We start from the raw sequence: 144,179 nt of genomic DNA on the forward strand, positions 1-144,179 counted from the left end.
TCTCTAAGGAAAAAATATTACTAGCTTTTGTCTATAATACCGTCATCTCATTTTTACAAAGATTTCAGTTCTGAACCTCCTTTCTGTCTGTGAGATAGAGTCCGAGATATGTTGAAATGAGATTGTTAAGAGCCGAGACTGTAGAATTTTCTCTGGCCATCCGAGTCACTCAGAAAGCCCCAAGCACTCTCTTTTTCCATGTATTATAATAAAACAAATTATTCTGGTGTCACAGACCTTGAATACATACTAACCTTGATAAGCACTTACATCTAAACAAAAAGGGAATCAATTTGCATTTTCCTTTCTACTGGCTAACATAATGCTTCATTTTACAGTCGCCATTAAGGGTTATTGCTATCTTTACATACCACATTAGGCAGTGTGTGTCTATTGTTCATGCATAGTTCCATCAGAATGTTTCAGGTTGAAGGCATTTTTACAATGATGTGGCTTTTGTCCTGTCCCAATGCTATTATCTTGAGTGTGTTTATCCCAACAGGTCTCTTCAAAACTGGAAAACTGTCCCCTGTGAGAACATGTCAGTGATCACCTTCCTTCACAATCAGAATTAACAAAGCTCACACTACTGTATATAAAATAGATAACTAAAAAGGGCCTACTGTATAGCACAGGGAACTCTATTCATTATTCTTTAATAACCTATATGGGAAGAGAATCTGAAAAACAATGAATATATGTATATAAACAACTGATCTACTTTGCTGTACACCTGAAATTAAAGCAAATTTGTAAAGCAACTATACTCCAATAAAAATTAAAAAAAAAAAGAATTAACCATATTTAAAGTCTCACCAAGCCTCAGTGAGCATGCACACACACACACACACACACACACACAAATACACACACAGCTTACCTGGATGGGCAGATAGATCAAGCTGCAAATATTCTTGGACTGACCTTAATGAATTGAAAACTACATAGACTCAAGAAACTCTTTGAAGGAATCATAGCATTCTAAAGCATCTGAAACTTCCAACCATGCCATCCCTGGCCTTTGAATTAGCATTTTCTCCTCTGATCTATGGCCTCTTAATTTTCTGGAGAAGAGGAAATAAACCACAGGCATTCATGAAACAAGCGTCCGTGTATGGGAAGCATACTCCTGCTGGAAACCACAAATAGTTGAGTTAGAATAATTGAGAAATGGCCACTGGCAGGTAGGGTAACACAATTATTATAGATGTAACCTTTGGGGAAGTAAAAGCCGAAAATCTTAACTGAGAAAGATAGATGCACTCCATGAAAAAGAATGATCACCAAAGACCCATTTCACAATGAGAAAGCATATAAGTAGTGGTTGCAGAACACTATTCCAACAATGACAAATAGCTTGGTCAGAGATCAAAAATTAAAGCATAAAATATTGATATTTTAAAATTGAGCTTTCATAATAAAAAACATCAAAGAACCATTTTCTCTTGGTATGTTTGGCAATCATATTTTAATGTATATTCAGCTATTACTTATTTTATATTAGTCCTGTAACTTTTTCCTGCCCTGATTCCATTTCAAATCAAGAAAGTATAGGTCTGGAATATTTTACCATTGTGAGAAGTCTGAATGAATCTTGGATGTCCAATTCCTAATATTTTTATTACTGAATAATCATATTGCGCAATGAAGAAACTAGATTCTAAGATTCTAACCGACAGGTAAAGTATCTTTAAATTTTGTTCAGGGCCTTGCGTGAAGTAGTTAATGATGATGGAAGAGATACCGATAAATAAAACTAACAGAAGCTCTGGCAGAACTATTGATCCCTGAAATATATGGGCATCTTCTAAGGAGTTTAAAATACAATAGCATTCCACTCAGAAACTACTCCTTTATGTGTAGATCCAGTGAAAGGAAAAAAAAAAATACACATATTTATAAAACAAGGACTCTGTGACAGGATCTACAGTAAGCTCTGGGGAAGGAGAAGGGAAGGAGACTTTGCACCTGCTCTGTAGAATTTTCCAGCCCAGAATAGAGTCTGACAAGAAAGCAATCAAAACGCACATAACGTGGTAAGTGCTTGATTTCCCCATGCAAGACTAAAAATCATTTCCACATCACCCTTGCCTTAATCTTCATGATTATCCTATGAACCAGGTGGTAATTATCATCTCAGTTCACACTGGGACATTCAGAGACATTGGGAGATGACCTAGAGTTAGGTAGGAGGTCTAGGCGTGGACCTCAGTTTCCCCACTCCTAGCGGCAGGGAGTGGTGGTGATTTTCCACAGTGTTTCTACGAGAGTGTTGAGCCTGTGGCTATGTCTAAGTTCCTCCCACGAGAATGTAAAGTCCTGGCGAAGCTGCTTAATTTCACTTCCGCTGGCTAATTCACCTCTCAGCTCCACACCAGGTTGGGAATGCCCATCAAAAGGTTGGCAGATACCATAAAGGCAAATTCAAAGAATCTGAAGATCAGGCACTGTCATTCAGAAGCTCTCCACATCCTCAGCCCATCCTCTTATTATAGAGCCAAATCCAAGTTTACTAAAGAAGTTGGGGAAACAAGAACTCTGATAAAAAAGGGAGTGATTTTTTTTTTTTTCAGAAATAAAAATACTCTTATGATGACTGGAAGCTCCACCTAAAAGATTTTAAAATAAATTTTAAAACCAATAAAAAATTATTTAGGGGTAAATATTTGTATTATTCAAAGACTTTCTCCCTATGAAAGGGTTCCCTGAAGATTTCCCCTTAATGGTGTACTCCCTTGGTGTTTCTTAAACGGTATTCACAGACCATTAACTACTCGCAAAAAAGCGGGTAGAGAAAAAACTGCCAAAGTATGAGAATCTCTTATTGATTATCCAAAATTAAGACGAGGCTCCCTGAGAGATGGAATTTGGTCTACCAGAAGGGAATTTTCACAATGAATTTCGGAATAAATCCCTGATGGCAAGATTTCTTCCTTGAATGCAAACAGAACTCAGATTTTAAGAACATTATTTTTAATGCTAAAGTATTTGGGGATAAAAATATTAAAACTTATCAAACTATTACCAGAGTATTGATAATTAGGTGATTTTTACATTTTTTAAAAATTCAATAAATAACATTATAATTAAAATCCAAGTGCACAAAGTTTTGCCACATTTCTGCTTGATCCCTTAGCATTGACTTGGAGAAGTAATAGATAAAACGCACACATTTTTTTTTAATATTCCTGACCTAAATTATTCAAACACTTTTCAGAAATATCTTTCTGACCCAAGTTAGCATCACCACAAAGACCTTCTTACAGAAACTTCCCAAGAAGTGGGCATGAACATTTTAAAAGCCTTCCTAATATTAGTTGAAAATGGTACTTCTTTTTATTTATTTTAAAAGAGTTTGATTGCAAATTAAGTTGAACTTATTTTTTATTTTAATTAGTAATTTGTATTTTCTGCTGTAAACTATCTGTAAACTATTTGTATTTTCTGCTATTAACAGATAGTTTACATTGTAGTATGTTCCTATTGAGTCTCAGTAATTTCTTATTGATTTGTGTGAGTTCTTCACATATCAAGGGTGACAGTTCCTTTCATACTGGTTACAAACAATTCCTTCAGTTAGATGTGTGCACTTTTATTTCATTTGTGAAATTTGTAACATGTGCTTTTGACTTTTTTCACCAATTTTTACCTATAAAATGTTTTCTCCATAAATTACATAAAGAAGCTATTTATATTTTCATCTGTTGTTTTCAATGTTTTTTCTATTGTTTCCAAAATTTTTCTTTTTAGATGTTTTTACCAGTGGATGAGTCAGGCTGCTCTCCTAATCTCTTTGAAACTGTCTTTAGCTTCATAATGCGGAAATTATAATAACTATTTTGTAAAATTTGGGGAATTCTGTGAAGTGGTATTTGAAAGCTCTTTTTTGTCCTCAGAAGCTGACAAAACTGAAATTTCAACAGGATTTATTATTATGGCTGATTATAATCTGACGTGCCAAAAAGTTCCAACAATCTTGACCAAGCAAAGCAAAACAAAGTGCATCTTTCATAGCTTTAAACAACACAGAAGTCAGGATGCTTTGGCCAGATGTAAAATAATTAAACTTCATACGAGCATCTTTGAACCAAATCTTATGATGACTTTTTTACCCTTTTTTTCCCTTGTTTAATTTTTTTTCCCTCTTTAAAAATCATCTCCAAGTAACGTGCAAGAAGAGATTGCCCTACCCCCTTGCCTCACTGCCCGGTTTAATATGGCTTGGACTGTCTTCTCATATCCCCAGCTCCTATATGAATCATTTTCAGCACTGAGTTCTGATCATTATATACAAGGTCACTTTTTAATTAGAACAATATAGTAAAACATATGCTCGCAAGATAAATGAGGTACAAAGCTAGCTGTGCTACAGTGAACCCTTTTATTGGAAAGCCCTTAAAAATAATAAGCGTCATGTATAGTCCAGGGGCCTTTGCAACATATTTCAGTACAGCAAAGTGCCTGCCATAGTGAATGAATACCCTGTTATAGGGAACAATCATTTGGCAGCATAGGTTATTTTAATGGACACATCACTTTAAACGAAGCCTTCGCCATCTGTTCTGCCCTCTAATTACAGATGCAAAAGGAACATAATTCACAATTGCATCATAAAAAAGTAAGATATAAGTGATTTAAATGCATGTGGATCTTCCTTATTCAATGCAGTACGCAGCTGTTATGTTGTTTTCATGTTTCAAACACAAATGAGGATAGAAATCGTTCTTCTCTGATGGAGTGAATTCCCTGATACAGGACATTTTGGGGTGTGAATAAATGCAAAAGTGTTTCCTCTTCCAGCACCTTCCTATCACATGAGAGACAAGGCTCTTCTGTAATGCATTCTGTGTTCTGTTACCATGTGTGATGGAGGGCATGTTTGTGTTAAAATCTAATTTTCGGTTGATTCTTATTAGGCTTTCTCATCTCAATGACTGCTCAAGTACTTGTACTTTAGTGATAACCAAATGGTTGGCTGTAGGTTGATGTGTTATAACAAAGAAATCTTCCTTTAGAGTAAGATGAGGACATGGTTACCCCAGTAAGCACATTGGTATATCTTACACAAATCCATTTTGATTTTTCAAGACCAACTCTTTGGAGTTACAAGCAGAAAGATGGAGCTCCTTCCCTTTTCCCTAATTTTTCAAAAATACTTCAAAACTCTCTCATGAATTCACAAGTTAAGGATTACTTATTTGGGGAAGGATATTTTAACATACAACTTGAAGGTGAATTTAATGCCCTATTGTAAAACTTCCAGTGTAATTTAGTGCTGACACAATCACAGTGAATCCAGAATATAATTTTGTTTTCTAAAGACAAAATTTGTTAAATTCATCCTAGATATGCTCAATTTGTTTTCAAACAATGAAGCTGGATAGTCAAATGAAATGTTAATAAGGTAAAATATTTCATTCTTAGAACTAATTGCTGGGGGAATGGTGCTAAAAAATGGAATTGATTGGTGAAGAGTGCAAACAGCTTAAAAAGCTAAGAACAATATTTAAAATCCATGCTGTAACCCTGGGAATGACAAGAAAAATGTCCCCTGCAAAAGTTTATACTTCAGAATCTCTGTGGTTCTACAAGGAATGAGATGCAGTTCCATAGTCACTGCTAATAAACAGGTACTTTGAAGGTGTTAAGTCATTTAAAAATCCACCTTCCCCCCAAAATAAAGTTTGCATTTCTAACTTATCTAATAACTATTTTTTACAGATCAAACAATATTTAGATAATCTGAATATAAACACTGCAATTATTGTATTCAAATTCATGTCCATTGCATTGGTGATGCCATCCAACCATCTCATCCTCTGTCGTCCACTTCTCTTTTTTTACATCCTCTTTTATAGGTTATTACAAGATATTGAGTGTATTTACCTGTGCTATACAGTAGGCCCTTATTCATTCAGTTCAGTTCAGTTTAGTTGCTCAGTCAAGTCCAACTCTGAGACCCCTGGCTGCAGCAAGGCAGGCTTCCCTGTTCATCACCAAATCCCAGAGCTTACTCAAACTCATGTCCATTCAGTCAGTGACCCTATCTGACCATCTCATCCTCTGTCGTCCTCTTCACCTCCTGCCTGCGATCTTTCCCAGCATCAGGGTCTTTTCAAATGAGTCAGTTCTTCATATCAGGTGGCCAAAGTATTGGAGCTTCAGCTTCAGCATCAGCCCTTCCAATGAATATTCAGGACAGATTTCCTTTAGGATGGACTGGTTGGATCTCTTTGCTGTCCAAGGGACTCTCAAGAGTCTTCTCCAGCACCACAGTCCAAAAGCATCAATACTTCGGTGCTCAGCTTTCTTTATGGTCCAACACTCACATCACAATGCTCACATGACTACTGGAAAAACTATAGCTTTGACTAGATGGACCTTTGTCAGAAAAGTAACGTCTCTGTTTTTTAATATGCTGTCTAGGTTGGTCATAGCTTTCCTTCCAAGGAGCAAGTGTCTTTTAATTTCGTGGCTGTAGTCAACATCTGCAGTGATTTTGGAGCCCCTCAAAATAAAATCTGTTACTGTTTCCATTGTTTCCCCATCTATTTGCCATGAAGTGATGGGACCGGATCCCATGATCTTCATTTTTTGAATGTTGAGTTTTAAGCCAACTTTTTCACTCTCCTCTTCCACTTTCATCAAGAGTTTCTTTAGTTTCTCTTCATTTTCTGCCATAAGGGTGATGTCATCTGCATATATATGAGGTTATTGATATTTCTCCCAACAATCTTGATCCCAGCTTGTGTTCCACCAAGTCTGACGTTTCATATAGTGTACTCTGCATAGAAGTTAAATAAGCAGGGTGACAATATACAGCCTTGACGTATTCGTTCCCAATTTGGAACCAGTCAGTTGTTCCATATCTGGCTCTAACTGTTGTTTCTTGACCAGCATACAGATTTCCCAGGAGGCAGGTCAGGTGGTCTGGTACTACCATCTCTTTAAGAATTTTTCATAGTTTGTTGTGATCCACACTGTCAAAGGCTTTAGCATAGTCAATGAAGCAGAAGTGGATGTTTTTCTGAAATTCTCTTGCTTTTTCAATGATCCAACAGATGTTGGCCATTTGATTTCTGGTTACTCTGCCTTTTCTAAATCCAGCTGGAACATCTGGAAGTATTCAGTTTACATACTGTTGAAGCCTAGCTTGGAGAATTTTGAGCATTATTTTGCTAGTCTGTGACATGCGTGCAATTGTGCAGTAGTATGAGCATTCTTTGGCATTGCCTTTCTTTGGGATTGGAATGAAAACTGACCTTTTCTAGTCTTCTGGCCTCTGCTGAGTTTCCAAATTTGCTGGCATCTTGAGTTCAGCACTTTCACAGCATCATCTTTTAGGATCTGAAATAGCTCAACTGGAATTCCATCACCTCCACTAGCTTTGTTCGCAGTCATGCTTCCTAAGGCCCACTTGACTTCACATTCCTGGATGTCTGGCTCTAGGTGAGTGATCACACTATCATGGTTATCTGTGTCATGAAGATCTTTTTTGTATAGTTCTTCTGTGTATTCTTTTCACCTCTTCTTAATATCTTCTGTTTCTGTTAGGTCCATACCATTTCCGTTCTTTATTGAGTCCATGTTTGCATGAAATATTCTCTTGGTATCTCTAATTTTCTTGAAGAGATCTCTAATCTTTCCCATTCTATTGTTTTCCTCTGTTTCTTTGCATTGATCACTGAGGAAGGCTTTCTTATCTCTCCTTGCTATTCTTTGGAACTCTGCATTCAGATAGATATATCTTTCCTTTTCCCCTTGTATGGCCGCATCAGACAAACATTTTGCCTTTGCATTTCTTTTTCTTGGGAATGGTTTTGATCACCATATCCTGTACAGTGTTATGAACCACTATAGTGTGTATATTTTACTCACAAATTCCTAATTTAATTAAATTTTTATGATGAATGATGGACTAGGAAAACTTCTGTTACCTGTCACACTGATTTTTAATTCTTTGTAAACTTCAAAGTATTTTTAGGATTTTTTAAACTATCGCTTGAGAGGAGGTGAGTGGGGGAAATTTGGAAGGTAAAAATAATCTTTTAAACATTTTTACTTTTCTCTGTTAACAAGCTATGTGGACGTATATTATAATTGCAGGTTATATACTAAGTAATTCTGTAACTGTAGAACATTAGGATAGATCAGATATAAAAAACAACAAATTCGGTGTTAGCAACCCATATGTTCAGACATACATTTAAATTTTCTCTTTATTTTTTACATTATTTTTATGGTAGCCAATAATTTAACTAGTAATAAATGTGAATTTCAGGGAAGTCAAGCTGAAAGGAATTGTGTCCTTGATAATAGTGTCTACATCTAAAACCGTTTACATTATTTTTATTTCAGATGATATCAGAAAAGAAAGTCAAATTAATATTTCTGAACATGAAACTTTCTGGACAAGACTGTTTGCAATAGACATCATTCAACAGATCACTTCTTTTATTTAAATATGTATTAGTTGCCCTTGGAAAGGACAAATGAATCACCAGCAAAATAGATCTTACCTTAAATCTATTTTTCAGTTAAATTACAAATAGTTTCTTTTTTTGCATAATTTTCAGTTGCATTTAGTTTAAAGGATGTGTGATTTGTTTAACAAAAAAATTGTCTGGTCGACCATAAATTCAGCTTCATTTTAGAAATTTCAAAGCTATAAGTTGCTAGTAAACTTTAAAATGAACTTAAACATAAATGTATTTATTTGTTGAATGGCCTGTAAGTGAATCCATTTGGGGATGAAGGATGCTGCTGCTGCTGCTGCTGCTGCTGCTAAGTCACTTCAGTCATGTCCGACTCTTTGCGACCCCATGGACTGCAGCCTACCAGGCTCCTCCATCCATGGGATTTTCCAGGCAAGAGTACTGGAGTGGGGTGCCATTGCCTTCTCCATGAAGGACGCTAATAAGGGTCAACTTGGAGGTGAGAGTATGTAGGGAGTCACAGATAATTTCATTAAGCAGAAGACACTGCAGCTCACCCTCCCACAGAAGAAAGTCATATGTGATACATGAGAAGCAATGATTCTTAGTTGTATATTAATAAAGTACAACAAAGTCTTTGCTCTGGGAAAATTACCTGAGTCTGGTATTGTAAGTCCTTTACTAAGATCACTCAGCCCAACATAGTATCACATTAATACTAGAACCATGGTTGTAATTTTGGTCACTGAGAGTCAATGACATTTACAGATGAGTGGCGATGATGGATGATGCTGATGATGGTGACACTGATGATGAGGATGGTGGTGATGAAGACGATGAAGCTGATAACAGCGTTGAAGATAATACTGCTGATGATGATGATGACATGTAACAAATATGAAATGACTATGTGTTAAACTCTTTTCTTTTCTAATTAACTTTTTGTTACATTTAATCCTCTCAACAACCCTGTGAGAAAGTCACTGGAACATTAGAAAGGACATACTACCAGAATGAGAAGCTCTAGGGAACGTCACTCGTTCTGTGAAAAGTCTTTAGTAACTGATATTGGCCCATGGGAAGGACTGATGCTGAAGCTGAAGCTCCAATACTTTGGCCACCTGATGCAAAGAGCCAACCCAATGGGAAAAATCCTGACGCTGGGAAAGATTGAGGGCAGGAGGAGAAGGGGGCAGCAGAGGATGAGATGGTTGGATGGCCTAACTGACTCAATGGACATGAGTTTGAGCAAACTCTGGGAGACAGTGAAGGACAGGGAAACCTGCTGTGCTGCAGTCCATGGAGTCACAAAGGGTCAGACACAACTCAGCACCTGAACAACAACATTGGCTCACTTATGCTAGCCTTAATTCCTTATGTTGTAAATCCATTCTTACTTGCAAAAATTTGATTAAGGTGATTGAAGGAAAACTGATTCAAAAGTATTCTGTCTTGAAATTAATCAAAAATTTAAATGCCATTGCTATTTAATCTATATAGGCATATACACAGTATATACACTAAGTAATTTATTTCTCCAAAATCAAAATAAATGATTAAATCAGTATATATATCTAGAAATAGTGAGAAAACAAAACAACAATAAAAAAAGACCCTGAAATGCAGCATCTCTGTGCTCAAGACAACAAAAGGTAATTAAGCATCTATCAACATACAGCTGCTATATGAAAAACACTGGGTTAGATGCTGTGGAGAAAACAAAGAGAATTAATATCTGTCCTAAGGAGTGATTCAGATTTTATTTTTTTGTGCTCCAAAATCACTGCTGATGGTGATTGTAGCCATGAAATTAAAAGACGCTTACTCCTTGGAAGGAAGGTTATGGCCAACCTAGACAGCATATTTAAAAGCAGAGACATTACTTTGCCAACAAAAGTCCATCTAGTCAAGGCTATGGTTTTTCCAGTGGTCATGTATGGATGTTGAGAGTTGGATGGTGAAGAAAGCTGAGCGCCGCAGAATTGATGCTTTTGAACTGTGGTGTTGGAGAAGACTCTTAAGAGTCCCCTGGACTGCAAGAAGATCCAATCAATCCGTCCTAAAGGAGATCAATCCTGGGTGTTCATTGGAAAGACTGATGTTGAAGCTGAAACTCCAATACTTTGGCCACCTCATGCTAAGAGTTGATTCATTGGAAAAGACCCTAATGCTGGGTAGGATTAGGGGCAGGAGGAGAAGGGGACGACAGAGGATGAGGTGGTTGGATGGTATCACTAACTCGATGGACATGGGTTTGGGTAGACTCCAGGAGTTGGTGATGGACAGAGAGGCCTGGTGTGCTGCAATTCATGGGGTCGCAAAGAATCGGACACGACTGAGCAACTGAACTGAACTGAAGGAGTGACCCATCCAATAAGGAGTGCAGAGATGAACTCATAGAACTACAACAATATTAGACTGAAAGATGGAGCATTTCTAATTAATTACATGGAAAATGCCAAATCACTTTCTTCTTCCTTTAAACCTCCTTCATAACGTTTAGTTAAACTGGACAGGAGTCATCTCTCCTGCCAGGCTTTCATAATCCTTTATCATTTTTTTAAGACTTGTTCTTCATGGGACTGAGCCTGTTTGCACCTCTGTTTTCACATCTGTGAAATGGAATACTGAGTAACAGCCTCATAGGGTTATTGTCAGCACTGTCATCTTTCTCAGTCCTGTGGAAAAGGACATTTATTGTCAATGACAATAAATGATTCGAATATTTCCTAGCACATGAGAGTGTCACCATCTTATTATTACCACCGACCTCTCTACTGAATTTCCTGACCAGATTTGTAAACTTCATACCATCTTGTTCACAATTCAAACAGCTTCTAGAAAGCTACAATAGGTATTTTATGTGTTTTCTCAAATGAGAATAATGAAGTATATGATAAAGACTAATGGTGCAATTGGTACCCAGAGGGTACTTGTTCACTCACCTCTAGAGAAATCAAGGCAGACTTGCTGAAGAATGTGAGCTGAAAGGTACAAGGGAACAAAAACTATCTCCTTCTAGGTAGAAAACTAGATTGAGGCACAAATCACTTTAACATACATAGAAGAGAGGTGGCTGGAATGGAGGAGTGCATTAGGTAAACGATGAAAAAAAACTCACTTCGGGTGTTACTGCAGTAATTTAGCAATGAATATCTGAGAGCCTCAACTAAACAGGGCCACAGAAATAGGATAGAATCAGGATGTAGAAGCAAGAAGACTCAGTAGGAGCAAATCGCTGCTGGTACATAGGGAGCAAGAGGAAAAGAGAAGGAAAAAAAAATCAGAGATGCAGCTACATTTCTGAGTTTGGATAACAAAAGCAATGATAGTTATAGAAATGGGAAAATGAAAGAGAAAGCAGAGCCTGCTTTTCTAAGGGGAGACTGGAAGTGAGTTTAACATAGGTGGAGTTTGAGGTTCACAGGTCATCAAATTGGACATGTTTACTAAGTCTGTCAAATGAGGTTGAATCACTGAGGGGAAAGCAAAGTTAGAGGGTTAGAAACAACAATTAACCCTTTAATGCAAGTGACCCATGTCCTTGTAAGTTCAGTATCAAGATGCTGATACCTATCAAGATAGGTATTCACAGGCTCTTAACAGAATTCCCTTGGGCCAACATTAAGGAGAAGAGGGACAAAACCAAGGCAGCCATTCTTTTTCCTTTTTAAAATTTTTTTATTGGAGTATAATTGCTTTACAATGTTGTGTTAGTTTCTGCTGTACAGCAAAGTGAATCAGCTATATGAATACATATATCCCCTCTTTTTTTGGATTTCCTTCCCATCTAGGTCACCAGAGAGCACTGAATAGATTTTCCAGTGCTATACAGTCAGTTCTCATTATCTGTCTTATGCATAGTAGTGTATACATGTCAATCCCAAACTCCCAACCCAACCCATCCCTCCTTTCCCCATTTGGTGTCCATATCTTTGTTCTCTACATCTGTGTCTCTATTTCTGCTTTGCAAATAAGATCATCTGTACTATTTTTCTAGATTCCATGCATATGAGTTAATATGTAATATTTGCTTTGCTCTTTATGACTTACTTCACCCTGTTCATATTTCCTTGGCCTTGATTCTACAAGGATACAGGGTATGGGACCTGCACTGTGCTTTGCACAGAGAGAGTTCTCTTTCTTTTCCTTGAAGCCACAGTCTAGCTCGAGGAGACAAAGTTAGTGAGAGACAAAGTAGGCCTTCTGGCTCAGCCCAGCTCCCAGTACACACACCCGAGGGAGGAGGTAGCCCACAGCTTGTATCAGCATAAACACAAATGGGCTGAAATAGACCTTTTACCTAAAATAAATGTCAAATAGTATGCAAATAAAAATATATTTTTGTCAGAAAGACCTTGGACAAGGCAGAACACAAATGTTTATTTAAAAGAATTTTTAAACTCTGATTCAGACTAGGGAAGCCAGGCCAGTCGTTGAATCCCATGGGACCACCACATGCGAGGGTCTCCACCCAGCAAGTCTGCTTTTAATGGTGTGTTTACAAAACCACGTGTCCTCAACCAAAACTAAGAAAAACTCCCACAACATATCAATTCCAAGTGCATGACCCAGGTCTAAATAAAGAAGAGAGGAAATGCTTGGTCATGTATATACATCAAATTCATGGATCTTCCCAGTTGTGATACCAACAATAACTAAAATTGAGATTATATTTTTCAATGTTCACTTATTTGTTTAAACATGCTTATTTCCCATAATTACAGTGGGGAAAAAATACAGTCCACTGTTAGAATAGAAGGGACAAGCAAGAAAGAACGAAAACAATCACACAGATATGTGTAGTTTGTCCATCTTACAGATAAGAAAACTGAGGGAGGTGAAATGAGTGTCCAAGTTCAGTGAAGAGACCATAGATTGGACCAGATTAGACTAGAACGGAAGCCTTCCAAGCACCCAATTCATGAGCTTTCCCCACAAAGTTGTTGCCTCTCAGGAAGAAGAGACTCAGAAGAAAACATTAAGAGATATTCCCTACCCTAGGGTTTGACAGATAACCTCTAATGGAAAGTTCCTTCTGTGTTTTGAGTCAAGAGATAGAAATAAAATGGATAGCACAGGGAAAAAGGAGAGTCAAGGCTAATCACTTTGCTGCTTTTGAGAAGATCTGCTTAGAATGTTCAATCTCTATTTCAGAATTTTGGCAATGAAAACCTGTGAAACAATGTACTCTCTGGAAAAGAATGCCCTAGAAGAGGCAAAAACAGACACAGAAAATGAAACAAATTTCCCAGTAGTTCACATCTCATCATCCCATGAAAATCCCCTAGACATTACCTACACTTTTCTTTCCTATAACTACAAACTAGGTTTCTCTTTGCTTCTGTTCAGCTTTTTTATTTTTTTCCTGCTATAAGGAGGCTTAGCACTTCATATCTGAGAGTTGCCAAATGATGTTCTATGCAGAATGTCAGTTTGGGAGTCCGGAGGGTTAAGGATGAAGAGACCCCAGAGGAATATCCAAGAGCCCAGAGAAATGACGCTCCAATGGCTCTGGGAAGAGGAAGGGGGCATTAGGCAGAAGCAGAGAGACAAAATTATGCTCACCTTGCAGTTTTCCCCATAAACCATCTCTGAGATACGAAAATAGAAGTGTCGCTCTGAGATAACTTGTAGGTTTCTGGAAACAATCAAGGCTCTATTGAAGTGTAAGTGAACATGACTAGATCCTGGAAATAATGAATTTAGGAATTCTAGAAGTGAAAACAAAAGGCAGTGAATGAAATCCACCTCCTTCAAGACATAATGCTTTTATCAAGAAGTCAAAATTATTGCTGGACTTTCCAGGTGCCTCAGTGCTAAAGAATCTGCCTGCCAATGCAGGAGACTCAGGTTTAATCCCTAGGTCAGGAATATCCCCTGGAAGAGGAAATGGCAACCCACTCCAGTATTCTGGCTGGGGAATCCCATGACAGAGGAGTTTGGTGTGCTATGGTCCGTGGGATCGCAAAAGAGTCAGACACAACTGAACACACATGCACAAAATTATTGCCAAATAATTGTTCAAAGGTGGATTAAGTTCAAAACAGATATTCTAAGTTCATGACATGTATCAGCTACAGGACTCCCTTAAAAAGGAGGTTAAATGAATGTGAATGGAAGCTAGTCAATATGTCCTCTATTTTCAAGAAACTTGTTTCTCAACTTGTAACTATTAGTTTTTAGAGTAAATATGTTTACTTAAAGGATTCATAGAAAGGAGCTAATCTCAGTTTCCCATCAATGTGATCTCTTTACATCTTAGCCTCAAGCAGTGTTCTCTAAAATGAAATTATAGCACAGTTTTAGAGAACACAGTTCTTGAAATAACTTGGATAAAGGATATATTCTCAAATGATGCCAAGTGGCATTGTCAATAGAAGGAGGCTCTAAACTGAGAAACTTTGAAAAGGCAATGGGAAGGGAAGGGAAGCTAGATTTTATAAACCAGCCAATGTGTGATTGATCTGAGTTCCACTGTTAGGGTTTAAATGGAACTCCCCTCTGGCATTCACATCCTAACTGTAATCTTTCTTCAGCTTGAACATGGAACCTGTAGGGATTTGAGCTGCCACACCCTTCTCTCTGTGCACATAAAATATTTTGGAGAGCTCTTTAGAACCGGTCTGCTCTGAGACTCTTAAGTCCACTCTGAAGACAAGAGGTTTAACTTGAGATGGATGCTTGTCATCGAGGATGGCTCATAAATCATCATCTGATGAGCCTCTTTAGAGGGTGAAAAGACATCTGAAACAGCATCCTGCATTCATAAGGTCTAGAGAGACACCCAGGAAGAGTGATCATCTCTAAGCAGTTGAACTTGGTCATAAGCCATCAAGAGCTTCCCTGGTGGCTCAGTCAGTAAAAAATCTGCCTGCAATGTGAGAGACCTGGGTTTGATCCCTGGGTTGGGAAGATCCCTTGGAGAAGGGCTTGGCAACCCACTCCAGTATTCTTGCCTGGAGAATCCCCATGGACAGAGGAGCCTGGTGGGCTGCAGTCCACGGAGCCACAAAGAGTCGGACACGACTGAGCAACTAAGCACAGCACACAAGCCTTCAAATCCAAATGGGTTCGGTGTTCTGGATTTCAAATCCCCTCTCTTCTAACACAGATAAAAATAATACAAAACAGTTTATCTCTGCTGCTGCAAATAAAATAAATAAAATGCATCAAGTAAAAACTAATGATGAAGAAAATGATAAAAAAACCTAGCGATTGCAACAATCAAATCCCAACAAATCATACAGCTGTGTCCCTGCCTTCAGCACATATGATTCTTAAATGATTGCATTCAACTTATGTGCTTGCTCTAAAGTTTTATTGCCAAAATGTTCCCAGAAAAGTATTGTGCTGTCTGGTCTTGTGATAATCAGAGATACCAATGTGAGCTGCTGCTTTTTTTTTTTAATCTTTTGGATAATATCAACGTACATTGTTTTCAGTCTTGCTTCCTTCATTTGTTTTTTCCCCTCTAGGACCATTCCTGGGGATCCCAAGAGAATGAAAGAAACCACTGTGACCAAGCTGGAATGCATGAAAACCATACCACCTCCTCACAGAGGACAAGGAACAGATCCCACAACTCTGTACTTGCTCCTGTCTTCTCCCCTTCCCTCCAGCTACATGTCCACTCTGCACCCTCATTGCTACCCAGTCCAACTCTACCCTAGCTCCCTGGCCAAAGGGAAGATGGCTATATCTTCTGGGGCCATGATGTGCGGCCTGAGAGGAAGTGTTGTCTTTGGGGAAATAGCAAGATTGGGTGACTACCTTAAAGTCAATACTATTTATCTTCACCTCTTGTCCTGTGGGCTGACAAAGGGGCACCACTGTTAGGCCCAACCCCCCTGCACAGCTGCAATAGAAAGAAGGCAGGGACTTGTACTTTCAAGTGTCAGACCCTTTGTGCCTGACTACTAGTTTATGAGGCTGATGTCAAGCATGGCAGTCAATGAAGTCTTTGTCCTAGGTGTACAGGGCAGGACAGTGGAAAAACTGCCCTCTCTTATATCCCAGGCTCATCCATCTTCCCCTCACCCTGGTTCTCAACTTCTCTGTCTCTTGAGCCGACAGAGAGAGGATCCCTCCTGGGTTAATGTACTGGAAAATTGCTCTGCATGTTTATGAGGGGGTCCCTTCCAAATGAAAGAAAAAAGGAAAGGGAAAAAAAACGGGGAAGAAGAGTCGTTTTTTCCCACTGAACTCATTGGCCTTATGCATGTGGGTCTGACCCTGATTAAGAAAATCTCAATGCCCTGCTAGGAGCTTTATTGTCCAGTTTGGCAGAACGCACTTCCGATTGAATTTTTTTTTTTATTATTTATAATCACAAAGTGGTTTTGAACAGCAACTCCCATCACCCATCCCACTACCACTACACACACACACACACACACATACATCTAAGCCCTTACCTTTAAAGAGACCCCATCCACTCACATCCAGTTTTCCTCAGAGCAATCTATCCTCCTCTTTAAAGCTGGTTTCCCCAAAGCAATTCCTTATAAACAGCAAACATGTTGTTTTCATACAGTTACATGGAAGTTGGACTGTGTGAACTTTGCCATGGACTTGAACCCCAGAGGTGGCTGCCTTCCATGAAATTACATTTGCTTATTTTAACTTTCTTTTTTTTTTAAGCTAAAAATAATATCCTCTATGTCCAATCTCTTCCCTCACTCCCAAATTTTATTCCTTCCATGTAAGGCTTGAGGCTAAAACAAAATGTCACATAAGTGGTTAAGGCATCTACTAGGTATCAATTATGTATGCTCTATCTACAGCGGACCAAGAGATTTTTACAAAACTAACCTGAGACCTTCCAGAAGAAACTTCTGAACAAAAATCATGGAAATTGGAAACACAAGATCATAGATAATTGTTTCCTCTAGAAGTCAGTAGGAATACAGCAAGTGTTTTTTTTTTGTTTGTTTTTTTGTTTCAGAAAATGAAGAAAAAAGAACTTAGCAGCTCAGTGCATTTTCTTCTTTTTTCAGCCTGATTTTCAGAAATTGCTTTATGTTTCCATGGATTATTAGTTTTGCCAGAGAAATTGGAGATGGGGAAATATTTGCATGGAAAAGCTGTGATTCATTGGTGACAGAAGGAAACATTTTTTAGGGAAATTTGTGGAAAAGTCACAAAAGTGACTCAAGTTAAAAAGGTTAATCAAAGAGAAGAATTACTATTCCACCCTCAACTCCCGCTCCAATGGTGGGCTCTGTCCTTGTTTTGAGTTGATGACACCAACCTTGAGGCAAATCATGCATTAAAGTTAGAATTCCCTGGTAACTGAATGACCAAACCACCTTTCTTGTCAGGAATTTTTCTGCAGAAGGTGACAGAACACAATTACAACCGATTTTTTTATTCTATGTATGATGACGTCCAAAACCGAGAAGTTTCTATGAAACAATTTGATTCCTGCTTGTGAGGAATCTCCTGGGTTGTTGATTTTTTTTCTCTCTCTCTCTTTCTCACTGTATATTTTTTACCAAGATTTCCCTCTAATTGAAACCTAACTTTCTTTTCTGCCATTTCTAATGCTCTACCACTGACAACAACGGGGCTCATTTAAATATTTAGCAAGATGACAAAAAGAAAAGGGGGAAAGCTGACAAATCAGGCCCAGGAGAGGGGGGAGGCATTAAGTCTAACACAAACATTAATAGGGACCCCTAATCTCTTCTCCCGCCTCCTGTTATAGAAGGAGGTCAGAGCGCATGGTCCCCACGCCTGCTCCCTCAAGACCGATAACAAGCAGATGTTACTGTAACATGTTCAGGGAATCAAGCATAAATATGACCCCTGACCCCGGCTGTCAGCTGATCCACTGAGTCTCTTAGAAATAGACTCTTCACTTTGCTGAATTCCCCCTCTTTCCCACCAGCCCCCTCCCCGGGCCTGGCGCCCCCACCTCGGGGTTCTATGCCCGTGGCTGCTGCTCTGGCCCTTGCACAGTTGCGCTTGGTGTAACCTTTCTCTTCACGGAGGTCAAAGGCCCAAGACCTCAGGCCAGCCTCTTTTCTTGCTAAAGGCCAGCTGATGAATCATTCCAACTTGAAGGGAACAGAGGAGAGGGGAGGACTCTGAAGGCCTTTTCAGAGAAACAACTGTGGCCTATACATCAGCATTTACCCTGCCTTGACACTTTGAAAACTCATGTCCCTCTCTGGGAACCACAGAAAGAAGAGGGGACAGAGAAATCTCGCTATCAGGATGGAAGAAATAAGAAGGAAAGAAGGGGAACATGATACCAGCCTTCAAGACTGTGTAATTGGAGGCTGTCCAGAAAAAAGAGAGAAACGTAGGCTGCACATGTGTGCACACATGCGCGCACACACACACACACACACAATCTTTGCCCAGATTTCAGCTGGATCAGAGTCACTTTTTACAAAGTGAGAGAAAAAGAGAGCATGAAAGTGCTTTTCCCCTCTGCCAAGAGAGTTTGGTCACCAGCACTTTGTTGAATGACTCAGAATTCTCTTGCCTATTATTTAGAAGAGTAGCAATCATCTAACTTTGAAAAAAGAAACCCTATATATGCCTCCTTTAAGACAACCCTCCATGAGTATAATCAGGAGGGAGGGATGGGATTGGAAGCTAGGATTGATGGCTAAAACACCTGGAAAGCATTTTGTTTTTCACTGCTTTATTCATCCTACAAAGTTCTAGTTCTAGTTTACACTTTGAATCTGTGAGAAGTGAATCTTTACCCTGAAGTCATTCAAGTATCTTCAGTAGCCTTACAGTAAGGCTAAGGCTTGGAAATACTTGGGGGGAGCTTTGAAAAGAGTTAATATAGACCCAGTTGACTGTTCAGACCCCCAAAATGAAAGGAAGTATAAGGTGCAGGAATGGAGACGCACATGTAGAGAATGGATGTGCGGACACAATGGGGAGAGGGGCGTGGGATGAATTATGAGATTAGAATTCATATGTATCTGCTACTGTGTGTAAAACAGACAGCTAGTGGGGAGCTTGTGTTCTGCATGGGGAGCTCAGCTCAGTACTCTGTTTTGACCCAAAGAGGTGGGATTGGGGGGTGGCTTGTAGGGAGACTTAAGAGAGAGGGACTATATGTATACTTATAGCTGATTCACATTGTTGTAAGACAGAAACCAACACAACTTTGTAAAGTAATTATCTTCCAATTAAAACATTTTTACAAATCAATGGTAAACTCAAAAATTAATTAATTAAAAAAAAGAGGGAGAGGATGTATGTGTGTGTGTGTGTGTATATATATATGTGTGTGTGTGTGTGTGTGTGTGTGTAGTTGATTCACTTTGGTGTGCAACAGGAAAAATAAAGGATTGTAAAGCAGCTATACTTTAATTTGAAAAAAAAATAAAATGCTCTTAAGAGGAGCTCTACAGGAACTGCACTGCTTGGACTAGAACTTGATGTCATTAGTTTGCAGTCCACCAATTCACAAGTCTTCAAAGAATTAACCATTGTGATTATCTTTCACCATTTTAAGAAGTTCAGAGAGAAGCAATGGAATAAGCTGTATGACTCAACATATTGGGAATTTAGAAAAAAAGATTGGTGCAATATGTCTTTATCAAAGCTTCTTTAAAAATGGGTTTACAGAAGCCTTTGCTAACTTCAAATTTTTCATACTAAATTGTGTTCTCTTGTTGCTGTTCAGTCACTCAGTAATGTCCACCTCTTCGTGACCCCATGGACTGTAGCCCCCAGGCTCCTTTGTCCATGGGATTTTCCAGGCAAGAATACTGGAGTGGGGTTGCCATTTCTGTCTCCAGGGGATCTTCCTGATCCAGGGGTAGAACCCATATCTCCTACACTGGCAGGCAGATGCTTTACCACTGAGCCACCAGGGTTCCTAAAGTGCAAAATAAAAAATAGAAATAATGTTTCCACATTTGCCTAGAAATATATTAAGGTATAAATACTCACTTGCTTGGATTCTCTTTCCTTCCCTATTTTATTCTTTCCTTAAATGTGTTTTCCTCTTTTTGGACAGGGAAATGGAGAGGGATGACAAAATGCTGGAGATAATTATTTCCCAGTTCTTATTATAATAAAAGCATAAACTGAGACAATGGGGAAACTAGTTTGGATGATTTATTTGTGAAGCAGAAATAGAGACACAGACCTAGAGAATAAATATATGGATACCAAGGGGGAGGGGGAGGAGGTGGGAGGAATCGGGAGATTGGGATTGACACATACATATTACTGATACTATGGATAAATTAGATAACTAACAAGACAGCGTACTCTACTCAGTGCCCTGCGGTGACCTGAATGAGAGGGAAATCCAAAAAAGAGGGGATATATGTATAGATCATGGCATCTATCACTTCATGGCAAATAGATGGGGCAACGGTGGCAGACTTTATTTTTGGGGGCTCCAAAATCTCTGCAGTTGGTGACTGCAGCCATGAAATTAAAAGACGCTTACTCCTTGGAAGGAAAGTTATAACCAACCTAGAGAGCATATTAAAAAGCAGAGACATTACTTTGCCAGCAAAGGTCCATCTAGTCAAGGCTATGGTTTTTCCAGTAGTCATGTATGGATGTGAGAGTTGGACTATAAGGAAAGCTGAGCGCTGCAGAATTGATGCTTTTGAACTGTGGTGTTGGAGAAGACTCTTGAGAGTCCCTTGGACTGCAAGGAGATCCAACCAGTCCATCCAAAAGGAGATCAGTCCTGAATATTCATTGGGAGGACTGATGTTGAAGCTGAAACTCTAATACTTTGGCCACCTGATGAGAAGAGCTGACTCATTGGAAAAGACCCTGATGCTGGGAAAGATTGAAGGTGGGAGGAGAAAGGGATGACAGAGGATAAGATGGTTGGATGGCATCACTGACTCAATGGACATGAGTTTGGGTAGACTCCACGAGTTGGTGATGGACAAGGAGGCTTGTCATGCTGCAGTCCACGGGGTCACAAAGATTCAGACATGACTGAGAGACTGAACGGAACTGATGTATATATATAGCTGATTCATTTTGCTGTGCAGTATAAAGAAACATAACATTTCAAAGAAATTATACTCCAATAAAAATTAATTTAAAAGAAAAAGAATCTCTATTATTGGATGAGGCAACCCACAGTTGACACTTTGTTCCTTTTGTGACTTTTCATAGGAGCTCATGTTTAAACACGGAACTGCTAAAGATTATATTTCTTTGCTACTCTGATGGTCCATTCCTCAGGTCTTGACTAACTCAACTTAACAGATCATCAGAAACACTTGAATATCTTTAAACTACACAGATTCTTAGGCCAGATCCCATTTTGGCTGAAAAAAGTATGAGGATTTTTCTAGGAAATATGTGTGTTTAATACATTATTGAGAAGATTCTAACAATCAGCTAAGGGTGTCCTCCAGTTCCTAGTATTACTAGGATCCTAGCATCCTAGTATTACTGAGATGTTTTTCCTGAAGGTGAAGAGCATTCCAGACTCATAGACTGAGAAGCAATTTGCTCTTTACAGATCAAAAACTTTATTCAAGTCCTTAAACAGAATTTTTGATTATCTAAACCTATGAGATTTCCCATTCATAAATGAAAAGAACAATGAAGATGTAATCATGGCTTCCCTCCTCTTGACGTTAAAGCATCAGCTCAGAGAGTGTGCCCTGTCATACCTCGGGGCTTTGACTCTACACCATGCCAGTGACTTTGACTTCCTATAACGCCTCCCACAGCAAATGCCCCCATAATGATCTGCTTGTCTATTATGGCTCTTATTAACATTATTCAAGGGCATCATGTTTAACACACCATTTTTAAAAATACGATAAGTTATTCAAATCTGAGAAGTTGAAACTGAATATACCAATGAAGCAGAAATCCTGGCTTAAAAAAAAAACAAAAAAACCCCAATGACCTGTAGTAACAAATTTAGAAAAATAGAAATCATACAAAATACATCTTCAGACAACCATGGAATTAAAGTAAAATTAAAATAACAGAAATCAGTATTTTAGCAATTAAACAGTAAAAAATAAACCAAATCCATGGATGTTTAGAAACCCATAATGGGTCAAAAAGAAGTCATCAGAAAAACTGAAAAAATGTTTTGAACTGTATGAAAATAAAATACATCTTATCAAAACTTATAGAATATAGTGAAAGCAGAGCAGAAAGGAAGATTTATAACATTAAATAGGTATATTTGAAGATGAGAAATATCTAAAATCTACATGTAGAGAATGACAAAACACAGTTAAAAAAATGAAGATCTACATAAGTGGAGAGATATTTTGTATTTATGAATTGAAAGATTCAGTGATGTTAACAAGTCAGATATACCCAATTTGATCTAGAGATGCTGTATAATCTCAATCAAGAATCAAAATCCTAGCAAACTATTTTGTACAAATTGACAAACTATGTCTGAAGTTCTTATGGAAAGGAAAAAGATTTATAATTGTTTTTATAATTCTGAGGAAGAAATGCAAAGTTAGAGGACTCACATTATCTGATTTGAAGTTTAATATAATGCTATAATATTCCTGAAAGCATGATATTTTTGAATTAGAGAGCCCAGAAATAAGCCCATACAAATATAGACAATTGATTCTTTTTTTACAAAAATGCAAAGGAAATCCAATGGTTAAAAGATAATGATTTCAACAAGTGATGTAAGAATAATTGGCTATCAATATGCAAAAAGTAAATAAGTCAGTAAGTAAATAAAAAAGAATAGACAAGTCTCCCAAGTAGAAGAATTTCAAATAATTCATGTGATACTCCACTCTTATTGAGGTGGACCATAACTCTCCATTCCTTTAGTGTGTACCATACATAGTGATTTTCCCTCAAAGAGAATAATATGAAAAGAGGGGAAAAATAATAACTTTACAGTAGAGAAATCTGATGAGCCACGTTGACAACAGATGCCTTTGATAAGATGTGATGAGAAGGGCACTTTTTCTGGATTATCTTCTTACCCAAAACCTGTAATTCCAGTTTAACCACAAGAAAAACAACAGATAAATCCCAGTTGAGTAGCATTCCATAAAATATACGACCAGAAGAGAAAGAGTGCTCAGTCACTCAGCCCTGTCCCATACTTTGCAGCCCCATGGACTGCAGCCCACCAGGCTCCTCTGCCCATGGGTTTTTTCAGACAAGAATACGGGATTGGGTTGCTATTTCCTGCTCCAGGGGAATTTTCTGACCCAGAGATCAAACTTGTGTCTCTCTCTCCTGCACTAGCAGGTAGATTCTTTACCACTGAGCCACCTGAGAAGCCACCCGAAATATACGTTCAGTACTCCTGAAACTTGAAAGGTCGTTAAACAGGGGAAAATCTGCTTTATAAGAGAAAAATGTCACAGCCTGGTATAAAAAGGACATTGGCTAAAAACTTTAAAAAATCTGATAAAACATAATTTTAGTTAATTACAATGTATAAAAATTGATTCATTAATTGTAATACGTTTATCATACTAAGGTCAGATGTGAACATAGGGAGAACTGGGTATAAGATTCATAGGCACTCTGCCTCAGTTTTTCAGTTTTCTATCAATTTTCAAATTTCTATTCTAATATCAAAATAAAATTTTGATGAGGAGTCATTTTCTTCAGGCAAATAATTAAATTATGTTTGCTTTTCCCTTCACCAGTTTTATGAAGCACTATATTTTTTCTATGCTGAATGAATGAAAAAGTGAATAGTTGAATGAATAAATACTTTAAAAGAAAATTTGAATTTTGAAAATCTTAACTGATGATTTTAACCTTTATCATGGTGACTCAACCAAGATACTGTACATAAGGGAGACTTTCTGAACAGTCAGATTGTTCTCTAAATGATATATGTAACACAAATGAAAAAAGTAAGTTGTAGCTTCTTATTTCCACCCAGAAAATCTGACATAAAACCTTTTTAATAGATTCTATTTTCTATTATAATAAAAAATTTTTGCCAAATGCACTATCTTTTTAACAAAAAAACAAGAATATAAAAAGAGAAATTCTATAGACAAATAAGAAAGCATAATTGCAAAGGAGCTAGTCTTTTTTGTCCCACTATCCCTTTTCAGATTGCTTGGAGAAATATCAATAGCCTCAGATATGCAGACAATACCACCTTAATGGCAGAAAGCAAAGAGGAACTAAGAGCCTCTTGATGAAGGTGAATAGGAGAGTGAGAAAGCTCGCTTAAAACAACATTCAAAAAAAAACTAAGATCATGGCATCTAGTCCCATTACTTCATGGAAAATAGATGGGATACAATGGAAACAGACTTTATTTTCTTGAGCTCCAAAATCACTGTATATGGTGACTGTGACCATGAAATTAAAAGATGCTTGCTCCTTGGAAGGAAAGCTATGACAAAACTAGACAGCATATTAAAAAGCAGAGACATTACTTCTCTGACAAAGCTCTATATAGTCAAAGCTATGGTTTTTCCAGTAGTCATGTACCAATGTGAGAGTTGGAACATAAGGAGGCTAAGTGCCGAAGAATTGATGCTTTCAAATTATGGTGCTAGAGAAGACTCTTGAGAGTCCCTTGGAGAACAAGGAGATCCAACCAGTCAATCCTAGAGGAAATTAAGCCTGAATATTCACTGGAAGGACTGATCCTGAAGCTAAAGCTCCAATACTTTGGCCACCTGATGTGAAAAGCTAACTCATTGGAGAATATCCTGATGCTGGGAGATTGAGGGCAGGAGGAGAAGGAGGCAACAGAGGGTGAGATGGTTGGATGGCATCACCGACTCAATGGACATGAGTTTGAGCGAGCTCTGGGAAACAGTGAAAGACAGGGGATCCTAGAATGCTGCAGTCCGTGGGGTCACAAAGAGATGGCCACAACTTAGCGACTGAACAATAACAATCCCTTTTCAGGGATAACTTGAAGTAGAATCAGGAACTCTAGAAGAGGTGAGAAATTTTCATCAACTTGCTCTGGTCATTGAAAACTCTTCAGTGGCTAATAACTCAGAAAATGCATTCATTCATTCAACACAGTTGAATATGCGTGATAATGCAGATATATAGTTTAATCTTGCTATTAAAGAATTTAGCCCAACAAACATATTGATTTCAATGAGTTCCTGAGTGTAATGTACTGATAATGCTATAATGTGTAACAATAAAGGAGACCAAACCTGGGTCCAAAGGAAACAAAGAGCTTGAGTAATGAGAGACTCTTTGGTCATCTGGGAGCCAAGAAAGGGGTGAGAATATAAGAGAGGCCTTAAATTGTATTACATCACTCCTAATTCACCTGATGCTCAGTTACTCCTTATAACTCATGTGCTTGTGTGCCCACGAGTCCCCTGGGTAAGTTTTTTGGCTTTTCCTCTCCTGGCCTTTTCCTCTAGGTTATAATCATCATGTGCAGAGTTTCCTGAAGAAGTTCCTCGTTCTCACACAACAGTGATCTTTTTCTACATGTTTATTTTGTGAATGAAAAATGTTAACCTGTTCAAAACACGATCTGATGAGATTGTTGGCCAACTGTGAACTTATTAAATGAAAATGTTCTTAGATACAACACATACATTTTTTTTTTTAATTTATATCCCCTGATACAAAAGTTTAACTGTAAAACATTAGCCTCTGGAGTTGAATATAAACGTTTAAAATAACTAAAAGACATGATAATAGTAAAAATGTTTTTTTTTTAAAACTGAATTTGCAACATGAAGAGATCAGTTAACTGTATTATTATGTTAAATTATGAAATCATCAAACATCTTGTTTTCAAAGAATGACATTGTATTTCAAAGAAATACAATGATATTTCAAGACATGTTAGATGGAAACAAACAGAGGAACCATGGATGTTCTGATTTTATACACACACACATATATACATACACACTATATAGCAGAAGGAATGCACCAATAATTGAAAAGAAAGGAAATGAGAAAATTTTAGTTCATATTTTCATAGTGATCTTATATTTTCTAAACATTTTCTCTTGAACAGAAACAGTCTTAAATTTCACCCATAATAAGAATTTTACATATACCTAGAAAAAATATTTTTTGTGCTTTGAAAAATCACATTTACTCAAAAGAAAATGTGATTTTCCTATGTACTTGCTATTGGAAAGAACTGTTTAGTCAAATCGTAATAAAGAGATCAATGTTTGGGGGAAATACCATTTTCATTTTTAATGATCCCTATGCCATTTTAGATGGAATGTTCCAGCTTCCAGATGTTCAAGCTGGTTTTAGAAAAGGCAGAGGAAACAGAGATCAAATTGCCAATATCCGCTGGATCATCGAAAAGCAAGAGAGTTCCAGAGAAACATCTATTTCTGCTTTATTGTCTATGCCAAAGCCTTTGACTGTGTGGATCACAATAAACTGTGGAAAATTCTGAAAGAGATGGGAATACCAGACCACCTGATCTGCCTCTTGAGAAACCTGTATGCAGGTCAGGAAGCAACAGTTAGAACTGGACATGGAACAACAGACTGGTTCCAGATAGGAAAAAGAGTATGTCAAGGCTGTATATTGTCACCCTGCTTATTTAACTTCTATGCAGAGTACATCATGAGAAACGCTGGGCTGGAGGAAGCACAAGCTGGAATCAAGATTGCTGGGAGAAATATCAGTAACCTCAGACATGCAGATGACACCACCCTTATGGCAGAAAGTGAAGAGGAACTAAAAAGCCTCTTGATTAAAGTGAGAGAGGAGAGTGAAAAAGTTGGCTTAAAGCTCAACATTCAGAAAACTAAGATCATGGCATCTGGTCCCATCACTGCATGGCAAATAGAAGGGAAAACCGTGGGAACAGTGGCTGACTTTATTTTTCTGGGCTCCAAAATCACCACAGATGGTGATTGCAGCCATGAAATTAAAAGACACTTACTCCTTGGAGGGAAAGTTATGACCAACCTAGATAGCATATTTAAAAGCAGAGACATTACTTTGCTAACAAAGGTCCATCTGGTCAAGGCTATGGTTTTTCCAGTGGTCATGTATGGATGTAAGAGTTGGACTGTGAAGAAAGCTGAGTGCCAAAGAATTGATGCTTTGGACTGTGGTGTTGGAGAAGACTCTTGAGAGTCCCCTGGACTGCAAGGAGATCCAACCAGTCCATCCTAAAGGAGATCAGTCCTAGGTGTTCATTGGAAGGAAGGTGAAACTCCAATACTTTGGCCACCTCATGCAAAGAGTTGACTCATTGGAAAAGACCCTGATGCTGGGAAGGATTGGGGGCAGGAGGAGAAGGGGACGACAAAGGATGAGATGGTTGGATGGCATCACCGACTCTATGGACATGAGTTTGGGTAAACTCTGGGAGCTGGTGACGGACAGGGAGGCCTGGCGTGCTGCGATTCATGGAGTCACAGAGTCGGACACAACTGAGCGACTGAACTGAACTGATTCCATTTCATGAGTAGGGTGGATCATGAGGGCCAAATGTAATGAACAAAGCACGTTTACTTTGGAAAAGCAAAACAGTACATGTCACTATTATTATATATGCTCTATAAGTGGAGATTCCAATTAATTTCTCCATGTGTTTTTAACCAATCAGACTTACATATTTACTATACATTTTAGTTAAAGTACTCAATTCACTTTGATTCCAGTAGATAATCCTGACTTTTTGAAAGTTTGCTTTACAATGCTCCTGTTTTTGTTTTTTTTAAAAAAGACTTTTATTAGTTCTTGTTTTGGATAACCAAAAGAACTCAAAATGGAATTTACCTTTTACCTCCCCCGACCCCAACAAAGGCAAAAAGCAAAAACAGAGTTCAATATGTATTTTTCAGTGAACCATTACAGACTTCACACATCCTAAGCATGAAAGTGGCACTGCCAAGCTCCTTCCCCAGGAACAGCACTCAGCATCTCAGTGTCAAGATGCCATAGCTCTGAACTGTATCTGTGAGTATCTGGGCTTTGTCTTGATTTACTCTATGCATCCATTATCAAGTTTGTCCTAAGGTAACTGCTTCTTGGCTTTACACCATTTCTGCTTACTAAAGGTTTCATAGGAACAGTCTACTTTGGCAATCTGTATTTGTAGGAAGGAGTAAAATAAAAGTTTTCCTGTTTCTATTTTTGACTAGATTTTTTTTTTTTTCCAGGTAGCAGCAGACTTTAATGAATGGAAGGGAAATAAAAGGATGGGCACAATCTTTCTTCACAAGTCTTCAGCCCTGACAAAATCAGTTTGGAAAATGCATTTCACTTTGTCACCACCCTTCCTTCTTTTGCCTCCTGCCCTGGCCAAAGTTCACACACTTTCTTTGATCTGCTGCTCTGAGCAAATCTGAAGTGAGATGTTATTTAGAAGAAAAAAACTAATGAGAAGCTATTTGGCAGTGAAAACAATTTCCAGGGCATGGAAATCTCACACAAAAGTCAAGACTCTTGCTAATCAGGAGCCCTTAGGGCAGCAGACTGGAGCTTAGACCTCTCTGAACCACTGGCCTAAACGGCTACCAGACCCAGCCCACTGTACCCTGTTGGCCAGACTGTCACAGCACAGTCAACAACAGAACTCATAATGTTTCTTTTTCTTTTCTTCAACTTGATCATTACACAAAGGATACTCATTAATAAATGCTTCCATTCTTCCACAATATACTTTCACATGGACATTCACTTCATCACTCAAGGGCTGGATTATCTCCATTTTCCAGTTAAATTGACATAACTTGGAAATGACGGGGAGTGGGACTCATCTCCAGGTTTGTCTAACCGCAAAGCCTTTTATCTTTCCTATGTACTTGAGCTTCTTACTGAAGCCATCTTCTGTGTAGGGAGGACAGTAATGGATGATCATTTCCAGTTCTCAAAACTTTAGCAGGCTCTATCCACACCGGAGAAGAAGAAACAAAACTTGGGCTCTGGGTGAAGGTCAGGAGAGGTATGTGGTACAGTTGGAGATATCCATAGAATCAAACTGCATTAGAAAGTCAAGAGGTAAGGTGTCGCTTTCATATATGTTGTGGAATCCAAAAGATTTCTCAGATCATGTCTGGAAAAATGAGAGTTTCTGAGCTGTATTTTAGGTAGCTGTGTAGAGAATTGCTTAGAGTAAGTAGAGATTGGCAGACTCAGTTAAGAGATTAGTCTAAACAATAGAGAAATCTTGAAGATCCAAACCCACATCATCTAGTTGAAAAGGGAAAGCACATGATAAGTGAAAACAAGTTGCTGCTGCTGCTGCTAAGTCGCTTCAGTCGTGTCCGACTCCGTGCGACCTCATAGACGGCAGCCCACCAGGCTCTGCAGTCCCTGGGATTCTCCAGGCAAGAATACTGAAGTGGATTGCCATTTCTTCTCCAGTGCATGAAAGGGAAAAGTGAAAGGGAAGTCGCTCAGTCGTGTCCGACTCTTAGCGACCCCATGGACTGTAGCCTACCAGGCTCCTCCGTCCATGGGATTTTCCAGGCAAGAGTACCAGAGTGGGGTGCCATTGCCTTCTCTGGAAAACAAGTTACCAAGGTGTTATTGATAGGAATCAATGACAAAGTAAATATCAGTAGAATAGAATATACGTAGGGAACAAAGAGGATCTCTGAGACCACAAGCACATGAAGTTAAAGTGAGGATGAAAATACTAGCAGACAAGCAAACTAGAATTTTTCAGTGAAGAAGTCATAATTCTGTTTGAGACTGGCATTGAATGCTTTAAAAAATTACAACTAAGAAGTGACTTTCTAAAGATCAGTGAGCTGTAGATTCCTTTGATATAATCTTAATCATATTTCATAATGATGCTAATTAATGGGAGGGGCAGTATAAAGCCACTCATTAGAAGAAAATCTGACTATGGCTAAGAATAAGACTACGGCTAAGAATAGATGCATGGTGGGATTAAGCAAGAATGGGACACTGTGTACTAAAAAGTTGGATATAGCATCATGGGAAATGGCAAATACTTGGGAAAGGACATTGAGAAATCCTTGGGGATGTAAAATAGGATCAATGAAATTCCTTGGTACTACATTTTTAAAACCCCATGAGGAAAGAGGATAGACAGATGGTTCTTTAAAGCTAGGACAATTTTTTTTTTTCATCTAAGAAAGAAAATCCACAATTGCCCTTAGTTTGCCCTCAATAAATCCATAAATAGACTCATCCTCTACTAAAATCACATAGTAATGTTTAAACTTTGAATATCATTCTAGTACAGCAAATATACCAATCTCTTTGATATTGCTCTCTAATTGATTTGAACAAAAAATATAAGAAATAGCTTGGATTGCAATTTTTTTTCCCATAACAATGAAGCATGTTCACCCAACAAGTCTATGTGCCTGTGCATATATTTTTCTTAAGCAGCAATATATACAAATGTTGCAGTCTGTCAATATGATATATTGAGAAGCATCTATAGATTATGGTGACTGATAGAATTGGAATATATAGCATTGCCTCCCCTTCAAGAGCATTAACTCCTGAGGTTGCTGTTGAGTTCATAAGAATTAAACTCAAAAAGGAGTTCCTAAAACAAATGAAAACTTGAAACCTTATCTTCCTAATCCTTAGGGATGCCTAATTCTTAGACAAAGATCTTAGGAGCACTGAATATACCTCAGAAATGTTGGTGGATTTTATTTCTATATTTTATTGATATCTGCATTCATGGATTGTGAAATTGATAACGTGCATTTGTTCAGCATATGAACATTTATCCCATGCTTAAGAGTGGATATTGTTCTCTGAAGACAACTCATTTGAAAATATCCAGTTGACAACCCAGTCACCCTTCCTCATGGAATTTCTGATATTCAGAGACTTCCTAGTTAACTCAAATTCATTAACTCAGCAAAAACACTAACTCAACAAATATTTATTAGGCACACATTACATAAAGCACATCAGACAAATTAATCTCTTAGATGACTTATCTGGTTGTTTGACCAAACTCACTGGAGAGATTTGTAAAAATGGTGAAACTAATTATGTGTGTAGAAACTGCAATGTAATCAATATCTGAGAAGACCTAGATGTTTAATGTCAGTAGGCATAACGATCTGGGAGTTTTATCCAGGTGATCAAACAAGTTTCAGATTATTAGATTATTTGTTGTCCTGAAGACAACTGATGCCATGTGTCAGTAAATTACCAGTAGAATGAGGACTTGGAAGGGAAGCATTTGCTCTTATGTGTGTCATGGGGTACTGGGTGTGTATACATTAGTTCTCTGTTTCGATACATCCTTCAACCATTCAGACAGCATACTCTAATAGAGTTACACGGCCATATGGGCAGTGAAAGCTGCCTTCAGTAATAAATACCACCAAAGCACAAGATTTCTACTATAGAATAAAATATGGAAAACACACAATGCATCTTTTTAGGTAAGATTATAATCACTGCCAGATTCATAGTGTTTCTCTTTCCACTGTTCCTTTCCCTTCTAGTTGCTCCTGTCAGTTATTTATTTAAATATTTATTGGCTCATACTACATTCTTGGCCTCGCATTAGGAGCTAGGGATACAGAGGTGAGAAGATGGGAGAAAATGACACCTAAACAAATATCTCACCAGTGTGCCCCACGTGAGGCTGCAGGCTCACAAAGGACAAAGTGGGAATGCAAGGAAGAGCACGCTTGTGCCGGGGAGTGCCTGGATGCCTTTGTTTTTCCAGGGCTCCTTTAAGACTTTGTGGACACAGAATTGACTGAAGAGGAGGGTGAGAAGTAAAGAGACCCATCCTAGGTATTTCATTGGATAGTTAGTACAAACTGGGACGAGCCATAGGCTTAAAGCCCAGGTATCATTACTTTAGATCTAGCATCATTGACAGTACACTATATAGACCCACAGCTCCTTAGAGGGCCTAATATTGTAATCTATCTGACTTCATATTTAACCAAGGTCTTCAGTGCTTTAGGGCTTCCCTGGTGGCTCAGATGGTAAAGAATCTGCCTGCAATGCAGAAGACCTGGGTTTAACTTCTGGGTCAGGAAGATCTCCTGGAGAAGGGAATGGCTAACCACTCCAGTATTCTTGCCTGGAGAATTCCATGGACAGAGGAGCTCGGCGGGCTACAGTCCATGCAGTCACAAAGACTGAGTGACTAACACTTAGTGCTTTAATCCGGAGCTCTTTGAGACTTGTCTGTCTGTCTTTATCTCTCAGTTCAGTTCAGTTCAGTCGCTCAGTCGTGTCCGACTCTTTGCGACCCCATGAACTGCAGCACGCCAGGCCTCTCTGTCCATCACCAACTCCCGGAGTCTATCCAAACCCATGTCCATTGAGTCGGTGATGCCATCCAACCATCTCATCCTCTGTCGTCCCCTTCTCCTCCCGCCTCCAATCCTACCCAGCATTCGGGTCTTTTCCAATGAGTCAACCCTTAGCATGAGGTGGCCAAAGTATTGGAGTTTCAGCTTCAACATCAGCCCTTCCAATGAACACCCAGGATTAATCTCTTTTAGGATGGATTGATTGGATCTCCTTGCAGTCCAAGGGACTCTCAAGAGTCTTTATCTCTAGTGCTTTGCATAGTACTAGTCATAGGATACATGCTCCACACATTTTTTCTGAATAAGTAAGTAAATGAAGGGACTGAGTACTGTAGATTCAGACAAGGGTACAAGCTTCCCTGGTGGCTCAGTGGTGAAGAATCTGCTTGCCAATGCAGGAGACATGGGTTTGATCCTTGATCCAGGAGGGCCCCACGTGCCTCGGAGCAGCCAAGTGCATGCACCACAACTACTGAGCGTCTGCTCTAGAGTTTGGGAGCCGCAACTGCTGAGCCCACATGCCTCGACTTCTGAGCCCAGGCACCCTAGAGCCTGCTCTATCACAGGAGAAATCACTGCAGGGAGAAGCCTGGCCCCGCAGCCAAGAGCCCGTCACTGCAACCAGAGAAAGCCCGAGCCGTCACGGGGACCAAGCACGGCCAAAAATAAATAAAATAATTTTAAAAAGAATATAGGTAGATGGTAGATAGACAGACAGACAGACAGATACACAGATATTAGAGGTCAGAAACACTTTCGTATCCTTCAAATTATTCCAGACAAAAACAGTTCTAAAGCTGACACTACTAGAGGTATTGCAAAATATTTTATTTGGTTACTTTCACAGAAGATTATAACATAACAGTTTTGACCATTGTCAATCCTCATTGCCTGATCAAAAAATTAGAAGCTCCTCTCTTGTCCATTAGACATTAAATTTCAAATTATTAAGAATAATCCAGAAAAGTCTTAGCACTAAAATTCTGGCAGCAGAAAGGCCACAGATACATGAGGCTAAAAACGTGAATGAAAGGGCAGTATTCTAAATGCTCATAACTATTGTAAAGAAAAAGTTACTGACATTAACTCTCAAGTTTTGCACTCTTTAATCATGATATTTTGGGATAATAAACATGTACATTTAATATAATTATATTACAACATTATTAAATTGAACACAAAGTTTCACATACAGCTAATATTACTTCAAAAGAATCATAATATAAGGGTCTAAATTTTATCTACCTATACATTTGCAGGAAGAACGAGACAAATTCATCAAACTAAGCACAGCAAAGAAGGAGAAACTTCTGTAAGAATCTTGAGCATTTGGTAATCTTGCAGATTGGAAATTATGATCATATGAATATTAAAGTATATTTTCCAGGCTGAAGATTATTGACAGTATATCTAACTTCAATTAAAATTTTGACTGGTCTGTTAAATTTTTACTTTTATAATTTTTTAAAAATTAGATGCTAAAAGATATCATTACTTTTCTTCACTCTTCACACATACATACCATCAATAACATTCTTTCCGTTTATTAAAAAAGAAAAGAAAACTTTGATAATGTTTCCAAAGACCCACAATATTTTTCTTTTCCCTCACTCCAATGAAGACAAAAAAAAAAAAAGTTTAAATCTACCAGATAGAATTTCTGCAGCTCACTTAAAGAATTCCACCTTCTCAACACCCTTACATTTAACTTAATGTTTTTCAGATTTCCAAACTCTATTACCACAACGCTAAACAAATAACTATGGTTCAAAGGTCACAGAAAGAAACCTATTGGGTGAAAGGTTGAATAACTTGAAAGCAAAGTGTTACAGCTCTAAGAAAGAGGTTTAACAGGTTTGGGACCTTTTGCCTGCTGGCAACAGGCCATTCTTTCTTATTTTGGCTATTCACCACTAAGGTGTTAACTTTTTAGCTGCTGTGATTTGAGCTTTATTATGTTTTCTCCTTCCATTTACTTATTAAGTTAGAGGAAAGATTACTTCATGGCCAAAACAATATTTCAGATTTTATGAATTAGCTTGCCTTAGGGAAAAAAAACAAGTTAAATTTGTAGCCTAAATTTGTTCTCATATTTATAACCAAATTAATTCTGTAAACATGGTTCTTCAGAAACACATTGAACCATTCAGGTTAAAACAGATGTTGCTCATCCATGTAAAAACCTCAAATGTAATTCTTTCTGTGTCTATCCGCTCAGAAGGGGAAAGAAGGCAACCAAGCGTATCCCAGGGAGACCAAGGGCATACACAAAAGTTTTACTATCATATTTAAATTCTTCCTTTCCTCTTATTTCCCTCTTTGAGATTTTGGCAAAGAAGAGAAAGAACATTTTGTGAAAATTGTTTTCAAGGGCTAGATGCCTTACCCATGACTTTGAATGGAAGATAACTAACTAGTAATAATACTAACTCCTCATAGGGAGCCACAGACTAATGGGGATAAGAGGAAGCTGATGGGTTCTTGCAGAGATGATAACATGGAAATTCAGTGCTGGTGAATCCGTTCACCCTTTCACTCACCTTTCCTTCATCCTGTGCTGAGTGAGGTCCCCAAACATGTGAGACACAGGGCCAGGTACAAAACATGACATCCACTCATAGAACAGTGCTTGGAGACTGAATGAATAAAAGGAAAGAATTTATTTCAGATGGTTGAATGGAAATAGACTCTCAAGTTCAAAGAATGTTTCCCTTTTTAAGTTGGCTAAAATTGAACTGTAAGAAGTATTACACTGTTTCAGATAAGAAAGATGTAGAAAGAGATTTCCCAGGCTCAGCTCTGGCCTAAGTATGTACATATATGAGTTTGAACACCCCATGTTCATCAGTTGTGTTAACTTCTACTTGTGGCTAAACGAAGACTAGCCCATGGCCACTCCGCAGCCTCATAGTAATTCATGGAATTAAAGCTAAATTACACACGTAGGTCATTTGCACCGACTCGATATATTTTCATAATCCAGTGTAACACTGCTGTGTGTGCTAAGCTGCTTCAGTAGTGTCCAACTCTTTGTGACCCTATGGACCGTAGCCCACCAGGTTCCTCTGTCCATGGTTTATCCAGGCAAGAATACTGGAGTGGGTTGCCATGCCCTCCTCCAGGGGAACTTCCTGACTCAGGGATCGAACCTGCGTCTCTTACATCTCCTGCATTGTCAGGCAGGTTCTTTACCACTAGAGCCACCTGGGAAGCCCCTAATAGTGGGGAAAGTTTATTTCTACCCTACAGGTTGAATGTCGCCTTGAGTAATCTATGGATGCAGGATAAGGAGGGTGAGGTCTGTTTTGTCCATCCTGGATGTATCTCTAGTGTACCCAGACTTTTAAAGAACTTTCTAAGTTATACTTTACACTTTTCTTATTGCATTATCTTATTTTATTATAAATATGTTTGCTTATATCTTTCACCCCTTTAATAAGTCTCATTTAGGTATATGAGCTGGTTGAAAGCAGAAATGGTCTCACTGGCTTTTAGATTCTTGAATCTTAGCTCATATTAGTGTGAAGAGTTCAATATTTTTACCTGAATATGCCCCGGAGGAAGTGGACCACAATTTTATAACTGACATGGCCATTTATGATAACTTCAGACTGGAGTTGGTCTTTTGAGTATTTTTAGAAGAGAAGCGGAGCACGGTCCATGCCTTTCAAACCGAATCAAGCCAAAAGTCAACATTCACAAAGTTATTTTAGAATTTATCAGTCCGCAGAAGGTTGATGCTCAACTTGTGCTCTGCGGACACTTGCAGGTTATTACTTCAGCTGAGACACTTGTACATGGTCTCGGCAAAACACTTTTCAGATGGGCCAATCCAGAATCAGACCACAAAGAAGCAGGACAAGAAGAATGCAGTTTTTCCAGCAATATCTCTTCAGAGTGGCCAGAGACCCACCCAGCAGGAACTTCCAACAGTTCTTCTTTCCAACAGGAGGTATTTAGCAGTTATTCTCTAAAAACCATGCCCACTGTTTTAACCCTCACTGCTGAAAAGGAAGGAGCAGCTCACTAAGTTTACAAGCAGTGCCTGTATTTACCATGAGTTATGTTCCTGGAAAAGGCATTGTAATTCACAATGATGTAAGGAGAATCTGATTTTCCCATTGAAGCGGTGTTGTAACAGGGGACTCTGTGTCTAAGAGCCTGTTGCTTGACGACTTACAGAAATGACAGCAAACACCACCTTTAATTAAATGCACAACATATTTAAGTGCTGTAAGGTGTAAAGCTTTTCAAGGTGTGGGAAAAGCATTTAAACTGGGAGCGTGATGACAAGTTCATTTACTTTTATAAAATTGTATTTCTTTAAGGCAATTTCTGAAGAGGATAAGAGACAATGTAAAATTAAAATGTTCAAAGCTGACATTGAGGGAGATGATACGCAAGACAGGCAAAGAGGAAAACAGATCGTCATGCAGAAAAACCCAGCGCCACGATGGGCACAGGCCTGCAGAAAGAACCGCAAGTGGCAACGTGATGTGATTGGACGTGGAGCACCGCACAGGAAAATCTCAGTCTTAAGCTTCAATAAGACATAAATAAAAAATAAAACAGCCCGTGAGCAAGACACCTAGCTTCCTAAGGTCACAAGTTCAGTTGCAAAAGTGACTGAGAGAAGGCAGGAAGGAGAGAGGGAGAAACAGAAGGAAAAAGAAAATGAGAAAGAAAAACAGGAAGGAAGAGAGAGAGAAAGAAAGAAAGGAAAGAAGGAAGAACAAAAGAAACAGAATGGAGAGAGGGAAGGAAGGAAGACTGATTGATTCAAGGCCCTCTGGCTAAGCATATGAGATTTACTATTTTCTAGCAAAGATTCCTTCGCTAGTATTTCAAAAGGAAGATGTAAATGAAGTGTGGGCAGAACAGAGACTGCAGATAAGTTTCTGTAATACTGTATTTTCAGAGTATTAGATTTAATGTGGTGGGAAGGATGAGACAGAAAAGACTTAGTTGCTTGTCAACCAAACTAATTCAAAAAGTAAAAGAAATTCTTTGCAAATATGGAGAAGACAATTGAGAGGTGTCTCACATGTTTCTTTATCCTCAGTGTGGTGTTACAAGAGTGACAGAGAATCCAGTGCATATTTTCCATACACTTCAACACGATCAGAAATCAGAAAATCCGGGAAAATAGGATTCTTTCTTACAGTCTGATAGAAAAACAAGTTGGCATTTGTCAAAATTCTTTGAAATAGATGTTCTATTTTTCCATTAAAGAATCACAAAATCTAAACAAATTATATAGAGAGACATCTAGCTTTTAACTTAGTTAAGCTTAACTCAAACATAGATACAAATACCATGATTTTAAATAGTTTGTTTTAAGAAAGCAGTTCCCCTTTACATTTAAACTGTGTGCACATGCATGTGTGTGTATGGGCCTGTGTATTGGAGCTCATCCCTCCTTTGCTACTTCTTTCGTAGTTGTTTAAGAAGCAAAGAATTCCTGTGGGAATGCAGTTTGGTTTCTGAATCCAGAAGACCCAATCTGTGGAGGATACATTGACTAGGATAAAAAGATGAAATCCAGGTGCTTCTGGTGAAACTATGAAAGAGACTGATTTTTTTCCTTCCTTCTGGACACACAGGTCATCTATGTTTCACTGCCTCCCTTGAAAGTGCCTCTGGACATATGGCTGGGATGACACCAAAGGAATGTCAGTCAGCATAGGGATGCGAACCACCTTTAGGTTGGCCAAGGGGAAGCCACCAGCAACAGTCCTTCTGTTTTTTTTTTTTTCCTCATTCCACCCTTTCTGGAGCAATCATGGTAGCTGCAGGTTTGATGAAGAGTCACAAGATGGAAAACACCTGGGTCTCTGACTTTCTTGTTGGTGGACACCACCTTTGAATTTATGTGATCTAGAAATAAATTATATTGTGTTAAGCCACTGATATGGGGGAGAATCATTATTTGCAGCAGCCATCGTCAACTTGACCAAGAGATTTATTCCACCATTTTCCTTACCCTTTCCCACTTTTATGCCATCTGAGGGTTTGAGTCCAGGAACATCTGGATCTAAAGAACTCTGAGCAGCCTCGTCCACATCATCAGCGCTTCCAGGTACTCACTTTGATGTCTGATACCTGTCACATAGGTATTGCATGAAGGGAAATAACTTGTTAAATTCTCTACTCTGTTACTCTGTTCTAGGCAATTTCATAGTCCTCCTACTATCCCGGTGATTATCATTTTCAGGTCAGTGAGATACGATGAAGAAAGGTTAAGGGTTATGCACTGTGTGGCTCAGACGGTAAAGAATCTGCCTGTAATACAGGAGACCCAGGTTCAATCCCTGAGTCGAGAAGATCTCCTAGAGAAGGGAATGGCTACCTATTCCAGTATTCTTGCCTGGAGAATCCCATGGACGGAGGAGCCTGGTGAGCCACAGTCCATGGGGTTGCAGCATCAGACACCACTGAGCAACTAAATCTCTGGGAGACACGATTCACATGGGTTCATGGATGCATGCGTACTTAGTTGCTCAGTCGTGTCCGACTCTTTGTGACCCCATGGACTGCGGCCCGCTAGGCTCCTCTGTTCATGGGATTCCCCAGACAAGAATACTGAAGTGGTTGCCATTCCCTTCTCCAGGAGATACATAATGCCCTCTAAATTCGCTCAGTGTACAACTTGCACAAATCAAATATAACTTAATAGGTTGCATCAACACAAAGAATATTCTTTCCTCGTGATATCCTTTCAATCTTCAGCTCCTGGCACTGTTTCTCTGCTTTATCTTTCCTGAAATTTTTCTCTCCTTGGGAAGGCTTAATCCCTTTAATGAGCTTTAGGGCACAGTCCTCTTTCTGCAGTGGAGACTGTTTACCCCTGGATTGCTAGATCAGTTCTTCCTTGCCACTGAAAAAGTATGTAATTCACTGGGAAATGGGAAACTTCCAGCCATAAAAACTATTTTCTGTTTCTCAAAAGCAAAGATTTCATTAGGAGTGTTAATAACAGATATAACCTACGATGATCTGTCAGATTAAGAAAAAGAACTGTAGAACAAGTAGGAAGAAAGCACAACATTTGTTTTTATTTTATATTTTTATTTATTTTTATTGAGTGAAATTTCAAGCTATTTATTTTTTAAATTTTTATTGGAATATAGTTGATACGCAGTTTGGTGTAGTTTCAGGTATACAGCAAAGTGATTCAGTTATAGATATACATACATGTGTGTATATATTATGGATACATATATACATACATAGCTATATAAAAATATATATAAATTCTTTTTTAGGTTCTTTTTCATTACAAGTTATTGCAAAATATTGAGTTAAATTTCTTGTGCTATAGAGCAGGTCCTTGTCAGTTATCTATTTTATATAGTGTATTCTATATATTTTAATCCCAAAGAATTTTTTAGAAGAAAACTTGCCTCCATTAAATTATCAAGGAATGAGAAAAACAAGCTCAGGCACGATTTATCTTTGTAACCTCACCTTAAGTTCTCAGGCAGCTGACTTTTCAGTTGTCTTGTGCAGACCTGGCCCATTACAAAATTCCTGGAAAACTTCTCATTGGTCATAATTATCCTCAGGACATTATGGCCATGCCCCTTTGCAGGTTTCTCCTACATGAATTGAAAATTAAGTGGGGGGAAAAACATCTACTCACAACGAAAAAGTAAAATCTGTCAGCTTAGCATTTTGTTTCAGACGTTACACAAGCAAGAATTTTACATATTCCAACATAAGTTGAAAGGTTCTAATGATTTTTTTTTTAATTGCAACGATTAGGATGGTGTAGTTAAACAGAACCCAGCTAAGTGAGGGTATGAACCATAAAAATCTCAAAAGGAGTCATCACACAGAGCCTCCTGCAGCTGGGAAGCATCAGGGAGCAGCGGCTCGCATTGAGAAGCCCCAGCACGACAAACAGCTGTGGGAGACCGAAGAAATGACAGGCTTCTACAGCAATCTGGAAAATGTACGAGCAGTCCTCGGAGACCACTAGCGAGAACTGGATGGATCGCGGGGGTTTTCACTAGGTAAAGAAGGACGCAGTGATCATAATAAAGGAAAAAGTAAATCCATGAGAAAGATGAAGTGATCATTTTATTTAGAGGACAAATAAGGCTTTCCATCACATTCTCGTTTATGTGGGTTAAGCAAGGGAAGATGGACTTCCCTGGTGGCTCAGACAGTAAAGAATCCACCTGCAATGTGGGAGGCTGGGTTGGGAAGATCCCCTGGAGGAGGGCATGGCAACCTACTCCAGTATTCTTGCCTAGAGAACCCCCATGGACAGAGGAGCCTGGTGGGCTATGGTCCACGGGGTCGCAAAGAGTCGGACAAGACTAAGTGACTAAGCACAAGCAAGTAAGATACTGAAATATTTTATTTTCTTCAGCTTCCTTAACTAGCTGACTAAATTTGTAGCATTTATTGAATATACAGTAAGCACCAGACAGTGCTCTGAGCACATAATCATCATTATCTAACATCGCTATTTAATATCAGTCAATCCGAGGAACAGTATTTACTGAGAACCTTCTTGGGGGGAAGTAGTTAAAGCCAAATGCTGCAAGGGAATACAATAAAGATAATTTTTCAGCTTTCCCAAAGCTTGTTGGCATAATTGGGGAAATAAACGTACAGGCACACACATTGAAAGTACAAATTAATATGGGGTTGAGTGATAAAGATTGACAGGAGACAGGGTGGTGATCTGGAAGGATGCGCTGGCCAGTCTAGAGAAATTTCCACATTTGAGGACTTAAGAGCCAACACATGCAGTGTGTTCAATGGGAACTTGTGCTTCCCCCAAAGGGCTGAAATCATTATGGCATGTCAGAATGAAGAGGAAAGGCTAGTGCTTATCATTATGATGATTATTTTCACATATCTTTATTTACATAAATAAAGCCCAGACCTAACTTTCAACTTTTCATGTCTTTCTATTCACACACACACACACACACACACACACACAAATAAATGCACACAAAATTCATCATATTAAAAATATAACTTGTCAGGGATATGTTGACTAATTTTGACAAAAGAAGATTGTGATTTTTCTATTTTCCATATTTGGCTATTTATAAAGAGAAAATTAAGCATATCATTGGCTATTTTCCCTTTAGCTATTTTCCCTTTTTTAGAAAAATGAACTCAAATATTTGTCTAAAAATCTTGGATTTAAAAATATATTTCCAGGTTTTTGAAATGGACAGATAAATGAGCCCCTAATAAAATGTTTATTTTGTGAATCAGTTTGTCATGTCAGTTTTTTTTTTTTTATTTCTGTGATCTAGGGTCAGGTTAAGACCACCCACCTTACTATGCATATAATTAGCGCACAAATAGGTGCTACTATATACACTGTATAAATGTTACTGAATTTCTAATTTGTTACATGGGTGCTCAGTTGCTAACTGTGTCTGACTCTGCTACCCCACAGACTGTAGCCCACCAGGCTCCTCTGTCCATGGGATTTTCCAGGCAAGTGTACTGGAGTGGGTTGCCATTTCCTCCTCCAGGGTATCTTCCTAATTCAGGGATCAAACCCATGTCTCCTGCACCTCTTGCATTGGTAAGCAGATTCTTTACCACTGCACCACCTGGGAAGCTCCCCTCCCCCCTAATTTGTTATATATAAATGAAAACTCCTACCTTGAAGGATGATTGTTACAGTTTCTCTGTAAAAATAAAGTACCACCAAGCAGCACACCTTGGAGAATAAATATGCATCATACTTTCTTGAAATTTGTACACAATACAGGTCAGGTTGTTAATGAAGCCATAAACTATCCTATGTCTGAAGTTCTAAACATCACTTTATTCAGCTGGCCTCGTGGTTAAGAGAGCAGAAGATGTTTACTGCCAGAAGCCACCCTCTGGCCCATTCATAGTCAGCTCTTTGTAAATAAACATATAACCTTTGCAAGGTAATTTAATGCTGTGCCTTAAAGCCTTAAAGAAGATGCTAAAAGTGAACTGAGAGAGAGAGGGAAGATAAAAAATCTCATGAATAAAGTCGATGGCTGCAGGCTAGGCGGTTATTAAGTCCCAAGCTGTTTTTCCTTCACTTTTCCTCACCACCGAAATAAAAACAATTATTGCTATGATGCTCTAAAATTAGGACACATTTGTCGTTTTTAAAGGCAGCTACAACTGAATTTGAGCTCAGCGGTAAAAACGGAGGCAAAGAAAACAGTTGTGCCCCAGGTCTGCCCTCTTGGAGTGTGGCATCAGCCAGGGAGGAGAACTGTCAGCCAACAAGAGTCTGGGGTTTATGCAGAGGGACATGGGTGAAAAGTCCTCGTAAAGGGGATTTAAGAAATCCCATTGGATGGTTTCCTAGGGCAGGGGTGCTACAGCTTGCATCACTATTACAAAGAGAGCGCTGCTAACACTCACTCTGTGGGGATTGGCTGTAGCCCCACTAGAATGGTACGCTTTATTATTTCAGATGGCCAAACTTCAAGGAATGTGCTGGTGTGCTCGAGAAAACTCGGAGTTGTTAAACAGCTTTATTCCCTGCTCTCTTCTGCAGCTGCTCAGAGAGAGCTTTGCCTAAATAATCAATTATTAATGACCAAAAGCCTCCACCTCACTTAGGCTAAGAGGGAAAAGTCAAAATGGGTAACTCTGGTTCAATGACCAAAGTGAATTAGCCAAAGGAGGCTTTTATTCAGAAAATGCAATTGTGTCTGCCTCCCCAGCCTACATTTGCCTCAACTTCCTTAGACTTCTCAGCCAAATAAAAGATTTGTCCAGTTCTCTTAATTACTGAGAAATTGCCTTAATTCTCTCTTCACTTTGCTAATGTAGTTCTGGCTTTGAATCTTATCCTTTATCCATTAGATCATTGTAATTGAAAAAACTGGATTATGACTTGAAGAATCGTAGCCTAGCCTTTTTTTTAACAATATGTGAAGAGTGGGAAGATGATAGATAGATAGATAGATAGACAGATAGTGGAGAGAGAATGTGTGTAGATAGACTATATATAAAGTTACATTAAATGCATATTAAATACTTTATATATATATACACTCAATCCTGTGCATAAGGAAAGAACAGATTTCCAATACTCCCATATGTCCAAGCACAAATTTTGGGATGGCTTAAATAAGGAAATTAGTTTTCTGTCATGTAAATATTTGATTGTGCTTACAAATAATCTAATTTTCCACCATAAATTCATTCAAAAAAAAAAAAAAGCTAAGGCTGAGGGATGTTGACTCTGAGAACGGAAAGAACTGATTTTATGCCTTCACTAACTGTTGCTCATGTCTGTGGGTCACAAGTCTTCCGAAGAAATGAATACTCATTCCTCGCCTGCCTCCCACTACCATGAGGTGAAGGGCAAGTTCCACCTTGGGATGGAAGAGAAGGGTCGTCCTGTATTCCATCAGCCCACCAGCCTGCATTTGTTTTCAGGATGAAGTCACAAACTGCTGGCTTTTAGTGCGGCTCCTGTGGCGATTCTGAGAGAACTGGCTTTCATTTCAATGCTATTGTAAAATGTCTGGAGATACTTAGCTACAAGGCACTATAACAGTTTAAGATATTATTGTTAAAAGGACAGAGCAAAGCTCTTCATAGCAAAGATTCAGCTGACTGCAAAAGCACAGGGGCTGAAGAGTAGGAGAATCCAGGAGGGTTTCTGTTATCATTAGTTTTGTTGTTTTAATTTTCAAGTCTTTCCATCAACAATTAGCAGGATATAGTTAATCATGGTGCTATAAATAGGGACTTCACATCAGTTTTTGTTTGTTCCAGGGAGGTTGTAGTTTGAACTGAACTAAAAAGCATAAAAATATACATCATCCTCAGAATAATCCAAGGAAGAAAGATGAATTTATTAACCAACAGAGCAAATATCTTGTTCCTAATTCTGGTCCTTAATTCTTTCTTTGATTCAGTCATGGAAATGATGCTTCTTTTATCACATCTTTTCAAATATCTATATGATATGTCCAGATCCATCTTCCTGGACAATTCAAAATCCTCTGGGAATTAAAAGATGTGTTTGAATGTTTAAGAGCATTCCCTCAACACATTCCCTGAACATCTTTTAGCTGTAATCATTGGATTCGCTTCTGGGCATAAAATACTGAGTAAACGTGAGCATGGGGCCTGCCCTCGTGGAGTTCAGTAAACCAGGGAGACACACATTCATCACGAGAGCACACAGAAAAGCAAAAAGTTCTAACTGATGCTATGAAGTGGTCCAGGGGACTGTGTCTAAAATAGGATATATGACTTAAACAAATAAAGCTTTCTTAAAAATCACAAGTGAAAGTGAAAAGAAAAAGTCACTCAGTTGTGTCCCACTCTTTGCGACCCCATGGATTATAGCTCCTCTGTCCATGGGATTGTCCAGGCAAGAATACTGGAGTGGGTTTCCATGCCCTTCTCCAGGGTATCTTCATAACCCAGGGATCAAACACAGGTCTTCTGCATTGCAGGTGGATTCTTTACCACCTGAGCCACCAGAGAAGTCTAAAATCACAAGAACTAATATTTATTGCAACTTTTTATAAACTATAGTTGAGATCCAGGTTTGATCCCTGGAAGATCTCCTGTAAAAGGGAATGGCAACCCACTCCAGTATTCTTGCCTGGAGAATCCTATGGACAGAGGAGCCTGACAGGCTACAGTCCACAGGGTCACAAAAAGTCAGACATAACTGAGTGACTAAAACTTTCACTTTGAACAGGAATGATTCATGGCAGACAGGTTCCAGATCCTTCTCTAGGACAGCTGATCTCTACCTGATGGTTTGGCATTCCAGGATACTTCCATTTATCTCAAAATCCTTATCTCCACATGATGCATCCTGCTTTGCTGCAGCAGAGGGAGAAAGAATAATGAAAACAATGCTGGTTCCTAAATGCTTTCACCAGGGAGGGAAATATGTTGCTTATCTGTGTATTTCAATCACATGGCCATGACTAATTTCGAGTGAGATCCTTTTGTGTGGTCAAGGAGAGGAGAAGCAGAAATATGAGTGAGTATCAGCACTATCTAGCACTATAGGCCAAGTACAGGAGAGAAGGACAACTTTTTTCTTTTTAATTGAAGTATAGTCGATTTGCATTGTTGTTTTAGTTTTGAGTGTACAGTAAAGGGACTCTGTTCTCTCTCTCTCTCTCTATATATATATATATTCAGCTATATATATGTGTGTATAATATATATATTTTTTCAAATTCTTTTCTTTTAAAGGTTATTTCAAAATGCTGAGTCTAGTTCTCTGTGCTATACAGTCGGTCCTTGTTGCTGAACAATATTTTTTATATAGTAATATGTGTATGTTAATCCCAACTCCTAATTTATCCCTCCTCCCATCTTCCCCTTTGAAAACCATACTTTTTCTATGTCTGTGAGTCTATTTCTGTTTTGTAATTATATTCATCTCTATCAGTATTTTTTTAGATTCCATGAATAAGTAATACCATATGATATTTATCTTTGTCTGTCTGACTTCACTTAATATGATCATCTCTAGGTCCATTCGTATTGCTGCAAATGGCATTATATTGTTCTCTTTTATGGTCTGAATGTATTTCTCTGTGTGTGTGTGTGTCTACACACCACATCTTCTTTTATCCATTTGTCTGTCAGCAGACATTTAGGTTTCTTCCATGTCTTGGGTATTGTAAATACTGCTGCAGTGAACATTTAGGTGCATTTATCTTTTCAAATTATGGTTTTCTCTGGGTCTATGCCCAGAAATGGAAAGACTGTCTTGGCATAAATGTCATTGTGTACAAAGACCCTCCTGTAGGGGTGGAGCTTGGATATTGTAAAGCATGCAGAAGGTTAGTTTGGCATGGTAGGTACAAGTTACAGCATTCAGAGTCCACCCTACTATGCTCACCACATTTAGCAAGTATTCCAAAGATCCAAGTGTGCCAGGTTTCATTCTAGTCACATGTTCTGCACTGGATCCTCACCAAACTAATACCACATTTTATTATATCCAAGACACCATCAACTGTAAGCCAAATCTTTAGTTTGTGTATTGTTACAAAAAAATAAAAATGGAAAAGCCACTACCAAGAAAACTATGATATAAGCTTTCTTATCACTTAGAATATTTTTTTTACTTTATACTTACTGAGAGGATAATTTTAGTCTACATATATCAGTTTTTATTATCTATTGTTCTAGTTGTATGTGTGTGTTTATGCCAAATGAATGAATTGAAGAATACTGATGCTTCTTATTTTCAGAACATGACTCTACTGAAGCACTTTTTTACTCCAAATCATTGAAGTCCATATCTGAGTTTTCAGCTCCAGTATTGTCCACAGTGCTATCAAGACAGATGGTGAAGTTATCTTCTAACAAAATAACTAAATGCCATTGGTGCTAGATTTCTAGACCCGCTCTCCAATTATGAAGAATTAGCCTACTCTTGACTCCCAATTCAAGAATGTAACTAAACATGCCTGACTTGTTATCTCTCCTCCCTCCGCTCCATATCTATTTGGATCCTAATGATTACAAAGACTGCTCACTATTGCTTCAGGAATTTTTGAAAGTTATTAACAATCAGTCTGCTAGTTGTGATGCTACAGTCTTTGATGTTTACACATGTGACAGGCAATGACAATTGTATCACAATTACCACCTGGACAGTAGCAAGATACTGTCTATTGTAAGACATGGTCCAATTTCAAAAATATTAAAATGTAAGAAGATCTTGAAATTGAATAAAATATGGTAGCAGTGTTTACTGCCTCCTTACTTATGCCAGATATTGAATCCAACACCATCTATTAACTCATTTAATTTTGCAACAGCCCACGTAGGTGTTATTTGATAGATAACACAAAACTTGGCAAAAAATGGGAAATTCTTATAACACCTTGTCCAAATCATGGATCCTGGTTAAGAACTGTGACCTTTCACTCTGATGCATTCAGCTCTCAACACTGCAATGCATGGCTGGAGGCAGAAATTATTACAAGACATCTACTGGTGGCCAATGAAAACTCAAGGCTATTCACACTGCTGAATGGCAGAAACCAACACAACATTGTAAAGCAATTTTCTTCCAATTAAAAAATAAATTTAATTTTTTAAAAAATAATTAATTTAAAAAACCCTCAAGGCTATTGAATGATTTTCCTTACTCTAATTGGTGAAACTGAGCGTACTGTTCAATATTTTTTAATTGGTTTGCATGCATACTAAGCTGCTTCAGTCATGTCCAACTCTGTGTGACCCTATGGACTGTAGCCCACCAGGTTCCTCTGTCCATGGGATTCTCCAGGCAAGAGTACTGGCGTGGGTTGCCATGACCTCCTCCAGGGGATTTTCCCAACCCAGGGATTGAATGCAGATCTCTTATGCCTCCTGCGTTGGCAGGTGGGTTCATTACCACTAGCACCACCTGGGAAGCCCAACTGGTCTACACAGGTACAATCCAAATCTCTGTTTATACATAATTGCCACCAACATTCCAGGCTTGAGTTTTAATCATTTCCTAAATGGAGAAGATGAACAAGTAAAACATGGTTGATTTTTTCTCAGTAGGGTTTGTTGCAATGATGATACAAAAAGTGGAGAACTAGAAATATTCTTCTCATTGCTATGGAGAAGATGACTTTGATTTAAGCTCCTAAAATACCCTCTTGCATCTTCAAAGAGGGGTGAACATGGTGTGCCCAGGGTTGGACCGTCCGTGAATTTCTTCTGGCTCAGAGGAGCCAGGAGGAGCCTCTATTTGATTCGCCTCTGTCCAGCTACTAGTGAGCTGTCTTTTTCATGAATCTACATCCTTCTGTCTGGGTCAAGTGTAAAGATAGTGAGATGGTTAAGCAGATCTTGTATATACTCGTAAGAGTTTTTGACAGCTTCTGTTATTCCACATTTCCAGCCTACCATTCACATTATATGAAATGAATACTTACCCCCTTGTATTAATCTATGTTTCCACCCTGATGACAAGGTGAAATTACTTATTAAGAAAAACCTAGAGAGAGGTGAAAAACAATAAAGTTTTCTACTTTTCTTTTAGACCTCACATGAACTTGATGAGTTCAACTCCAATCCCAAATTGGGACTTTTAAGCACAAATTCCATTTCCTTTCAGCTCAAATCTGAAATCCTTATGTTAATAAAATAAGGGCTTAAATATGCTTTTAAAAAACCTTCCCTTGGGTTTTTGGATGCTAAAAATCTTTTGTTTAAAAAAAGTTCAATGAACTAAGCTTAAATGAATCAGAAAACATGGGCCAAATTTCCCTTAATGTACACTTGGGTTTGAAAATTAAGGGAAAAGCACTAGGGAAAGTCAACCCTGAATATTCGTTGGAGGGACTGATGCTAAAGTTGAAGCTCCAATACTTTGGCTTCTTGATACAGACTCATTGGACAAGACCTTGATGCTGGGAAAGATTGAAGACAAAAGGAAAAGAGGGCGGCAGAAGATGAGATGGTTAGATAGCATCAGCAGCTCAATGGACATGAATTTGAGACAACTCCAGGAAATACCGAAGGACAGGGGAGCCTGTAAGGACAGGGGAGCCTGTTGTGCTGCAGTCCATGGGGTCGCAAAGAGTCAGACCCAACTTAGTGACTGAACAACAACTAGGAAAAAACTTTCCCTGGTTGTAGCAAAATGAGAGCATTTGGGGAAAGCTAGCAACAACCGACAAGTCTAAGGTATAGCCAGTTTCACCCATCTCTTGGTGACAAAACCAGGGGACCCATCATTAGAGAAAGCACGGAGGATCAGGATGGAAGATGTTGGAGAAATAATACTGTTTTTTCGTTTTCGTCCAGAACTTGAAGTTTTGTATTTACACATGATTATTTCATTCTGGTAAGAAAAGAATAGAGATATATTCTAAAAACATTCTAACTTGGCTTCTCATGATATATTAGAAGCATGCTATAGAGGCACAGTCTCAAAGTTTGGAGGTTTAACCCCAGGGAGAGAAAATTATGGTTCTCTCCATTTATCCATGAACCCTGCAGCTGGTAAGACTGCACTCTGTTAGTAATTACACTGAACAGATGCGGGAGTTTTTAATTCTTTTTTTTTTTTTTTTTTTGACCTGCCGTTAAACAAAATTTGCTTGTTTTATTTTTGGTTAAAAAATGATGAGGCAGCACCAACCCCAGTTTCACCCCAGAGCTGTTGATTTTTTTCCCCCTCCTTCCTAATTTGTTTCAGACTAGGAGTGCAGAGTCCCATTTTAGTGGGAAACATTTGCTGCCAAGACCTTCAGGGGTTTTATCTGCAGTTTATTTTGTTAACTACAAGCTTTAGATTGTTGTGAGTATTTTTTTTTTTTCCTTCAAACTTTGCAACAGAAAAGTTCATCTTCAGATTCTAGGAAACAAATTTAAAGCAAAAAGAGAGGGAAGGATAGGTTTGGAGTAGTCGAAAATTTCAGCAGTGGTCTAAAACCAATGATATTTATAAAGAGGAATCATAAAATAATACAAATGAATTCACTGTCTTAAAGGTTTTGGAGCCTGGTCCACACTCCACTCCCACCCTTCCCCTTGTAATTCAGATTTAACACTAATAAAAGAGAGGAACTGAAGATAATTGGCTAGAATCAAGCATTACATAGCAGGCATTTCACAAGCTGACCCATCTAAGCAACTGCAACTCAGTGCATTTTAACTTATTAGCTCAGAAGAGAAAACAATGGCTCATGAGGTGGAAAGAATGTGGTACAACACCCCCATTGCCCTGGCTGGTATTTATAAAGTTTTGGCAGAATTTCATAGCAAATTTTAAAATAATGTGAAAGTGGCCTGTTTCCGGTTTCTACCCTGCACCATGCCTGTGTTGAGGATGTTGTGGTCAGGGCAAGTGGCCAAGGATTTTGCCTGGCAACAGGAATAGAACAGACAAGTGCTAATAATCCTCATGTATTTGTACAGTGCTTTCTTATTTGATGTTTCAAAGAACTTCATATAGACCCTCTCATTTGGTTCTCATCACAAGCCTGGTAGACCAAGCTGGTTTTATTTTGCTGATGCAGCCATGAAATTAAAAGACGCTTACTCCTTGGAAGGAAGGTTATGACCAACCTAGATGGCATATTTAAAAGCAGAGACATTACTTTGCCAACAAAGGTCCGTCTAGTCAAGGCTATGGTTTTTCCAGTAGTCATGTATGGATGTGAGAGTTGGACTATAAGGAAACCTGAGCACAGCAGAACTGATGCTTTTGAACTGTGGTGTTGGAGAGTCCCTTGGACTGCAAGGAGATCCAACCAGTCCATCCTAAAGGAGATCACTCCTGGGTGTACACTGGAAGGACTGATGTTGAAGCTGAAACTCCAATACTTTGGCCACCTTGTGCGAAGAGTTGACTCATTGGAAAAGACCCTAATGCTGGGAAGGATTGGGGGGAGGAGGAGAAGGGGACGGCAAAGGATGAAATGGTTGGATGGCATAACCGACTCGATGGACATGGGTTTGGGTAAACTCCAGGAGTTGGTGATGGACAGGGAGGCCTGGTGTGCTGCGATTCATGGGATCGCAAAGAGTCGCACATGACTGAGCGACTGAACTGAACTGATGAAACCAAGATTAGCAAAGATGGGGGACTTGGTCAAAGCGATGTAGTTGATAAGAATGACTGTAGACATTTAATACACTTTTCTGACCCTTCAGTTAGTTCAGTTCCGTCACTCAGCCATGTCCAACTCTTTGCGACCCCATGGACTGCAGCACACCAGGCCTCCCTGTCCATCACCAACTTCCGGAGTTTACTCAAACTCATGTCCATTGAGTCGGTGATGCCATCCAACTATCTCATCCTCTATTGTCCCCTTCTCCTCCTGCCTTCAGTTTTTCCCAGCATCAGGGTCTTTTCAAATGAGTCAGTTCTTCGCATCAGGTGGCCAAAGTACTGGAGTTTCAGTTTCAGCATCAGTCCTTCTAATGAACACCCAGGACTGATCTCCTTTAGGATGGACTGGTTGGATCTCCTTGCAGTCCAAGGGACTCTCAAGAGTCTTCTCCAACACCACAGTTCAAAAGCATCAATTCTTTGGCATTCACCTTTCTTTTATAGTCCAACCTTCACATTCATACATGACTACTATGCCCAGTAGGTGAATGACAGTGCGTCTGAAGGAGAAATGGTGGACTGGAAAGAACAAAGGCTTGGGGCAAGAAAAACCTGGGTTCGTGTCTTATTTCTTCCATTTAACTGTTACGAAACTTCGGGCATATTATTTTGTCTCACTGAAACTTAGGATCTTCTATAACACTGTTCATTTAATCTTACAGGATTCTTGTGAGGATTAAATAAGACAGCACATATAATGCATCCTCACAATGTTATCCCCTTTGTTCAATTCTGTTCCAAATATTTTAACTCACCGATACTCCTGGAAGGAACTCGTTCTTCTGCTTTGGTTTTCCAGATGTAGTCCTGGCTTGTAGCTCTACCAGTTGAGTTGTCTTGTTACCAAATTAGTTATAGTGTAACTTGCATAAAATAAAATGGCACTGATTTGAAAAATATTGTGACACAGTTCTGTTTTGTTTTTCCAACAGGAGAGCTGCCCACCCACACTGGTGGGTTGCAGTAGTGAGAATTTAGTGAAGTGGGAAAGAGGTAAACATGTAGAGAAAAAACTACTAAATTCTTTAAGTATACTATTTCATTGAATCTTCTCAACAACTCAGAGTGGAGAATTGAGCAGTTGTATAATTATACAGCAAATAGATCAACTATTTAGATAGCCAAACTCAGTAATTAGGACTGAAAGCATTATTAACTGAGTTTGTAAATGAATCCTTCAGGTATCTTAACTCTGCTTCTCTTTGTTCACCGTAAATGTTCTGTCATATGATAATATATCCCGTTAACTGGCACTAAGGCCCAACCAGATAATTCAAATCTAAATTATTCACACTGTCTTTCATATTATCCCAACACCAAAATGATATTCCCACTTCCCTTTGCTTTTTTGCATGAAGTTTCATCTACAACATGACAACCCACCTACTGTAAAATTGTGAGTAGGTGTTCTGTCTGGTTTGTCCCATCTTGCGTTAGGAGGAGGGTAAAACTAAGTTTTCTAGCTTTGAAAATTAGATCCTTGACCTTGGGAGGGTGATCAGCATTATCAGCTATCTTAATGCCTTGAACCAAAGCATTTGGTGTAGGTTTCAATATAGGATTATTCCAAGACCCTAAGAAGCTAAAAACTTTAGTAAAATTTGGCAGGCAGTTATACTGAAAAGTTATAGTAGATATGTGGTTATGTGAGAATGAAGGGGTATCTACTTAAAATATAAGCCAAATCTTACATTTTAGATGACTTTTCAAAGTTGAGGTTTCTTTCATAGCTAAATATCATAATACAATCCTCTAAGAAATATCAATAACCTCAGATATGCAGATGACACCACCCTTATGGCAGAAAGTGAAGAAGAAATAAAGAGCCCCTTGATGAAAGTGAAAGAGGAGAGTGAAAAAGTTGGCTTAAAACTCAACATTCAGAAAACTAAGATCACGACATCCGGTCCCATCACTTCATGGCAAATAGATGGGGAAGCAGTGTAAACAGTGAAAGAATTTTATTTTGGGGGGCTCCAAAAATCACTGCTGATGGTGATTGCAGCCATGAAATTAAAAGACACTTACTCCTTGGAAGAAAAGTTATGACCAGACTAGATAGAATATTACAAAGCAGAGACATTACTTTGTCAACAAAGGTCCATCTAGTCAAGGCTATGGTTTTTCCAGTAGTCATATATGGATGTGAGAGTTGGACTATAAAGAAAGCTGAGCGCAGAAGAATTGATGCTTTTGAACTGTGGTGTTGGAGAAGACTCTTGAGAGTCCCTTGGACTGCAAGGAGATCCAACCAGTCCATCCTAAAGGAGATCAGTCCTGGGTGTTCATTAGAAGGACTGATGTTGAAGCTGAAACTCCAATACTTTGGCCACCTCATGTGAAGAGTTGACTCCTTGGAAAAGACCCTGATGCTGGGAAGGATTGGGGGCAGAAGGAGAGGGGACAACAGAGGATGAGATGGCTGGATGGCATCACCGATTCAATGGGCATGAGTTTGGGTAAACTCCGGGAGTTGGTAATGGACAGGGAGGCCTGGTGTGCTGAGATTCATGGGGTCACAAAGAGTCGGACATGACTGAGTGACTGAACTGACTTACTGAACTGAAGAGGGGGAGAAAAAGAGATAGAGCTAAAGTTATATATTTTTTCTTAGATCTCTATAGACTCATCATCATTATTTTATTCTCCTCCAACAAATGTTTTAATTATCTGTTTAGATTTTTTTTCTACCATTGATATATACTGGATTTAATATAAAAGTAATATATTCATGGATATTACTACTTTTTTGAACTGGAGAACATTCAACAAAACATCAAAATACATTGATAAATACAGTGTAGATTTCATATATATGGTACCTTTCAAGAACTAAATAGAACTAAAAGCTGGGGAGAGTCAAGAATCAACATATGTCTTATGCAAAATAAAACTGTTAATTTCATACAATCTTAAAAGCATTACTCAATTTTATAACCACAGAAATGTAGGATTTTAGACAACCCTATGCCATTTCAAAGTTGTGGTTTTAAGTATTTCCAGTTCAAACCTCCTTCCTAGATTAAAATTAAGGCATTCATGTACCATTTGGCTGGGGTACCTACTTAACTGGAGATGAAAGGTGATTCTTTCTAGAAGCATGCAAGTATATGAGTTTTTTTCCCAAACATACCAGGTACATGCCACAAAGTGTAGGAACTGGGCCAGTAATTTAAAATAGAATTACTATATTTTCTCTTCTTCTCCCAACTGTATTTTTCTTACACACACTGAAACACTGAAGGTTGAGGGTGAAAGGATTTCAGACCTACCCATTTTAACTTGCTGTAAATTGGATCAGTTCAGCCAAATTTTCTTACATGCAAGAACAGATGGTATGATATTTTATCATAAAATGACTTTTCCTTTGCTTTACTATAAAAAAAATTCCAACCCCCAAAGACAGTATATTTTTCACAGACCTGTGGCCTGTTATAATATGAGCTTGTTTTAGCTCCCTGATCTAATTTGTGGTTGAGTATGGCTTTTTTTGTGTCTGCAGATGTACAAAACGAAAAAGCCCTTTTGCAAATGGAAATATCTTTTTCTGTTTGCACGATATATGTGTGTTTAAGAAGAGGGAAAAAAGAGTTTACCCACATTTGTAAGTGAGGTTCCAATTGTTCAGATAATGGGCTCCCTACTTTACTTGTCAGCACATTGTTCTTTCACTTAAAATTAATTATAGAACATTCTCGAATGTGTACTTTCTGCCTGTGTGTACACAGAGTGGACAGTTGAAGAAATTACTGGAATATTTCCAGAAGAAAAATACTTTATTTAAAACATACAATTGATTAAGGGAAAGTAGAGAATTTTGTTTGAATTATTAAGAGAACCGTATGCTGTTAATTTCCTTTTTGTGTGAGTGGAGTCATCTTTTAAATAATTCATATTTCCTTGTGACCAATTTTTCTTCTTTTGCTCATATGTACTTTGGAGATGATTATTGAAGCTGAACCTGTCACACCTTATCATGAAAATTTAAGAATATTCAATGAATTTCACAATATCCCAGTATTTTCATTCTCCCCTCTGTCTACAAGGTATGTTCTCTCTCAGCCTGTATCACATTCTATACCACCAAATCCATAGAGTTAAAGAAATTCAGTGTTTTTTTTTTTTTGGCCAGTGGGGTTGCTGTGTATGTGTGTGATTTTTGTTTTCCCTTTGAGAAATGGAGAATTTAGCTTTTGTTTCTGTTTCACATCTAGTTTCCTTAGAAGACTCTGGAAGCCGTTACCATATGAAATTCTGAACCAGGAAGGGGAGAAAGAAGGCAAATCAAGGTATCCATTTAGCATGAATCTCTTTACAATGTGTGCTAATTAGCAATTGTGGGTGGTCTTGGTAGAGAGACGAATAATTGAATGGGACAAAAGTCACAATTCCCAAAGTGCACTTGCTAATCCCTAGGCAGTGTCACAATAACAAGAACACACAGTGTTGTTCAGCTAAATTCCTCCGTACACCTACTCCTGAGGTGAGGAGGGCATTCAAGCTTTGCAATCCAGGTGCTGTCTGTCAAAAGCACCAAATTTAGTCCCAAGCAACTGAAGGAAACTGTGTCAGGCCCGTCTTGAAGCATCTTTCTGATTCACAGCCAAATGACAATGTTCCATGAAGGGTTTGCAATAAAGAGTAATATGTTGGGGAAATTAAATCATGAATTGGAGCTGTTAATTACACACACGTTGGTTTAAAGCCGAAGCAAATACTTCTATCTGCCCTTTGTTGCCCATTTTGCATGCCTGCCTGTTCTTCTACTGCTGCTCGGTCTGTTTCTCTCTAATCTACCGACCACTTCCACTACCCAATACTAAGCACTAACACAAATGTAAAATGTAAATTGTGGCCTAGATTGCTGCTACTGGGGTGTGGAGAGAGATGCCAGCTTCTGTAACAGCCTAGGTGTGCCTGGGATCAGCTTCTACGTCCTCACTGACTGACAGCCTCTTTTCTGGTCCATCTCGTTCCTCTTTGGTTTCCTATCCAAGTTCGCTCTTTGGCCAATCATGTGCATTTCACACACCTGTTTCCCTGTGTTTTCCTTGACACAGAAGAGAACACATCTACACTTGAGGCTTCCAAGCCAACTTACTTTACTTTGCATTGAAATTCCCTTCTTTGCTTTTTCTTCCTCATAAAGCCTGAAGTGTGATTTAGCCAACACTTCCCTCCAGCAATAATTATCTATCTAACCATGTCATCCGCCTATTGTTAAGGTGTGATTGATCATGATAATATACTAACCTAACTCCCATCCCTGCCCTCTAAGAGCTTGTTATCAAAGAAGTGGTTTACAAATTCTGGACTCTAAGGCTACCATCAAGTTAAAAAAGAGAGAACGATACAGGCCAAGGCACAGACATGCCAGCCCAGTGTCCCTGGAGGATGGTGAGCAGGTCATGCTGGTGAGTGATGAGGCAGAATATGGTGTTGCTTCTTGATCTTTTGGCTAAGATCAAGTGTGGGATGGGGGCTTCCCAGGTAGCACAGTGGTAAAGAATCCACCTGCCAATGTAGGAGATGCAAGTTCGATCCCTGGGTCTGGAGGATCCTCTGGAGGAGGAAACGGCAACCCACTCCGGTATTCTTGCCTGGGAAACCCCATGAACAGAGGAGACTAGTGGGCTACAGTCCCCAGGGTTACAAAAGAGTCTGACACAACTGAGCACACAAGGTATAGCAGAAGAGGAGCTGAAAAGAAAGATGATGTTCCAATCATGACGGTGCTTAAGCATTAAGAATTTGGATTTCATCCAGTAAGCAGCAGGAGGAAATAGGTAGACATTTTTATCCAGAGACAGTACTCACTTCATTTTTCAGAAGGAAAAAAAAAAAGTTCTGATGGTGGCTGCAGAAAATTAACTGGGGAAGGGAAAAGTCAGTGAGAGAAAAACTGTTGCCATCATTAGGACAAGAGATGCTGTGACCTAGTTTGAGGCAGTGGGAGTGGTGAATGGAGACAAGGGTGTGCCTGGGAGCATTGCTGAGACAATGTGATGGAATGGTACTTAGTGTCCTATTGATGTGATGGGTGAGAGAGAAGGGTTTATAGTGGATAGATAATGACTTCCTTAACTAAAAGAGGGCGGGGGGAAAAAGAACAGATGTTGCTCAGTAGTATCCAAATTTTCAGTTACAATGAATCTGAGGCACTTAGGGGCCCCCAAGACAAGATGCCTGTAGATCAGCCATGCCCAACCTTTTTGCCACCAGGAATTGGTTTCATGGAAAACAGTTTTTTCACAGATAGGGCTGGGGGTATGGTTTTGGGATGATTCTAACTCATTACATTTATTGAGCACTGTATTTCTATTATTATTACATTGTAATATACAATGAAATAACTATACCACTTGCCCTTCACTGATAGACTTTTGATATGAGCCTGCAAGCAATTGATTTATTATAGTCTCTGTGCCATCAATCCTCTCTGCTATTGATAATCTGGACTTGCAGCCCCTCCCCAGGGTGAGCATCATTGCCTCGGTTCCCCCTCAGATCCGCAGGCATTGGATTCTCATTAGGAATGGAGCAACCTAGATCCTTCGCCCATGCAACTCATAGTCGAGTTCTAGCTCCCAGGAGAATCTAGTCCTGCTTCTCATCTGACCAGAAGGGACGCTTAGGTGGTAATGGCAACAATAGGGAGTGGCTATGAATATGAGTAAGCGGCTCCGCCACGTGACTCACCTCCTGTTACGGGACCCTGTATTGGTCTGTGGCCCCGGGGGTTGGGGTTCCCTGCTTCAGATAGTTAAAAACACAGCCGGGTTTGGAAGAGTCAGAGCTGAAGAAAGACACAGATTATCATCAAAGCCACAAGAGTTCTTAGAATTGCCTACAATGAGAGTGGAATGTGAGCAGAACTGAAAACAGAACCATCAAAACTACCAGCATTTAAGAAGGAGGCAGTGAGGGGAAAGCCAGTGATTGAGAAGAAATTAATGGAAGAGAAAATCAGGGTAGGACTTTGGAGTCAGTACATGCAAACTTATATGTATCAACAGAATGGATAAATAACAAGGTCCTCCTGTGCTGTACAGGGAACTACTTTCAATTTCCTGGGATAAACCATAATGGAAAGGAGTATGAAAAAGAATATATATATATATATATATATATACACACATGCACATATATATATGTATTTGTACATGTAACTGAGTCACTTTGCTGCACAGCAGAAATTATCACAACGTTGTGAATTAACTATATTTCAATTTAAAAATAGATTAAAAAATAAAATAAAGTCCATTATCAAAGAAAAGTCAGGTCAGAGTTCTTGCTATAACATCCAAAGAGTGAGCTGCCAGCTGAGGGGCTGGAGTGCAGGCTACAATGGAGTGTGTAGACTCCACTGCTAGGTGTCAAAGTGGGCATCGCCTGATCTGAAAGTTTTTCCTCCCTGAAAACTGTTACAACCCCAAACAGGCTTTGGGAGTCAGTATCTAAAAGTTTCATTTGAGTTGGGAATGTTGGTTTTGAAACAAGCAAAATAGAATGGGGATTTTCCAGATTATTCACATTATTCAGTCCTTAAGAATGCACTCAGCAGTGAATTAAAGCAAAAGTGTTCTCAGCTTAACGAATAGAATAGTATTCATTTTTGTGTTTCATTTAACAAGCATCAAGCTGATCTAAGTTGATTTGCTTGTGTGTGTGATTTTGTTTTTTCCTTACTGATTTCTATTTTCACTTTTATTTGTTATTAGCTTGGGAATTCTGGGGACTATTTACTGTGATGGATGAACAATCAGAAAATCATTACTTAAGTCTGTACTAGGGAGAAATACTGTGTTACATCTATGGTGGATACTTCTGTTCTCAAACTAATGCTTTATTTATTTAGCTGTTCATTTTGGAAACATGAAAAGCATGTTTTAAACTCCCCAAATTAGCCTTGGGAACAGATGAATAAATATGAAAACAATTTATCCCTTTAATAGCCTAATAAAATATGTTTTCATTATGCTAACTGACCCTGATAAATTCAATAGCCATCAGTTAAATATATCCATCATCCTGGGGAAGTATATCCAAATGTTTGTTCATTTTCTCATCCTCAGTGAGCCTTGGTCACATAATGATCACTAATTGTGACATCTATAATGTTATACATTTTTGGCTTTCAGTTTTAAAAAAGAATTGGTAAGGTATTGCTTCACTTCAAAAAACAGAAAGCTTTGAAACCCTACTTAAAGCTATTTTCCAAATTTTGATTTAAGCTCATTGGGTTTCTCTCCGGTTCCTTTAGATTTTCTCAACAGCCACTTCTCTTTTACTGTTGCGGAGTTAACAGTATCACTTTGGCTTTCTAAGCAGGAAGCACCAGGCACTGACTTGCCTCTCACGTGGTAGGGATTAAAGTCGTGGATTCAGCTCCTCACTGTCCGTAGTGACAACCGCATTTTCTAAGGATGCCCAATGGATAGTATAAGACAGGGGACATCAGTTTTTATTCCTTACTCTGCATTTCAGGAGGATTAACACTCAGGATAAAGGAAGGAAAGAAACCTCTCTAGATGTGGGGTGACCTGAGTGCCTCAGGCTATCACTCAGACTGAAGTGAGGCCATCAGTCAGGACCCTGAGAACGGCGAGCTGAAAGGGAGCCTTCCCACAGCCAGACCAAGATGGCCACTCTAGGTCGGCCTCAGGGGCAGGCTTGGGGGAGCATCGTGGGTGACTCTCCCCATTGAACAGAAGTGTATGGGTACCTACACACGGCTAATATGCAACACAGGAGAAGTGCTTCAGCCATTTCTGGGTCTTCATGCAGTAGCGTGTCACGTGGTTTTCCCTTCCAACCCGCCCCACGCGGCATCGCAGCTCCAATCTCTAAAACCAGGACCGCGTGCTCCTGTTTGCACATCTGGCCTAGGCAAGCCTGGCTCCAATTTAAAAACCTACATGTTGGTCCAATTTCATTATTGGACAAGGAAATTCTGTTAACTGGTGGGCTTATTTGCATATCATTACCCAGAATGCCTACCCAGCTCACAGATGTTTTGCAGACCCGGAGTGAAGAGAGGGTAGGGGAAAGGTGATGCTTTGGAAACAGAGATGTGTGTGTATGTTACTCAAAACTCTTTTCCTTCTGTTTTCTATTAAGAAAGAAAATGTAATACAAATTTATGAAATTTTACCTGAGAGAAAAATTTTCACCTGACTTTCAGGAAATTTAAGTAAATGGAGACCAGAAAAACTAACCACCAGGTAATGCTCTATTTATGCAGATAAAAGGTCAAGTAATAAAAAATTTCCATACTTTATTTCAAACATTTTCCAAAGAACTTTCTACTTTCTTGGGCATCAAAACACTTTTTTTGTTGTTAAAGTGATGCTAAGTTGATAAAAGTGAAGGGCCTCTGTGGAACTAAATTTTTATAAAAGCCACAGCAAGGAAGGTTTTTAATTGGATAAGTGGCAGCCACATCATTCTTCTCTTCAAATCTGAGCTCGTTTAGTCACAATGTAAACTTCTGTATTGTTTTCTGAAAAATATCTAAAGGATTCTGAGCAACAGCTGGGAAACTAGGCTCTTGGTACAAAAAAAAAAAAGACTACTTGGACTGTCCACAGTTAAAGATTTCAGGGTTGGTTTTTCTGCTTACATTTTACATTTTTTTATGCTTTACATTTTATTTTACAAAAGGAAGAAATGCTTCATCCACAACAGAAAGACCAAAAAAGAAAAAATGAAATAAAATAATACTATAATTGCTTTGGGGACTGAAGTTAAAACGCAGGTGTTTTGAGGGGAACATAAACATTTTTTCCTAAATGAGGCGTTGAGGGCTGGGAGAAGGGCAGTAAAATTAGTGGAATTACTGCCTGATTTTAACCAGATGATTGCTGCAGTTGGACACCAGCGAGTTTTCATTAGGGACTCTAATTTACAAGCCATTCAACACATTCCAGTGGAACACAACAACTCCCCCAGGTCCTAAAGAATGCCAACTCTCCCACTTTATGGCAGAGATGCCGAACTGCAAGGCTTTTAAAGGCCAGCACGACGAGGGAATGGAGCTCAGTCGCTGTGACCTGGAGATGATCACATCTCATCGTGGTCTCCCAGAAGGAGACCATAGCAGGGAACCGACTCCGGACGTGCAGTTCAACTGCAGTTTGGGAACAGATGGGCCCTCCGTGGTGTGCTAGCAGCCGTGGTGTGTCAGGAGATGTCCATGTGATACTCCAGGAATGTTGTTTGTTTGCACAAACGAGTGATAGGTTCCCTTCTAATTTGCAACTAGAAAATGATGTCTAACCTTTTTCCCTTCGACAACTGGTATTGCTGCCAATGCAAGATAAACAATTTTTTAATGTTCCATGGTATGGAGTCAGGATTTCTGTGGCCTCCCTGTCATGTTCTGCACCTAGACAGTTTACATATTTTTATTGCGATTTGTCAGGGCTGGAAAGCAATGTGGCAAGGTCAGGAGTTCAAGTTCTGCTCAGCATCTCAAACCTGCTCTAACCTCAACAAGGTGAGAAATTGTATGAAATCATCCCAAATCAAGCCCATCTCTAAAAGAGGAGGCAGCAGTGTGTCTTCGCAAAGCCTCAAGAACTTTTTTATGTAATCCAGAAGACAGACAGAGCAGGTCTAGAGCAGTTGAGGTCTTGAATATCTTGGGATCAAAGCTTGGTGTCTTTAAAGCCTTAGAAGTAAAACTTGCAGAAATTAACACAGTGCTAATTGGAAGAGTTGGTCAGGATCAAGCCACTTAATCCTTTTACAGTCACAGAATCACTATAACTGTTGAAAGTAGCCTGAAGTTTGCAGGGCTGTGATTCACTCACTGAGCACTGGTTAGATTTGGCCATAATGTTAGGAATAGCTGGCAATTCATTTGTCAGGTCATATTTTCCATGTTTTACCATTAAAAAAAAAGTTCCTTAAAACTAAAAATAGAGCTACCATCAGTTCAGTTCAGTTCAGTCGCTCAGTCGTGTCTGACTCTCTGCGACCCCATGAATTGCAGCACGCCAGGCCTCTCTGTCCATCACCAACTCCCGGAGTCTACCCAAACCCATGTTCATCGAGTCGGTGATGCCATCCAACCATCTCATCTTCTGTCGTCCCCTTCTCCTCCCGCCCCCAATCCTACCCAGCATTAGGGTCTTTTCCAATGAGTCAACCCTTCGCATGAGGTGGCCAAAGTACTGGAGCTTCAGCTTCAACATCAGACCTTCCAATGAACACCCAGGATTGATCTCTTTTAGGATGGATTGATTGGATCTCCTTGCAGTCCAAGAAACTCTCAAGAGTCTTCTCCAACACCACAGTTCAAAAGCATCAATTCTGCGGCGCTCAGCTTTCTTCACCGTCCAACTCTCACGTCCATACATGACCACTGGAAAAACCATAGTCTTGACTAGACGGACTTTTGTTGGCAAAGTAATGTCTCTGCTTTTAAACATGCTATCTAGGTTGGCCATAACCTTCCTTCCAAGTAGTAAGCGTCTTTTAATTTCATGGCTGCAGTCACCATCAGCAGTGATTCTGGAGCCCAAAAAAGTAAAGTCTGACACTGTTTCCACTGTTTCCCCATCTATTTCCCATGGAGTGATGGGACCACATGCCATGATCTTAGTTTTCTGAACGTTGAGCTTTAAGCCAACTTTTTCACTCTCCTCCTTCACCTTCATCAAGAGGCTCTTTAGTTCTTCTTCACTTTCTGCCATAAGGGTGGTGTCATCCGCATATCTGAGGTTATTGATATTTCTCCCGGCAATCTTGATTCCAGCTTGTGTTTCTTCCAGCCCAACGTTTCTCATGATGTACTCTGCATATAAGTTAAATAAGCAGGGTGACAATATACAGCCTTGACGTACTCCTTTTCCTATTTGGAACCAGTCTGTTGTTCCATGTCCAGTTCTAACTGTTGCTTCTTGACCTGCATACAGGTTTCTCAAGAGACAGGTCAGATGGTCTGGTATTCCCATCTCTTTCAGAATTTTCCACAGTTTATTGTGATCCACACAGTCAAAGGCTTTGGCATAGTCAATAAAGCAGAAATAGATGTTTTTCTGGAACTCTCTTGCTTTTTCGATGATCCAGTGGATATTGGCAATTTGATCTCTGGTTCCTCTACCTTTTCTAAAACCAGCTTGAACATCTGGAAGTTCATGGTTCACGTATTGCTGAAGCCTGGCTTGGAGAATTTTGAGCATTACTTTACTAGCATGTGAGATGAGCGCAATTGTGCGGTAGTTTGAGCATTCTTTGGCATTGCCTTTCTTTGGGATTGGAACGAAGACTGACCTCTTCCAGTCCTGTGGCCACTGCTGAGTTTTCCAAATTTGCTGGCATATCGAGTGCAGCACTTTCACAGCATCATGTTTCAGGATTTGAAATAGCTCAACTGGAATTCCATCACCTCCACTAGCTTTGTTCGTAGTGATGCTTTCTAAGGCCCACTTGACTTCACATTCCAGGATGTCTGGCTCTAGGTGAGTGATCACACCATCGTGATTATCTGTGTTGTGAAGATCTTTTTTGTACAGTTCTTCTGTGTATTCTTGCCACCTCTTCTTAATATCTTCTGCTTCTGTTAGGTCCATACCATTTCTGTCCTTTATCGAGCCTATCTTTGCATGAAATGTTCCTTTGGTATCTCTAATTTTCTTGAAGAGGTCTCTAGTCTTTCCCAATCTGTTGTTTTCCTCTATTTGTTTGCACTGATCGCTGAGGAAGGCTTTCTTATCTCTCCTTGCTATTCTTTGGAACTCTGCATTCAGATGAGAATATATTTCCTTTTCTCCTTTGCTTTTCGCTTCTCTTCTCTTCCCAGCTATCTGTAAGGCCTCCTCAGACAGCCATTTTGCTTTTTTGCATTTCTTTTCCATGGGGATTTTCTTGATCCCTGTCTCCTGTACAATGTCACGAACCTCTGTCCATAGTTCATCAGGCATTCTGTCTATCAGGTCTAGTCCCTTAAATCTATTTGTCACTTCCACTGTATACTCATAAGGGATTTGATCTAGGTCATACCTGAATGGTCTAGTGGTTTTCCCTACCTTGTTCAATTTAAGTCTGAATTTGGCAATAAGCAGTTCATGATCTGAGCCACAGTCTGCTCCCGGTCTTGTTTTTGCTGACTGTATAGAGCTTATCCATCTTTGGCTGCAAAGAATATAATCAATCTGATTTTGGTGTTGACCATCTGGTGATGTCCACGTGTAGAGTCTTCTCTTGTGTTGTTGGAATAGGGTGTTTGCTATTACCAGTGCGTTCTCGTGGCAAAACTCTATTAGCCTTTGCCCTGCTTCATTCTGTACTCCAAGGCCAAACCTGCCTGTTACGCCAGGTGTTTCTTGACTTCCTACTTTTGCATTCCAGTCCCCTATAATGAAAAGGACATCTTTTTTGGGTGTTAGTTCTAGAAGGTCTTGTAGGTCTTCATAGAATCGTTCAACTTCAGCTTCTTCGGCGTTACTGGTCGGGGCATAGACTTGGATTACCGTGATATTGAATGGTTTGCCTTGGAAGCGAACAGAGATCATTCTGTCGTTTTTGAGATTGCATCCAAGTACTGCATTTCGGACTCTTTTGTTGACCATGATGGCTACTCCATTTCTTCTAAGGGATTCTTGCCCACAATAGTAGATATAATGGTCATCTGAGTTAAATTCACCCATTCCAGTCCATCTTAGTTCGCTGATTCCTAGAATGTCAACGGTCACTCTTGCTATCTCCTGTTTGACCACTTCCAGTTTGCCTTGATTCATGGACCTAACATTCCAGGTTCCTATGCAATATTGCTCTTTACAGCATCGGACTTTGCGTCTATCACCAGTCACATCCACAGTTGGCTATCGTTTTTGCTTTGGCTCCATCCCATCATTCTTTCTGGAGTTATTTCTCCACTGATCTCCATTAGCGTATTGGGCACCTACTGACCTGGGGAGTTCATCTTTCAGTGTCCTATCCTTTTGCCTTTTCATACTGTTCATGGGGTTCTCAAGGCAAGAATACTGAAGTGGTTTGCCATGCTCTTCTCCAGTGGACCACAATATGTCAGACCTCTCCACCATGACCCATCCATCTTGGGTGGCCCCACACGGCATGGGGATATTCATTGAGATAGACAAGGCTGTGGTCCGTGTATGTATAGAGCTACCATACAATCCAACAATTCCACTCTTGGACACATATCCAGAGAAAAACTTGACTCGAAAGTATACATGCACCCCAATATTCATTGCAGCACAGTATACAATAGCCAGGACATGGAAATAACCTAACTGTCCATCGACAGATGAATCGGTAAAAAGATGTGGTACATATATACAATGGAATACTACTCAGACATAAAAAAGAATGAAATAATTCCATTGGCAGCAAGATGGATGGACCTAGAGATTACCACACTAAGTGAAGTGAGTCAGACAAAGACAAATACCATATGATGTTACTTATATATGGAATCTTAAAAAAAAATAACAAAAAAGAATAATACAAATGAGATTATCTATAAAACAGAAGCAGATTCACAGACTTAGAGAACAATATTATGGTTAAGGGGCAGGGAAGAGGGATAGATTAGAAGTTTGAGATTGACAAGTACACACTGCTATATTTAAAATAGATAACCAACAAGGACCTACTGTATGGTACAGGAAACTTTGCTCAATATTCTGTAATAACCTAAGTGAGAAAAAATTTGAAAAAGAATAGAAAAAATAAAATAACTCAGGAACGCATCTATCAGTCCTTCAATGTCCTGCAAATATCCAAGTGTGTCCTGATTAGCCCTATTTGATCTTTCCCTTTTATCTGTTTGCTTCTGCTGGGAGAGATTGATAAAAACCATGATCTAGAGAATCTTAATGCTTGTGTTTGTTTATAGTTTAGCTACATGTGATTCTATACTGCGGCTGAAAATTAAAGATTATTCTGCACACTAGTCAAGTACTTCTTTGGTAATTGGCCAAAAACAATCAGTGTTAAACAACCAGTTGAGAGTCTCTTCTGGGGTCACAAAACCTCAGAGCCTCATTTTCTGAAACTTGGATTTCAAGAGCTGGTATTAAAGAAATAAATATTTAATAAGTAGATAGGCCATTGAGGGTACAGAATCACTTTCTATAAATCCATGACTGAGAATTATTTGTTTTATTTCATATTATATTAGGGGGGAAAGATAGTTAATAGTTTTTCATTATTTGGTTTCTCCAATTCTATGCTAACATCTAAGTATTTGTTTCCAATCACAGAAGATTAATCTTCTACACATTTGTGAAAATATGACTGCTAACTTGTCAAAGAATCAGGCCATTGTGATTTTCATACTTGCCTGTTAAATTGTTCAGGACTTTTAGTGAGAAGAATTCTAGATAGTGAATTTTGAGGTTATCATTACCTACTACATGACGTGAAAAATACCATTATCTTGAGAAAAATCATCAGATGTCCACTTCACTTCATGCTTATTGAATGGTCTGGCCACTGGAAGTCCCTTTTAGGCACCAAAAGATGTCCCAGAATATTCTGTGGAATACTTTTTGATTATTCATATTTTTGGAAATATCTTTAAAATATTTTCCAAGGCTTTATTCATGCTGAACTTGATTACTTTTTCTGATATTTTATCTAGCTGCAATTTAAACCCAAATTGTTCATTACAAAAAAAAAAATTCAAGAGCTCTATAGTAATTATTTTTTATTTTTCTCTTTGTCATTTCAACAAGCATACTTTTAATTAGGTGACTTGGCTGTTAGGAAATTTGTATTTTTACATTTGAACATATCTATGTCAATAGTTGTCCAGGTAGTCTCAGGTTTTTGAAAGTAGGGGTATGTAGGGCAGCAGGAGGGGGAAATTAGGACAGTGAAGAACACTTGAAAGGAAAAAATAACAGTATTTCTCTTTTATGTTCCTTTTTAAAGTGACTTTATACAGAATTTAACTTTTAAAAAAAGACAGAAACACTAAGAAGAAGATAAAAATAATTTGTAATCCCACAACCCAGAGAACTGCCATTTTGCCATATATCTTTCTAGATTTTAGAACTATTGCTCTCATTACATTTGTGCTGCTTCATAACTTTTGTTTTTTTTAAAAAAATTAATAGTATATTAAAGACACTTTATCATGGAATACTTTTCTGAACCAAGATTTCTGATACCTATAAAGGTATTCCAATATATGTATTAATTCTACCCTACTATTTGGGTTTTGGACATTCACTATTATAAATAATACCACGTAAATGAAAAATACATTGTGGTGGATATTTTATGTTTACTCTTTGCTTATAATTCTGATTATTTCCTTGGGGAAATTTCAAATATAAAAACTTGAATTTTTAGGTAAAGCATATGCACTTACCTAGGGCTTTTGATTTATATTAACAAATTATCCTCCAGAAATTCTACTACACCAATTTTCACACTCATCAGCAGTGTTGGGGAGAGTATTTTGGCCCACAGAGGGTTTTGTTTGTTTGTTTGTTTAATCCGTATGTTTAGTAAGAAATCTATGAAAGCTTCTGAAATGCATTTTCAACAGGATAGACTATCAGTTCTGCTTCATCAGTTGCTGTTTACTGCATGCTTACCCTTTGGTAGATTTTGTGTTGTCCATTTGCTTCACATCCTCATCTAATGTGATGCTTACAAGACTCCTGAGATGTAGGCTAGGTCCTCATCCTCCTGCGTTCAGATGTGAGAGTGGGAACAGCCTGCTAGTCACAGGCCTGTTGTTGTCATTTAGTCACTAAGTCATGTCTGACTCTTTTGTGACCCCGTGGACTGTAGCCCTTTGCCCATGGGATGTCCCAGACAAGAATACTGGCATGGGTAGCCATTTCCTTCTCTAGGGAATCTTTCCAAACCAGGGGTAGAACCCGAGTCTCCTACTTGGCAGGCAGATTCTTTACCATTGAGCCACCTGAGAAGCCCAGTCACAAGCCTACCAGGTATCAAAGCCTGGCCTCCAGCTGTGATCTGTTTTATTTCAAACTCCAGGCCCTGAACTAGTACTAAACTGCCTGCTGATGTCTTGTACTCAAAACTGCCTATTAACCAAAGGCCAAATATTTCTCTCTGTCACACTCTGTGGCTTTGTCACTGACTGGTTGCTAACCCAGGATAGGGATGCTCTCCCTCGAAATGAATGTCGAAAGGCTGATCGACTCCATCTCTAGATTCATGTTTTCACACCTTTTCAACTTTTGCTTCAGCCAGGGGGACGGGCTGCATCTGAGCTCTGTTCACACTTCCTTCAGAGGGCCTGCTGAGCACATCCTACTACAGGAACAACAAATACACTGAAGAGGCTTCTGCCAACAACGCTCTCTGAGCTGCTGAAAGAAAAACACATCACCGAAGGCAGAGGAATGTTTAGCCTGAACTCAAAGATGGAACTTTTTCTTCTCCTATTTTCAAGTTGTTAGCCCTGTGATATTTAAACTTTACCCAAATGTATGTGCAGCCAGATGGACTATGAGATTATTGGGATTTGATCAGATAAACCACAAACCTGAATGAGCTCATGTTATTCCAGATGCATTATCTCCTAATCTTCAGGAAGAGGCCCATTCGGTGTGAAGGGGCTTGGAGAGACCGTCCCTGATAAAACAGGAATAGCCGTGTCTAATCCCCACTCTGCCTGGGAAGGAAAACGTTCACCTACCTCCCATGTCAGGGCAAGAAGCAGAATTCCTCTCAAATTCTTTAAACACTGCAAAGCAAAGATGGATAGTCATCCCTAAATATGATTCATTCTGGAATTACTAAAAATGGATTCATTGTACCAGAAGGAAAATGATAAACAATTTTAAATTCCAAAGACAAGGAAATGTTTTTGGTTTGATAACCCCAAAGAGTAGGGCTTCTGACAAGAGCTGGGGGAACATACATGTAATAATTAAATCTAATCAGTTTAATCATTGGAATAATCAGGTATTTAAGAAAATAAACGCAGTAATCAATTATGAAAATGATTTGCCGTTTAAAATAGAATGTAATATGTGTGCAGATAGTTTTCAAACAGCCAAGATTCAGTGATCTACTTTCTGAATAATTTTTACCATGGCTTCATTGCAGACTTTTCATTTATAAAGGAAAGGTGAGTATTTATTCATTCAATGAGAACTTACCAAAAGCCAGCATTTTCAATTCATCATTCCTATACTCATGGTTCTTGTAATTGTGTGGATTGTAACTTTACTGACATGTTTTATGGAAACAATTAACTTTTGATAAATGCTCTGGGTTATTTAAGTCTAAGAGAAATGGTCAGTGGATCTCTTCTGAGAAAGCATTGTCTGTCTAGTGGATAGATCTTTATACCAATCTGCCAACATGTCTCACAGTTTCTCCAATTTCAGTGTTCTCATCTTTAAAATAATGAGGAGACAGAAGGTGGGACTAGCTGATCTCCAAGTACCCTTCCAGTTCTTACAAAACATGATTTTAAGTATTTATTGAGCAATCACCTTGTATAAGATGCTAACATGTATATAGTTCAGTTCTGTCCTAATTTTAAGAGTAAAGCAAGATGAAACCATGAGATACTAAATGTTCCATGACAAATTTTTAAAGGTTCTCCAAAGCAGATAGCCCTTTGGTTATTCCTAGAGCAGTCAAGTCTTCCTGAAGCTCATAGAAGAAGCAAGTTGCATTCTTCTACTGCTGCCTCTGCTGCTGCTTAATCGCTTCAGTCGTGTCCGACTCTGTGCGACCCCATAGACGGCAGCCCACCAGGCTCCTCCATCCATGGGATTTTCCAGGCAAGAGTACTGGAGTGGCGTGCCATTGCTTTCTTCGCGCATTCTTCTAAACCAACCCAATTTTGATGATTATCCTAACCTAATATAATCTGTTTTTATTTCTCAGTTTTCCATTTGTGAACCATTTCTCTGTGGGTATAATCACTATATTTTGTCGGCGATTCACTCTTCCATTATTACTGTTTTTAAGGTGTTATATTAACCCCATTTGGGGTGCATGAAGATGTGTATTTGGCACATTGCTGAGTTCAGATTGATTGGATTTGATTGTGGTCTGAAAGGCCCATTCCTTTATTCAACAAGGATGTATTGAAGTCTTGCCATCCCATCACCACAACCCACACACTGGATAGTCAATTAGATTTATTAAACTTCTCAGGGCATAAAATAGATACATATTAGTTGAGCTGGTGACTACCAGTCTAAACTAGCTTGACCTGGCACTTCCCTGGTGGTCCAGTGGTTAAGACTTCACCCTCCACTGCAGGGGATGTGAGTTCAATCCTTGGTTGAGCAGCTAGGATCCCACGTGCCTTGTAGCCAAAAAACCAAAAAATAAACACAAATTTAAAAAATAAGTAGAAGCAATACTGTAACAAATTCAATAAAGACTTTTAAAAATGGTCCACATCAAAAAAATCTTTAAAAAAATTTAAAGAATAAAAAATAAACTAGCTTGACCCAATTCAAATCTTCCATCAGATTTTTAGTGTTCTGTTCAACTGCTTCATTTTCCACTACAGTTTTTTTTTCATTCATTCTTTTTTGCACTTTCTTTCATTTTTCTTTAAATTTTTCTAATAACAAAGGATTTTTTGTCAGCTATTAGATATATGTAATAATACATTGCACTTATCACATTGTTCTGTTATTCAGAACCCTTCAACCACTTTAAATCAAGGTGCAAATATTGCAGCTTGGGGTTCAAGACTTTTCCTAATCTAAGGCAATTCAAATTTCCAATCATATTTCTAAATGATTTCTTTCTGTTCAGCCATATATCCCTTATTTTCTCCTTAATATATTGTGTAGGGTCCCACCTCCATAACAATAGTTCCCTCACCAGCTTCCTTCTCTATGCCGTTCTTTTAGACTTGCCAGACTTTCAGGCTGAAATTGCAAAGCTGATCACCTAAGTATATAAGTGACTGACCTGTCTTCAGTATTCTCACAAGATTTTTTGTTTTGTCCATAGGATTCTAAGTCAACTGTTTTCTTATATTTTCACCTTTTTATATGTTTTCTGATCTCATCCAACCCAAGATGATACATCTAGTAATTGGCCAAGCTAGTATGCAAATATTCATCAGCCTGGTTGCAAACCCCCTGCTCTTTCCACTTATCATTAGGAGAAAATATGAAAGAAGAATTACCAGAATTTAAAGACTAATTTTAATTGGAAGACAGAGAGAAATGAATACTATCAACAGAAATAAAGAAGACTTTTTATGGGTTTTAAAGACTCTTTATAAGAGCCGACTCATTGGAAGAGACCCTGATGCTGGGAAAGATTGAAGGCGGGAGGAGAAGGGGACGACAGAGGATGAGATGGGTGGATGGCATCACCGACTCAATGGACATGAGTTTGAGCAAACTCTGGGAGATGGTGCAGGACAAGGAAGCCTGGTGTGCTGCAGTCCATGGGGTCGCAAAGAGCCAGACACAACTGAGCAACTGAACAACAACAACAGCTCATTCGTAGAACTGATATCTATGACAGAAGAAGTCACAAGCTGACATATCCAATAGGAATATAGAAATTTGTGATCACAGCTCAAAAATGATCATAGATGATCAGCTACAGGCCTAATTATGTAGGTTATGAAGTTATAATAGTAAGAATCATGGGATTTTAATTTTAAAACTGATCTTAGAAAATAGCTATCCAGCTCCTTTATATTCTAGGTGATATCTCAATATGAGGCCAATGTGAAGGAAAAATACATCATTAAGAAAAAAGGAAGAGCAAAGGACTGTGCTTTCAACAGAAATCCATAATTTGAGAGCATATGGAAGAAAAGAAACTAGGAGAAGAAAAAAGAAATAGAAAACCAAGATAGCTTGGAGTCATGGCAACTGCAACAATCTCTGATATTAATATAGATTGTATCACCTCATCCTATTTTCAGACCCCAAGGATCTTGCATCTACAGGTCAATATAATCACCACTGTGAGAGCATTTCAGGTATTAGAAGCCTCATGCACGAGGTATTTTTGGCACTCATTAATGAGGATTCCTCCAACAATTTTTTAAGAGCCAAGAGTGCTTTTATAAAAAAAATTAATTTATTGAAATATTAGCCTAAATATAGATAAAATGTATAGACTATAAAGATCCTGAGGTTACTAGAGTATTAGTCTAGTATAAGATTAAATCAAATGAAAGCTTATCCCAGATTGAATATTTCAGTGCTATTTTCAATATTTACTGCCTTTTAAGAAAAGTTCTAGTATACTTTCAGCCATGAAAGTCTTATTATTGCTCTTCCCTGCATCAAAAGCATCTGGGAATATGTACACTTTTGTCCTGCCCCAATAATTTTCCCAACAGTTGACCCTAGAGCTTTTTTCTTTTTGGTATTTGGAAATCTGGAAATACATTTCTTGACAATTTCTATTGATAGTCAATGGCTCTGGTCGCTTTCTCAGACATTAAGTTGTTAACTGGATGTTTATCCACATATCTTTATCTGAGACAGCCTTCTTCAAGACCCATGGCAAACTAAAGAACATGTTACAGCAACAGCTCTGGTTGTCTACCTTGTATTCACTCTTTCTTTCTTACTAACAGAACCCAGGTTCCCCAGTAAAGAAACTGTATTTCTCAGCCTTCCTTGAAAATAGAGATAGCCATGGGACCAAGTTCTTGCCAATAAAATATTAACACAAATTGTTGAGTAGGGCTTGGTAGTAGGATCTAACTCAATACACCTTTGTCTATGTCACCCTTTCCAGTCTTCCTGACCATATGCAGATATGATGACTATAGATGTCATAAGTCATTCTGCAACCATGAGCTAACCAGATCTGTGCTAGAGATCTGGTGCCGAAAGGCAGATCCAGGTCCCTTTCCAGTTTCTAGAATCACTGTGTTGTGAAAGAAAAAAAATCAAGTTATTTAAATCACTGAGTTTTTGAGGTCTGTTATTTAAAGCCAAGTACAAATGCTAACTGATTCTAACAGATCCTAATATGTGTATGTCTGTGTGTGTCATCACATACGAATGTACATTCATGCCATGCTTTTATTCTAGATAGATAGAGAGATGGAGAATTATTGTCGTCAAAGTCTATTCTATCTCTCTAAATATCTTTTATATTTATCTGGAAAAAATGTAGGCCCTTTTATGAGGTCCTGTCCAAAGACCTGTAGTGTCACCCATTTATCTAACTAATCAATTTATGTGTGTGTGTGTTCTGTTCCTTCAGTTGTGTCCAACTCTTTGTGACCCCATGGACTGTAGCCCACAAGGCTCCTCTGTCCATGGGATTTTCCAGGCAAGAATACTGAAGTGGTTTGCCGTACCTTCTTCCAGCAGATCTTCCTGAGCCAGGGATTGGACCCGTGTCTCTTATGTCTCCTGCGCTGGCAGGTGGGTTCTTTACCAGTAGCGCCGCCTAGGAAACCCAATCAATGAATAGAAGCACTATAACCCAAAGGGACCTTGGAAAGTGAAAGTGAAAGTCGTTCAGTCCTGTCCGACTTTTTGCGACCCCATGGACTATACAGTCCATGAAATTCTCCAGGCCATAGCAGTTTTATTTTCTTGATGCTTCTAGGCAGCAGTTAACAAAATATGAGCTATTGATTCCTAGTTTTGTCTTGCTAAATGTTCCTCAAAACTTAAGTGGGTTCTCTAGATGTTGAGAGTCATGGTATATATTAAAAATCTTTAAGGGAATGTGCACCAGAGGAACTTGCTTAACTTTGCCTTTTCTCAAGTTATCTCAATATAAATACTTCTTTTTCCAATAAGCCCCAAACATCCCTTAGCACAAGCTGGCAGTAAACGGGGGGACGTGCTTAGACCGATTTGAATATCTGATAGGAAAACACACAGTGAGTGATTACTAAGCAATCGTGTTCTGAACGTGTCCTCGCAGATGCCAATGGTGTTTGTATTGTCAAAATCTACCTCTAGGAGCTTAAGGACAAGGAAAAGCCCATTGGTAGTGCTGATTCTTTATTCGATGTTCCTGTGGTCTCTAGCCTAAGTTTAACCTGTTTTGAGTCCCAACATCTAGCTGATGTCTTCAAAATACTACTAGTGTCTCCTTTGAAGAAGGTAAAGAAATGTTAATAATATGCACTTTGACTGGTCTTGTTTGCAAATTTCCTGTAAATATATGTAACTTGAGAGTGACTGAGCGACTCTCTGTCTTTCAGATGCCCTGCTTTGTACTTGAAGTGCTAGTTAACCTTAGCAAAGAAATTATTGTCAGCAATAAATATTTACTTTTCAAAAATATCCTGAGGAGACTTGAAACAATATGGGCAAATCTCTCTGGTACTGTTTTTTCATTTAGAGATGACAAAAAGTCTGGGGAAGAAGTGACAGTTTTAAAGGCTTTAAAAATATCTAATGCTTTAGGTTTGAAATTGGCAGCGAGCCAGGTCCTGTCTTAAAGGGACAGGCACTTTATTATACTTTCTAATTCTTTCAAAGTCTGTCTTTAGGATATATGAGCTGCCTCTAATATGACTACTCGATTCTCATCCTCTAGTGGTATACTCTGCTCTCAGCTCATAAATTGAAAACTGAGGATCTGTAAATCAGGGCAGACTATTTCAGAGAGCCATTGTGAATTTCCAGTCAAATCTTCCAGTTTATCTTAAATATTTCATCTTAATGTCACCTTAAGAAAAGTCTTTGATTCAAGTAAGTTACAACATCCAGTTCTAAACTGATTACACTTCTCTACTGACCTTCTGCTAGGAGACTGCTTGTTAGCATTAACGTCACTGCTGCTGACCTAGTATTGAACTAAAGGGAGGGAGTTTAAAAAAAAGTTATTTAATGATAAACAGGTAAAGAATAGTAACTCAAATGTGGACAGTCTACTAGCTACTCTATGGGAAGAAGGAACTGAAATGATCATTTCTGCCATTATTTGCTGTTTATACTTTTAATGCCATTTTGTTTTGAATACCCAGGGGAACAATCAAATTATTCTGGGGTCTGAGTTGAATGATTTGGGTTATACACTAAATCATCTACTCCTAATTAGTTGCCAAACATCTGTTGTAAAAATTAAGCTTATAATTTTCACTTTCCCAGTATATTCATAAGCATGTGAGCTTTTGCCAGCTGTGATTGCCCTTGAATGGCATCTGAAAAAAAAATTGTTTGCCTCATTTTTCCTTCTTTGGAACCCCACTGTTCAACAGGTTAAATGAAATTGAAGATATTTCCATGTCTGTTTGTTGATACAGGCATCAACATATTCCACCCTTACTCACCCATTAACAAGTTGGATGTTGAACTTTCTTGTCATTTGAGCTAGCATTTAATAACTTGTCAGTTGAAAGGGCTTTAAGTAAACATTTTCATGTAATATTTAATACAATTCAAGAGTACATGCCCTGAGGCCAAAGATGAATAGACAAAAGTAACAAGCCTTCCTCTTTAGTAAAAAATATATATATATATTTCTACACATCCTAATCCTTTAGTCCTTGAGACTTACAGGCAACAGCCTTAGATCCACAAGAATCCAAAAATAAATAAGGTGGTGATATACGTGATTCCACTTCCTGTACAAGAGCCTCTTAATTGTCCCTCCCCACGCTCTCTAGTTAGCTCCCACCCACAGAATCAACAAAGAAGCAAGAGCAAGGTTATTCGATTTTTTGCCAAAATAACTTGAGATTAACTTGATTTTGAAACTGAAAAACTTGTCAGGTATCCTGTTTTCCCAGAAAGCAAGAATTTCACTTGGGTCAAGGTTGGGGTGGTGGATTAACTAATGAATCCACACCAGCCCTGTGGATGGGAAGCCAGCTCGATAGTCTATATCAAGTCATAAAATTTCAAATGACTGAGGCAGGGGTGGTAACATTCACGTGTAAACTGGGCAGAGATGTGAACCTATTGAAGAGGAAAGACTAATGGCAAATTGGGACACTCACGCTTCTACCACTTAATGCCTTTAAATTTCCAATTTTGAAATAACTGTGTCAACCAAGTGAAGAGAACAGAAGACACCAGTATGAAACCCTGGTCTTGATGACAAATATGAGGCAGGGCAAGAACTATAAAATGCAACTTCCCTGTCCAAACAAGAGACAGAGTAGGTATTAAAGATGAGTTGCATAGAGAACGACATGGGCCATCATTTCATACAATGGATTCATTGTTTTTCTGTGCTATTAAGGAATTTCTTTATAGAATTCAAAAAGTAGAGCAAAGACTTGATTTAGATTTTTGTCTAGTTCAAAATTTGAGCTGCCTAATACAGTTGCTTTTGTAATTAAAAAAAAAAAATATGCCAATGACATCACCAGAGGATTTTCGAAAATAAACGGAAAATATATGAATCAGAAAGCATGACAATGGGATATCATTTGTTGTCATCCAGATGTCTAAATAATCTCTATAGTTTCATTGCATACTATTCATTATTAGCATCCCAATTTCATAGTGTTACAGTGTTTTTTTGGTTTGTTTTTTAGATTTTTTACTCCCCTAAAGGCCTTAGCCAAACTTCTTGTCCTTATTTTGGGCCAATTGCAAAAAACACCTCTTTCTTCTCTCTCTTAAATTTAAAAGAGTGAAGGCTGCACCTCATAACAGTTCAGTTGGCACAGCAGAAATATTACTCACTCCATCTATTGCCTGAGTTTCCACAATGATTTCTGCAGTCCTCTGAATTGCAGGGAAAATGTTTTTCAGAATTTTTCTGAGATATCAGGTAAGATTTCATTTTTATAGTAATGATGTTAAGTAGATGTGCATTCAAGAAAGCCAAGAGATTATTATGTAGATTCAACAAATTGTAAATTAGAAAAAAAAATGTGTTTCAAATCTAAATTGTAAATTTATTTCAACAAATGTTGAGAATTTCACTATTGATCTACAAACGCTCTTCCTATACTATAGGTAATTCTCAAAATTCAAAAATCTGATATGATAGTGACCTGTCTACTGAATCCACTCTTTCTTCCTCCATCACGTAGTCAAATGGCTTCTGCCTGAAGAAAGAATCCAGTGTCATCCTTATGCTCTTCCCTGCTGGCGAAGAACAAAGTTGACTTCAAAAGAAAATCATTGTCATGAGCCATTTCTAGTATGGAAGCCAAAGGGCATTTTTTTCAACAGTATTATTCCAAAGGGCTATTTTACATTAACAGGTCTTGGTGTCACACACTGTGGTTATAGAAAGGACAGAGTCAGCACCCCACAACAAAAGCCTCAAAGAAAAAGTCTTGAATCCAACCTCCAACTTATTGAGTTTGATAGACTGTGTTTGCGTAATTAAATACATTACAGATTAGATCTGTCAAAATGTATAATCCTTAATGAGAACAATGCAGGATGACAACATTGGAGCTATTAAGCTATTGGTCCTGGAAACTCCTACATTCATTACTCATTAAGCAAAAGGATGTATTCAGCAAACAAAAATGCTGGTCTTTCACACTAATGGTTGGCATACTGGTATTAATACTTCCTAGCATATATTATGGACAGTATTCAAAATTGTTTTCTCTTTTCCTCTTTCAAGTCCCTAGCTTCTGATTTCCCTCAATACTCTTCACATATAAAAAGGGGTGAAGATAAACCCAAAATATATGGTTTTTGTTTGGCTTTCTTCTTCACAGTTGCTGATCCCCTTTCCTATATTGGGTTGAATTGAAAATCATCCCACTCTCCCGCGTGTTGATTACACAGTTATCCCAGAGCCCAGGCCTTCCCGAAGAACACCGCAGCCTTCTTTATTTAGAAATGGCTTTAAAATCCCAAAACACCTATGTCAGTCCCACTCAAGGCCCTTCATTCCTTCATAAAAACACACTACATTATTAGTCCAATGTACCGTACCAACAACACATGAGCTGTAGCATGGAGGCACTGGCAGAGAACCCAGCAGAATCATTTTTATTAGGTTTTGTCTCAGCAGGAAGGAGCAGAGTGACCCCCAGATGCAAAACTAATGGGCAGCAAACAAAGAGGGTAAGACCGGGTTTTTCTTACAAATCAACAGGCTCTTGTTCCCTGGAATTGGTATCTGCCTCACATCCAAGTGACCAAAGTGTTATACCTGGCTGGGTTTAATTTGTTATTTATGTCAGCTTTGCATATTTGTAAGGTTCAAGGGTTTATTGCCCTGGCCTGACCTTGCCAAGTCAGAGTTAACATGTGGTTCTCTGGTAGCAGTTTCTTTCTAATAAACTTTACTTGAAAGAACATGTGTGATAGATTTTGCTCATGATTAAAAAGAACAGTTCTATGTTCATTGTTGCCCAATTTGGTTTTGAAGTTCTGTTGAAAGTCACCTCTGAACTTAAAAAAAAAAAGGAAAATATTGGATATTTAGAATATTCTCTTTTAAATTTTATGGCAGACGTTTATTGTACTTTCTGTTTTAGAATGTCACATTATTTGTGGCTGTTCTAAAAGATGCACGTGATCGCGTACAGCCAAGCTAAACAATAGGTTTCCAAATGGTTAATAACATTTGAAAAATAGCTTAATTTTGGTTGTGAGAATTACTGAAGTTCATTTAGCAATCTCTGGTTTAGAAAAATTGAAACATAGTTCAATTAATATGCAAGTAAATATTTTGTTCACCCAATAATAAGATATAAAAGAGCAGAACAAGAGAGGGTTATCTTTAATGTACCTAGTTCCATGTCATTATTCATTTTTGGAAGCTACTTTGAAGACAATATATCTAATCTGTGGCAATTATTTCAGTCTTTCAGAGTCAGAATCCAACTTCCAAAGTGTCAGAAACTGGCTACTGAGAGGACTCCCATATCTAGGGTGACCTGACTTGATCTGGTTTGCCAGGGACTTTCCTAGTTTCAAAATAGAAAGCTCCATAGTCCAGGAACCCCCTTGGGTCCAGGCAAACTGAAATGATGAGTTATCCTACTCTCCCATGTCCAACTGGAGAAGTTTCTGGATCCTTTTTCTTTAGGTTGATCCAGGTACCTGATAAATAAGAATAGTTTCTTGAAGGCTAATGGACAGAGACACTAACCGAAATCCAAATAAATTCATCACTCTGTTCCTCAGAATGAAAAAGAATGGAGCTTCACCTTAACCTGTTGAAGCTGACATCAACAATCAGTTGTTCATTTTGGTTAATTTCACAATCATAAAATCAGTTAAGCTGGGTAAAAAGCATCATGAATACTTTCTGCTTGTTGGTTTTCTTGCTTAAGATCTTTCTGTCCTACTTCTGATTCTGATTTTGATATCCTGGATCCTTCATGAGGACCTCAAACCATGGCACAAGTATCGTTATGCTTCTGTTAAAATTAGGCAGTAGGGAGCGGCAGTCAACTTGTCTGGATGATGAAGGGATGTGCCCTTTTGGAAAAACATTTATTTTCTCCAGAAAACCGGAGTTGAAAACTGGCACCCAGCTTTCCAGACACTTGTTCTGATAGAGTCCTTACCTTAGATAACACAATCTTTTCTGGTTGTATATGGATAAATGATGCTGGGTTAATGTCTTATTATTTAAAAGTTCATTTATGATTAAGCCAATTATCCTTGATAGCTCAGTTGGTAAGAATCTGCCTGCAATACAGGAGACCCTGGTTTGATTCCTGGGTTGGGAAGATCCCCTGGAGAAGGGATAGGCTACCGACTCCAGGATTCTTGGGCTTCCCTTGTGGCTCAGCTGGTAAAGAATCTGACTGCAATGTGGGAGACCTGGGTTCGATCCCTGAGTTGGGAAGATCCCCTGGAGAAGGGAAAGGCTACCCACTCCAGTATCCTGGCCTGGAGAATTCCATGGACTGTATAGTCCATGGAGTCACAAAGAATCGACACGACTGAGCAACTTTTACTTTCACTTTCACTAAAAAGAACAATTATCACTTCTACAGTACAAACAACAGTCAAATTAGTCCAAAATCATGTGATCTGGGCATTAAGAAAAAAATTATTTGAAGATTTAAAAATATTTAGGAGATATATATTTATAACATGCCTATTTAAGATATTTTAAAGATACATACATATATACATAATATTTTATGCATATATGTAAAATTTGGAGATATATCATATATATCATAAATACTTCTTTATCTGTTTGTAACAATGAAAATAAGAAAGTGAGAGATTGAATGGAGAGAAGATAATTATTAAAGTTGATTTGTGATTTGAAATCTTGAAAAAAATACTTCAAGGTATATCCAAGGAATATTATTTTTTGAGTCTCTGCATAATATGGAGGCAATTATGCCATAGCAGGGGAACTGGGTGACGTCATCTCTCTAGGACCCTCCAGCCTCACCACTTACACTCCCCTGGCCCTTCCTCTCCTCTGCTGTCATCTATTTCTATAGCTGGAATGCAAGTGCACACACACACACATACACTTCCTTACCAGAACCCTGTACTCAGGACAGTGCATATTTGTGTGTACCTAGAAGATGGGGCCACACAGTGGGGAGATGAAGATCTGATGTGAACTGGACCGTAAGTGCGTTATTGGAGGTTTGCACATTCCTTTGACATATACAGCATTAGCCACCGTCAGGAGAAGATGCAAAGCCAGACAGTAATTGCAATAATGGAACAGACAAATGGTCTATGTCCCCATTAAAGTCATCAACACCTCTAATTTTTGAAAGGAGCTTGTTGGAAATACAGTAATTGTGATTATGTTGTCCATAAAGGCTACGGGTGATCAGCAGTTGTCAGCATTCCCGGTGCCTTTCCAATATCCTTTGGAACAGAGCTAAGTCAATCCTAAAGCTAAAGCACAATTTATTCATGAATGACCTTACATAGAGGGTGTTTATTAATGTTTAAAAGTTTAATACAGTATCTAAGTAACACTTTCCATGTATAACAATTTCTCTTTCTTTCTGAATTTTATTTTCAATCTTTGCTTCCAAGTTCTTTAACATACAGAATTGTTCCAAAACCAGACAATCTGGCCCTCCTTCACCCTAATGCTGTGTTCAACCCTCTTTGTAATTATGCATCCTTGCATGTCCTTCATCATTTCTCCATGGGCTCTTCTGCTTTCCCCATAAAGCTCTCCTCTTCCTCCTTGGCCTGCCTTTCTTCTTCTTGGCCTAATAATTCTATTTCACCGAGATCACAGTTGGAAGACAACTGACAACATGACATCTATAGGAATTTGTGGAGAGTATGCCTTGAGGTTTCAGGAAGAGAGTCCTCATTTTTAGAACAGATCCTTAGTGTCTTTCTCAAAACCCTGAAGACCTAATTCTTGTGGTAAATGCATTTGACTTTCCAGTAGTTAAAAATACCAAGAAAGCCAGTCTCGTTTTGTGGGCATCGGGAATTCTGAACTGACCGTGTAGAGTGAAACATGAGCCATGATGTTCCTAGTTCATGCCAAAGCATAGAATGAGGAATGTCATCCCATAAATGGCATAAATAACTGGAACAAAATTAACTTGACGTGAGATGTCATCAGCTTACTCTGTGTTACCTTTCTTCTAAGTATGCAATTCTTCATCTGAGAAAAACTGTTGAAACTACACACCATCTACTGGAAAACCTCATTATTAACAAGATCCCTTCATTCGGATTCTCTGGATCTATCAAAAGCTGAAACGCCACACTTTGCCATTTAATCTTTAACAAGGTCCTAGGCCATTGAAACCAGTACAAAGTGAAATTTATGGGCGAACATTTAACTGCTAAATTGTTCTCCAACTCTTCCCAGGTTACTCTCCACTCCAGCGAACCTTCTTTTATTAGCAAGAGTAAATATAGAAAAACCTACTGTTAAAACACTTAACAGATCTCCTCTGTCAAGGCCTTGAACTGCAGTGTCCAGTCCATTTGGAAGCTTCTGCTTCTCTTTTTCTCCCTTTGTTTAAAATATGCTGACCACGCAGTGACCCCTCCTAACCCATCGGTCGAAAATTACAACCAGCCACACAAACAAGCAGCTCGGGGTCAGAAGGAGCAGGGTCTGCTAAAAGTTAGTAATCATACATTAATTCCCTGACATAATTAATCAAAATGAACCACCGTTATCTAGCAAGAAACCTTTAACCTATTACAAAGGGGTCAATTTGCAAACCACTTGAGCCTGGGAGTTTGGTACAAATAGCATACGCCCTTCATCCAGGATGCCCTAAGTAGGGAAAAATGCCTTTGAAGTTCCAAATCTACGCGATTTAGATATAATTTCATCAATCAAGTTAAAAGCCTGCCTCCCTCCAGAAGGATTCTGTGGAGCTCTGTCAACCAGCTTCATTGAGTGGTGACCGAAAATCCATCTGCCAGGCTTTTTCAGCCACAAGTTGGCTAGAGTTGGTCTGACCTGACAAAAGAGCCACGGGTTTATCAAATTGAAGAGGAAGGAGAGGGATTTGTGGAGGAGTCTGTTTCCCCCTCACGAGAAGAGTAGTAAATGAGATGTGTGTTATGTGCCTGAACTGGTTATATGCCTGTTGACCTTTTTGCTAAATATCTAGTACTTAGATGGTGAAGCCTGCCAGGTGTTTGGAATTCATATTCACATTTGCAGTCAGAGAGGAGGAAAAACAGCCAGAAGAATTAAAACTCTTTAGCTGTCATTCAGAGATTTTTTTCTTTTTTTTTTTTGTAGTTTTACACATGTATAAAGGGAGAGTTTGGCCCCTGTAGTAATGCAAGCACCCTAATGGGATATGCATAGGTATTCATTGGCAGAAAACAGGGAAGCATTAGCCACTGTCCTTTGGACTGTATGACTCTCACCAATGATTTCTGACATCGTCATAGACTGATGGTATTTCCTTTTTTTTCTTGGCATTGCTATCAACTCTTGCAACCCTGTGGACTGTAGCCAGCCAGGCTTTTCTGTACATGGGATTCTCCAGGCAAGAATACTGGAGTGGGTTGCCATGCCCTCCTCCAGGGGAATCTTCCCAACCCAGGCATGGAGGCCAGGTCTCCTGCATTGCACGTGGATCCTTTACCAACTGAGCCACTTGTCAAGCCCCAGTGGTTTTTTCCAATGGCTTCCAAGTATCTTCAACTGGAACTGGAGTCTTTCATGTGCTTGGAAATGTATTTCTATCTTATCATCATTTCAGAGTTTCAAAACATTAAAAACCAACAAAAGACATGACACACTGAGTCACCATCTATGCTTTAAAAAGAGAAAATAGATCAGTACCCCTGGTCACATATTTCAAAGGAAAGTGACGCAATCAACTTCAGAATTAATGTCTATAGAACTCTAACCAGGGTCACCTGAGAAACTGATCCCAATAGGACGGCTGCATCTTTTGTAATCATGTACCTCAATCCTGGACGGAAGGTTCTATCCATTACAAACAGCTTTCATCCATTTCTGTTTTATTTTAGTTTCCTATTATTAAATCAAGTACTTTCTACACTATCATGTCAAACATACATTTTACTGAATTTGATCATTCCAGTGGGCCCCAGACATCTGCTAGGATGGTAAATATGGTAAATATCATCATCTAGACCTGTGTGCAAGGCAAGCTGGACAATGCATTTGCTTCTTCCAAACCAAGAGATAATTGGAGATACTATGCCACTCACCTTGCCATCTAAATCTTGAATCTATTTTCAAGATGGGGAGAGGGAGGCCCAGCGAGATTAAATATGTTAACTAAGAACCCAGATTAGCACGTGGCTGAAGAGGTATTCAGATCTAGGCCAGCTTGTCTTCAAACCAACCCATCCCCACCATGTCCAGCTCCTTTTATAATATGCAGCATCTGTGGCATCTATCCTTTTTTACATTTTTAAAAATTATAAAAATAACAAGTCGCAAAAAAAGAAAAGTTTGTGTAGAGATGAAGCATAAAAAGAAGGAGCCAGAACATCCCCTCCATTTTTCTAAGTATAACTCACCACCCAGAACAGGAAAGAGGGGACTAGCACTCCTCCATGTCCTACCTAGTTTGTTTGTTCAGCTCGAACAGCAACCTTTAACATCCATTCACTCTCCCAGGGTCAAGCCCTGCTGGCCCTCTTTCTATTCCTAAGACGTATCAAGCCTGTCTCCTCCTTAAGGCTTATCCCTTGCTGTCCCCTCTACCTGAAATGTTCTTACACCCTTCTGATTTCACTTTAAACATGCCCTCCCCAGAAACACCTTGTTTGGCACTTGCATCCGAGTCCACCCTTTCCTCTCTCATTTGGCCATCACATTATCTCCCAGTTAGGTTTTGTTCACTGCCATGAATCCGATTCAGCATCCATTGCTTATTGTGTTTGCTTGAGCTCTCATCCTGCCCTCCCCCTCCAAAGGCAGCACAGCATCTGTCTTGCTGAGTAGCCCGTTGCCACCTCCCAGCACCATGCCTGCATCAATGAGTCAATGAATGAGTGACTTTTGGCAAAGTCACGCTCCGAAATGGAGTTTGGGGAAGCTCATTCTTGATTCACTTGCTCACAGGGGTATTGAGGAAAGAGTGCCAATGGCTCTACAAAATTCTCTGACTTGATAACTGAAAGCAAGGAGACAGACTCTCCTTCTTTGGCAAAGCCCTGATGCATGTCAACCCTGGACTTTGGACTTTCTGCTCAACACGAACGTTAGGAAGTTGTGCGGTCTCTTGGGCAAAGGCATCTCCGAGGAGGCAGATGTCCATTTTTGTACTTTGTTTCACTTTTCACTATACTTTCATGCTTTCTTTCACTGCTGGAACGAACAATCTTGCTTCACCAGTGCTTAGAACTAAGAACACAGAAGCTAGCTTTCGTCTGAGAGCCCCCTCCCCACGTCAGGATTGTGACAGACATTTTTCAGGTCCGCCTAACAAGAAAGCCCCTGACCTCACCCCGCAGTTGGACTAGAGCCTCAACAAGGATCAACAACAGCCCTTTCCTGGTGGCTCAGCAGTAGAGAATCCGCAGAATCAGAGAATGCCAATGCAGGAGACGCAGGTTCAGTCCTTGGGTTTGGAAGATCCTCTGGAGAAGGGAATGGCAACCCACTCCAGTATTCTTGCCTGGGAAATTCCATGGAGAGAGGAGCCTGGCAGGCTACAGTCCATGGAGTCGCGAAGAGTCGGACACAACTGCGCAACTAAAACAGCAGCAAGGGATCAGCAATACCTGTGAAGTAGCTTAACTGCAAATTGCCTGCCCCGCCCCCAAGCCATCCATCCAGCCACCATTCAGAACAGAACACAGACAACACCAAGCCCAGAAATGCTAGGCCTGCTGAGCCAGGCTCACAAGTGTCATTATTTGAACATAACCCAATCAGACTCACCAGTGATTCATTTTCGATAATATCTTACTGTCATTCACCCACTTAATGAATACAAAAGTAGATTTTCCCTTTCCAAAGGGCTGCCTGATGACCAAAATCCATGTCCTCACATCCCTTGGGGACCCGTCTTAGGATGCTAATGGGCCCGCCGGCAGGGCGCTAGTGCTTATACGTGCCCTGGGCCCCTCCACTGTCTGTGAATGTGCGGGCGGGGAAGACAGGCAGAGGGCCTGAGAGCCCCCTACCAGGGCCCAGAGCAGGAACAGGAATGCATGAGGGCTCTCATAGAGGCCCATAGAAGCTGTTCCTTGAAAACCTCCCTGAATCCAAATTGAGGAGAACTCTCACTGAGCTCCTTCTAGAGAGGAGATCACAGGTTCCAGCCGCTCCCAACCCTCAGGCCGTCCCCCTTACCTGGTTTGCATCCTCACTAGCCTCTGGACCCCACCAAGTGCCATTCCCTCCATCTCACCCCCACCACCCCGCCTCCAGTTCTGTTGCTCCTGGGAGACATGGAGTCCCTGCTGCAAATCCAGAGACCTGGGTCTCCTTTCTTGCCAGTCAAACTGCAAAGCAACATGGCTGGGAAAATGTGTGGATGAAATACAGTGCTGGGTGGCCTGCAGCTCCCCAGCGCAGTGCAAATGAAAAGGCGGGCCAGGATGGTCCAAGCTTCCTTTGCCCAGGGATGGAAAAGACCGTTGGGATCTTGGGGGGTTGTCTGTGCCTTCCCTCTGCTTCATGTTAGAAATTTTCCAAGGATATGAGGCGGAGGACATGATTTTATAAATATGCAAGGGCTTCACACCTTGAAACAAGATCCTGATTTTACTGTTGATCTACGAAGAAGAAAAAAAAAAGATCTGGGAAGAAACTCTGAAATTACTACTATTCTCAGAGCTACTCATTACAAGCAACTCATCAGAACTCTTCTAAAAATGTCTAGTTACATGTTCACCCTTAATAAGAAAAGAGGGAATCAGTCAGTTCAATTTATATTTTCCATATTCTCCCACTGAAGCAATTTTTTTTAGGAACAATCTTAGGTATTTATTTTATAAAATCATTAAAACCAAACGATGGAGACTTGCTGTTAAATTGTGAGAACTTTGCGTATGCTGTAAAACTCTTAACCCAGAGAAAAAATGTTTAGCACTTCACGATGAGTCATGGTTTTAAATATTATTCACAAAAAAATTGAGGATACTATAGTATGTACTGCCAAAACAAAGTGCTTTCTGCACACAGAGGTTGGGGGGTGGGGGGCTTCAGACTGATTTCAACACTGCCTTTTGGGGAACCTCCAGTGAGGCAATACATCATCCCCAAAGAGGAGATAAGATATTGGTAAGAGATTTGCTAGAATCAGAAGAAGTTGACTTCAGACCCCAGCTCTCCTCCATCTAGCTGTTTGACCTTAAAATAGTTATATGGCTCTCTAAGCCTTCATTTCACCATCTGTAAAATGGAGACATTAATCCTTACTTTATGAGCTTATGAAAGATCAGAGGGTGTGTGTTGCACCTATGAAGTGGAAAGTATTATATTCTGTGAAGATTTACCCAGTACAAAGGCAGGATAGTTGTCATTTCTCCAATTGTACGTTTCTTTGAATTGAATTCAAGTTCTGACTCTCCTGGGCTACATCATATTCTAACTGTTCACAGATGAGGAATTTGGATTTGAAGCTACGCTACAGAACCCAGAGGGAGTTCTCCCTTGGAGGAATCAGCTCCAGTTATTAAAAATAGTTTTTTTCCCCCCTAGAACAGCTATCCCCAGACAAGCTTTCATGACACTCCAGGGTGTCTCAAATGATCTCCAGAGATATTGGAAAATTCTCAAATAAGAATCGTTTCTTTTTCATATGTTTGCTTCAGGTTTAGAATTAGCCTGTGCCTTATATGGATCTATTTGGTTCGGTGAAAGTGCTATGGATTACAGAAAAGAGCTTGGGTATCAAAGTGCCAAAAAGATTGAGAATCCTTTGAACATATAGATTTCCCGATTTTCTTAATTTCACATTGTAAGGATTTCCGTATTTCTCAACCTGGCAAAACAAAAGCGGGATGTACTATGGGGCTGAAAACATCAGAAAAAACATGGTCCTGTGCTGGTATCTGAGTGTATATTTAAAAGCTAGAAGTGTTCATTTTTCTCACTTAAGCAGTGGATCATCACCAGGGTGATTCCTGCATTACTCTGTCATAAGCCAGTATATGTGGCAGAAGCCGGTAGATGCAGTGAGCACAATTCCTTCCTCGTGGAGCCTCCATTCTCACCTTGGGAGTCCATCTACCAACACAGGCAGCCCCAGCCCCACTTACCAATGGCTCCCTAATGCCTCAAAAATGAAATAACTGCTGGAGCAGCAACCCCAAGCTTCTCTGCGTAAGGCTTAGCCTCCTGATATTCATTGCCCCCAAATATTAGAGATATCGATTTTCCTAATTATATCCAGGACAGTTAAGAAAATCATGTTAATGCCTCTTAGGAATTAGACTAGGTTCTCCTCACTCCAAACATGTTAGCTTAAGCAATGACACTCTGCCTAAATGTAAAATCATTGCACAACACAGAGATGTTGGCAAGTTTTTCAGAACCTATAGATGCTGGGGAAAGAGAGAGAAAGGGGGAGATGGAGGGAGTGAAGGAGAGAGGAAGAAAGAGGGAAAGAAAGAAAGAAGCAAAGGAGAGAGAGAAGTAAGAAGGGAGGGAAAACACAGCAAAGAAACAAAAAACTACTTTCCTCCAAAGCTTTCTTTTAATGGCATATGCAAAACAAGGACTTCTATCATTCTAAATGATTTCCAAAATGAAAGCATTACTAACTTGGCTTGAAAAGTCCACTTAGAATCTTCCTTTTTCAGACTGGTAAGAGCTGAGTAGATTTCCCCCTTTGAAAACTGTGGTGAGAATGCTTCGTTGTCAGTGATACAAACTCTTTTCTGACACACTCTCCAGCTTTAAATGGAACAGGCAAGGAAGGGGTTTTTAGAAAATGATTACTGTCGAAATTAAATGCAAAACCAATGGTTGGCACAACACTGGTTTTGGGGGGAAGGGCCAATTGATTGTGGAGTTTCCTAAGAAAATCCATTTCTGAGAGAAGACAGGAGACCGTCGATGGTGAAGTGTGATAAATAACATTTTTATATTTATGAGGAATGCCATAGATAGAAAGAGCCTCCCACCAAGTCCTGGGGATGCTCAGTCTCTGTGGGTTGCTGCTGATTGTCTGAAAGTTCTCATTTTTATCCGTCCAAAACCCTCGCATTTTTTCCTCCACAACCAGGTCTCCCGGCCCCTCCTGGTTTGTGTCACAAGTTCAATTAGGTTATTTAGACACTTCGGACATTTAAATTCTTTGTTTGTGTATGTTTAAAATCAAGGGAAAATGTCATGGAAGGTTACCAAATCCATGTAATTTACCCAAGAAATGAGTCTACTGGGTAAATACATATTGAGGCAATTTTTAAAGTCATATTTATTTACTCTACACACCTCACTCTGTGGAATAAATAAATATTTGAGCTGTGCACTCTGTGTGTTAAAGCACCTCATGAAAATGTATGTTGACACTGCATGTGCAAAAAGAATCTCTCTTCTAAGTTTTATATCTGAGCTGTTTGACTTTGGGGGAAATAGGAAAAAAGAAGCAAATGGAACCATTTTTTATGGATGTAATTACCTGGTCACATTCTTGACACCCCCCCAACCCCGCACCTCCCAACCAACACCCATCAAAGCTGATTTGAGATTGGCGTCTGAAACTTTCCACAATTTTCCCCTTTTCTTTTCAAAACAACTTCTTCTGCACCAAAAAGTGTGCTTTGTAATTAATTCCTTTCAATCTGGCACACCTCTTTCTCCAGGAGGTATCAAGTCATTGCGGGAGGGTCGTGTCTCAGTGTTAGATCCATTTAAACGGATGGATCTTAAAATCTGGACTCGGCTTTCTTTGTTCTGTCCCGGAGACCTGGGAGTAGTACCCTTCAGACATTTTATTGATCATTCTTCCCCTTTGCCTCATACATGCTAATTTACCTCTGTAGCAAAACAATCTTATTATCATGTTAATTAGTGGGAGGGCTGTTGAGGTTTTCCACTTCATTACCTACTAATTTCAAGATAAATGAATCCACAGGTTCCTAAGTAAATAAGGTCACCTATCAAGCACTTGTAAACGTGTTTGTAAACAGGGAGGGGGGGTGGGAGGCAGAAGGCAACATGTTTGGTTTTCAAATGAGTGGGCTGGTTGGGTTTGGCTTTTGGTAGGGCCAGGGGTCCCACCAGGGGTGGGCCTGTCCCTGAACTCATTTGTAATGGATAGGGAACGTTTGCTGTCCACCTGGCTTCTCAGTGGGGCATTTCCTTTAGCACTCTCAAAGGGCTCTTTGTGGCCTGATTCATTCTGTGCGTTGGGCGCTCATCGTGGTCGCTTTTGTAGAGAAAGCCTGAAGTGAGGTTTACACTGGGCAGGAGAGCTTTGAAAGGGCCTGGCCAGTGGGTGGTGTGATTACAAATCACCCTGCTCCCAGGTTTCCCACCCTTCCTCCCGTTTGGGGGCTGGGTTGTTCCTAGTTTCTCTGCCTTGAAAAGTCAAAGAATTCTTACAAGGGGCATTAGAAAATTAGGCCTGCTGATAGCAAAAAAAAAAAAAATTATGTTAGCAAGTTTCATTAGATGGAGAGGGGGGAAAAAAAAACCTTTGGGAGATTTCACCTTAAATACCAACGACTTTAAATGCCAGAGTGCCTGGGAATGACTCTTTTTAACCTTCTATCCATTTGTCTTTTTAAAAAGTCAATACCAACGAAGAGTTACTGTCTCGCCTTTTAATCTGTGACTGATGCTCGCGCTTGAAAAATACAAAGGAAAAAAAAAAGTTCTATATTTTTATCCACCAGCAGATCCCCTTTTGGAATCTGACAAGGGTTCTATTTTGTATGTGGAACCTCCAGGGGCATCCTTGCCCAACAATCTAACTGGCATTCGAAACATTGAATTCTGCCTTCTTTTTTTTTTTTTTTAATTAAGATAATAAATTGGTCTTAAATTATCCCTGAAATCAGGCCACTGTTGATTACAATGGGGCTCACGCTGTGACAGCTCAAGATGATGTTATTTTTATTCCTTTTCAACGAGATCTTAATCTCTCCCTGCGTGTAAACAAATTGTCACTGTAACCTTGTTCTAATCTCCTAGTCCAAGACCTTTAAAGCGTTGGGAGATAACAGATCAGGCCGAGATTTCATCAGCTCTTCAGCGTGGGCCGACAGGACGCGGCTCATTCCCACTGACTCGGTCTTTAAACGGTGAAGGAGAGTTAATAACTACATCCTACATGAAAAGCGCTACGGAAACCTTTGAAAGCAGTATGTGCCGTGTAGTTAGAGTCTCGAAAATGCAAGCCAGAGGTCCGGGTGAGAAATGCCGTGGCTTCCAGGAGGGCTGGAGCCTGCCACTTGCCGGTCCTGAGCGCTCGGTTCCCAGGAGCACGGTGGGGCGGGGCCGCCAGCGAGAAGGTTGCAGAGAAGACCCTCAGAGAGAGAGAGACAGGGAGAGCCAGCCCCAGGAAGGGAAAGAAAAAAAGGGAGGTAAAGAGACTCAATGGGTGTGAAAGAAAATAAATAAATAAATAAAGTGAGGAAGCTGAGGAAAATGACCCAGCAACTTGTCAATGCAACTGACAAACCCCTTTGCTGTCTTTTGACTTTTTTGGCTAGTGTGCGAAAACACGCCGGAGAGAAAGCGAACCGGATTACCTTCCCAGCCATTTGAAAATATCAGTGTGTGACTTTCTCTTCAAGAACTTCTTGTATGCCCTGAGAGGGACAGCCTGTATGCCTTCTGTGAATGTCCCCAGACACTGAGGAGCCATCACTAAGGAGCTGTCTAGTGAACCACAGCTCTGAGCCCCGCAGATGAACTGTTTGACTTGTCTGTTTTGACGTCAGGGAAGAGACAGACCCAGGGCATGTTGCAGACCCTCAGGAGGGATTCAAAGAAAATCTACAGCCTGATGGGCCTGGCAAGGAGATTGAAGAGTGTCTGTGGAGGGCTTTCCCCGGGCTCCAGCAGAGCCCACCCCACAGACCTCGTCAGACCCACACTCCTTCCCTCTTTAGGTCTTCCCAATCTAACTTCCCCATGTCCTTTGACTCCCCAAAATTGCTTGGCTAATTAGGTTTAAAAATAGGACAATGAGGTTTAATGGGTGATTTTCTCTTCAATTAGCAGGGAATTTTGATCACCAGAAAGGGCTTCCATGATGGCTTAGACGGTAAAGCATCTGCCTGCAATGTAGGAGACCTGGGTTCGATCCTTGGGTGGGAAGATCCCTTGGAGAAGGAAATGGCTACCCACTCCAGTATTCTTGCCTGGAGAATTTTATGAACAGAGGAGCCTGGTGGGGTACAGTTCATGGGGTCCCAGCGAGTTGGGCATGACCGAACGACTGACACTTTTGATCACCAAAACGGGTGCTTCAACATAGTGAGGGTAAGCTCTCAGTTTGCCTGATTCCTGAAGAAGATGTTTGGAAAAGAGATGCATTTCCTTGCATTTTTGAGTGGTAAAGTCACAGACTGGTTCAGCTGTGTAACCTCTGAGGATCTGTAAAACAGGGAAACAGCAACATCTTCCTTCCAAACTATTGCAAAAATAAGGTGAGTTAATGTCAATAAAATATGAAAGATTGCCTTGCATATTAAAAATAAGTAAAATGGAACTTTTCAAAGCATATTAATTTTTAACCCCTCACCACCCCACCCCTCAGAACACACCAGAACCTGAATTTAATTTACTCATAGAATAAAAGCATTTGCTTTGAGGTCTGGGTAAACACCTTTGCCCCCGCAGACAAATGGGTAGTTTATAGGAGGAACTGCTTGGCGATTTTCAGGCATGCTGTGAAAAATAGTCCTGCATGGAGGAAATTTTTTTTCCTGGGTCAGGGGTTTTTCTCTTTTCTCTAGTTTCTCCAGAGACGTTTTTCCTCTTTAAGAAACACTGGCTTTTATAATATTAGGTGATGTTTAAGTACCTGCTGGGTATTAGTCTGCTTAATTTTATTTTTCATTAAGTCAAAGGATTTGCACATAATTGGTTTCCCTCCGGGCTTCGATACCCACCTGTGGTTAGCAGCCATCATTGGCATATAGCATTCAGACAAAGGTGGCTTTGCTTCTCTTTCTTTCTTTCTTTTTTTAACAACTCTTGGAGGCTTACATCAGGTCATTGGTTTACTTCATTTTTGACAATAATATTTATTGCACTTTTTCTGAGTATAAGAGTAATATGTTCGTTAAAGAAAGTTTGGCAAAGAAAAATCTTATACATGCAATTCTACCTTTTATTGAGCACTTATTATTTGCAAAACCCTTGTAAAGCTTTAGCCTTGCAGGCTTACCCACTTAATCTTCATAACAATTCTGTGAATTAAGTAACCAGCTCAAGTCCACAGAATTAAGAGGTGGAAGAGTCAAGAATGTGGATCTGTCTTTTTCTAAAAAGAATGGTTTTTAATCCATGTGATATTATCTATGATAAGTAGGCAGACAGGCAAGAGGCATGCAGTTATATAACGCGGAAAAATAAAAGCAACGAATCTGTTATCAACTAGGTGAAGGAATCTTTCCTTCTAAAGTGTGACTTACTGAAGGATGTGTTTAGACTCAGGTTCGATTTCTGGGTCAGGAAAATGCCTTGGAGGAGGAAATGGCAATCCATTCCAGTATTCTTGCCTGGAGAATCCCATGGACCAAGTCTACCGGGTCACAAAGAGTCACACCAACTGAGCACACAGGCAAAGTGCAACTTGCTGAAAGATATGTTTGGGTCATGCTGGTTGACAGCATAAATTTTATGTCAAACATGTAAATATTGCAATTCTGTTCTCACCACTCACTAAGAGCTAGGACTTTGGGTATCTCAGTTCATTCAGACTGTTATAACAAAATACAACAGATTGGGTGGCTTATAAAAGGCAGAAATGTACTGCTCACAGTTCTGGAGGCTCAAAGTCCAAGATCTGGGTGCCATCAGGTCATGTAAGGATCCTCTTTCAAGAGACTGACTTATTTCTGTATCCTTATATGGTATAAGGGGCTCAGGATTTCTGTGGGGTCTCTTTTATAAGGGCACTAATTTCATTCATGAGGGCTCCACCCTCATGACCTCTTACCTCCCAGAGGAACCACTTCCTAATACCATCACCTTTGGGGCTTAGGATTTCAACATATACATTTTTGGGGAGGACACAAATATCCAGACCATAATATTAAATTACTTACTTTCCTTGCCCTCTCTTTCATCATCTGTAATATGACATTCAACTCACAGTTGGTATGAGGATTCAATAAAAAAAATGTACAAAAAGCACCTAACATGATAATGTGATAACTAAAACATGGGAGAACTCATTACACACACATACTACCTACACACATGTATCACAGTCAGAGTGACACCCTATATACCATTCATTCTCTAGCATGTCTTTTTTTTAATTTAACATTATATCTTGAACATTTCCCATTTCAGCCAATATTCTTTTGACAGAAATAGGTATTTCTTGCAGTTTCAACATAATTTAATTTAATGATTCTCTTATTGTTGTGCATTTAATTCAATTTTTTTTGCCATTTTGAGTATTTCAATGTAACCATCATACATGAATCACTGAATATCTTCTGTATTTTTTTCCCTCATACGAAAACTTTTGACTTAAAAAAATACATGCACATTTTCAAGGCTTTTCTGTACATACAGCAAAGTGCTGTTCTGAAAAAAAATGAGTGCAAATTTACACTCTAATAAAGAACACTTTGCCTTGGTCAATAAAAAATTGCAAATCTAATATGTATCAAAGTATCTTTTATACTTTAATTTTCTTTTCCAAATAAGCATGATTTTTATTTCTTTGGTTACCAGTGTCAGTGAAAATTTTTTATATTTCCATTGTCTGATTGTCTAAGATTTCTATTTTCAATATACGTCATCTTCCCAACTTTCCATTGGTTTATATACTTGATTTTTTAATGACTTGTTAATAGATTTTTTCATTTTAATTGTCTTTTAATTATATATGTATATCATATGTAATTTCAACATTAATGTAGCTAAATGTCTACTTTTGTACTTTCTCTCATTTTGCATTTGTACGTAAAAGAGACAGAATATAGTCATCTATACTCTCTCCCAATTATTTTATGACTTTATGTCAATGGTAACTGGTACTTGAGTTTTGTTTCCTTTTTAAAGGAAATATTGACATAGGATTTACCTAATAATATACTTTTGAGGATCTATATACATTATCTCATTAAATTCTAAAAAAAAAAATTGTAAGGCAGCTGTTAATATATCCTTTTCACAGATGAGAAACTGAACATGCTCTGAGTCTAAGAAACATCAGTTGGCTGTTATGATTCAAATTCAGGTGTCTTTATCATAAGGAAGTGATAGGAGTAGGAGAGGGTACACAACTCAAGAAAAGCTAGAAGAGTGGATGGATGGATGAGTGGATGGATGAATTAATAATCTAAAAAGGCAATCTATCAGCCTGACAAAAATGGTTTTCTCTCCTTGGTAGGCCACTAGTCTGATTTAGCCTATGGTCATTTCATGATTTTCAGCCTTCAGAGGAGGTCGTAACATTATGATGAGACTCATAATAGTGTCATAGAGTCAAAGTAACCGGTGTGGATGAGAGATTACATGCTTCCTGAGACTAACAATTAATCCTTTTGTGCCAAAGCCAGTCTGCAAATGAACATTTCCCCTGGATGTTTTGTAGTGGTCAAGAGCAAATGATCATGAGGCTGGTTGTCCAAGTGTGAGTCTCAGCTTCCTAACTCTGTGACATCAGGTAAATAAGGTACTAAACCTCTCTGTGCCTCAGTTTCATCACTCGTAAAATGGAGATGAAAACAGTTTCTGTCCCAGACCACGTTTTGTTTTTTCTTTCCCCAAAATCAATGAATTAATAAACGCAAACCTCTCTAACAATAATAATGCAAACACAAGGGCTTCCCTGGTGGCTCAGATGGTAAAGAATCTGCCTTCAGTACAGGAAATGGGTTCATTCCCTGTGTCAGGAAGATCCCCTGGAGAAGGGAATGGCTAACCACTCCAGTATTCTTACCTAGAGAATTCTATGGATAAAGGAGCCAGGTGGGCTACAGTCTACAGGGTCGCAAAGAATCAGACATGACTGAGTGGCTAACACTAACACTAAATAGGATCTGGCACTCAGTAAGTGATCAATAAATGTTATTAATTATTATCTTTATTATTTTCTTCCTTAATATAGTCACATGTGATTTGTAAGGGTGACTGTTTCACAAGCAGTAAGAAAATTGCAAAGAGATCTTCCTGGTTCAGTAACATGGCCTTTCTTACTCCCAGTTAGGGAGTGGGGAAGAGGGGAGGGGGCGGAAATGTAAAATAGAGAGCTACCTAAATGGACTATGATTAATTTTAAGGATTCAATCTTTGGGGACACACATGATTATTCTAACGTTAAGCGAGTTACATTTAAGTTTCCTACAATTGCTAGTCACAGCATAGTTCATACACAAAAGGTCGTGATTTCTGTACTCGTCAAGAGTGCATCACAAAGAGGATCACATTTTGAATTCAGAACCGTTTTACAATAAACACACCTGATGGGCTTGGCAGTAGCTACATCTTATTCAGAAGTAAAACTTAAGGAAGCACTGATTCAACATCATTATGAGCCTCTAAACCTAATTCTCTGACAAATTAGCATGCACGTGTGTGTGTACATGGGCAGTGTAGACATAACCCTAAGTTATCTAATGTTGGAAAAGCTTCAGTGACAGCAGAGGCGATATTCTAGTCACTTGTTTAAGCCTTAGGAGACTTTATGGACAGAATTCCTGCGATCATTCATCCAGAAACGCTCTCCGCTATCTTATCCCCTAGAAGCTCAGCTGCCCAGCGTGCACAGAGCGCAGCCCACACAGAGGGCAGAAGAGACACCCACACAAACAAAAGTGGCCTGAGATAACCACAGTTTGAAGTTTGCAATAGAGACCCATCCTATCTCTGGATAAGGAGAGTCTCTAGAGACTTATTTTTCTTCTCGGATTTCTGAAATCTCTTCCCCTCAAATGTAATCTACATTTTCCTCCTTCCACCTACCTCCCCATCACCACTATTCCAAACAAACGCCCAGGAACGTTGATAGTAGGAGAATGTTTGCACTGGTGAGAGGCTGGGTGATAAGTCACTTTATGCTGAACTGAATAAAAACCAAGAAAGTCACGACATCCCTTAGTGATTTAATTTATCAAAGTAAAAAGCTTAATCATTTAATAGCTTCATTGAAACAACACCAGACAATGTTATAAAAACAATCATCCAGGTCTTATAAGAAATTGGTTTCTTTCTGGTACTGCACACAAGGCAAATTGAAACTCTATACTAAAAACTTACAACTGCTCAGACGACAGCCAAAGGGAAAAGCGATGACAATGAGTGGTTGAATCTGTATTTTAGCTGCAAATACACCTATGTTTATCGGCACATGAAAAAGCTATCAAAGAAAAAGACAATTTTAACAAAAGAATCTTGTGTATTGCCTTTTGAAGAAAAGTATCATACCATGAAAATCAAATAATATATTTTATAATTCGGTCTTTCAAACAAACGCAGATGTTTAGAACATGATGTGATGTCTGTGAGCGGGATAGGAAATAAAGACATTCTAGACTAGTATGCACTATAATAAGAGGGAGTTTCATTTTTTTCAAGCAAAATCTTGGAGGACTGAATATACTAACAGGTTGCTTTGGGATAATGGAAAATATGATCTCATTAGCACCAGGTTTGTTATTTGTTCTATAACAAAAAAGTAAATTACAATGTATTAATGCAGTTAGTGTTGTTTTTAATGTGCATGGGGATACAATAAAACTTTTATTAGGGAAGTGTGATGGCATGTTTGTGCTACAGGATCAACATCCAGCACTGTTTCAACAGCCAATCATGTGGCCCAATGGAACATTCTCATAATGATGTAATAAAATTTGACTCTGATATTGTAAAATATGTTTATGGTAAGGCTGTTGGGATATTTTTATGCAATCTTATTAGAGCAGGTGCCTAAACCTATTATATTTTGTAGTCCAATTTCAGTGGAATTTTTTAAATGTCAAATTCCTAATCTGGAGTTTGAATGCTGAAGTGATTACATTATGATATGCATAATCTAATATGCAGCCCCCCTCCTCCAGGCCTCACTCATATGGGTGAGCATGCAATTGCCATCTGCAATCAGAGGTCTAAACAGGCATTTTGTCATCTGACACAAGGCCACTGGCCACATTGTGGAATTCTTCTCATGGGCCATTGACTGTTTTCTAAAGTAATGATTACAATGTCTAATATAATATAACTCCGTCCTACTTTCTTAGGTTGTCTTGATTGAAGACAGTGTATTCCTCGTTATTTTGCTTCTCCTTTTGCTGGCCACTGTCCCCCTCTAACTCATTCTGCAGACCTCAGCAGCAGGTGTGGGGCATGATACATGCCCATAAGAGGCAAGGAAATTCAAAGCAAAGATATGAGTCAGAGCCAAAGGGTTTTGTCTCTGTGAACACACAAACCCATGCTGTGGCCCTCACAGGAGCCATAGCAAATGGCTTATTATTCGCAGAGTGAATGTTGTTTAGGTTGCTCTACACTGATATAGTAGAACACCTCTGTCTTGCAAGGCAGAAGCTATTAGTTTTAGAACTTTCCTTTGGCAAGTCCTCCCACCTCTCCATCCATTTCTGGTGTATAATACACAAGGGCTGTAACTACCAGCAGAGTTCTCAATTCCTTTAAATGTACAGTTCTCTGTAATGATTTATATGTCCCATCACATTTCCTTGACACATTAGCTTCTATGAAGGCATAAACTGAATTTAAAGTTAATTCAACAAATAATTTTATATGAACACAAGTAGGTGTCTAGACACTTAACTCCATGGTGGAGATTTGGTGATGATCAAAGTCCCCACTCCTATGGAGCTTATTATGTTCTAGAGGATTCATTGAAATATCTCTATCTATATCTTAGGAATAAAGTGAGGATCCATCTCCTTCCCACATGGCTTTGGAACTCTATGTAATTTCATGTATTTCATCATTTAATTATCTTCATTGTCAACATCAAATTCTTTTTTTTAGGAAAGCAGGAAGGTGCTTACATAAAAAGAAATAATAATTTTGACTACTATAAAGAGCAATGCATATGTCTAAAAGCCTGAAAACTCAGTATAAATTATGATGAGGATTCAGGAGAAGAAAGGCCACGGCACCTTAAAAAATTAAAAATAAATAAAAATTAAAAACCCTCATTTCTTTAATTGATGAGCATCTTTAATGGAAGAGAAAAACAAGAAGCTCAGGGTGGAATAGTTATTGCAACTCATACCATTGAGGAAGGTCATTTAGGAAGAAGCATCAATAAGGCTTTTTAAATCCTTCCTACTTGTAATGCACAGAGCAAAGCTTACAGGAAAACCAAGCTACAAAAATTACAAATGGTAACGCTATTATTTGGCACATAGTTGCCAAAGGCATTCAATATAAAGATTTTACAGAGGTGTCAGCTGATATATAGCAAACACACAAACAGTCTCAAACACTGTAAAATAGGCAAGGCGAGCTGGGGCAAAATATTAGGCATATGAATTATATTTTTTGCCATGTAGACTGAGAAAGTGCTTGCGAGGCACTGTAGTTAAAATGAGCAATAAATACCAGGGTTAATGCTGCCAATGACTTGCTGGGAGGGGAGGTTCCAGCCACAGTAATTTTGGTTTTTCAAACCAGGTTTCCAATCCAAATGTTGGATAAAGAAGTGATTAGATTATTTCTTCCTGGTCTGTTACACATTTAAAATGGGTTTCAATGTGCTCTCTCTTTCTCTCTCTCTCTTTTTTTCCCTTTCTCTTGCTTTTATTTTTTACTATGAGGATTCATCTGGGGAGGCAGATATGTTGAAAGGAGAGCAGGGAGAGCTTTTTAGGATCCACCTTCCCCCCTCAGCACACACACACACTCCCTCTCCAAGATAAGGTCTTGCTCTGGAGGTCAAACAGCTGTCTGCCTCTCTCCTCCCCATGACATTTTTGGATAAGGAGAAAGGTAGAGACAGAATCTCACTGGGGTTGGAAAGCGTCCCGGCAGAAAGAAGCCGTTCACTTTCTCTTTCCCTAATTCCTCTTTCTGGGAAACATCAACCTGCATTTGTGTACTGTTACCTAGAGTTGGAACAGCAGACTTCACTAACTCCATCTCAGCCAAGGCAATGAAATGGCAAATATTTTCCATTGAAACTGTTTATACCAGTCCTTGACTTGACTTTGTAAATCTAGTTAGAAGACACCATCTTTGTTTAAATTCAAGTAAAAGTGGTTTCACATTCAAAAGTGCCACATTTGAAGAAGAGGAATTTAAATAAAGGAGACCTGAGTGGGAAAGAGAAGAGGGTGATCCTTCTATGTGTGGATCATTTACTCTAGATTTTTGCAGTTGCAAATAGAAGATGATGTGTGTGATTCTGAATAGCAAAAAAAAATTTTTTGGTGTAATTGTGGGATACGTGGTTTTTCTGGTGGCTCAGATAGTCAAGAATCTGCCTTCATGTAGGAGACCCAGCTTCAACCCCTAAGTTGGGAAGATCTCCTGAAGAAGAAAATGGCAACCCACTCCAGTATTCTTGCTTGGAGAATCCCACGGACAGAGAAGCCTGGTGGGCTACGGCCCACAAATCGCAGGGTCAGACACACAAATAAGCGACTTTCACTTCATTTTGGGATACATGTGATCATCCTGAGTCTGTCAATTTCATTTGAACTGATGCTATTGTGAATCAGTGAATCCTTGGAATTCACCTAACTTCGTTTTGTAGCTGGGAGCCCTATTTTATAGACGGAAAAGCCAAAATCAAGACAGAAGAGATGATAAGGTTGGAATCCGAACCCAGGGCAGTGGCTTCCAACCAGAACTTTTTCCATGTAGGCTAGCACACAAGGACTGTGGCAGGGGCAGGGGATACTGCTGGGGCCTCTCTGGGCAGGGCACGTGGCACTTTAAAAGTTAGCATTTCAGTTTGGATCTGTAATAAAACTTGAATTTTCAGATGAGACCAACTACAGAAGCCCATCAAGACCACATACATGGAGCAGGAATGTTTCAATCAGCTGAGTTCTTGACAGACAAGATCCTCCCTTGTCTACAATTTGACAGTCTGTCACTCCAGGCTGCAGAAGAGGTCCAAGGTGACATATGATCCTGAGACCTTCCTGTAATTCTGAACTTGGGCACAAGGTTGTCTATACATCTGTGCACATCAGGTGTCTGAGCTGAGAACCTCAGCTATTGTTTGTATTTGTCTAGCCCTTTACGGTTTACCGTGCACTTCCTACTATGCTACATACTATTATCCCGTTTTAAAAAATCATCAGAACAGCTCTGACAAATGAGGAAAGTGAGGCTCCAACTTAGAGTTCTAGGTGTGCAACTGCTTATTCAAGTTGTGATCTTTAGCCTGTGTGTGTGTGTGTGTGTGTGTGTGTGTGTGTGTGTGTGTGTTCAGTCACTCAGTCATCATGTCTGATTCTTTGTGACCTGTGGACTGTAGCCCACCAGGCTCCTCTGTCCACGGGATTCTCCAGGCAATACTAGAGTGAGGTTGTCATTTCCTTCTCCAGGGGATCTTCCTGATCCAGGGATCAAATCCATGCCTCCTATATCTGCATTGCAAGCATATTCTTTACCACTGAGCCATCGGGGTTCCCTGATCAGCCTACTCACTTTCAAGTGATTTAAATAGAGTGAGTTCAATAAAATGGAAAAAGATGAAGTTGCCTCTTTTAACTAATCATTATTTTGGAAAACGCTTTTGAGCAAGGCAAATACTATAGGAGATAATACTTTACATAAAAGCATGGATTTACAAAACAGATATATTTGAAAGCCTTTGCTTTGGACTGCAAAGGAATCCCAGCTCCAAACTACCACTGCCTTTTGCTAAATAGTCACCTCTCCTCAAATTTTGGCTCCTTAAGGAAAACAAAACCTTAGTTTGCTCATATTTTATGAGCATATCTGCTATAGAAACTGAAGTAGATCTTCCAGAGTTTGATGGAGTAAAACATTATTTTTGTAAATCTATTTTGACCACTTATGATGCGGTAGATTCGGTGCCAGATGCTCTAAATCCTGAGAAAATAAAGCAGCCCTCCTTCCCAAAGACCTTCAAATCCATTTACTATCACTCTCTCCCAAGCACAAAAGTGTGTTTTGTCAGTGATTAGCATGCAAATACAAAAGCAGCATGAAATATCACAAGATTCATATAGTCACAGTAAGGAAAGTCTCAATCATCTGAAAGTTCGAGGAAATGTCTGGTAGTGAAGGGGACATTGTTGCCTAAGTATCCATCTATAGTTATTAAAGTCAGTTTCTACATGTGGTACATGAACTTCATATGGGATAGACTTGCTTATTGGAATGAGCTAAAGCGCGTTTTTAAAAAGCATATCAGAAAGCAAGTAGGTGTGAATGCTGTTATTACAGGAAAAGACAATCTCATTTGTAATATCAGTATGAGATCCTCAGACCATAGCACTTTTTTGTATTAATGACAAATGACTTCAGACCCTCCTCGTCACTGAGGTGGGTAATGGCTGCTATGAGAGCCAGGGTGTTTGGCTGTATTTTTACACATTCACCTTGGGAATCAATCAGCCATTCTATTCTATTTTAAATCACACACACAAGCACACCCCGAATGACTCTCTGCCACCTCCTGTAGAAACAAAAAACATCGTGACCTGGAAGTCACCGTCCCAACCAGTTCAAACCACTCCCTAGCCTTGTTCTTGGTAGTTCATCTGTTAGGCTCTCAAGAGCCTGGAAAGAGCTACTTAGACTTATCATGAATGAAAGTCTGACATCTCACAATGCTCTTGAAGCCCATGAGCTACTGAAAACCCACGTTTCCGAACAAGGGGCCAACCGCAGCCCTAGGGAAGGTGGGGTATCTGCCTCCAGCTCCCCGCAGGCAGGACTCAGTTCTGATCTTGACCTGCAGGGAACAGAGAAGGAAGGATGCTCAGAAAGGCAGCATCTCAGCCTTCCTAATTCCTTTTTATTACTAGTATTGATGATGAGTTGCTGTTCAGTCGCTCAGTCACGTCTGACTCTTTGCGACCCCATGTGCTGCAGCACGCCAGGTTTCCCTGTCCTTCACCATCTCCCAGAGCTTGCTCAAACTCATGTCCATTGAGTCTATGATGCCATCCAACCATTGATTATTAGGGTTGGAGTCAAACTGTAGGATAATAAGAATAATCATCAAGACCACTCCAAGGCATTCCTCACTCCAAAAGGATAAATCACATCCTGAAGATTGAGGTAAAGCATTTTAAAGTAACTTTGTGTGTGTGTGTGTGCATATATATGTAGTCATTTTAAGGATTTATTGCATTTAATTATAAGGGATGTTGAACAAATATTTTTTATCATTTTAACCATCATTTTTTTCTTATGACTTTGTATTAATAATCCTCTGGAAACTCATGTTTGAAATTTGATTCTTTCCAATTTCCTTTTTTTGTTTTTTGCCTCTCTTCACTTCCTTGTGGGAACTCACTGATTTACTATGATTGCTGATTACATCCTGGTTATATCCTGGGCTGTAGCAACCTTATGCTAGGAACTTAGGAATAGTCACATAGGAAGCAGACCTGCTTTCTTCTTCTTAATAAAGTTGATTCGCATATCTACAAAACAGAGAAATATCTAAGAAAGGAATTTGCAAAAATATGTGGACATGAAGACTTCTGATGAGTGAATGAGTCCAGTCCTACAAAAGGTGTCACCCGTTTTCAGATCTGTCGTACAAAGGCATTTCTGTCTACCTAGATCATAAAGAGTTATTCCTATGCCAAACACATGGTACATTGCAAAGAACCGGTACAGGAAAAGGGAAAATGTCATATATCAAGAAACAGAATTTGGAATCATTTCCTTATATACCATGCAACTTAATCGATTATACGGAAAAAAGGTTATGATTCAGATACTCACTTGTCTATGCCTATTTTGATTTTTAAAAAACCCACACTACACAAACTAAAAAACAGTCATATGCCTAGCCCTGAATACTTTGGACAAGCCAGGGTTCCAATAGATAGGTTGTTTGGTTTGCGGTTTTGTTTTTAAGTCAGTACAATAGTCCTCTTGTTTCTTTTAGTTGAACCATCTAGAGAAAATCAGGTCATTTTGTTTTGTGCTGTTTTGATTTGATTGTGGTAAGAACACATAGCGTGAGACTGCCCTTTTAACAAATACTTAAGTGTACAGTATAATACTGTCCCCCTGAATACAATGTGGAGAGATCCTGGTTTTTCCTTTTCCCTTTATTTTGTATAGTCTATTTAAGCACAGCTCTGCTTGCCTCTGCCAGCTCTTCCCTTCCACAGCGTCCAGCTCCTAGGCGAGCCCTTCAGAACCCACCTCGCACCCTTCCTGCTCTGTCAGAGGGACAGCTCTGCTTACCCTGGCGCCCCGTGTCACTTTGATGGGAGAGCTGTTCTGTCTCAAAGCTGAGGTGTGAAGGGAGGAATGAGTCAGCTGGGGTGGCCAGAGATCCCTCAGAGGTCAGGAACGCCCAGCGTTAGGTTTCAAGTTGTTTGCTCTGCTGTGAAGCTGTCCTTTGCTTCCAACAAAGTGCACCGTTTGCTGTGTACGTCGGTGTCTCGTGCAAGCGGGTTCTGGAAAAGCAGTGCAAAGAGAAGGTTCGTGCTTGAGTCACTGTGGAGCAGAGGGAAGAAGCATGGGAGATGAGATGCTAGTGAGAGCGAGAGTTCAAGAAAAGTCAGAAGCAGGCCAGAGCGGAAGTGATCAGAGGTGTCGCTGAGATTTGGGAGGTAGGGGGAGACATCAGATTTCCCATCATAAGTAAGATGGAGGTTTGGGCCCAACTGACTTTGAATATTCAAGAAAAGTCCAGTTATGTGTGAATATCCAAATTTATGTGTGAGTCACACATATATTCACACATAAATTAAAAGATATATGCAAACAAGTAGCCTAGTGCCTGGCCCATGGTAATCCATAATAAATGGTTAATAGTAACAATAGTGTTATTATTAATTATTATGCTTTACATTCAAAGTGACAGAGGTTTTCTATTTTCTGTCTTTACCATTAAGAAGTTCTGGCCATGTTACACAATTATCACAGAAAAACACTGTTTTTGCCAATTAAAATTTCCCCTTCCTGTAAGCCGCATTACAAACTCCCAGAGCTTTTCAAATTGGGTTTAATTCTTGTTGCCCCTGAGCACCAGAAGGAAGTCGTTCTCAAACTCCAAAGGATGACAGTTAGGAGAATGGGTGGCAATGGTTGCTGTTGTTTGGTAAGTTGTTATTTGGTAAGTTGCTGTTTGCACAGTGAGTGGGAGGTTCTGGGTGGTGCCTTTCCCCAGGGCCTGGTGTCTGCACCTTCGTTACTGCAGGACTTACACCCACCTTCTCATCCCCCAGAGAGGAGAAAGCAGCTCAAGAGGAACTGGAATTCATTCCAAAGAGAATGACCTCTACCCTGCGTTTTACCACCAGTCTGAAAGTCTCCTGTGAGCAAATTATTTTTTCTTTTGAATTTGAGTCACTCATTGAGATCATCTTTAGCCAGAGAAAAGCAGAGGGCTAAGAGAAGGAATATATACAGCCCTCTCCAGGATATCCAAGTCAGGCAGGGGAAATAACTACCCAGGTTTCAAATGGAAGAGTCATTGTTAATTTCCTAGATGCTGGAATCACTTCTTTGATCATCCTAGCATATTACACGGAGCCCATCATTATTAATGATGTCATATTCCTTTGGCAACCAAATGTTAGTGTTCCCATAGTCTCTGTGCCCAGGCCAAGCACCTTGCCTCCAAAAAACGTTCATGTATACAAGATGTCACTGTGGATTATTAAAAATCCCAGGAAAGCCTTGGTGGTGTGTAGTGTGGGGTGTGTGTGTGCGTGTGTGTTACCATGACTAAGGACTTCGGACTTGAAGACAAAACTTCAAATCACCTTTGATACATGGCACCCTATCAGCATCAGAAGAAGTCAACAACTGTAAATAAACAAGTTTCAAAACTAGGCAAAAATAGAAAAATGATGAAGAAAAATTTAAGCTCAATATTTTAAAATCTACATTCCCCAAAGAATGAGCAGCCAGGGGTGACAAAGGAAAAGTGTTTAAATGGAATGATGCCAGATTATTGAAACATATTTAAGTTCCCTAAAAATATAAACATTAAGATTTAGAGGACTGTGATTTATTGCTCTAGCTAAAAATCCAATAATACATCAACTGAAGATGTGAGCATGGTCATCAGCTCTTGGAGGGTAAAAATTAGATATAAGTCCAGGATGTCTGGCTGTTCCCTCCCCTAAGTTCTCCCACATATAGCTGAACAGAAATTTCTCCTACATTATTTTTGTCCTGAGAGAAGGCAAGTTCTCTCTGTGGAACATGCAACCTGGACTTAGAATTACACAAGTTCCTTTAAGTCCATCTCCTTCAGCCCTCAAACAAAGCCCTGTGAGGTAGGCATCAGTGGCCCTATTTTAAGTGAAGAAACGGATGATCAGAGAAGTAACGTAACATGCCTGAAGTCACACAGCGAAGGAAAGGAAACTAGAACTCGAGTCACTGACTACAAATTTCTGTTGTTTTCTTCACTCCAAACCCTTTCCAAATCGACAGAACTCAACATCAAGTTGATTATTTCACTATCTCAGCTTTGGTCAAATTTTGACCCTGTAGATTCTCAGACATGATTATGTAGAATTGTTCTATCTCCCAAAATAGGCTTTTGAATTCTTTATGTTAGAAAAAAAAAAAAATGAAAGAATCAAGAGCTCAAATATCATCCCTTTCCCACAAATATCCACTCAAATAGACTTTCAGTTACTTAAAGTCTCCAAAGGTGATGGCAACTGAGAAAATAGTGAAGACCGGTCAATCAGGAAGGCTGTCTTTTTCATGCGTTTGGTTCAAACTTTTCTGATCTCACAGGGAAAAATTTCACATGATTTTCAAGAACCTTCAGAAGAAGTCAGCCGTGTCGCTCTTAATAGAGATACCAGTTTAATGCCCAAACTCGTGGAGGGGAGCTGACCATTTTCTAGGCAACTGTGTGCAATTCTTATCAGGCAAAGTCCAGCTGCTGTTGGCTAACTAGCTCGCTGAAGTGACTCCCCCGGGCCCCAGCTAGGAGCAACTAAAATAAAATGCAAAAGGCACAACGCAGATAAAAGGCTGTGGAATATATAGGCCTCATTTTAATAGGGCCTCAGCTCGGTCTCTGCTTTGGCACCCACGGCTAATTGAGGGGCAACTAGAACAGACACAATTGAACACGTAGTAAAGGAGCCACCCCACCACCTGGCTTGCACACACAATTAAATATTTGCACCTGCAGTGGTAGTATGTGTGAAAACTCTCCCTGTAATTAGTTGTAGGGGTAGAAATAGATGTAATTTTTAAAACCCTAATTCCAATAGTTATGTTTAAATAGATATTTTTGTTGAAACAAAAGAACTCCAAATTCCTGCTTTTAAAAGAAACAATGTCATATTGCATGCTTTTCAGGTAATCCAGGGAAAATAGACCATTTTGTTTCTAGATGTAACTCAATTACAGGAGTATTACTGGCATGTTTTCAATGGGTTTGGTGTGTGATTCAGTCTACTCAGTTATTCATTTTCATTTATGTCATTTTATTTATTTGTTCAGTAAACATGCTAAGCATGTGTTATGCCCTGGTTCTGGGATATGAAGGAATATATAAAACAGCATATCTGCCTAGAAATGCATGGCAAGGGAAGGAACTAGGGTTGATGTTTTGATCATACAATTATAATTCAGTATGAGTGCATGTCACTTAGAGGTGAGATGGTACATGCAAAATGCCATATAACACTTAGTTTTCCCAATAAGATTCTCCAAGGAACTTTTTTTTTTTAATTTTAAATATAAAATTTGAGTTGTTCCTCATCTATGGAACAAGATGAGACGTGTCACAGTTTCGACAATACCACAGGCTCTTCACGTGAGCTTTTCAGGCTCTTCATTCTACTGTTTAATTTACCTCAAATGCTGTTTAATAACATGAAAGAGTTGTCCATTTTAGACATGCTGGATAAAGTAGAACAATACAGGATTTCAGCAAATATGCATACTGCCACACTATGGGACTTGAAATGCACTGATGAAAAATGAAGCCCCGCCCCCTTTCCCCCAGGAGGGACAACACGCCAATGTTTTAGTAAACGCTTCCATCCAAATGCATACGATGTCTGTTTACCCATAAAAGACCTTTCTACTCTAATTTCTCACCCTCAGGTTCCTTATATTATTGAAACAGTGAAAGAAACTGTCTACAGCTTTGAGGGCAAATCCGCAACATTTAGATTTCGCGTGGATTGTTCCTCTTTCCTTCACTTTTTGAACAGATGATTTCTTACCTCGAAGAACATGCTGCTTTAGCCAAACACATCCTGTCTCCTGATAAGCTGCCCTGTTTAGGGTTGACCTGGAGAGGTGTTTTTTTTTTCAGCCCCCGATCCTATGACTACCACACACTGTGGAATTTTGACCCAAATATTTTGAGTGTGGAGAAAATTGAAAAGTCTTTGGGAAGACCCATGGGCTGGAAAGCTGGTCCCTGCTCTCAGAGAATTACCGTGGTGGGGGGAGTGGGGGCGGCTGGGGGCTGGGGGCAGCCCTCCAGACCCTGAGGTGCAGCAGCTGTGCGTTGTCTTTGAGGCTGAGGATCAAGCGGAGAATATGAGATAGGCAAACGTTGGCTTAAACTTTCTTCTCTCTTTGATTGTCCTTGGACATCTGCTCCACCTCCCGTCAAGAATGTTTGGCAGCTGTTAGCTCAGAATAACACGGTTCTGCTGCGGCCGCTGCTAGCCCAGTTCTTCTAATACTTTAAGCCAACGAGTCTCTGTTATATGCCCGGCCTGATACACAGCTATGGTAATGCCTTGAGCTAACCAGCTTTCCAGCGGCCGTGGAAAACACAAGGGGAGCGTCTTTGGTTTATTTTCCTCACGTGCTAATTGGCTTTAATTGTTGGCCAATTGGATTTCAAGTTCAGAAGAGTGGGCGACACAAAGGCAAGTGTTAACTCAAAACCGTGGGAGAGCCTGGTCGGCTCTTTTGGTCTCTAATGGAGCAGACTTTATGCAGATGCACATGTTTCCTGGCCACGGGAGTCCGAGGAGGGTTCTCTGGGCCATCATGATGGTTTCTCAAGATTTATACTTGTCCTCATAGGCTAAACACCAAGCAGGGGTCAATGAACCAGAAACTGGAAAGATATTCCTCCGCGCTTGTGTGTCTTCACAGTAAACATGCAATAAGGGAAGAACTTAAGTATATTTAGTTCACTTTAACTCCCAAAGTTTTATTCTAAGAGTCCTTTTTCTATCAAGAAATTACCATGGTGAAGGGAGAAAGTGCTGAATTGAGAATATTGAAAATGAACATTTTTCTGCTTAGACTCTGAGCATGATATGCCATGATTATTATCATTTTATTAAAATGCACATTTCTTTCACCCATACTCCTCCTCAATAGTACCCTCATGGGAATTCATCTGTGATAAAACAGAAGCTTTGAGACTGGACCCCTGAATATTTGGGCTTTATTAGGAAAGTATAAGACATTAATAGTCAACTGTGCAAGGGGGTCAAGGACAGGTGGCATTGATTTATTTCCAGTCAAGGTTATTATGGACTAGTTTTCAGATGGTGCTATGACTTAAATTTGCAATTGATATGAAATGATGTTAGAAACTGGTGACTTATTATCCATTCTCTGAGTCAGAATGTACTGAAGGAGATCACCCCTGTGCTAATTCCCCCAATTCCCTTTTTCTATATTGGGTCTGAAATGTATCTACAAGCACAAATGGCTCTACTGCTTTGATGGAATTGACCAGTCAGTCAGTCCAACAGCTGTCAATTCAGTCAAAGAATTTTTGACATTTTTGACTGAATTGGCCAGGTGTTAGCCTAAACCCACTGGTCAATTTCATCAAGAATTGTCAAACCAGTTTTTATGATTGGAGAAAGCCAGAATCTATATGTCCTTATGGGTATTCCTCTATGTATCTTGTTAACATACTTATTTTCTTATTTTTTTCTGGATCTAGATGCAGAAACATCATAGTTTACACATATATTCATGTATGCATATAGCTGTAAAGATCTCTGCCAATGAGCAGTCTTGCTATTTTTAATTCACAAATGGTATGGCACAGAGCATCCATCCATGTAGCTGCATTTCCAAATAAAATAATTTAAACATCTATCAATTTATTTCACTAGTCCTTTTTATTTCTAGCCATAATATAGCAGCATGTAGCAAGGGCTGGATCATTACTGCCTGGCAGATCAGCCAAATAATTCCAGCTCAGTAACTTCTGGAGAAAGTTTGTCTTCTTCTTCCCCAGAAGATTTACCAAGATCAGAAAAAAATTTATTATGATTTGGTCATTGCCTATAACCAACCCTCACCTCCCAAGGGAATTTAAAAACCATGAGAGCAAAAATCCACCTCTATTTTATTCCCTGGTGATTCCCAAATGCCTAGAATTAGTACATTACATCTAGATCCTTGAGCATGGTGCTTTGAGGTTTCTGAACCAGCAATACTCATCGTAATGAGTTAGGTCAAGAGCATTCGTTCTGGGATTTCTTTTTCCTCTCAACTTTCTAAGAACTTTGCATTTACCTAATTTGAAATACTTAGCTTATTCTGCATTATATATATGATGCTGTTTTATTTTTTTCCCTAGACTATGAATACCCAGAATATGGATACTGCCCTAGTGTGGTCCATATTAAGCCAACCACAGGACCTAACAGTGGACAAGAAGAAACATGCATGGAATTAAGAACATAATCATTTATGAATGAAATGGCAGTATTCACTACTAATGATCCATGCTCATGAGAAGAATTCCATGAACATTAATAAACAACACCTACCATCCTCAGGCAGTTCAATCTGGATGGGTGGGTGGAGAAACGGAAGTGACCAATGAGTGATTAGAAATGAGGATATGGCAATTCATGGATGGTCTTGATTAGAACCCTTCACTGACATTAAGCCTAAATGTTCTTAAAAACATCTATCAGTAAAGTCACACACTCCTCAAATGAAAGCCAGATTGTTTTCTGACGCACGATGTTTCTAACAAAGGACACCACTGAGGAACTAACTTTGCACAGCCAGCTTGTTCTCGCAAAAAGCATTTGATAAACAAGACCTTGCCATCCTTTTCAGTGGACGGCTATTTTCCCTCTTCTGCCTCTCTCCGACCTGTCCAATAGCATCATTCCACGTGTCACCTGGCAAGGTGACAGAGAGCAGGACACACACTGTCATCTTGACACTTTTTGTGAGCTGCAGCCACATCATTTTTAGACTCTTCACAGAGCAGCTGCATCTGTTGGTCGCCCTCGTTTTCTTTAAAGAATGAAATCCTTCTGAAGAGCTAAATGATATTATGAGTGACTCTTGGACTGAACATCAATTTATAGCTCGGGAAACCATCCCCCTCAGCTGAAATATGATCCTTCTCTCCAGCCTGGAGAAGGTCTTCGTCCACTTATATTTTCTCTTTCTCAGTGGCCGTCCTAAGCCAGAGTCATCACCCTTTATAGTTTGATCTGAGAAACCTCCTTTACCCAAGCCACCTAGAGTGAATACACTTGTGAGTATTTTGATTAGAAAATCTTGATTCTCAAATCTCTTGTCTTGATTTGTGTTAATAAATACTAATAGATAATGACTGTGGGGGACATTTATTGTATATTCACCTGCCATGTACAGACCATGTTATATGAGTTACCTCAATTCAATCCCTCCAATAAGCTTACTGAAAGTTGTTTTTTTTTTTAAATTTCATGCCTCAAATTCCTTCCAGCATACCCTATGTCACCAGTGCCAGCATCACCATCCACCACCATAACCATGAGACATTGGTGTAAAAGTCTCAGGACACAGGTGAAAGTGAGTGATTAAAAGCCAGCAGCGAAGTTCAGGGCTGCTGTTTCATCCAAGATGCAGTTTCTTTTTCCAAGCAATGTCAGTTAAAGTCTGCCGCTGTGTCCAGCATTGCTCTGCTGTCAATGCAACTGTCCCCCATTTTTCTACCTCCATTTAACTTTTCTCAGTTGTGAAAAGTTAGTCCATGGTAGTTACCATGTGGCATGCCACCTGATATAAACAGTGCTCCACATTTAATGAATTACTGAAGATAGTCACAATGTGGGACTCTGTATTTGAAATGCCCAAATAGATTTGAAAATCTTTTTCTGGACTAAACAGTTTTTACAATTAGCATCTCTCCTCTGATATCAGGCCAATAATGCTTTTGAAAAGGAGCAAAAGCAACCTTTAAAAGCTAAAAATCACATAGTTCAGGGCATCCAAACTCTTAAGAGGTTTGTATTTTAGATGCAATGATTTTTTTCTTCACTTCCTCCATGGATGTATTTCATGTGAAAGAAATGGCAAGGAATTAACCTACAAATAGTGATCTTCCCAGCCAAGTGTGGAAGCCAGCCGAGCAGCACAGCTGTTACTGGGCAAGGCCTCTGTTCTGGGCTCGCCTGACCTCAGGACCCTGCCTCCCTCTGTCTCTTGGAAATGTCTTGTCCTCCCAGGTGGGTTGTTTTCCTTTGAAGACTGATGCTTGGAAGAGCGATCTGGAAAGCCTCCTGCTCTCTGCCTTTCCCTCTGTGCAGGACAAGACCACCCAGAGATTTGCCTGGAGAAATACTACACCAGCTCTTAGGCCCGTAGCTCAGCAACTAGCCCAGGTTACACAGTGAAGCTGACAACCAGTCCAGGCGAGGAGAGCGAAGAGGATTAGCTTGGACAGAGTTTGCCAAATAAAACAGAATGTCGTATCACACTGAACCCGTTTCTGTGTTCCCCAATATTCAGCTCCATGACTAGGTGGATTATTAGCAGTTTATGGCAATAAGCCATTTCTCTTGTAAGTGTTCCTGTGACACTAATTCCTCAAAGTTTTGATGCCAACTACAGCATAATAAGTTCCTGCCAGACTTTCATCATATAATGAACATCCATTGCTTCTGTGGCCCTAAAGGAGATTCCATTAAGACAGCTGGGACTTAGCTCTCTATACTGAAACTTCGCTAGGGTGGGAACTGGTTGCAATGAGCTTTTTTCATGGATCCACCTCTTGCATGTCCCTGCCTTACAGCTCCAGAAGGCTTCCTCTTTGCATCACCAAAATCTTTACCTGCACTTGCAAGGAAATTCCTGGTAACTAACTGATAATCCAGATGCTTCTTTGGTAAGCAGGATTGGGTCTCTGTAGTTTCCTTGCTGGTGGTTTTTTTTTTCCCCTACTATCATGTTTCATTGAAAGGAAAGACCTTCAAAATATTGCGTTGGGGCTGTTTCAGTGAGTTCCCAAATTTATGGAAGGACATCAGTGTCTTTTTTTTTCTTTTTTGAAAATAATTGCTTTACAATGTTGCGTTAGTTTCTGCTGTACAATGAAATGACTCAGCTATATGTTTTCAAATATTTCATATATCCCATCTCTCCTTCCCATCCCCACCCCCATCCCACCCGTCTAATCATCACAGAGCCCCTAGCTGAGCTTCCTGTGCTTTAGATGAAATTCTCACCAGCTATCTATTTTAACCATGGTAGTGTATATATGACAGATGAATGGATAAGAAGATATGATACATATATACAGTGGAATATTACTCAGTCACTAAAAGCAATGAAACAGGGTCTTTTGTAGAGACATGGATGGACTAGAGTCTGTGAAACAGAGTGAAGTAAATCAGAAAGAGAAAGATAAATATTGTATGTTAATGCATGTATGTGGAACTTGGAAAAATGATGCAGATGAACCTTTTTCCAAGGCAGAAATAGAGACGCAGACATAGAGAATGGACATATGGACACAGGGTGGGAAGGGGAGAGCGGGATGACTGGGAGATCAGGGCATCAGTCACTTTCCAAGCCTGCAACCTACTAGGCCATCACTCTCACCTGGTGGCTGACTTGCTCTCTTTGCAGCCCTTCTTCAGGTGTTTGCAGCCACAAGGAAGTTTCCTAAGTGACATTCAGAGAACCTCTGAAGTCTCTGATACCAAATATCATTGTGCTATTGTTTGGTCAAACCAAGCTATTAATATAGAGAGAATGTGACACAGGACTCACTAGAGATTTATCTCTTAACCATGACAACACAAGGCATGCTGTTGCTATCATAGGTAAGAAGAACATTAAGGGAGAGAGGAAGAGACTCTCCACCCCTTAAAAAAGTGCTGCTCCAGGGATGCGGTATAAACTTGGTAGCAGAATATCTACTTTTCAGCTTTGGGTTCAGTTCTTTGACAAAATATTCAGTTTACACACTGACTGCTCACCCCGGGCTTATTGCGACCCCATGGACTGTAGCCTGCCAGGTTCCTGTGTCCAGGGAATTCTCCAGGCAAGAATACTGGAGCAGGTAGCCATTCCCTTCTCCAGGAAGTCTTCCTGACCCGGGGATTGAACCCAGATCTCCTGCATTGCAGGCAGATTCCTTACCATCTGAGCCACCATGGGAAAAGGCTCCCCATCCCCAGAGGACACCACTGAGACAGAAGTAGGGCTCTGTCACCCTCCGTCTGTAAGGGCACAGTGTACATCCAGTACAAGGTCTTGGAGGTAGTTCTCTGAACTGAGGACTCAAAGGGATAAAGCGTGGTCCCTGATCTCCTGATAAATGATTATACAAGGCAAGACAGAACAAAGAGCTAGAGACTGAATGAAGAGCATGAATCCCTACAGGTCGGGATTTCTCAGCCTTGACACTACTGATATTTTAGGCTTTGTCATGGGGACCATCCTGTGTATCATGATATGTTCAGCAGCATCTTTGGGTTCTACGCATTAGATGCTGGTACCCCTTTAGTTGTAACAACTAAAAAAAATGTCTCTAGGCATTCCAAATGTCCCTAGAGAGGCAGGATCATCCTCAACTGAGAACCACTGCTACAGGCCAACAGAAATGAGGAAGATGTCAAGTGAGAGAAAACATAAAGTCTGTGGCAGGAAAAAGAGAAAAAAGCACATTCTGGGCAAGAGAATCAGAGAAACAAGAGTCCAAGGCCTCCCAGGACCTATGCATAAATACAACCGCCTTAGGCTGGCATTCAAGGTATTCTGAGATGGACCCCACCCTGTCTATTCAAACTCATTGTGTACTTCAACCCCTCCTGACAGCTCACACTCCAGCCGCTTCCGAATAAATCATCATTGCAACAACACACTCTCTTTTTTCACACAGCCATGTGAAAGCACAGGCTTCCTTTGGTTCAAAAATCAGTTCTGTGCCTTAAGGCTCTTTCATCCTCCAAGGCCAAGCCTGAGCCCAGAAGGCAATTCCTAGGTGCAGCATTGCACAACTCCCAAGCCCGCATTTCCTCCCACAGTTGTTGTGTGGGTCCTTAAAGCCTGCCTTCTCCCAGATAAACTGCAGAGATGAAACTCTCTCTGTCCCCTGTTGATCTTTGAAACTCAAGTAGATGACATCATGTTCTGCAAATAATAGGCTTAATATGAGTGTTCTTTGAAAGGAAAAGAGGCAGAGGCAAATACGGTTCAAAAGAAATCAGTACTCTGTGTAAGTAAAAAAGAAAAGTCATTTGACAAGTATTTATTGAGCAACTATTATATACTGGCATCATGCTGGCCCCTGTGGATAGGATGTATGTGTTCAGTTGCTCCAGTCATGTCCGATTCTTTAAGATCCCATGGACTGTAACCCACCAGGCTCCTCTGTCCATGGGATTCTCCAGGCAAGAATACTGGAGTGGGTTGCCGTTTCCTCCTCCAGGGGATCTCCTGACCCATTGATCAGACCCTGAGAACAAACCCCGTCTCCTGCAGTTCCTGCATTGGCAGGGAAATTCTTTACCACCGAGCCACCAGGGAAACCTGTGGATAGGACACTGTTCCAGAAATGGATTATTGCCATTCTAGCACTCAGAGTCTAAGTGAGGAGAGGGCAGATAGTATATATTTTAATATAAACTTCAGATCGTAATAAGTGCTATAATAATGTTGATCGTCTTGGTGATGTGATGAAGAGAGACAGGGATGGAATGAGGTTAGATACAGTGGTCCAGGGACGCTTCTTTGAGAAGGTGATCTTTGAGCTAAACCTTAATCGATAAGAAGGGTTCAGCCATGTTAAGAGTCAGGCTTACAGCATTCTTGGAAGAGGAAAACAGAAGTTCATGAAGTGGCAAATTGTTCATCTTGATTAAAAAAAAAAAAAGAGGTCAATATTTCTAGAATACATGAGTGATGGAAATTAAGGTAGAAAAATGAGATTAGTTACAAATAATTGAATAGTAGTAGAAGTGGAACCAGCTAGGAGCTCAAGCTACACACAAATATATATATACATATATATATAAATTATGACTCAGATGCCTGCAATGATGCAGGCAAAGAATATGTCTGAAATGCAGGAGACTTAGGTTCGACCCCTGGATCAGGAAGATCTCCTGGAGAAGGGAATGGCAACCCACTCCAGTATATATACATTTATGAAAATCATAATCCTTAGGTCCATGGAAATAATAATATTATAGGTTGTAGGTTATAGAGTCCTAGCTTTGCAACTCATTGAATCCCAAGATGCCCCTAAAAAATGAGAATTATTATTTTCCTTATTTTTTTTTCAATTGGGACACTATGTGATTTCTCCAAGATCATACAATTAGTGCATGACAGAGCCAAGTATCAAATACACATCTGCCCCCACCCTGAACATTTTTAAAATTGTCAGGAAAAACAAAAACAGATGATTTCTTTCTTTCCAGGCCATAACAACTTCCTAATGCTGGGTAGGATTGGGGGCGGGAGGAGAAGGGGAAGATAGAGGATGAGATGGTTGGATGGCATCACTGACTTGATGAACATGGGTTTGGGTAGACTCCGGGAGTTGGTGATGGACAGAGAGGCCTGGCGTGCTGCAATTCATGGGGTCGCAAAGAGTTGGACACGACTGAGCGACTGAACTGAACTGAATTGTTTTAGTAATTCTATTTATTACATTAAACATAAATAAATAAATTAGAATAACTGACTACAAATTGCCTAGTCAATGCACAGGTGAATCAGGATCCATGCATTTGTAGTAACTCCAATTATGCTCTGGGTCACACACTTTGTAATACAAAAATGTGTTACTACTACCTCTGATAGCAATTTTCTTCTCTGTGGTTGTGAAGGGGAGGCTTTTGGTACAAAATGTTTGAAATGTGGGAGCATTCCTGTCTTTAATTGAAAAAATGAAAAACCAAACCTGGAAACTCACTAACCCCTCACTGGTGACCCTTTGGAAAGGTATAGAACAGCAACCAAAACAACAAGAGGCAAAGGAGGGACATCCCACCCTGATCATGGTAGCAGGAAATGAAGAGGAAAAGTTCCCATGGGATATGCCATACATGCTTAAAATAAATCCTGTTCCATCACTAAGAAGGAATTGCTAAAGGGAGTCTGCCTAAAACATTCAGTTAAAGATTGGAGCTTGAGGGACTTACCTGGAAATCCAGCGGTCATAACTTGGCCCTTCTACTGCAGGCCGCACAGGTTGGACTCCTCTCTGGGTACTAAAATTCCACATGACCTTAGGCTAAAAAAAAAGAGAGAGAGAGAGAGAAAATTTCTTGAATGGAATAAGAATGAAAATATTACATATCACCTTAAAAAGAAAATTAAAGAAAAAAAAAAACACAAGGATTGGAGCTTGAGCTTCCACTAGTGAAAAAAGGTTTGATTTGACTTAGATATATTTGTATTCTAGAATTCATCTCCACCTATATTCAGGTTTAGGTTACCAGTGTGTGCATGCATGCTCAGTTGTGTCCAACGATTTGTGATCCCAGAGACTGCCAGGCTCCTCTGTCCATGGGGTTGTCCGGGCAAGAATACTGGAGTGGGTTGCCATTCCCTTCTCCAGGGGATCTTCCCAATCCAGGAATTGAACTCACGATTCCTGCATTGCAGGTGGATTCTGTAGAACTGTGTAGAGACTAAAGCCAGGGGATGGGATATTAGCCATTGGTTCCTGGGATGCCCTTCCTAGTTTGTCTTTTCAGAATGAATGCAGACTGTATCCTAACAAACCATGAGTAGCTGGGTCCTGGCCGCTGATGGGGGGGGCGCCAGTGTTCCTCGAGGCGGTGGTCTCTTCAGGAGGGCGTTGGATTACATCGTCCAGCAGCCACCAGCTCTTCCTTTGGCCTCGGCTAACTTTACGGCGGTGCCTTTTTCTCCCTACACAGCAGGCCCCACTAGTTCCTCTTTGGAGCTGGGATGGAATGCTAGGAGTCAGGGGGTGTGGGGCTCAAATTGATAACTGTGTCCGTTGACTTTCCATTCCCCATTTCACCTCTTTCATTCTGTCGGGGAGCTTTGTCCCAGAGAAGGAGATTATGCAGTGGACTGCGGAGGAGATGGAACTTCAGAAAGATAGAGCGCACAAAAAAGTGTGACAAATTGCGATGACAGGGCTGCGATGGTCGCTTGTGATGGAGTGAAATTAAATCCCTGGCCAAACAATGCTGCTTTATTCTGTGTCTATGGGGACCCTTGTTGGGCCTGGATTGAGAGAGAAAGTCAGAAGAAGGGAGTAAGAAAGATGCATTCACCCAGTCAAAAGGATATTTTTTTCCACATTCATTGGATTTACTTTCCTCAACAAAATGGCACTATAACACGTATCTGGCTATGTGGCAGACGTATTAACATCCCTAAGCACTTCTGTAAGAGCTGAGGACATCCTTTGTGTCTCACTAGTAATTTTAATGGTAACCCCAAGTGTAAGATGCAAGACCACATTTTTCTTTCCTCACCTCCAATGTCTCGACTCCCACAGTTCTAAAAAATTGTACTGGAGTCCTGGTTAAAAAGATCAATCTGCATAAGTACTTCAGGAACTTGTTTTTCTAGCCATCATGGGCCTGGTTCACCCAGCACCCTCTTTCCACTTCGTGGCTTATTTCAGGACCCCAAATATTCATTGGAAAGACTGATGCTGAAGCTCCGATACTTTGTCCACCTGATGAAACAGCAGAGTCATTGGAAAAGACCCTGATGCTGGGAAAGACTGAGGGCAGGAGGAAACGGAGGCAACAGAGGATGAGATGGTTTGATGGCATCACCGATTCAATGGACATGAGTTTGAGCAAACTCCGAGAGATGTTGAAGGACAGGAAAGCTTGCCATGCTGTAGCCATGGGCTTGCAAAGAGTTGGACACAACTTAGTGACTGAACAACAATAACCAAGGCCCTGACCAGAATTGTTAATCTGTATTGCTGCCTACCACAAACGCTTGATAATGTAGATCGAGATTTCCAGGCCTCATTGAACTCAGGGCAGAGAGAAATTGCTGGAAACTTCATTATGAACCCCATCTTTTGAAGCCCACCCCCCCCCCAAGTACCCATCTCAGCTCACCTCACAAAATCAAAAGAGCTGCTCACCCAAGACCTGGACGAGGAGACATTCTGGCATATCTCCCCATCTATGGGAATTCCCTCAAAAGGTGTCAGGAAGGGGCTGAGTTAAGGTGATTGATGCTGAGTGGCAGCCATGAATCACATTGTAAAGCAATTCTTTATTGTGGCAAAATTCACGTAACATACAGTTCACCCTTTTAACCAAAGTATACAGTTCAGTGGCTTTTAGATCACAACATTGTGCAACCATGACCACTGTTTAATTCGAGAACATTTTTATCACTCCTAAAATGAGCCCTGATCACTCCCGTTTTCCCCTTTCCCCAGGCCCTGGCAATCACTCATCTACTTTCTCTCTCTATGGAGATGCCTACTTTGGACATAGAAAGAATTATATACTATGTTTCCTTTTGTGTCTAGCTTCTTTCATTTAGAATAATGTTTTCAAAGTTTATCTACATTATAACATGTATCAGTATTCGATCCCTTTTTATGGCTAAATAATATATCATTGTATAGATATATCATATTTTGTGTATCCATTCATCAGTTGATGGGATGTGGATGGTTTCTACTTTTTGACCATTAGGAATAATACTGCTAAGAACATTTGTGTACAAGCTTAGTTTGAACATATGTTCAACTTGTGAATGTATGTAACAAGGAATAAATCTGCTGAGTCCTATGGTAATTCTGCATTTCACTTTTTGAGGAATCACCAAACTGCCCTCCACAGTGGCTGCACCATTATACATTTCTATCAGCAAAGGAATGAGGGTTCTGATTTCTCTACACTCTCATCAACACTAGCTATTTTCCATTTTTTAATAACTACCCTAGTAGTGAAGTGATACTTTCTTGTGGTTATTTTTTATTTAAATTTATTTTTTTTAATTGGAGCATAATTGCTTTACAATATTGTATTGGTTTCTGCCATACATCAACGTGAATCAGTCATAGGTATATGAATATCCTCTCCCTCTTGAACCACCCTCCTACCCCCTACCCTCCCTGTGGTTGTGATTTGCATTGCCCTAATGACTAATAATGTTGATTACCTTTTCATGTGCTTACAGCCCATTTGCATACTTTTATTTTAGAACTGTCTTTTTCAGTCCTTTGCTCATTTTTTTAATGTGAGTTGTTTGTCTTTCTGTTGTTGAGTTAATGCATTTAGACAGAACAGTTATAAACACTTCAGAAGATCAACACTGTGGGTCATAAGTAGCACAGAAGCGAGATAGTTTTCACTGTGAGCTGTGGCATAAAACCTATATTTAACACTCATTCTGTCACTCAAGGGTGGCAGGAATGTAGGCAAGTTCTTACCATCACGGAGTTCAATGGCAGAGTCTGTAGAAGGGCAATACTGTGACTGACCTTCAGGGGTTAATATGAAAATTAAATGAGATGGTATACCTGAAGCCACTGGTACCATGCCTGGCGTAATGCAGTTGCTTGACAGCAGACACATGGCTTGGATATTCAACTTGCCATTGTGAATGGCACTAGGGGGAAAAGGGAAAGTGAGGATTCAGTGCTAAACATGCAACCACCCAGGACCAAACACATTCTGGACAGAATGACTGTTTCCACTCACCTCTCCATGGGAAAACCTGGAGAATCAATCCCACTACTTCTTGTCACTTACAAGGAATGGCAGCAAGAGACAACTCAAAACAAACCAAACAAACAAACAACCAAACAAAAACTTGAAGAAGGATTTGAAGGGAGCATTTTAGCCCAAAGTTTATAGGCTTCTACTCTTAAGTAATTCAAGCAGTCAGTTGATAAATATGTATTAAGCATCCACTCTATGCCACGGTTGCAGATATACAGAAAACGAAGTGTCCGCCCTCAAAGAGACATGGAGATGCAGTGATGAATGAGGAAAGATGAGCCTTCTTATCGCTGTCCTAAAGGGATCAGCCCAGCAACAGGTTGAGTTTAAATCGTCATTACTAGAGAACTCTTCAAGTAGAAAAACGCTAGGTTGACAATATCAACCTGTCTAACTAAGTATGTTAAACAGTTGCAGAAAACAATCTTTTGATCATTTGCTTAATAAAAAGTTGCCAGTTTTGCTTTGGATCTGTGGTTTGAACAAATGTGGTATTTTAAGAGAGGTGTCAAGATGCTATAATCACTTTCTTTTTTGAATCTGATTTCTTTTATTTTGTCTAGTTAAGGAATAGAAAGTAAATGATTTAAAAACTAGTAAATTCTTCCAGTTTAGAAATTATATCAATCACCATTTAATTTATCTAGAGAGGCAGATTTGTCCAAGGAGTACAACAAAATACTGAGTTAAAAAGAGTTGATTTATGACATAGAAAACAAATTTTCAGTTACCAAAGAAGAAGGACAGAGGAGGGATGAAATTGACCAAAGAAAAAAAAATTGTCGATTGACTAGCACATGAGTTGTGTTAAATAAAAGTGCAAAATAGCTCTGTTTTGGTTTTGATCCATTTATTTAGATTTACAGGTTAAGTTTGGGAAAATAAGGCATGTAATTATGGTCAATGATTGCTCTAGAGACTTAAATGCTGAAACAATGAGGTCAAATTTTTAGTATTTTTAAAGTATTCAGCTTTTGTCATTAGGGTATGTGGATCTAGAAAATACTTTGAGACTTAAATGCTGAAATAAGGAGGTTATACTTTAAATTTTTTATTGCATTCAGCATTTTTCAGGAAGGTATCTAGATCCAAAAAATACTTTTGCCCTCCGTTCCCACCACCCACTCACCAACATACAACCATAGAGAAAGTTGAAAGTGAGTTCAAGCTGTTTGGGTAAACAGCCAGGTAGCCAGGCACAGTCTTGTGTTATTGCACCATGGACTCTATCTACTGAAGGTCACTGTCCCAGTTTGTGTGGATGTTGCCTCTACTGTTATAACACTTTGGGTTCATTTGAATGCAACATGGTTCGAGCTGAGAACATTTTTGTATCCTAATCCTCCCACTGTTTCCCTCTCTTCTGTCCCCTCCTTCTTCCTGTGCACACCCTGACTTCAGTTGCCATGGCCAGACTTGAAAAACATTTCAGACTTAAAAGGTTAAGATCTAAGGGCTGCTGATTTTATCTGGGCTTTTAACTAACACAGGCAGGTGGATTAGAGATCTGTGTACAATCCCTACTCTAGACACTTGGGTAAATATGCACAAGTGCTGGGGCAGCCGAGGAAGCGATCTGATGTTATTGTCTATTAATTCCAAAGTGGAGATTAAAGAAATCAGTAGTGTAAATATCAAAAAGGATTTCCACTTACATATAAGAACGTTACTCAAGCAGGCTGCTCGTTCCAAATTATGTGAAGGCTTTTGGCTTTAAGAAAAGTGTGAATTTGTTTTTGCTTGAAATTTGCATATTTTTCGGTCTCTCTTTGTCTGCAAGGAGGGTACTAACCCTACCAAGAATTCTGTTCACATGGTAGCAATTTGTGCCCCTGATAGTTTCCATGTAGCTTTACCACAATAACATGTATTTGCCAGAGTTGTAATGTAGAGTCAAATTTTATTTTTTTGATCTCTCTTTATGTAACATTTCCTAGAAATGCCAAAATACGGGGTGAAGGAAGCTGTGTATCAAGTTCAGAGCATTTCTAACTTTAGACAGGATTCAATCCCCACCTCGCTCGGCCGACTTTCCCTGTAAGTTTCAGAATCCAGGCTGAAGTGAAGCCACCTTGTGCCACCACAAATGAATACCAGCTGATGACTGGAGAAGTTAAAGGCAAGCCCAGCGATTTTCCACCCTGCTGCAAGTGGGCTGGGACAGACCTTCCTAAGCTGTGCTTCAGGGAGGGAAATGTCAATTAAAGTGCAGGTGCCCCAGTTTCAACAAAAGTCATCAAGAATCACCATTAGCTTTTATTATACGATATGTGCATTGAAAACATACACACAGGCCGACACAGCTTTTAATCAGCCCAGCGGCACAGCCAACAGTGTAAAGAAAAGAGTCTCCGCATTTTCAGAAATTGGAATATGAGGTGATTCTTTTCCACCCTGTTTTTTGAGACCCTGATCACAGATCTCAGGCCATCTTTAGATGAACAGAGAATAGAGTCTCTAGACTCAGAGAACAGAGTTTCCAAATAGCCTAACAAAATCAACAGCTACTCTATCAGTCTCTTCTGAGTGATTGTGTCCCACAAGGAGAAAAAAGAAAAACAACACAACATTATCAAAATGCTACGAATGAGGATATAGGACATCACTATATAATACCCCCCCAAACAGCCAGTTCTAACTAGATACCTAGTCAATCCATCGAAAAATATGCATTAAACCTATTTTGGCATAAGTTAGGTCAAAGGTCAGAGACCGTTTAAAAGAGGAGAACCCAGTGACTGACCCATATTTGTCTAAAGCATTGGAATTGAGGGGAATGAAAGAGGGGATTGGCTAGCTCCAGAAGAGGCTTTTAGATTACCAAAGGGGGAAGAGGAGTGAGGGAGGAATAAAATAGGAGGTTGGGGTTAACAAAGACACACCACTATATATAAAATACCAAAAAGGGCCTACTGTAAAGCACAAGGAACTATACTACATATTTTGTAATAACCTATAAGGGAAAAGAATCTGAAAAAGTAATACATCCAAATATATGTATAATTGAATCATAACATTGTAAATCAACTACAAGTACTTCAATTTTTTAAAAAAAGAAATAATATAGAGGGAAAAAAAAAAAAGAAATCTTCCTCCATCAAAAACATGACTTCACTACTGGTTGGAGTCTAGTGTGGACAAACGCAATCACTGGTTATCTTTTGAATCCAAAGTTTTCTGTTTAGCCCTAAGACAAGTTCATCATTTCTTCACATTTGGGTATAAACAACTCTCATGCAATTAGCATAAATTTTCTACAGAACAGCCAAGTGAGGGCAACAGCACAGAAGAAAGAAAGTCATGATTGGGGGTGGAGGGTGAATGTTAATTTGGAGCCAAGAGTATTTCAGGAGAGAGGAGGCCTGGGTAAGGTGTAGCAACAGGGGGCTTTGCATGGCTCAAATATCCAAGGGGCAAGAAAGAGGCAACAGGAAGGGAGGAACACGGGCAGAACTTTCTCTGGGCTGAAAATTAGCCTGAGATTTGGTTCCACCAAAAATCATCTAGCATATTGTTAAGTCATATATGCTTCTAGCTGCTGAGTTTGAAACAAATATAAAAGCCTGATCAACATACTAATAATTTAATTTTCAACTGTTCATGTGGAATTTAGCACATAATAGTCATCATTTCATTCTACCACAGGACTACAGTTTCATCAAAGAGCTCAACAGTTTTCCAACCCTAATACGCAAAGATATTCATGTGATTATTTTACCATCAGGAACACAGTAGGCTGCATGCAAATTGGCTAGGAGGTGATTCAGGAAAAGATGAAAGGGCAAGCATGTCTCAAAAAGATTCCCCAGAAAATCAGGCCATATGTGATCTTTGGCAACCTTACCATGAATGTGGTAAGTCACTACTGAATCCTGAGGAAATTCTAAAGAAGCAAAGTTTGCAATTTTACCATTGTCATTTAGAAAGTTGAATCTTATTCTCACCTTTACAAAGTGAACAGAAAAAAAGTCAACAAAAAAATACAGCTGAAAATTTTCTTGGTTTAATATCGTAACCTGAAGAGTACAATATGACATATTTATTCATATGCTTGTTTTCACACTAAAACAGAAAATAAATGCAAGGATATGCACCTATATATCAGGTGACTGCCTTATTTTTGTGCAAACATTTGAGTCTTTTTACAGAAAGCTGTTCGGAAGCCCAACTGAGATCTACTGATATTTTAAAACTCGTTCACAAAATTTGAAATTTAAATAAAACAATGTAATTTTAATCATCATGAGGTTTCTGTTGGTAATTTCTCCAATTTTCAGACAGAGAAAGAAACATCAAAGAATGTTAATACATTTGTAGAATTCTCAGGGTGGTTTGGGGTGAGTGTCGGGGGTGAAGGGGGTGAGGAAAAAGAGTGGTAAAATCAGTGACAAGTGATTAATAGTTCAAAGTTCCTGATGGCTTTTCTATGAGGAACAGACCCAAGGGGAATAGGATGAAATAGAACAGATATCCTCAATTAGCTTGTCCACACTCTCTCTGGGGTTCTGAAGGAGTACGCTCTCAAGGTGGAAGGGCATTTCAAGCCCCAAGCTCTCAGGGAAATCCTCACATTTGGATGTCTCTGGATTCTGTTTGGTTATTGCATCTCTCTCTGAGCAGTAAGCAGAGACACTGTTATAAAAAGAAGGGTTGTTGTTGTTGCAGTTTAGGCGCTAAGTCATGCCTGACTCTTCTGCAACCCTATGGACTGTAGCCAGTCAGATTCCTCTGTCAATAGGATTTCCCAGGCAAGAATACTGGAGTAGGTTGCCATTTCCTTCTCCAAAGGATCTTCCCAGCCCAGGAATTGAATCTGTGTCTCCTGCTTGGTGGGTGGATTCTTTACCACTGAGCTACCTGGGAAAGCCCAAAAAGAAGGGTGTATGTAGGCAATCCCATGTAGCTGAAAGAGTATTCCTTTCAAGCCCCATGACTCCCAGTCAAATCATTTAACCTTTCCTAGCCTCAGTCCTCACATCTGTGAAATGGAAACTTTCTCTTGCTCTAGGATGAGGTTCGCAGGTGAAACATATTAAAACCTGTAAGGCATTATCTGCATGGATGGAACTGTTATTATTCCAGGTTTCTCTCTCTGCTCTGTTTAGTTCACATGTGCCCACAGCTAAACAAAAAAAAACCCAGGACATATGTTTTGTCTATCACGGAGGCTCACTTTTGGATTCAATTTCACTGTCCTCCATGTTGAATCCTTTCCTTTGTCTGCTTTTCAGTTGTACGGGGACATTTCACAACCGACCAAGTTCAGAGAATCAAACTTAAAAGAAAGCAACTTAAAAAAGGTAAATATGAATCAGTACAAATCTCCAGAAAAATAAAATAAGATAAAATAAACCTCACCAGCTTTCTACCACTAGTCAATGTCTCTGAAACTCAACTCAAACTCAGTGGAAAGAGAGCATTCCTTGGAAGTTGGAGTCGACCTCAAGTGTGCACATCCTTGATGCAAAAAAAAAAAAAAAATTAGTTTCTGTATCCGGGTCAATTTTAAATCAAAACCAATTGATGGATAAGGAAGCTATTCCAAAAACAGGAGGCTACAAAAAACAAACAAAAAATCCTCCCCGTGCACCTGCTGGAGACGCTGTGTTGCAGGCTCCACGTTTCCAGCCTAACCTATATTTGATATGGTGTTGTTGCAGCTGTGGGACCAAGGTGGTTTATTTAAGTGGCTCCAAATGCCTGTCAGTGTGGCAACCAGCTGAATACATAAAACAGGCTCTCCAAACCCTTTATGGCCCAGGGTCAGAGTAAATGGAATAATAAAATCCAAATGCTTTTGTCTCATTTTCCATCACCCAACCCTTCCGCATAAATCTGCAGCTTCGCGGTGACCTTCATGTTCCGTGCGGGATGAGGCCGCGGGTTGGCGATACATTTGGTCTGCGTCTTAGGTCTTTAAAAGCTTTTTCCAATTAATTTTAACTGGCTTCCATAAGGATCAAGTACAGCTTCCTCCCTCCCGCCACCCTTCCCTCCTACCTTTTTAACCAGCCAAGTGGCAGAATGCTCTGGAGTCATACAACAGGTATCAACCCCATTATGCGCCGGATTGCCAAAGACAAAAACCTGATTCCAAGTACCCGGATGTCTTCTGGAAGGCGCTACGTATCCTTATTTCCACACCGCAGAGATCGTCTTGGATTTCACCTGGTGGCCTCATGTCTAGCCGCTGCATCGCTATGCAAAGTGGGAAATGTATTACAAATTCCTAACAGCAACCCTGGAGGTGAGGGTGTTTGTATTTGGAGAGAGCTGTTGAGTTATTTGCGTAGGCATATGGAAACACAGTGATACAAAACTGCGATATCTAATAGGCTTGTCATCTTCCGCAGACCAAGACAGGAAGAGAGAGTGAGTATTGCCGAACTGTGAGAAGCCCAGAGGACCGGAAGAGCAAGGTCCCAAGAAGCTGTGACTTGATGTCTCTGCCTGTCATCAGGGGCCCCTGAACTTGAGGAAAGCAACAGCGGAGCAGGGAGCAACAGGAGGCACGTGTATTTTCATTCACCGGAGAAGTTCAGTTTCATGCCACGCGTTTATTTACTGTCATTTCTTTGTGCTAGCTGTGACTCAGACCTCAATAAGACCCAATTCCCATTTGCCCAAGTGGCCACCATCTACTGAGAAGGCAACCGTCACAGAACTTGGCTAGAAAACAAATGTGATCCACATTGAAAAAGATTATTATATTGGGGAAGGGAGCATTTAAATAAGAACTTTCAGCACGGAGGGATAAATTAGGATGGATAAGGAAGCCATTCCAAAAACAAGGGGCTACAGAAAACAAACAAAAAATCCACACATCTCCTCACTTTCCATTCCACACTTAACTAACCCAGAATCAGTGAAACATAAAGCAAAAAGAACCTACGTGAAGGTGACGTTTTTATTGTTTCAATGGCTGATGAACTAAATAAAACAGAAAATTTGGATCAAGCTTAGGAAAAAAGGTTCCCTGGACTACAGTCACGATCATTCCTATCATCTAAGTTTAATCTGTGTAAGAACCTGGAGTGGGCGATTGAAAGGTCTAAAATATACATACATGCACTACTGTAATATAAAATAGATAATCAACAAGGGCCAAATGTCTAGTGTATAGCACAGGGAACTCTACTCAATATTTTGTAACAACTTATAAGGAAATAGAATTTTTAAACATATATATGTCTAACTGACTCACTTTGCAGTACACCTGAAACTGACACAACATTGTAAATCGACTATACGCCAATAAAATAAAAAACAAACCGAAAAACAACTCTTAGCCCTTTCTTTCCACCAACAGTTTGAGTTCCCTAATCACCACCCCCCCATTCTGGCCACGCCTGCCATCACACTGGACACACTTCCATTTTGTCTTGTTTCTGCCACTTTTCTTTCTTATTTCTAAAGGTCTATTACCTTTCCTTAAATATGCTTCTGCCTCTTCATCACTTTTGCCTCTAGAAAATGCAAGGAATATATAAGATAGGAAACATAAAAACGAAATCTGAAAATACACTTAAAAATTCTGTTGTGTTTTATTAACCTATAGAATGTTGGAGCAAGAATTGGTCCTGGAATCCATTTGGTTTTGACCTCCTTCATTTGGCAGGAATAAAGGAAACCTGAGGAAATGGGTTTTAATCAGGAGATATATTGTCCAAAGCCATAAAATCAGTTAGTGGAAAGGCTGGCTGACCATATTCCACAACTGCCTTGTATTCAACTTTTACTCTGAATTGGCACTATGGTGAGTGCTTTCTAAATGGAGCTCCGTTAACTACCAACTTTTCTGTTCAAGAATTCTTCTGCCAGTGTGCTGAGTCTGAGTCACTGTGCTTCATCACTTTCCATTCCACACTTAACTAACCCAGAATCAGTGAAGCATAAAGCAAAAAAAAAAGCTATGTGAAGGTGACATTTTTATTGCTTCAATGGCTGATGAACAAAATAAAACAGAAAATTTGAATCAAGCTTAGGAGAAAAGGTTCCCTGGACTATAGTCAATATCATCCCTATGATCTGAGTTTGATCTATGTAAGGGGGTGAGGGATTGAAAGGTCTAAAGCAATGGATGCCAGAAAAGAGATTTCAACATAAATTTTTTAAAATTGATTAAAAGGCTTAGCCTTGTGTAAATCAGTCCTGGAATTATTTAATAAGGTCTTTGAATGGTCCCACTTAAAGAACCAGGCATAAAGTCAGCAATGATGCGTCAAAACGTATATATCCTGTGTTTTCCTGCTTTGCGGGGAGTTCACCCAAAAATGAATGAAATAATGGAATCCTGCAGCCCTTCAGTGTCATCTGTGTCTACTCACTGGATCATCTTCGTTCAAATTCAGCATGGATAAATGCACTGGAAAGAGAGTTAAAATATTTTTTTCAAGACAACCACTGAATTTCTTTTTTTTTTTTGCTTCTGTTACCCTTTTGAAAAACATTTTTTTACTTTTCCTTCTCGTTTTAATGGATCATTTTTTTTAAGTATTTATTATAAAGTGTATTTCTATCCATATAAATTTTATTTAAAGTCTTTAGTCCATATAAAGTATTACAAAGTATGTATCATCCAAATGCATCTCTTGGGATTCTGAGGCTGGCTGTGTGGTGTCATGAGTGTGAAATTTCAGTAAAAATATCTTTGGGTCCAAAATTCACCTGAACAAACCTGAACAAGCTGACTTAAAACTCTCTAATCATCAGTTTTCTCACCTGTGGAATGTGGATAAGAAAACAAACCTTGCAAGGTTGTCAATAAGAATTACATGACATAACATAAATTATGGATGGATAGTGTATGTAATCGGTCAGTCAGTTCAGTCACGAAGTTGTGTCTGAGTCTTTGTGACTCCATGATTTGCCAAGCTTCCCTGTCCATCACTCCTAGGACTTGCTCAAACTCATGTCCATCAAGTCAGTGATGCCATCTAACCATCTCATCCTCTGTCATCCACTTCTCCTACTGCCTTGAATCTTTCCCAGCATCAGGGTCTTTTCCAATGACTCAGATCTTCGCATCAGGTGCCCAAAGTATTGGAGTTTCAGCTTCAGCATCAGTCCTTCCAATGAATATTCAGGATTTCCTTTGGGATTGACTTGTTTGATCTCCTTGCAGTCTAAGGGACTCTCAAGAGTCTTCTCCACCACCACAGTCAAAAGCATCAATTCTTCAGCACTCAATTTTCTTTATAGTCCAACTCTCACATCCATACATGACTACTGGAAAAAACGTAGCTTTGACTAGATGGACCTTTGTTGGCAAAGTGATGTCTCTGCTTTTTAATATGCTGTCTAGTTTGGTCATAGCTTTTTTTCCAAGGGGCACGCGTCTTTTAATGTCATGGTTGCAGTCACCATCTGCAGTGGTTTTGGAGCCCCCAAAAATAAAGTCTGTCACTGTTTCTATTGTTTCCCCATCTATTTGCTGTGAAGTGATGGGACCAGATGCCATGATCTTCGTTTTTTGAATGTTGAATTTTAAGCCAGCCTTTTCACTCTCCTCTTTCACTTTCACCAAGAGGCTCTTTAGTTCTTCACTTTCTGCCATAAGGGTGGTGTCATCTGCATGTCTGAGGTTATTGATATTAGTGAAAGAGGTATATATGTAATGAGTATGTAGTAACAATCTGTCTCTCTCTCTCCCACCTCCCTCTCTCTTACACACACACACACACACATACACACATACACACTAATGTGTGGTTTTACTGCTGTCTTCTTATTTTCCCATGTAACACCCAACTAACTCTTGGTAGGCATGAGCTCTTTTGCCAGGTTAAATGCTCTCAGTTGCTTTGACTGTCTCATATTGCCTCAAAACCTACATCTCCTCTGGGTTTCCTCCAATTTTCTAATATCTTTCTCAAATAAGTGGACCTTACTTTTATTCAGGGGTTAACTAACAGGGAAAAGGATACTTAATAGGGAAAATGTAAAAATGTTGTCATTCAGTCACGTCCAACTCTTTGTGACCCTACAGACTCTAGCCCGCCAGGCTCCTCTGTACACAGGATTCTTCAGGCAAGAATACTGGAGTGGGTAGCCTTTCTCTTCTCCAGGGGATCTTTCTGACCCAAGGATTGAATCTGGGTCTACCGCATTGCAGGCAGATTCTTTACCATCTCAGCCACTGGGGAGCCCAATTAATAGGGAACTTTGCATTAATTCAGCCTAATGTACATCAAAGTCTGGTAGCTCACTCTATATAGGAAGAGCATGGCCAATTTGTAACTTAGGAAAAAAGGATAGTCAATATTATCTTGTCCCTCGGATGTGGCATGGCATGGTCAGAGCTGACTGCCCACTGTCCACATTACACAATTAAAAGTACAAGTCCTACCATTTCTGAATTTGAATCAACTGTAAACTTATGTTCCCTACTTACTTCCTCTGGCACATATCTCTGTTGGTTGTAAAAAATTTTGTCTAGGCTCAAAATCCCTTTTGTATATAAAATTGGATTTTTCAGATGAGATTTTAACCAAATGAAAGGAATCTGTAACAGATGAGCCCAGTTTCTCTTAATTCAAATGTAGATTTTAGAAATAGGGAACCAAATGTTTTGTCCAAGACTTGGAAGTCGTCTTCATGGATGGAGATAACTGTACATTATATCCATGGAACTGAGCAAAGAGTCTGGAAAAGCACAGATTCTTTTCAAGCTGTAACTCTATTCCTTATAGCAGCAAGCCTTGGCTTACCCCACTTTGACCTCTGGGCATGTCTGTGTGTGCGCGCTCAGCTGCTTCAGTCATGCCCAACTCTTTTCTACCCTATGAACTGTAGCCCACCAGGGTTTTCTGTCCATAGGATTCTCCAGGCAAGAATACTGGACTGAGTTGCAAAGCTCTCCTTCAAAAGATCTTCCCAACCCAAGGATCAAACCCACATCTCTTACATCTCCTGCATTGGCAGGTTCTTTAACACTAGTGCCACCTGGGAAGCCCACTGAGAAAGAGTGGAGGGCAATTACTATTATCTCCAGAAAGAATGAAGCTACTGGGCGAAAGCAAAAACAAACTCAGTTGTGGACATTACTGGTGGTAAAAGTAAAGTCTAATGCTGTACAGAAAAAAATATAATGAAAAAATATTGCATAGGAACCTGGAATGTTAGGTCCATATGATGCTGGAAGATGAGCCCACCAGCTTAGAAAGTGACCAGTTCTATGAAGATCTACAACACTCTCCAGAACTACCACCAAAAAAAGATGTCTTCATCATTGGGGATTGGGATGCAAAAGTAGGAAGTCAAGAGATACCCAGAATAACAGGCAAGTTTGGCCTTGGAGTACAAAATGAAGCAGGACAAAGGCTAACAGAGTTTTGTCAAAAGCACACTCTGGTCATAGCAAACACCATTTTCCAACATCATAAAAGATGACTCTGCAAATGGACATCACCACATGGTCAGTACCAAAATCAGATTGATTATATTCTTTGTAAACAAAGATGGAGAAGCTCTAAACAGTCAGCAAAAACAAGACCTGGAGCTGACTGTGGCTCAAATCATGAAGTCATTATGGCACAATTCAGGCTTAAGTGGAAGAAAATAGGGAAAACTACTGAGATACTCAGGTATGACCTAAATCAAATTTCTTATGATTATACAGTAGAGATGATTAATGGACAGAGATTTGTAACATTATACAGGAGGCAGTGAATAAAACCATCCCCAAGAAATGCAAGAAGGCAAAGTGATTGCCTGAGGAGGCTTTACAAATACCTGAGGAAAGAAGAGAAGTGAAAGGCAAAGGAGAAAGAGAGAGATACACCCAACTGAATGCAGAGTTCCAGAGAATAGCAAGGAGAGGTAAGGTCTTCTTAAATGAACAATACAAAAAAAAAAAAAAAAGGAAAGCAATAGAATGGGAAAAACTAGAGGTCTCTTCAACAAAATTGAAGATATCAAGGGAACAGTTCATGCAAGGATGAGCACAATAAAGGACAGATTTGGAAGAACTTAACAGAAGCAGAAGAGATTAAGAAGAGGTGGCAAGAATGCACAGAAGAACTGTCAAGAAGAGATCTTAATGACTGAGATAACCACAATGGTGTGGTCACTCACCTAGAGCCAGAGTGTGAAGTCAAGTGGGCTGTAGGAAGCATTACTGTGAACAAAGCTAGTGGAGGTGATGGAATTCCAGCTGAGCTATTTCAAATCCTAAAAGATGCTGCCATTAAAGTGCTGCGCTCAATATGCCAGCAAATTTGGAAAACTCAGCAGTGGCCACAGAACTGGAAAGGGTCAGTTTTCACTCCAATCCCAAAGAAAGGCAATGCCAAAGAATGATCATACTACCATACAGCTGTGCTCATCTTACATGCTAGTAAGTTTATGCTCAAAATCCTTCATGCTAGGTTTCAGCAGCACATGAACTGAGAACTTCCAGTTGTACAAACTAGGTTTCAAAGAGACAGAGGAACCAGGAATCAAATTGCCAACATTCTTTGGATCACAGAAAAAGCAAGGGAGTTCCAGAAAAAAGCATCTATTTCTGCTTCATTGATTATGTTAAAGCCTTTGAATGTGTAGATCACAACAAACTGTGGAATATTCTTAAAGAGGTGGGAATACCAGATCACCTTACCTGTCTCCTGAGGAACCTGTAGGCAGGTCCAGAGCAACCGAATCAGACATGGAACAACTGACTGGTTCCAAATTTGGAAAGGAGTATGACAAGGCTGCATATTGTCACTCTGCTTATTTAATTTATATGCAGAGTACATCATGTGAAATGCCAGGCTAGATGAAACACAAGTTGGAATCAAGATTGCCAGGAGAAATATCAACAGCTTCAGATATGCAGATGATACCACTCTAATGGCAGAAAGTGAAGAGGAAATAAAGAGCCACTTGTGAGGGTGAAAGAGGGGAGTGAAAAAGCTGGCTTGAGTGGAAGTGTTAGTCGCTCAGTTATGTCCTACTCTTTGCAGTCCCATGAACTGTAGCCTGCTTCTGTCCATGGAATTCTCCAGACAAGAGCACTGGAGTGGGTGGCCCTTCCCTTATCCAGGAGACCTTCCCTGTCCAGGGATCACACCAGGGTCTCCTGCATTGCATGTAGATTGTTTACTGTCTGAGCTACCCGGGGCTTGAAACTCACACTAAAAAAACTAGGGTCATGGCATCCAGTCCATCAATTTGTGGCAAATAGGAGGGGGAAAAGTGAAAGCAGTGACAGATTTTATTTTCTTGGGCTCCCAAATCACTGTGGATGATGACTGCAGCCTTGAAATTAAAAGATGCTTGCTCCTTTAAAGGAAAGCTATGACAAACCTAAACACTATATTAAAAAACAGACATCACTGCTGACAAAGATCCATATAGTCAAAGCTATGGTTTTTCCAGTAGGCATGTTTGGCATGTTTTCCAGTAGGCATGCTGGTCCATAAAGAAGGCTAAGGACCAAAGAACTGATGCTTTCAAATTGTGGTGCTGGAGTAGACCCTTAAGAGTCCCTCGGACAACAAGGAGCTCATACCAGTCAATCCTAAAGGAAATCAACCCTGACTATTCATTGGAAGCACTGTTGCTGAAGCTCCAATACTTTGGTCACCTAATGCAAAGAGTTGATTCATTGGAAAAGACCCTGATACTGGGAGAGATTGAAGGCTGAAGGAGAAGAGGTTAACAGAGAAGGAGATGGTTAGATAGCATCACCGCCTCAATGGATATGAATTTGAGCAAATTCCGGGAGACAGCAGAGGCCAGAGGAACCTGGTGTGCCATGGGGTTGCAAAGAGTTGGACACGAGTTAGTAACTGAACAGCAACAACAAACAGATTTAGAGAAATGAAATATAAAATCCATTTTAAATCGATTGCTTAGAACTTCTCTGGCTGTCCATTCTAAGACTCCATGCTTCTAATGCAGGGCGCCCAGGTTTGATCCCTGGTCAGGAAACTAGATCCCACATGCTGCAGTTAAAAAGTTCTTTATGCCACAACTGAGACCTGGCTCTGCTAAATAAAGAAATTAATTAATTAATTAATTTTTATTTTATTTATTTATTTTTTTGCTGTTGGTAGATAAGTAGGTCTTGAATTCATTTTGCACACAAGACCTGTTCTATCTACCTTTTCATTTAGGAGGCTAAAAGCAGAGTCAGCTTGACTTCAAGGACTCTATTTTGTTAGTCTCCAGTAATTAATTAATTTTTAAAAATGCATGATATCTCTAAAAGAGACAACGGTGTGGGACACTGGCCTTGCCTGAAGTCTTTGTGCTAAAACTAAAATGTTTATGTTCCAACACTTAATTTTTGTGTTGCACAGAAAATTCTAGCTAGAAAATGTAAATATCAAAGGGTCCATTTTCTTTCAGGCCTAGGGGTGTGTGTATGTGTGTTTTTGTGTGTGTGGTTATGGTTGTGTGTGATTCTTGTGCTTATGTGTGTACATCGGTGTGTGTGTACATAATTTTGTGTGTGCATGTGTACCTTTTCATTTATTCATTTTTTTAGATTCTTGTATTTCACACTGGCATGCTGTAGCTCCAGTAATGCCCTGATTTTTCATGGTGCTTCCAGATTGCAAAACTCTTACCTCCTTTCACCTCTCCCTTTATTTGATACATTTAGGACAAAAAAAAAAAAAATCTGTCAGTAAATGTTTGGGTATGGGTATAATTTCATTTCACTGACCATTTTTAATTATATTTGTTTTAGTTTTGGAAGACTTTGAACAAAAGTGGAGTTCCACAGAAATTACAGGACAGTATGAAGTCAAAATCTGAGATGTCCTGATAGTGACTAACACCTGCTCTACCCTAGTGTGACCTGTTTGGCTCATGAAGACCTCTGTAAATGTCAATATCTCACATAAAGTAACTAATGAATTCTTATTAGATATACAATATTTTGTGTTAATGATCTCAGATAAATTCTGTCAGTGAAGTTGTAGAGTAGGAATTATTGCGCCCATTTGTTGAAGAGAAAATTTAATACAGAAAAGTTGTGTAATTTTTCCAGTGAATCACAATTAGGCTGTAGCAAAGCTGAACTTCAAGCTCTTTAGCTCAGTGGTTTTTTAAACCTGCGCTCTTTCCATCACCAAACCTCATTGCTCCCAGTCATCTCTTGACCTGTGGAGGTGTCCATGCATCTCGCTCCTCCTCCTGGTCCCCCAAGAGTCACTTTTAGAAGGAAGCTAGAGAACTTCAACCATCATCCATGGGCTGGCTCCAAAGAGAAATTATTGGTTTGCCTCTGCCTTCGTTCCATCAGTTAGATATCCTTCAGAAATGACACACTGATAGGTTACCAAAATGATAAGCTCACTTGTCCACCACAGCTTGATAACAGCCCCTTGTTGGCCCTATTCCTGACTTAGCCAAGACCAGCCTATTCCAACCATGTAAAAATCCTATTAGAGATGAGCACATATCACATCAATTTCACAAGAATATTTAAATAGTTAATTTGGATAAAAATATTTCAAATTCACTCATTTTTAAAAAAATTTTGCATAGCTATTGCCTAACAAAATAACCACCAAAGAGTGCCATAATTTTTGCTGGAAACATAGATTCTAATTCTAAATATTTTAATAACATGGCACAACAAGTGAAAAATAAGCCAGGCTATAATATAAGAACATGAAATAAAGAGAAGACAAGGGTGTATGAGGATGCCAGGGGCTATTACATACTCTTACCATGTGATCCAGTGATAGTACTATGTGATATTTACCCAAATGAACTGGAGAATTATGTCTACACAAAATCTGCATACAATGCTGCATACACGCATGCTAAGTCTCTTCAGTTGTGTCTGACTCTTTGCAATCCCATGGAATGCTAGGATCCTCTGTCCATGAGATTCTCCAGGCGGGAATACTGGAGTGAATAGCAGCTTTATTCAGAATTGGCACAACTTGAACAGCCAAGTTACCCTTCAGCAGGTGAATGGGTAAGAAAACTGTGGTACATCCAGAAAAGGGAATATTATTCAGGACTAAAAGGAAAAGAGCCATCAGCCATGAGGAGACATGGAAGGATCTTAAATGCACGTCACTAAATGAAAGAAGCCAATTTGAAAAATCGACATCCTATATGATTCCAGGCATATGACATCCTGGAAAAGACAAAACTATGGAGAGACTAAAAAGATCAGGGGTTGCCAGGAGTTATGGAGAGGGAGGGATGACTAGGAGAAACACAGAGGGTTTTAGGGCAATGAAGCTAGTCTATATGGTGCTATTAACAGTGGATGAGTGCCATCATACACTTGTCAAAACCCATAGAATGTACAATATTCAGGGTGAACCGTAATGTAAATGATGGACTTTGGGTGATTATGACGTGTCACTGTGTGCTCATCAATTATAATAAATGTACCCCTCTGGTGGGGGATGTTGATAATGGGAAAGGTTGTATCTTTGAGGGAACAGGAGATTTATGGGAACTCTAAGAACTTTTCTCCCAATTTTGCAGTGAACCTGCTCTAAAAAATAAAATTGATGAATTAAAAATTCAAGTTTTCATTCCCTCATTTCAGTAGCCAGTCTATAATACTAAAAATAAAAGTGAAGTAATTATTTAAAGTGAAAGGAGACAACTTTGGTGCTGAGGAACTCTCCCATTGCCTAATATCCACTTATTTCATGACCTCATCCCTGGACAGGGAGTGGTTTACAAGCCTGCAGTGTTCTCCTTTGGCCCAAGTTGGGGTATATGCAGGTTGGCTGTCATGCTCTCTGAAATTGCCAGGGCTCTTCAACTGGTCTATGTCAGAAGTCTAGTGACAGGGAGTTCTTTCCAGAAGCTGCTTCTGGAACATCTGGCAGCCCAGATCAAGTGTGCTGGCCATTTAACTTCACATTATGGGGCCAATAAAAAAGGCAGAGCACAAAAAAATTGATGCTTTCAAACTGTGGTGTTGGAGAAGGCTCCTGTGAGTCCCTTGGACTGCAAGGAAGTCAAAACAGTCAATCTTAAAAGAAATCAACCCTGAATACTATTTGGAAGGGCTGATGCTGAAGCTGAAGCTCCAATACTTTGGCCCCTGATGCCAACAGCTGAGTCATCGGAAAAATCCTGACACTGGGAAAGATTGAAGGCAGAAGGAGAAGGGGGCGACAGAGGATGAGATGGTTGGATGACATCACTGACTCGATGGACATGAACTTGGGCAAACTCTGGGAGATGGTGAGGGACAGGGAAGCCTGGTGTGCTATAGTCCATGGGGTTGCCAAGAGTTGCACACAACTTGGTGACTGAACAACAGCAATGACAACAACAAATGGCCAAACATCTGGCCAGAGCCCAGTAGAGAGACAAAAGTGAGGCAAAGGAGAGGAAATGTCCGAGAGGATGAGAGAAGCTAGGGAAGAGAGGAGAAGATTTTTCTGAGGTTTGGAGTTTTACTAAGTACCAGTGGTCAAAAGTACTGCATCCCAGTCTTCAGTGCTCAGGAAGTTCTGCTCATCATGCCTGGCACACTGGTGGAAGTTTGGGGACCCTGGGACAAAGGTAAGCAGCAAGGAGCAGCTCTAAAAGGCTTATGTAAACAGAGCTTGATTGAAAGCATTTGTCTTCCATCGAATTATTCTTTTATTAGCCAGCCACCACATGCTTCTTCTTAAGACAGCTTCATATCGATTTCATTTTTCCACTTGAGATAGAGGAAAGGCAGTGTTAGAATGAAACATGTGGGGAGTGTCCAGGAACATCAGTAGGAAATCTCTGCAAAGAGTTTATGGCCGAGCCCTGTTGTGCGTTGTGTCGATCACTTTCAACATGGAGGTCTGGCAGGAGAAGCCAGGAGGCTCTTCCTCTTGAAGGTAAATGTGTGTTTATTGTCGCCAGACAACCTTGTCCTGACTACAAAAGATCACCCATTCTACCTGGGCTGTGGTGTTCTTGAGAAGACTCTACTTTTCTGATGAGTCCATCAGGGAGCCAGGATGAAGCATATAAACAGAAAAATAGAGAATTCTAAGTCCTTCCAAAAGACGCAGGCCAGCAGATGATTAGGCAATGGCCACCTGCCTCTCTTGAGAACAGGTCACAGGTATCCAGGAACATCGCAAGAGGCCACTCCTGTTCTCAATGACCAGGAGAAGGGAATTCTGGCCCTTTTGTCCTTGGAGCTAATGAAATGGTTACAAATGGTCACCGTTTTGGCTTTAGTTGCATCCCCAAGTGACAGAATGTAACCACATCTATGAAATTATGCTGAACCCTAAGGAGCATGGTCGCCATTCCTGAACCAAGCTCTCTAGGGACAGTTTCACAATTCCTACATTTAAGAGCATCAGAAAGATAGATTCATCCCTCAGTCTTTCTTCAGAAACAGCACAGAGGGCTCAGAGCCTCAGTATCACGTGGTCCGTGTAGAATGAATCACCAGGGCAAAAGTTCTTAGAAATAAGTACCTGAGGCCAAATGCCCTGATAGAAGCAGGAGGCGCTAAAGTGACAGTGAATGCGGTGTGTATCTGATTTCGCTAGGCTTTCAGACCTCTGTTCTGCACAGAACTTGGAGCGTTCCCAGGAACTGCTGGTGATGGAGTGGGGCATTTTCCATTTGGAGTGGTGATTTTTATTATTATTACAGGCTTTTGTCAGTATTACAGAAATTGGGGGGAGAAAAAGAAAAGGGACTAATCACAAATGCTATTTACCAAACCACATTAGTCAAAATACTGCATTTTAAAACCCCTTAAGTTGTTATACATCATCATATAAGTCATCGCCAAGTAGTAATACAAATTCTTGAGAGTTATGTTGACATGGAATTTGTCAGCCGAAGTGCTGGAAAATTTACCTCTGCTCATATATCTGTAGTCATATCCTCCAAAGAAATTAACATATCATAACGCTAATATTTCAAGGTAATGTTTTCTCATGAGGATGCCATATTTTATCAGTTAATATCATCTGTGTAAAAAACTATTCAATTACAGTATCAAGCTATATATGATTAATATTGATCTCAGTATGGTAACAGTGACTTTGCAAGGCATGAGAGTTTTCCAGTCCACTCTGCAGAGAACTTGGGAAAAGAAATAAATTCATTTTCTGCTAAATACATAAAGGTGAGTGAGTTTGAAACTCATGGAAAAAAAAGTTAATAGACCCACTGAGAGCCAGCTGTCTTTACTAACAGTTCCAAAGCTTTGGAATTCTTCAAGGTGGGATTAGGGGTGGGGGCTCTGTGGAAGACCCCAAGGTAAGGTGAAGTTGAGTGGGAATGGAAAATGGGAACGAGTCCCTTTAAAAGTGCGTGCAGATTGGAAGGCTGCAAGCACTCATCATCACAAAGAATTAGGGAAAATTGAAGAAGAATACCTAGTATATATATGTGTATATATACTTTTCAATTCTTTCCAAAGCCATATATATAAATGGCTTCCCTGGTGGCTCAGCTGGTAAAGAACACTCCTGCCAACGCTGGAGATGCAAGAGACATCGGTTCGATCCCTGGGTCAGGAAGATCCCCTGGAGAAGGAAATGACAACCCACCCTAGTATTCTTGCCTGGAAAATTCCATGGATAGAGGAACCTGGGGGGCTACAGTCCATGGGGTTGCAAAGAGTTGGACACGACTAAGCATGCACAAACACACACACACACAATATGTCTTTACTGTCCTTACTGTTCATTGGTTTCACTTTTTTGTTATCATTATCTTCTCAATAACTTTCTGGTTCTACTTCTTTATCACCTGCCTGCCTTCTCTGAAGTTGTACCATGTGCCTTTTAACCCCTACCTACTCTATACCTCCAAGATTTCCCTCCAAGCTCTAAAAATAACTCCTGAAATCTCAACCCTTCAGAAGGGCTTCCTGACTACTTCAGTGGTTACCAGAGCATTGCTTCCTACACAAACTCATGGCTACTCTCCAGCCCTTTGCCATCATTTGTCAACTTGCTTGCCTGCAAATTAAATTCACTCATATGAATGAATTCATATTAGCAACTTAATTTCACTCATTTGCACTCATACGTGCAAAATAAATACTCATATCCATGGATTCCCTGGTAGCTCAGCTGGTAAAGAATCCACCTGCAATGCGGGAGACCCCAGTTTGATTCTTAGATTGGAAAGAACACCTGGAGAAGGGATAGGCTACCCCCTCCAGTATTCTTGGGCTTCCATCATGGCTCAGATGGTTAAGAATCAGCCTGCAATGTGAGAGACCTGGGTTTGATCCCTGGGTTGGGAAGATCCCCTGGAGGAGGGCATGGATTCAGAGACCAGACCTAAAACAGGTAAGGAGGGTTATCACTGAAAGAGCCAGAAAGCTTCACTTTGCTTCACTGACAAAAGCATAACAGTAACCAGTCACTATGTAAACTCCTGCCATTGGTATGATGAAAATCAAGCTTGAGAAGGTGGCCACCAGAGTTCCGATTCTGAATAAGAAGGTATGAGCTAGTATTCTGCCACTTCTGAGTCTAAGGTATAACCAGAGGTGTCAGAATACGAGTGAACAGTCTTCATTAATCTGAGCATGTCATTGAGGGGTGATGCCTAAAACTCAAGTGACTTCTGAGTGTAGGTAGTTAACAAATTAAGTGTGCAGAGTCAGTGGAGAACTATATAGTTTTAAATGGTTAGTAGTAAAGTAACTTCTTTGTTCTACATAGGGATGGTATAGCATTATGATATTTTCTGAAAAGAAAAATCTATATCTGGATTTTTATGTGTAATCTTTCAGCTAAATATTAGAAAGTTGATATAGCTTAAATAATTCATAATATGCAGTCTAGATCTGATCTATAATTTGCAGTTTGATGTAGATCTGTTTACTCCCTGCTCCTTCCCAGCACTCAAAGTGTTGACAAGCATGCAATGAGCATGGTCTGCCATTGGTAGATCACATGTAAAGCAATTTAGATTTATTGCTTTACGATAGCATATGAGATTAATAGATAATCTATTCCCATTTTATCTATGTGTTTCCCAAAATGTCTTCAAGAAGTACTACTTCTACCAACTGCTAACAGATATTTCTTGAAAAAAGTTCCACTGTCATATAAATCTTAGAAATGTTGATTAAATTAGTGGAAAGGAGATAGGAGTTCTGAATGACAGTATGAGAAGACCACAGTACTTTTTTTTTTTTCTAAAAATCAATGATAAAACTGGGCAAAATTATTAAAAGCAATCATTTCAGTATTCTGAAAATCCATCAAGGGCATCCAACAAACTGAAAAGCATTAATTAAAAAACAACTATTAAAACTGAAGTAAGAGCAGGTTTTCTTCTGAGGTTGTTTAGATTCCTCCCTCCCCCCATCTCAACTCTGTAGATTTCATAATTCTATTAGTGGATCCAGAAGATCATGAAAACCAACGGCTTCACTGACAAAGAGAACTGACTTGACATGGAATACGGAAAAGCCCCATATGTAGAAATTTCACTGGCATACAAAGGAAGAAGACCAGTGATACAGCAAGCTGAGATTTCATTCTGGTTGAAGCGAGCAAAAAGCTGTCAGAAATTCACTAGTAAGGTCTGGGAAATAAGACAGGTATTATGCACCTTAAGAAGCACCTACATGCCACATAACCCTGGAGGTTGGAAAGCCTACACACCTGCTCAAGGTTGCACTCACGCAAAAAAAAAGAAAAAAGAAAAGAAAGAAAGAAAAAAGCCAGAGAGGTCCCTAACTAACATTGTATCTTTGGTTGAATATGAAGCTTTGTGCATACGTAGAGATGACATGGAAAACAAAAGCCAAAGAAGACTTTTAAATTAACTGAACATTGAGTGAATTTCCTGACCCCAGACACAAGTCCATCAGAGTGAAAGCCTTACTGGCTGAAGTATTTGAGAACAACTTTAGGACCAGTCACTGGCTGAGGTGCCCGTTAGAGTCAGGATAGATTTACAGACGGAGAAGGCAATGGCACCCCACTCCAGTACTCTTGCCTGGAAAATCCCATGGATGGAGGAGCCTGGTAGGCTGCAGTCCATGGGATCGCTACAAATTGGATACGACTGAACGACTTCACTTTCACTTTTCACTTTCATGCACTGGAGAAGGAAATGGCAACCCACTCCAGTGTTCTTGCCTGGAGAATCCCAGGGACAGGGGAGCCTGGGGGGCTGCTGTCTATGGGGTCGCACAGAGTCGGACACGACTGAAGCGACTTAGCAGCAGCAGCAGCAGATTTACAGATTTGGGACAAACTCTAGAAATCCAGAATTAAAAACAAGAACAAAATTGCAGTTACAAAACAAACTTAGAATGACCAATAGCTGTACACTGCGAGGAAACTGGAATGCAAAGAATTCTTCCTGGAAAATCACTGAACAAACAAACAAATAGCAACAACAGCGTGTGTGTGTGCGCGCGCGCATGTGTGTGTGTGCGTGTGTCTGTGTGATTGGGGAGGGGAGGGTCAGAATCCAGAGCTGCTAAAATACATTATCCAGCAAGTCTAGTTTTCTACAAAAATATATAGGACATGCAATAAAACATTAAACTGTGATCCATTTGTGGGAAGAATGGTCAATATAAACTGTCTCTGAGGAGATCCAGATGTTAACTGTAGCACACAAAGACTTCAAATTAGTTACTTAAAATGTGTTCAACTAATTAAAGGAAATAATGCTCGAAGAATTAAGGTATAATAGCAAAAACTTATCTAGGAGAAAGTATTAATAAATAGAAAAGTATACTACTAAAATGCATATATTATGCACATATATTTTAATATATCTATAATGTACATTGTGAAGCATATATATATATATATACATACTTTATATAAAATAAAAAATGAGAGAGACCAAATGGAAATTCTGGAGTTGAAAAGTGCAATAGTGTAAAAGTGTAAAATAGATAGCTACTAGGAACCTGTTATAAAGCACAAGAAGCTCAACTCAGTGCTCTGTGATGACCTAGAAAGGTGTTATGAGGGTAGCTGAGAAGGCTGCTAAAGAGGGAGAAGGTACATGTATGCATATACCTGATTCACTTTGCTGTGCAGCAGAAACTAACACAATATTGGAAAGAAATTTTACTTTAATAAAAAGAACTTGTAGTTTTTCTTTAAAAAATGCAATAGCTGAAATAAGAAATTTACTAGAGAAATCCAAGAGCAAATTTATCTGGAAAATAAGTCAAAAATAGATCAAGAGATGTTATTTAATTCAAAGAACAAAGAATGAAAAAAAACGAATAAAACCTCAGAGACCTATGGTACACTGTCAAGCATATCAACATATATTTAATGAAATTCTCAGAATGAGAAAAGAGTGAGAGTGACAAATAGCAGGAAAAAAAATTAATGAAATTATGCATAAAAACTTCCCAAGTTTGCTCAATAGACAGAGCACATAAAATTTGGGGGGGGGCAGTGAAATTATTCTATATGGTACTATAATGGTAAATCTATGTTATTGCTATCTATTTCTCAAAGGCTTTAAAATGTGTAACAACAAGAGTTAACTCTAGCATAAACTATGGAATTTGGATAATAATAGTGTACCAGTGTAGGTTCACCAACTGTAAAATTGTACCATTATGAGGTGGGATGTTGACTGTGTGAAGGAAAAAAAAAGGTATGTGGGAACTCTCTGTCCTTTC

General features: G+C 39.6%; 2 long non-coding RNA genes and 1 other non-coding gene across 3 annotated transcripts; 1 reads left to right on the forward strand and 2 right to left on the reverse strand.

Annotated features, from left to right (window-relative positions):
• Positions 1-9,097: 9,097 nt before the first annotated feature.
• LOC145530539 (uncharacterized) lies at positions 9,098-57,998 on the reverse strand. The gene is made up of 5 exons (XR_014071877.1): positions 57,906-57,998; positions 38,601-38,719; positions 36,161-38,494; positions 35,158-35,253; positions 9,098-9,301 (listed from the first exon to the last, which is right to left on the reverse strand). It is a non-coding gene; the product is annotated as an uncharacterized LOC145530539 (long non-coding RNA).
• An 85-nt stretch (positions 57,999-58,083) lies between these two features.
• On the forward strand, positions 58,084-78,366 carry LOC145528929 (uncharacterized). Its single transcript, XR_014070797.1, has 5 exons — positions 58,084-58,177; positions 60,327-60,430; positions 73,389-73,552; positions 76,730-76,871; positions 77,137-78,366. It is a non-coding gene; the product is annotated as an uncharacterized LOC145528929 (long non-coding RNA).
• Positions 78,367-134,652: 56,286 nt separating this feature from the next.
• Positions 134,653-134,779, reverse strand: LOC145530732 (small Cajal body-specific RNA 15). Its single transcript, XR_014072035.1, has one exon.
• Between the last annotated feature and the right edge of the window lie 9,400 nt (positions 134,780-144,179).

The sequence above is a fragment of the Giraffa tippelskirchi genome, chromosome 12 (genome assembly GCF_054371585.1).
Source record: "Giraffa tippelskirchi isolate mGirTip1 chromosome 12, T2T-mGirTip1v1.2.pri, whole genome shotgun sequence".
In the NCBI taxonomy this organism is placed as follows: Eukaryota; Metazoa; Chordata; class Mammalia; order Artiodactyla; family Giraffidae; genus Giraffa; species Giraffa tippelskirchi.